The sequence below is a fragment of the Podarcis bocagei genome (assembly GCF_964188305.1).
Source record: "Podarcis bocagei genome assembly, chromosome: 12".
Classification (NCBI taxonomy): Eukaryota; Metazoa; Chordata; class Lepidosauria; order Squamata; family Lacertidae; genus Podarcis; species Podarcis bocagei.
Window position 1 is genome coordinate 45,770,717 of NC_138137.1, and position 144,179 is coordinate 45,914,895.

Consider the following 144,179-nt stretch of genomic DNA (forward strand, 5'->3'; position numbering starts at 1 on the left):
CACTCCTTCAGGTATACTAGACTGAGGCCATTTAGGGCTTTAAAGGTCAACACCAACACTTTGAATTGTGCTCGAAAAAGCACATGAGTTCCCACGAAGAATACTAGGAATTGTAGGTTCCCACTCTCAGAACTACAATTCCCAGCACATCTAGCAAACTACAGTTCCTAGAACTGTTTGGGAGAAAGCAATGTTTTAAGTGTGCGTTGGGTGGGCTCTAAATGTACATAGTAAATCTGTGCAAGCGAGCCTCCTGTGATTCTGTCCTGCTGTTGAGGAGTCTTCAGTGAGCTGCAGGAATCAGTAACTGTGCAACATATGAATGGAGAATGCTTCTCCATTTGCACAGATGCCAACGGAAAAGACCGGTCATATGCCTTGCCCCCCAAAGAGTAAATAATTAACCTTCTTCTCTTCGTGCAAAGCCATCTCATGTGAAGCCAATGGACTGTAGACAACACTGCACAGTGTACAAGGACTTCTCTGATATTCCACAGTCTTTGAAGTTTTGCTTCTTCTCTCCCCCCCCCCCCCGGAGGTTTGTTTTGCTGCTCTCTGCTGCCCTCATGTGTTGTTTTGCCCTCAGAGCAGCTTGCCACAAACACTGTTTCATAGAATCATAGAATGGTAGAACGGGAAGGGGCCACGAAGATCAGCTAGAAATCTTTTGCCCATTGCGGGTTTCAAACCCACGACCCTGAGATTAAGAGTCTCATGCTCTACCAACTGAGCTTTCCCAACTGTTGTTTGTTTCATTTATATCCTACGCTTCCTCCCAAAGGAACCTGGGGTGGAAAAAACAAAAGTGTGTTGTTGTTTTTAATAAAATTTTTATTGGGATTTTCTCATTTTTTAAGACAAACGCACAAAAACATAGACATCAACATTACACACAAAAAACACATATAATTTCAAAATCTTATTTTCCTAACCACTTTCCCAGACTTCCCCCACCTCCCCTTCTTGCATCCCCATTCAAAATTTAGCCCAGCAAGTTCTTTATACCCAAATTAATCCCTTATTAATATTTTATTTAAATCATCTTAATTAACCATTTTCAAACTTCTATACCTTATTTTAATACCCACATCAAGCTCTTTTTCTAAGATCGATCCACATTCCCTTTCACGAAATTCCCAATTATATATATTTGCAAAAAATCTTAACCAATAAGAGCATATACTTGTAACCCTTTGGATTCTAAAGTTCCTCCCCCCCTCCCCCGGTTTTGATCCCCCAAAAGATTGTCTTTCTATCTGACAGTTCTCAGCCTGGATCTATCACGTCCGAGGCCTTTAAATCTCTTTCAGTCCCTTTCAGCTGGTTTTGTTGACAGTCCTTTATGTTGAACATCCGATCTCGGAGCATCCTCAGCCCAAAAGGGTCCAGATTTTTCCCAACCAGTCCTCCATGTTCAAAAAAAGAGTCCAGATCTTGTTTCTTGTTCTTTCCAAGTCCAGATATCCCAAATGACTCAGACGTTCCAATTTTCACCTTCGCCAAATTTGTAATCCATAAGTCTTTCGGACTCCCCATGGGGAAAAATCCCCACTCTTCATTCTCAACTTCAATTTCAAACCAAATTTTTGACATCCGAACTTTATCTTCCATAAAACCTGACCTTGGAGGCCTCTGGTTGTCCTTTTTCACTTGCATCATTTCTGCTCCTTCTTCACATTCCTCCAAAACAGCACATATATCTTGCTTCCCAGCTGTAGATTCTTCTTGAGTCAAGTCCACCACTTCAGCAGAGTTGTTTATTTTAAAATTCAAGGTTGTCAGATTCGTAGCCATAACAGAACTCTGCTCTTGCAGCTTTCCCAGAAGTTCAAAGACCCTATTCAACTCTATTTGTAATTTTCCATCTGCAGCCATTGTAATGTTCCAAATCCCCTCCAGAGGGATTTTAGTTACTAAGTGTTCTTTTTCCAACAATCTGGATATTTTGTTATTGTTGCCACTCTAATTTTCAAAGCTTACAATCCAAATGTAACAAGAATAACCGACACAAATGACAAAAAACAGAATTTCTTGAGTTTGACAGCTCAGTTGACAGCTGTCAAACTCTGTAAATATCTTCACAGGCTCCCTCGCGGGTCACTCCCGGATCCGGGGGGGGGGTTGCACTTCAACTCCAAAAATCAGTTCAAATCCTCCAGCACTAAACTTAAAAGTCCAAATCGTGAAATTAAAATTTTTATCTCAAAAAGAGAAAGACAGTCTCTCGATCTTAGTTGTTCAATTCTTGCTTTAGATTGCCTGCAAGGGAGGGGAGGCGGACTTTCTTTTGGCACCTCCCCCGGTCGTACCGAATTCAATTAAAGAAATTTTTAGTTCCAAAATCCAAATTCCGTATTACTCATGGGTTGTTGCATTTTAAAGTCCAAATATTCAAGGAAAGAAGTCAGCGCTCTCTAGCCATGGCTTGCGGCTTCACTCAGTGGAAGAAGCGGTCTACTCACAGCACCACGCCGCTCCCCGTATCCTCTCCAAAGCCTTTAAAAAGGCTTCTTTGTGGGTCGGGGGGCGCAAATGGTGCCCGCCGAGTCACCAGGTCCACAGGCATCCGCGCCTGTGGTTTCTAAGGGTCCCCGCGTCGTCGCCGCGGCAGGACCCCTCCTCCACCGAGCCGATTCCCTCCGGAGCTCGGAGGGAATCCGCCATTAGCAGGTCGCACCAACCCGGAAGTCTCAAAACAAAAGTGTTAAAACAATAGTGTGTGTGTAAACATTGAAAAACAATTGCAAACTTTAAAAAAAAACCAATATAAAAACATGTAATATAATCACCTACCCTCACAGCGAATAATTACAAGGTTGCCAGCAACGCTATCTTTCAGTCACCAAATGCCTGGATTAACAGGATTTCAACTGTTTTGATAGCTAGTAAGCAGGAGCTAACTGAATTCACTGAGGGGCTGGCTGCAAATTGCAATAAGTTTCTTTATGCAGGATTCTGGATCTTTGATATATATGTTTGGAGTCAGATACGGAGCCATCCCAGGAAGTGCCCAGTTTCCAATATGGGAGCGTGTAGGCCTCTTCTTGTTATTTGCATTTTTACGAGAAGAGTTGTGGTTTCTGTGCCTCTTGATGGCAGGGGAGACGACCGTGTAACAAGAAAACCATTCTGAATAAAAGGCAGGTAGATTTATTTAGATTTTGTACAGTGGTCCTACTATTCTTAAGAGATGGGGTACCTTCTCCCAGGCTGGAATCTGATTGGCTTGCAAAATAAGCTAGTTTAGGCCGCCGCCACCCCAAAATCAGAAAGAGCTGCTCATTTTCTAAGCCATAGGAAGCTAGGTAAAAGTAAAGGTAAAGGGACCCCTGACCATTAGGTCCAGTCGTGGCCGACTCTGGGGTTGTGGCGCTCATCTCGCTTTATTGGCCGAGAGAGCTGGCGTACAGCTTCCGGGTCATGTGGCCAGCATGACTAAGCCGCTTCTGGCAAACCAGAGCAGTACACGGAAACGCTGTTTACCTTCCCGCCAGAGCAGTTCCTATTTGTCTACTTGCACTCTGACATGCTTTCGAACTGCTAGGTTGGCAAGAGCAAGCAACGGGAGCTCACCCCGTCGCGGGGATTCGAACTGCCGACCTTCTGATCAGCAAGTCCTAGGCTCTGTGGTTTAACCCACAGTGCCACCCTCCATAGGAAGCTAGCTTGTACCAAATCAGACCTCTGGCCTGGATTTTGTTGTAAAGCAGGAGTGGGGGACTTTTCCTTAAGCCCAAGGACTGCATTTCCTTGTGGACGTGGTGTATGCACCAACCTCACCAGAGCTTCAACCTACACCCCTTCCAGCTCACCAGCTGGAAAGCTTCTGTAGGAGCCTCCAGACCAAAACACTGTCCACTGCTGCTTGTGGGCATCTTTGCCCCCAAAGCATTCTGGGAGCTGTTGTCTGCTAAGGGTGCTGAGAGTTGTTAAAATACCCCTATTCCTCTCCCAGAGCTATAATTTCCAGAGTTCCGGGGGGCCACCAGGTGGCGCATTGGAAGATGGCCGACAATAACATCTCTCCAACCCACACGAGGTAATTAAGAGGCTGCTATGGGAAGTATGCAGTCTTCCCACCCCCCAAGGAGATGGGGGGGACTGCCTTGCAAGCGGTGGCCATAATGCACCCCCGGATTCAAGAGAAGGGGGTGCCCCGGTCACTTGGCACCAGCCCTCGGTGAAGTCGGCTCTTCCCAGACGCTGTCTCCAATCTGCGCATGCTGGTTCGCTTTAGCTCGAAAATACAATTGGAAATATATAATTGGAAGATGCTAAAGCTTGGAAGATGTATCTTGATGTAAAGATACATCAAGCAAAGGTTGGGAGATAAGACTGCTGATTAATGGATCTCTGGGATCGGAGTGGCGGGCGAGGACAAATAAATCAAGCGATGAAGCACCATTAAGAGATTGGTATGTCTGGAGTGAAGAAGGGGGGTGGAGGGAAAAACTTTTCTTTTCTTTGCATTATGTGAATACTAATAACCCTCCACCCCAAAGAAAGAAGAATCGCCGTATTTTATTACACAAACAGGAATTTAAAAACTGTGTGGGATGAATTAATGATGAATGAAGAGAGGATTGGTAAATATCGGAGAATGGAAAAATTCTATGACACAGTTTTAAAATGGCGTCTCGCAAGACAGGCTTTTAAAGACGGGGGAAGGGGAACCAGGACTATTGGTATGTGAATGATGATTGGAATTTGATCTTAACCTGGCAGAGCCCTCTATGAGATATTTTACAAGCCTGGGAAAACTAAAGGGCAGACCGAAGGTAAACCTTTGAAGGAGGAGGGGAATGGCGGCTGTCCCTATGAGATACAACTTGTGGAGTGTGCAAAACCCACGCAGAAGTTGTTTGTTTCTAACCTGCTTGTGAAGATTATCAGAGATCATAAAGAAAGGAATATATGACAACAAGAAGAAGAAGATGAAGAAAGTAATAAAGAGACTATCTGGACAGATCTGGATAGAACTGTTTGATAAAAGCAGCAACAGAAGTGATGTTTTGATCCTCGTTCGGAGCTTGACGTATGGGTACCCCCAACAAAATTGAAAAATTTGGCTGTATAATTTGGAATTAATGTGATTTGAAATAATTTTATATGATTGGCCTGTTAATAAAAATTATGTTTTTTAAAAATAATTTCCAGAGTTCCTTGGGAAGAGGGATTGATTGTTAAATCACTCTGGCAAGTGTAGCTCTGTGGGTCTCCTAGCAAATCTCAGCATCCTAAATATAACAAACCCCACAACTCCCAGAATCTCCCAGAGCCATGACTGTTTAAAGTGATATCATAGCAGTTTAAAGGTAAGGTTTCAAACCAGTCACAATTTTTCAGCTGAAGCTACCTCACAAGGTTCTCGTGAAAATAAATGGTGCAATCAAATAAGGGCAGGGCAAAATTTAAGAAACTAAATTTACATGCCCCACTGTGCATGCCTGAGCTGCTCCTCTTCCACTCCTCCCCAAGAAGGAAATTGCATGTTCAACTTCCAAGGCAAGTTTGAAAACCGAAGCATTTACTTTCGGGTTTACAGTGTTCAAAAACCAAAATGTTTGTCAACAGAGATGTTCAAAAGCCGAGGCACCACTGTACTCTGTAATGGTTTTTGCTTGTCACTGGTAAAACCAGTGAGAGGTTATTTACAATAACCTCCTATACCCGTTCAAACATTTTATCCTAGCAACCCTGCCAGCGTTTGATGCAGCTGGGAAATCTGGCAATAAAGAAAAGCAAACATTAATATTAATTCAACAGGAAAAAAAACAGCTAGGGCCTATTTATTTTGCACATCTAGCATCTCGATCGTTGCAAGAAAATATGCTTTTAATATAAAGTTGGCAAACCAAATGGCGGGTTAATATAGCTGTGCAATCTACTTATTTAAAGCCCTTTTATTCATATTTACAACTTAATACGCATGATTCTGTTTAATGGAAATTTATGGGCAGCCCAGCGTGCTGCAGTTATGTGGGACAGATTGAAATCAATGAGAGTTGCAGGAGGAGAGGCTGGCGAGGTTTGGAATCTCAAACTGGCAAAGGAGGGAGCTTTTTAAAAACACATTATCTCAGTAAGATACCATGCTGTGAGCTACTTCTGGCATGTATGCTCATCCCTGGACTGCCAGCACCCAGTCAACAGCTTGAAGAGGTCAACAAGACCCCATCAGTACCCAATTTTGCTAAGATGCAAAATTGAACCATACCTGCACATACTAACACACACCTTCCCCGAGCCTCTTTTGTCACGATGAGGTCTTCAAGGATGTACAGTGGTACCTCTGGTTATGAACTTAATTCATTCTGGAGGTCCATTCTTAAGCTGAAACCGTTCTTATCCTGAGGCGCACTTTCGCTAATGGCGCCTCCTGCTGCGTGCGTGCCTCTGGCGCACGATTTCCGTTCGCGTCTTGGGGGCAAAGTTCGCAACCGGGAGCAGCTACTTCCCGGTTAGCAGAGTTCATAACCCAAAGTGTTCGTAACCAGAGGTACCACTGTACTTCAAAATGTACCACTTCAACGCTCTCCTTATTATGCAGCTGAAATGACTGGGAAAACTTTACCACAATTGCGCATTCGCCGGTAAGCTGCAGGTGAGATTGCTGCAATGCGCTCTATATGGGGCTGCGCTTGCAGCTGGCTCAAAAGGTGCAGCTCGTGAAAAAAGCAGCGGCTCGACTGCTCACCAGGGAAGAATATCGCCATCGTATGCTGCTGTGAAAAGAACTGCAGTTGGCTGCCAATTAGCTACCAAGCTAGGTTCAAGGAGCTGGCCTTATACATCTTTGGACCAGGACATCTGACAGATTGACTCACCCCCAGCCAACCACTAAGTTCTGCAGGAGAGGGCCTTTAGTGTGGTGGCACCTACCTTGCGGAACTCCCTCCCACTGCGTATCAAACAGGCGCCTTCTCTGTTGCCTGCTAAAGACCTTCTACTTTCAACAAAATCTTTATTCCCATTGCTTTTGGATCATTGTTTTTACATCCAACTGAGATCTATCCATTCTGCATTGGCAAGAAATTGATCTTTTAGTGTAGCGGCACCGTTGGAACTCCCTGCTTATTGATACCAGGCAGGTGCCTTCACTGTACACTTTTTGGAACCTGCTAAGAACATTTTTGTTTAGACAAAGCCTACCCAGAGATGTAGGATCTTGAGATGTGCTTTAATCTGTTTTTAGTTTATTGCTGAGCTCAATTTTTTTAAAAAAACAACAACCTGATAATTTTATTGCCTTATTGTTTTTGTAAACTGCTTGAGGGCTTTTAAAAAAACAATCAAGTGATTTATAAACTTTATGAAACAAATGAATAAGTTGTAAATTGCTTCAGGACGCCCCATGGGAAGCACTGCATAACTGAAATAATCATAATTATTTGCCCGCAGGAGCACACGCGCTCCAAGAGACCTGCACTGTCTCTCTTCCTTCCTCCTGCTGAAATTAGGCTTGGTACCAACGTTCTGTTATATTCAACAAAACTCAGCTGTGATGTGCGCTTGGTTGCAGTGTGGTGTGGGGCCCATGGCAGTTTCTCTAATTTGTAAATCTGCCTGCAGGCCCAGAAAGGTTTGCATACCCTGCTATAATTTGGGGGGGGAAAGGCTACGCGAGGTTGTGGGTTTTGGGAACAGCCAAGGCTGGAGCAATCACTTTCCCTTTTCTAAAACACAAACACACACATGCTATATCTCAAATAACAGTCCTGGATTCCAAAGCGTGTTAAGCAAAGCAAGGCTAATTTAATTTAAGGAGACAGCGAGGAAAATCTGAACAGCCAGTTGGAATCAATAGATGTTGACAGAGTACAGTGTAACCAGAGCAAAGCCCAAGAATATCCCATCTAACCAATGTGAATCCTCGAGTTATTCTTTCTTTCTTAAACAGGATTAAGTTGGCTTATGCTGTCATGGCATTCTGCCTTCCAGGCCTCAGAAAAGGCATTTCTCTCTGGGACTATGGCTGCACTGAGAGATGCGCGCTCTGGCCTTGCTACCTAAGCAGATCAGGATACTGACCCAATTCGCACCTGCTCCCTTTGGAAACGGAGAAGACAGTGATCCCAGGCTCACAAAGTTGGAAGCAAGCTGCCTTGAACTCCCCAGGGTTGACTTCCCAGTAAACATGCCAATCCTGAGCAAACTCACTGCCAGTAAGTCAGGGTTGCCATATGTCTGGGGAAACCAGGACATGTCCTCTTTTGTGGTGCCAATCTGCTCATCTGGGCAGATTTTAACACTTTAAAGGAAATCTCAGGGTTTTAAAGGAAATGTCTGAGGCATGCGGGCACTGTGGCAGCCCCATGCACCCGCAGGCCTCTTTCCATGGCCTGGGCTGGCAGCAGGTCAAGCTGTCGTTTTTTGCTCTACAAGATATGGCAACCCTAGATTACCCAGATGTCTTTCTGGGTAAAGGTAAAGGGACCCCTGACCATTAGGTCCAGTCGTGGCCAACTCTGGGGTTGCGGCGCTCATCTCGCTTTATTGGTCGAGGGAGCCGGCGTCCAGCTTCCGGGTCATGTGGCCAGCATGACTAAGCCGCTTCTGGCGAAGCAGAGCAGCGCACGGAAACGCCATTTACGTTACCTATTTATCTACTTGCACTTTGACGTGCTTTTGAACTGCTAGGTTGGCAGGAGCAGGGACCGAGCAACGGGAGCTCACCCTGTCGCAGGGATTCGTACCGCCGACCTTCTGATTGGCAAGCCTTAGGCTCTGTGGTTTAGACCACAGCACCACCCAACGGACTGCATGGCTGTTTTCCTACATAAGCTGAGTGGGACATAAGACCCATTGAATTCAGTGGGGGGACTTACCCCCCCCCCCGATAAGTGTGCAGCCACAATCTCCTGCTGCGGTCCTGATTTAGACTGGGGGACGCCATGCTGGCAATTTGCACAGAAATAAAAACTTCCATTAGATTCAACCATAGCTTTCCCCTGCCCCCTATGCAAATGATTTGGCCCTTAAATCTGGTAGCAAAATAGAAATATCTTCTTGTTCTTCATATTGATGAGATGTACCAACTAAGAGCCAAAAAGCAAACACTGTGCTGATGGTGATGCTAAGGATTTGGGGGGGGGGAATCAAAATTACCTTTACTTAAAAGCTATTAACACATTGAGCGTAACACAGACAAAGTGGTGCCAACTTGAATAAAATATGGGGGGAGCAGGTAAGCCGGGCCCTACATAATCAATCACATGACACAGCGTGCACACACCATTTGAATGGCAATGTCTATCAACTTGGGGCAGGGCCTCAAATATTCTATGGTGGGGGCGAAGACCTCTGATCCCCCAGGAGTTGACTCACATGCGCTGACAATCTATATACAATGTGAACCACCCTGCACCAGCCTCCGACAATCTCACCTACATGTGCAGATCATCAAGGTCTGATTATATATATCAGACCTTCAGGTTGCAGACTCCACTAACCCAGAAATAGTATCTCGGGTTAAGAACTTTGCTTCAGGATGAGAACAAAAATTGTGCTCTGGCGGCGTGGCGGCAGCAGGAGGCCCCATTAGCTAAAGTGGTGCTTCAGGTTAAGAACAGTTTCAGGTTAAGAACGGACCTCCAAAACGAATTAAGTACTTAACCTGAGGTACCACTGTGTGTGTGTGCGCGCACACATACACACGCACACACACATCCACACACATATTTTTCAGATACAGCCAGCTGTTTTGTAAAACCCACATCAACCTTGTGAAGGTTGGTTAGATGGCTTCAGAAAACTTTTGTGGGTTTTCCCCCTCCTACTGATAGCAGAGGCACTGGAAAACAAGAAATAGAATTTTTTTAAAAACATATATTGATTGCTCTCTGCTTTCTCCCACACCCTGTCCTTACCAGTTAATACCGAAAAATAAAGAAATGACTTGGTTAGGAGAGAATTATATACAAGAAAGCCTGTGAGATTGCAGTACTGTATTTTGCTGTAGCTACCACCCCCAAACTGTATATACCAATTATCAGAGATATTGATGAAAAATAAGGGGTTGATTCAACTTTGTCCGAGTGATCTTTTGCCTTCATTCTCCTGCTCTCAGCATCCAGGGATCAATGTCAGTGTATCTCAGCAGGAGTTAAAGGAAGAACAATGCCTTAGATAAGAACTTTACTTAGCTATATACAGTAAAGATCTTCCTGCAAGAAGAAAAAGGGATGGTTTTTTTAGGTGGTGGGGGGTTTGAAGATATGAGTGTTGGAATGAATAAAGTTAATGGATGGGGGAAACCATAGATCAAAGGACAACATGCAAACATGACCTCATTAGCGACACTTAACTAAAGTAGAAAATGATTAAAGGAGATCTGATGTCAAAAATGTTGCAGAGGCACATCTGTTTTGTGACTCTCTTTTTTCAGTCCTGAGAAAGTACAACAATAAAGACCAGGGTTGCCTGACCTTCAGGGCTGACCTATCATAGAATCACAGAATTGCAGAGTTGGAAGGGACCCCAAGGTAATCTAGTCCAAACCCCTGGAAGGCAGGAATCTCAGTTTGCTCATACATGATAGGTGGCCATTCAGCCTGTGTTTAAACACCTCCAAGAGAGTCCACAACCTCTCATAGGAGTCTGTTCCACTGCTGAATAGCTCTTACTGTCAGAAAGTTCTTCTTGATGTTTGGTTGGAATCTTTTTTCTTGGAACTTGAATCCATTGGTTTTTTAGGTCCTAGCCTCCGGAGCAGGAGAAAACAAGGTTGCTCCATCCTCCATTGCCCTTGAGATATTTGAAGATACAAGGTGTGGCCAGAAAGTTCGGTGAATGGTCAGCGAGAAACATTTGCACATACAATCGACATCGAAAACCCATAAAATGCTCACAGTTGTGTACGGAGATGAAGCAGTAACTCAAAAGACAGTGTATGGGTGATTTACCGGTAAGTGTTTCCGTGAAGGGAGGCAAACCATCGAAGATGGCCCTCAGTCTGGCAGACAGTTGATGGGCAGAATGGCGGCAAGTGTCAACAGAGTTTGTGAGTTATTGCAGGATTGGCGTTTGTCCGTCCAAATGGTGGTGGAAGAATTGCATATTCCATGTGAAATCATTACTGAGGTTACTGAGTTGTCCCACCCTCCATATTCTCCTGATCTGGCCCCACCAGATTTCTTTCTTTTTCCAAAACTGAAATCTGCACTGAAAGGGCATGGATTTCCCAACATTTTGCACGTCCAAACTGCTGTTGACAAGGGAACTGAAAGCAGTATGAAAAGAGGAATTCTCCAGCAGTTGTATCAGAGGGGGCCTACTTTGAAGGCATGTATGTTTGAATATTTCTCGCAGTCCGATTTCTGTGACCCTTCACCAAACTTTCCGGTCACACCATGTATCTCTTCTCAGTCTCCTCTTTTCCAAGTTAAACATACTCAGCTCCTTCTACCTTTCTCATTAGGCGTGGTTTCCAAACTCTTGACCATTTTGGTTGCCCTCCTCTGCACATGTCCCAGCTTGTCTATATCCTCCTTAAATTTTGGTGTCCAGAACTGGACATGGTACAACCAAGGGAGAATAGAGTGGTACTGTTACTTCCCTTGATCTGGACATTATACTTCTATTGCTACAGCCTAGAGCAGCACTCTAAAAAAGCAGAGACATCACCTTGCTAACAAAGTGAGAGCTGGACGATAAAAAAGGCTGATCGCCAAAGAATTGATACTTTTGAATTATGGTGCTGGAGGAAACTCTTGAGAGTCCCATGGACTGCAAGAAGATCAAACCTCTCCATTCTTAAGGAAATCAGCCCTGAGTGCTCACTGGAAGGACAGACCGTGAAGCTGAGGCTCCAATACTTTGGCCACCTCATGAGAAGAGAAGACTTCCTGGAAAAGACCCTGATGTTGGGAAGGTCGACGACGGAGGATGAGATGGTTGGACAGTGTTCTCGAAGCTATGAACATGAGTTTGACCAAACTGAGGGAGGCGGTGGAAGACAGGAGTGCCTGGTGTGCTCTGGTCTATGGGGTCACAAAGAGTCGGACACAACTAAACGACTAAACAACAACAAGAGTAGCACTAGATTTTTTGCTGCTGCTGCATCACACTATTGACTCATGCTGAGCTTGGGGTCAACTAAGAAGTCCAGCTTTGCCTGGCACCCTCCAGGTGCCAGAGAGAGGACTTGAATCTCCAAGTGGGAGTGAGTGCACTTTAAATATATGGTGCGGATGTGGCCTTACCTCTAAGTAGACAGAGGAGAATCTCTGCCATCCCTACCTGGAGACATCAAGGATTGAACCTGGACCTTTCTGCCTCCAACACAGATGTTCTACCACAGAGCTACATCCCTTTCCCGTGTATAGGGCTGCGCAGCCAGGCAGTAGCACTGCGTTTTTTGCATATATATATATATATATATATATATATATATATATATATATATTGCAGAGAAGAGATCCTTGAGCCCTTGCCCCTTCCCATCTACTCCTCCAGCTTCACTTCCAGATGGATCAGAAATAATAATTAGAATCCCCCCTCCCCATTTACCAATCCAGCCAAGTATCTGACAGAATACCGTATCTCCTCAGTAGTCTGTGCCTTTAATAATTAAGCAGCGAGAGGTAGCAGGTCTTCATTAGGAGCAGAGATGAAAGAGAATCCTCTGCTTCAATGGAAGGTAGGAAAGACATGTTGCAGAACATAATGAACCTCATTCTGCACTGGAGTACGTGATATCATTCCCTTCATTTGGGTATCGCGGGGAAGATGAAACAAGAATATTCATGCATTCTGGACGTGTTCATTCAGAGCTTCAATCCATTGACTGTGGTTAGGGTTATTTCCCCCCCCCCCAAGTTATTATTATGCTGACAAGCTCTTTGCCAGTCTTGAGGTTTCAGGGGGCACATTTCCTACTTGGGAGATGATTTAGAGGAAGACTGACCTACGCCGACCTACCAGCTGCCCACTTAAGAGCAGAAGCATCAAGGCCTTCCTGCTTTCAGTTACGCCAGCCTTTGTTGTTTGGAGGAATCCGTTCTGCAGTTGGCAACCAATCTTATTTTAAGTTTATTTTATTTTGCAATAAGCTTTCCGCTTGTTGTGTCAAAAGATACACTTTGCAATGTACCGGTAATTAAAATAAACTTGGGCAACCGGAGCATCGCCTCAGATGATTCGGCCTCTTTGCAAATCAGGATACATTTTGCTGAACCTCACCTGGTCTTTATACAATGGCCTTTATAACGTTATTAAAAAGATATATTCTTCAGGTTGCAAGAAAGGAGATTCTGACTAAACATTCAGAAATAAACTTTTGGACAGCAAGAGCTGTTCAGCAGTGGAATAGACTTCTTTTTATCTTTATTTTTTCTTTTTCCCTTTTTTCTCTTTTGTTCTTTTTATATATGTGTACTTATCTGAAATATGTATGTATGTATGTATGTATTTGCAATATTTTGCTTATATTTTGCAATAATTATGTTAAATAAATTAATAATAATAAAAAATAGACTACCACGAGAGATGGGAGAAGACTCTCCTTCCTTGGAGGCTTTTAAACAGAGGTTGGGTGGCCATCTGTCAGGGATGCTTTAGCTGAGATCCCTGCATTGCAGGGGGTTGGACTAGATGACCCTTGGGGTCGCTTCCAGCTCTTAAGATTCTATGATTCTATAAGGCTGCAATCCTATGAACCCAGAAACCAGGGCCGGATTTAGGTTTGATGAGGCCCTAAGCTACTGAAGGTAATGGGGCCCTTTATATGTCCAGCTGTCCTTTGTCAACAACAAATTGTTGCTGTTTTTTGTGTTGAATATATGGTCATTTATGGACCTAATAGGTATCCAGAGCCATTTGCACATAACAAATAGGAGCATACACAACACAAAACACCGTTGCTGTATGAAGGTTTTATTTTATTTGTTTTTTATCTTATATTTTGGAAATGTACATCCAGGTTTTTTTCCCCTTTAATTTTTTTGGGGGGCCCCCAAGAGAGTGGGGCCCTAAGCTATAGCTTGTTTGTAAAGGGACCCCTGACCATTAGGTCCAGTCATGGCCGACTCTGGAGTTGCGGCGCTCATCTCGCTTTATTGGCTAGCATGACTAAACTGCTTCTGGCGAACCAAAACAGCACACGGAAACGCCGTTTACCTTCCCACCAGAGTGGTACCTATTTATCTACTTGGACGTGCTTTCAAACTGCTAGGTTGGAGACTTCCGGGTTGACGCGATCTGGAAATGGCGGATTCCCTCCGAGCTGCGGAGGGAATCGGCTCTACCGAGGACGGGTCTTTGCCGCGCCGGCGACGCGGGGACCCTTAAAAACCGCAGGCGCGGATGCCTGCGGACTGAAGACTCGGCGGGTGCCTTAAGCGCCCCCCCTGATCCACGAAGAGCCTTTTTAAAGGCTGCGGAGAGGATACGGGGGTGGCGTGGCACTGAGAGTCGATCGCTACCTCGGTGGAGCGAAGCCGCGAGCCATGACCAGAGAGCGCTGACTTCCTTCCTTGAAAATTTGGACTGAAAGAATCACCCGTGAGTAAGACGGATTGGGACTTTAAAAAAAAAATTTACCCTGAATTGGAGACGACCGGGCGGTGTGCTAAAAGGAAGTCCGCACCCCCCCCCTTGCAGACGAGCTAAGCAACGACATAAGAGCTAAGCTGGAGAGCCTACCCTTGGTGGGGTGAGTTAAAAAGGACACTAACTTTCAAGATTTGGCTAAAGGAAATTTTGGGCTGGAGAGTGGAGTTTTGGAAACCTTCTTTTTGTTTTAAACAACCCCCCCTCCCGGGCCCGGGAAAGTCCTGCCTTTGTGCCTGTGTAAGAGCTGCGGAGTTTGACAGCTGTCAAAGCTGTCAAACGGGCGGTTTAAAGTGGAAAAATCGTTATCTAAGATCCCTCTGGACTAAGACGAGGTATAATTGAGCCAAAATTGTTGGAAACAAAGTAATAATAATTTGTTAAAGGACTGTTGGAGAAAAGACTAATAAGTAACCAGATTCCCTCTAGGGGGAATTCTGTGAAACTACAATGGATACAATGGCTGTGGAAGGAAAGTTACTAGTGGAAATCGAAAGGATGTTTCAATTGGTGGGAACCTTACAAGAGCAGAGCTTGGCCATGAATAAACAACTTGTGACTATGACCTTGGGAACAGGCAACTCTGCTCTCTGTATTGAGGACCTGAATGAGAAAGAATCCACAGCTGAAGGGGAAACAATATCTACAGAGGTGGAAGAGACTAAACAACAAGAAAAAGAAGAAGTAACCTTGGGAAGTAACAACCAAAAGCTGATATCTGTGGAACACAAGCAAGGAGACGCTGGGAACTTATCTATCACAAGTCTGCGAAAGACACAGAAGAAGAAGGAGGAGGTCCCGGGACAATATGGAATACAGGAACTTAAAATAAAGAAATATGACTGGGGCCTCCGTTTGGACTTTGATTCTGCAGATACAGGCTTTGTGGAAATTTTTCAGCAGTTACTCTCAAATCTCCTTGTGGGAAGAGAATACACTTTGATGGTGAAAGAACTTTTTCCAGACTCGACGACTGACATAAAGGATTACCAACAAGACAGGCGGAGAGGGACTGAAATAGACTTGAAAGCCTCGGACGTGAGGAACCCAGGCTGAGAATCTCGAATTTGGATTTCTATTGGGAAGGGACAAAAACCGGGGATGGGAGGGAGGGAAGAGGAGATGCTTAAAAACTCTTAAGACTTTTAGGTTTGGTTAATATGACTCTTAATTAAGACAAAATGAAAATCGATGGAAGAGAACTTAAGTCCAACTTAGGAAAATCAATTTTTATTATAAAAGAGGTAATAAGATGAACAAGATGGTTAAGAGGAGAAACACCAACTTGCTGATATAATCTTGGGAATTGGGATGCACGAGGGGGGGTGGGGGGAAGTCAGGGAACAAGGTTATGAAATGGGGATTTGCTGATTTTATACATGTTTTTGTTTTGTGTTTTTTCTTTGTGTGTGTTTTGTCTTTATAAAAGCAGAAAACCAAATAAAAATTTTTATAACAAACTGCTAGGTTGGCAGGAGCAGGGACCGAGCAACAGGAGTTCACTCCGTCGAGGGGATTCGAACCGCCGATCTTCTGATCGCAAGTCCTAGGCTCTGTGGTTTAACCCACAGCACCACCCTATAGGTTGTTTAGCTTATACGTAAATTTGGGACTGCACCCACCTAGTGCAAATGAATCCTGGGAGCTGTACTCCTCCCCCCCCCCAAAAAAAACAACAACCTACAGTTCCCAGCACCCTGAGCAAACTAAAACTTACAGTTCCCTTTAAAGGGAGGACGGATAGAGCAGCTCCCAGCAAGCGCGGGTACAAATGAATCGCCCGGCTGCGCCAGGCTGCCCGTCGCAAAGCTTCCCGGGGAAGAAGAGCGATGCGAGGAGAGGGCGGGGAAACAGCCTCGCTAGGGAAAGGGGCGGAGTTCCGAAGCGCTCACTCTCCCGATAGGCCCCGCCCAGGGGCGTAGCTAGCGCCCGTCTGGTACCCGCCGCGCCCCCGCCGCGAAAAGGTCCCGCGCATGCGCTCCGAGGGGTCGTCCGGGGCAGCGCGGCCGCTTCTTCCGTTCGCTTCCGCGGTGGCTGCCGGGGAGGTCGCGCTGCGCCATGTGGGGCCGGTTCTGCGCCGCGGGGCGGCGGCTGGCGCGGGCGAGTCCCGGCCGGTGAGCAGCATCCGCCGCTGGTCGACTCGTGGGGTGGGGGCTTCTCCGGGCGGGGCGAAGAAACACTCTGCACGTGCTCAGAGGCTCCCTTTCTCCCGCGGTTATGAAGCGGGGTTTCATTCCGTGGGGCACTCCCTAGAAGTGGTTGGGCTCATCCTTTTCCATGGGTCATACTGCTTGGGGGGTGTTAGGAGGAACCTCTGGGGAACCGAAGCCCAGAAGTCCCGTTTTCTATTATTTGAGTTTCTTACTGGAGAGTGAGATGTAAAGGGAGGCTCTGAACATGTGCAGAATGCCTTCCACTTTCTGCATCTGGGGGAAAGGTGTTTTTTTCTTTTTTTATGGTTGTCTTTGACCCCAGCACTTCTTGTTTTTAGTAGCTCAGGTATTTGGCCACCCGTAACCTTTCTGGAAAATCTGATGGATGGAAGCTTGCTTTCTGACATTTTTTTTCCTGAAGGAGGCTGTTTTGTTTTAACTGTCTCTCCCTGCTGCCACACCTACCTCCTCTGCTGGCCTGGGACTGATAAAAGAAAAGAGGAATTGTGGGTTTGGGTGGAAGGCGTTGGTGAAACATCCCGCATTTCTCCCTGGAATTCTTGGCGGCTGGGCTTTGTGAAGTATTGGGAGCAGTGGTCTTATTTAGGGGTGAGAAGCCCAACTTTCTGACTCTGACCGTCATGCTAGTTTATCTCTAAACACCAAATGCTGGGAATCCACAGTGCTGCAAGGCCTGTGTTGTCTTCCTGGATGGAGGCATCGGACTTGTGAACCATCAGCTCCAGCCAGCAAAATAGTCAGTCAAGGATGGTGGGAGTTGTAGTTCCAAGAACCGGAAGACCACAGGTTTCCCTATCCTAAGATTTGGTGTGATCCAGCAGGACTCTTTTAATGGTTTTGTGCTGTAGCGTGGTCTGCATAATTTGATTTTTTAAGGCCTTGCCTTATAACACTTGGGCTGAGCTAAGATTGATATAGTTAAGGATTTGCGCTTGTATCTCACCTGTTTGCTGGTGCTCTCAAAGTCCAGGACTAGAACAAATGGGCTGAAGTTGCAAGCGAAGCAGATTTCAGCTAAACTTCATAGGAGAAATGTGCGGTAAGGGGCTGTTCAACAATGGAAGAGGCTGCTTTGGGAGATAGTGGGCTCTCCCTTCCTGCAGATACTTTGAGCAGAGGTTGGGCCAGGGGTTTTGTGGTTGCATTTCACACTGCAGAGGACCTCCAAGTTCTCTAGAAAAGCCCCTTCCAACTCTGACTCTTTTAAGTCCTGAATCAACACTCTCCATTCCAATCAAGTGGTGTTTTTAAAGAAGGCTAGGCCTCCCCTTCTTAAAACTAAGTTGATTCTCCCACTAGCTAGAACTGTGCTGTGTGGAAGTCTGTGCACAGTGGAGCTTCCCTTTTACTCCTCCAAAATTGGGAGTCTTAAAAGTCTTGTTTACTAAGGTGTCCTACTAGTGTGGCCCTAAACACCAGCTTTCTTAGAGATTTCACATCCCTAGAATTTAGCTCCTGAGTTATAGGTACTTATTGCAGGATTTGGCTCCTAGCACTCCCCCCCCCTTTCCATTTTCCTGTGCCCTAATTAGTCTAATCTGTATTAATTATATAACTGAATAAATGGGTGCCACCTGCCCTGTGCTCACACATTTGCTTAACTTGATGCACTGGCTCCTAAGCCTGAGGTTCCCCACCCCAATTATTATTTTTTAAAGTCTCATTGTTTGCTTTCTCCTCTTCCCCTCTCTTTTTATGTATATAGTTTCAGGCCATTTAATCAGAGACTCTGGAGATGGAAAAGTACTTCTGCCAATGAAAGGGCACTGCAGTACAAAACTGGAGATCGCATCCATGGATTCACAGTAAACCAGGTACTTGTCTGGTCTTCCCGGTCGCTCAGGGCTCTCTGGCTCTCTTCTCCCAAGAAAGTTGGGGTGCATTTGATCTGATCTGACGGTAAAAAAAAAAAAAGCTTGAAAACTCTGCATCAGCTTCTCAGCGGAGGAACACACACGCTGCATTTTGTAGCTGATTCTGGGGGCACAGCCAGTCAGTTTATAAACAGCTAAAAACATAAGGAGAGCCCTTCTGGGTCAGACTAAAAGACCCATCTAGTCCAGCCTTCTGTAATCACAGTGGCCAGCCAGATGCCTGTCGTAAGCCCACAAATATAGCATGAGAACAGTTGCATTCTCCGGCTCCAGGTTCCCCAGCAACAGGGGTTCAGAGGCATCCTGCCTCTGCTAGTCGGGGTGATATGTAACCCTGGATTGCCTCATCCTCCATATATTTCCCATGTAATCTCCCTTTAAAGCTGGTGGCCATGACTGCATTTCGCGGTAGCAAATTCCGTAGTGCAGAAGCACATCCTCTTGTCCCGAAATTCCTACCGTACGGCTGCTTTGGGCGATAACCAATGCTGGTGCTGCTCAGAGTAGGACCCGCTGAAAACAATGGAGAGGTTGCTTAAGTCCATTGATTTCAGGGTGCCTGCTCTTGAGAATTACTAGCATTGGGTATAGAAGGGATAGCTCCGTCCCTCAGTAGAGCATGAGACTCGTAATCTAGAGGTTCTGGGTTCGAGCACTACGTTGGATGAAAGGTTCCTGCATTGCAGGGGGTTGGACTAGATGACCCTCAGGGTCCCTACATATTTTTGATTCTGTGACTCCAGGCTCTAATGTTATGAGAGGGAGAATAAATTATCTGTATCCACATTCTACACACCGTGCATTATTTCATACGCCTCTTATTTAATGTCTAACCCCTCATTTACCTTTTCTTTTTTTTGCTTGGTGCTTAACTGCCTGCCTGCCTTCTGTAAGAATTGTGTGCAGGCAACTTGGTAGAATAGCTTGTGCTCACTGGAGAGGCCCTGAAGCTATACCTTTGCCTTTATTTATTTGGGCATTGTTCAGCTTCTGAGATCGTTGTTGGTGTGAGTCGAATAGCTTAACGATAATAAAAACGATTGTGGCCATTTGTATTAACCGAAATAAACGTGTGTGTGTGTGTGTGTGTGTGTGTGCTTGCCCACCGTAGGTGACAGCTGTACCCGAGTTATTCTTAACTACTGTCAACCTGAGCCATGATCAGACAGGAGCCAAGTATTTGCATGTGGCAAGAGAGGATTCCAACAATCTCTTCAGGTAGGTGTGTTGGGATCAAGGTTTGACAAGTCTCGCTAGGGATGGGGATAGAATTGTGACTTTATGGGAGTGCCGTTTAGAGCTTGCAGGTATGTTCTGAGACCCTCCTAGGTGCATCAGAGGGCCCTCTGCCATCAATTTGTGTGAAAGGTCCCTGGAAGGTCAGAGGTCAGTATAAGAATTCTGAGTTTCTACTGCTTGCTTCTTAAGGTGCCACTGAGAATGCAGCTCCCACGAATAGGAGGGGAAATCTTGGGTCCAGCATTATAGGAATAACAAATTATTTTTATGTGTACGGTGATGTTTTACTTCCATATTTTAACCTCTCCAACCTTTTCCTGATCACCTTACAGTGTTCAATTCCGTACCACTCCAATGGACAGTACAGGCGTCCCCCACATCCTTGAACACACTGTGCTTTGTGGTTCGCAGAAGTATCCTGTCCGAGATCCTTTCTTCAAAATGCTAAACAGGTCACTCTCCACCTTCATGAATGCCTTTACAGGTGAGCAAACGGGAACAAGCAGCCTCTTGCGTTTCTCCCGTGCAAACGGCAACTTACTCATATGATGAAGTCTATGGTGCCTGTCGCTCCTTCCAATTCCAAACTCGAGTGGAGAGTGCCGGCAAGACTGTAGCCAAACCAAGGCTGCTGAGAAATGAGAGGGGAGGTAAATGCATGCTTGGGGCGGTGTGTGTCATTGCACGAGAACAAAAATAAAGAAAAGAAAACTAAGAGGGTAAAAAAAGCCACCAATCAGGACTGAGCATGCTCTGCAGATATTGAATGTATAGTTACAGTTGGAAAATAACATGGTAGGGAGGGGGAAGAATGAAGTGCCTTGCTTGGAATGTTCCTGGAACATTAAACTCCCTTTAGGCAGGAGGAAATGCAGCAACATTTTATTGCAGGCCTCAACTGCATGTCAGTTGCTGTAGAACTGGTTCAGATATGTGGAAGGAGCCTTATGCGACTTACTGAGAGACCCAGCGCTTTCCTTAAGCAGCAATTGGAGTTCTGCATGTTGCATTGAGACCTTGGAAAAATGCAAACTGCAGCCCCATTTTGATGCATAGCCCATTTGGGATGTCGGCAAGGTAGCCCCTGCTCCCAAGATCCCCATCAATACATGCTTCTTGTCTGTATACTGACGGAAAGAAAACTGACTTGGAAAAAAGGAGATGAGAGTGCAGTGCTGGGGAGCTTCTGCAAAACTGTCCGCTTAACGCCTGGCTCAGATCTGGAGACGATTGCTGCCCTTGATAATGTGCCCGCCCTGCTTGGTTCAAGGGCGGAGCAAAATATATCATTTGCAAGCAGAAGCTTCTGGGTTTAACCCTTGGCATCTGCAGTTGAGAGTCTCTGGGGATCGTGAAGAGCCCCTCCCAGTCATTGCAGATGGTAGTGGGGTAAATGGAGGGTGGCTGCAACTCTGTGTAAGGCACTTTTGGGTGTAGATAGCCATGGAATGGGGAGCGAGTTACAAAAAACCCCACCTGCCACCCTTATCTGTTAACTGTAATATCTGAGAGGAGCTCTGTTCATAAACGAGATGAGCAAGACTATTAGAGCGAAGGGTTAGCAATAAGCCCCACCATCTCCTGTCCATCCTGGGAGCATGGATCCAGTGGATCTAAAACCTCGCCCTAGAACACACACCCTTCTCAGAATTGCAACAGAGGAGGAGGGTTGCAGCAGCAATCCTTGCTAGGAAGGGGCTTCAGAGGACAGGCCTCCCTCCCAGGAAGGGAGAACCACAGAATCCCAATGTCCCTGGGACACCCTCATTAAATCCTTGATATTTATTTTGTTATCTTTCCCCACAGCTAGCGACTATACTCTCTACCCGTTTTCCACCCAAAATCCCAAAGATTTTCAGAACCTTCTGTCTGTATACCTGGACGCGGTGTTTTTCCCTTGTTTGAGACACCTTGACTTCTGGTAAGACATTCATGTTTTGGGCATATATACACACACGTGGTGGTGCTGCCCAAAGGAGTGTTGACCCCTCCGTGTTGCGTGTCTTCATCTTGCACAGGCAGGAAGGCTGGAGATTAGAACATGAGGATCCAGCAGACCCTCAGACGCCGCTAGTCTTCAAAGGAGTTGTCTTCAATGAGATGAAGGGAGCATTTGTAAGTTCCTTTTTCAAAATTGTTTTAATTTAAGAACGCAATAAGAGTCCTGCTGGATCAGGCCAAAGGCCCATCTAAGTCTAGCATCTTGTACTGTCAGTGGCCAACCTGATGTCTATGGAAGCCCACACACTGGATCTGAGTGCAAGAGCACACTCTCTACTTGTGATTCCCAGCAGCGGACATTCATAGTTAAGCTCTCCTAACCATGCATACAGATTGGCTTAGCCACTCCTCCCTTTGTTCTGCTGCTTCCATCACCCTCCTGGAAAAAACCTGCTCTTTAGTTCTCAATCAGAGCTAACAGGAATTTGGATTTTCCCCAGATTGCCATTTGTTCTGATATATCACTAAAGAGCTGTTTTTCCATTGGAAAGGAGCAGGGCAAGGGAAAATCTTCCTGGACCCATGCGTAGAAAGCATGGGTCAAGCAGAAAACGGCCAGGACATGTGCTTTCTAGGCACAGCACATGCAGAAGTCTGGATGAGCCCTGTATACTTATATATATACAGCACATTATATATATATATAGTACATTTTACAATTTTTAATGTACTGTAAGCTGCCCAGAGTGGCTGGGGAAACCCAGCCAGATGGGTGGGGTATAAATAATAAAATCATCATCATCATCATGTCCTATTGAGCTATTGGCTGTATTTGTTGGAAACCAATGTTTCTAGCTCACCGTGGTTTATTGTGAAACAAGCAGTAGATTAGTGTGCACACAGCTCCATCAATCTAGCTTTGCTTCTTCCTGGCATGAGCTGGGGAAAGAAACCCAAGAATCCACAGTTTAGCTTGGCTTCCTGTGAGCCCCAAATACAGGGTCCTGAATCCCTAACAAGCCAGAATTTGTAAGCTGTCAACAAACCATTGCTTAAGTCTGGGTGGTCACCCATGCTTGTAGGAAGCAGCCATTTACATCATGGGATGCTGGAGCCACTCCTAAATCTACACTACAGGTAAGATCAATTCTTTCTCATGTCAGAGGAGTAACGCAGGAATGATCAGGTAGCATGTACCAGTATGATGCTTCTTCACCGAAACCATAATAAGCCAGCGACACTCACTCATCACAATGTTTCAGTGCGTTCACAGCATAAATCAGTCCTTTCCTATCAATCTGTATATTTTTCCACAATTTAATGCTGAAATGGGGAAGCTTCTTCAGCCTGAGGGCCGCTGTCCCACCTGGGAAACTTGCTGAGGGCCACTCTTAACTCCATCCTGAGTCTTGGTTAAGAACGGGGTTGGACTAGATGACTGTCAGGAACCCATTCAACTCTACAGTTTTGTGATCCCTTCCACTGTTTTCTGGGGATTATTTCCAGGAAAACTGTAGCTATTATTACCTGACATGCTCCCTGAAGTAGCAGGTGAGTTTTGCTGAAGCTTTTTTTTATATATAAAATTTTTATTGGTTTTTCACAGTTTTTATAAACACAAACAATACACAATACAGACAAACAAACACACAAACAAACATGTATAATTTCGTATCCTTTTTTCTTAAACCTTACTTCGCCAACTTCCCCATACCTGCCCGCCGAGTCTCCTTGTTTACAGGCTTCCGCGCCTGTAATTTTTAGGGGTCCCCGCTTCGCCGTAGCGGCAGGACCCGAACTCGTGAAGCAGACTCCCTCCAGAGCTCAGAGGGAAATCCGCCATTAGCCGATGGCGCCGACCGGAAGTCCCTTGCTGAAGCTTTTTTACTCCTACCTAAACGATTTCTTTTAAGACAGACAACGAGAGAGTATTCTCCCAGCACCTTCAGAACAAGATTCTCCCTGACCACACGTACGCAGTTGTGTCCGGGGGCGACCCGCTGAAGATCCCCGATCTTTCCTGGGAACAGCTGAAGCAATTCCATGCAACACATTACCACCCTAGTAATGCAAGGTGAGAAGGGTGCGTCTGAAAGGGAAAAGAGTGCTTTGTAATAATCCCGGGTGTGCCCAACACAGCTAATGCAGCTTCAGTTCTCTGTTGGGGGAGCCAGGAAATTAGTCAATCCTAGCTGGGTGTGGGGTGTGTGTGTTTCATTTCCTCGGAGTTTTAAGGCCGAGGTTACCCCAGGTGGGGCTCAGCAAAGTTGTTCTGCCATGTTAGATTCCAGCTAAGGCTGACTAGGCCAAAGCTGCCTTCTTCTGATGAGACACTCAGTTTATCACTTTCTACGAGTGCTTCATTGTGGCCGGAGAAAGGAATGAGCCATTTTTTAAATAAGGTACACGTTTCTTCCCAACCACATGCCCCTATCTCTGTGCCTCTAGTGAGGGAGTTCTTGAACAATGCTCTGTTCACTTTCCAGTCCATTTTTTCTATGGCTTTCTAGACTTATCCAAGAATGCAAAAATCGCTGGTTTTCAGTAGCTTTGCAGCCTTTCGACTCTAAGATTAAGTGTAGAAATAATTACTTTTTGCTTAGGAGCGATGCTGAGGTATACTGCTCCATGAATTGTCATTTTAGGATTAATGATGTGTATCATCAGCATTGGTAAAGTATAAACAAAAGTGAAAGATCTGGAGAATAATAGCATCATAGAATTATAAAGTTGGAAGGGACCCAAAGGTCATCTAGTCCTACCTCCTGCAAGGCAGGAATCTCAACTGGATCTTACATGGCTGATGGTCCTCCAACCTCTGTGAGTCAGAGATAGGCCTTTGGGCTTGACCATGGTCTAAAACATGGAACATAAATCTTGTGGCATCTATATGTGCAAATGGGAGTTTGGGGATTCAGGCTTTTGAATGTGCAACCTTATTTTGCCTATTAATAGTAGTATATAATAAAAAATAAAATTCCAGGTTCTTCACTTATGGTAACTTCCCACTGGAACAACACTTGGAACAGATCCACAAGGATGCCCTGAGTAAATTCCAGAAAATTGAGCCGAACACTGCTGTCCCAACACAACAGCTCTGGGATAAACCTGTGAGTATGTCGTTGACCACGAGATTTCTACTCTGGATTTCCATAGGTGACTCTTGAGACTCACGCAGAGGCCATTTTGTCCTTGGTCGTTTCCCAAAGAACACTTTCCAGCCTAAATGTTTAGCAGGGATGATAGTCAGCCACAGTCAAGTCAAGTGTGGCTTCTAGTTATCTTGTGAATAGTTCCTGATTGAGGAAAGATGAAAATCTGCCTGGCTTTTTCATCTCCCACTGTAGCTCTTCTGTTTTTTTTTTAATGATATTTATTAATGTTTCACAAACAATAAAAACAAATTCCTACATTTAAACTACAAAAACAAGACAAATAAAAGATACACAGTGGAAAAACAGTTGATAGAAGAAGGAAGAAAAAAGAAAGAATAAAGAATAAGAACAAAGAGAAAAGCCAGAAATCAAAGCTAAAAATAGATTAGTATTTTCAAATCTTATATTTTCTTCACTAGTTTCTTGACCTCCTCACACCTCCCATTTTGTATTCCAGTTCAAATATTGAATTCAGCAAATCCTTACCCTCTAACATTTATCCTTACTCCTTATATTAACCTATTATTATAAATATCCATTTCCAATTATCAATCCCTATTTACATTTTCTTAAGCGTCTCTTTACCAGTACCACTTATTTTCAATCAAACATCATTTCAACATTCCTTAATTTTACAGTGCTTCTGCAGGTAATCTCTAAACTTCTTCCAATCTTCCTCCACCGACTCTTCTCCCTGGTCACAGATTCTGCCAGTCATCTCTGCCAGTTCCATGTAGTCCATGACCTTCATACCACTGTAGCTCTTCTGGTACATTTTGAATGTGGAAAAATTTTTAGGAAACGTTTAGTCGCAGTTCAGTTTGTTTACATGCCATATTTACCACAAATGCATAGGAATGCGCCCTTTTTTAAAACAAAAAAAATCCAAATACAATAGCATAATAACAACTCACAAGAAAAAGAGATAATATCTAGGGCTGTGCAGCCTTGGTTCTGAACTAGATCAAGGGCCTTGTACAGTGTTTAATTAAGGGTTTAAGCACCAGGCTTAAGCACCCATAGGGGGAGGGAGTTGCCCAGTATGGGTCCCACTGCAGAGAAGGCCCTGTCTCTCTTTTTTTTTTTTTAGCTGCCTGTTTTACCTCGGGTGGAAGAGGCTGGGTTCATGGGCATCTCTGCCTTACACTGAGTCACACCATTGGTCCACGTAGCTCAGAATTGTCTGCACTGTTTGGCAGCAACTCTTCAGTGCTTCAGGCCAGAGCCTGAAGATGCCTGTTTGGTTGACTGAACCTCCGACCTTCTGCATGCAGTGCAAATGCTCTGAAAGACTGCTATCTTCAGTGAATAGATCTTGGGGAAGCAGGGCTGGAAAAAGACCCTTACCTGAGACTTTGGGGATCCACAGCCAGTCGAGCCTTTACTGTGCTGGGTGATTCTCTGCTTGTACAGTTGGAGGCAGTCGTGCTTCTGAATACCTGGAAACCACAGGATGGGAGGGTGCTTTTCTGCTCAGGTACTGCTCCTTGGGTTTCCCACAGGCACCTGGTTGACCAATGTAAGAACAGGATGCTGGACTAGATAATAATAATTTATTACCCCGCCCATCTGGCTGGGTTTCCCCAGACACTCTGGGCAGCTCCCAACAGAATACTAAAAACACGATAAAGCACCAAATGTTAAAAACTTCCCAATACAGGGCTGCCTTCAGATGTCTTCTAAAAGTCAGATAGTTGTTTATTTCCTTGACATCTGATGGGAGGGTGCCACTACCGAGAAGGCCCTGTGCCTGGTTCCCTGTAACTTTTCTTCTCGCAGGGAGGGAACCGCCAGAAGGCCCTTGGAGCTGGACCTCAGTGTCCGGGCTGAACGATGGGGGTGGAGACACTTCTTCAGGTATACTGGGCCGATGGTCTGATTCAGTGTAAGGTTGCACATGCTCAGCTACAGCATCTCGCTCTCAGGCGTCTCTTGCCAGTGAGCTTAACTCTGGCACTTCCATATATTGGAGGCAGAGAGAGAGGGCTGCATTCCCCTGCCTTCTCAAATCATCGGTTTCTCTTTTGCAGAGGGAACACTATGTGACCTGCGGGACTGATTCGCTTGCTGCAGACTCCAAGAAGCAGACGATGGTCAGCGTCAGCTACCTCCTAGCAGAGTACGTGGAATGGGAAATGGATGAGTTTCAAACAGCTTGCCGTTCCCTGCTGAACAGGGAACCCTGAGATGCATTGCATTGGGCTCCCACCATCTCTGCCTTCTCCAGTTGTGCTTAGTGCATATTGACCCCAGTCACCAAAAGCATAAAATGGCTAGTTTGGTGATGCTTAGCCTCTCCCCTTGGGATCCTGGCTCCCTACCCCCCCCCCCAATACTTTCTTTTCAGCAAGGCTTAGCTGAGAAAGGGCTGCAATGGTCATTGTTGTTTTTCAGAGGGCTAACTTGCATTTCTTTATTAATTATAAAGCAGTCTGCCCATCTCCCAAAAGCTTGGGGCAGTGTCCATTGTCTCCCAACAATAATCATACCAGGTAGTTAAGACTCCGTAGCAGGCAGTAAATGACTGATAGAAAGTCACTAGGCTTCATGGTTGAGTAGTGATGTGGAGCTGTCACTAGGGGGCGCTGCTGTCTTTTGCCGTGTTGTCAGTCCTCTGACAATTAAAAGCCATGAAGGTTACATCCCTGAAGTTATATGATGAGCTGGGATTACACATTTGCAGAATATGGCGGAACAGAGTTGCCATAGGTCCGGAATTTTCTGGACATAGCTGGTATTCAGCCTCCTTAAGCAGTGTCTGGGCAGAAATCGCCCATGCCAGTAGTGTAGATTTTGGTGATTTTGACTTTCTTTGCAAACAACTTTGGGCAAAAACAGAAAAGAAAAGCTATAGGCTTGTGATACCATTGCCACTTTCCCACCCTCATAATGTTCTGTGAATCCACAGCTAACTCGGCACTGGACACAATTCCCATTTTAGAAGGTTAAAAGTGATTCACATGTGTTACTTTGTTATAAAACTTACCACAGCCTGCTCAGGTAGGTCAGTCAGCCTTCTTTTGGGGTAGATTGAAGTGGCTCCTCAGCTACCTGATTTCAGGAGTCGTAAAAGGACAAATTATTTGGCCATTTGCTTTATTGATTTCGTACAACAAATGTGGGGAGTGGCACGTAATCTATAGAGCTTCCTGTCTATAATCCACAGCTACTAAGAATGTTTCCAGAACCTATAAAAATGTCGCAGAAGACTCTCTCCCATTTTCTGCATTGTTTGCCAGAATAACTTGACCAGGCTTGTGTAACTCTGCACCTGGATTCAGGTTTTGGTTTGGTCTTAACTGCCGTCATCGTCCTTTGTATGCTGAATCCCATGGTACTATTGTTAACTTTTTCTCTTTTTAGCATTACAGATAATTTCGAATCCTTCACGTTGAACTTGTTGTCTTCGCTGTTGGTTGGTGGCCCCAATTCCCCCTTTTATAAAGCTTTAATCGAGGCTGGTCTGGGTTCAGATTTTTCGCCAGATGTTGGGTAAGTGCGTTGGCCGCGTGCAGCAGTGTAGGACTTTGCCCCACAACTTTAGTTCAACTTGTTGTATTTTAATTAAATTACTCAGGTTGGGCATTTAAAATAGGGGCAAAGCACACTTTGCTCTTTATTTCACTCTCCCCCCAAATCCACCCAACCATTTTATATGCTGCTTAACACTATGACTTCCAAGTGGCATGAAGTAAGGTTGCAACAAGGCAATGTGATGTTATGATCAGAGTGTCGGACTAGGATCCAGAAGACCCGGGTTCAAAATCCCCACTCATGCCACGAGGTTTACAGATTGACTTCGGGCCAGTCACAGTTTGTTGTTGTTGTTTAGTCGTGTCTGACTCTTCGTGACCCCCTGGACCAGAGCATGCCAGTCACTCCTGTCTTCCACTGCCTCCCGCAGTTTGGTCAAACTCATGCTGGTAGCTTCAAGAACACTGTCCAACCATCTCGTCCTCTGTCGTCCCCTTCTCCTTGTGCTCTCCATTTTCCCAACATCAGGGTCTTTTCCAGGGAGTCTTCTCTTCCCATGAGCTTCAGGATCTGTCCATCCAGTGAGCACTCAGGGCTGATTTCCTTAAGAATGGATAGGTTTGATCTTCTTGCAGTCCATGGGACTCTCAACAGTCTCCTCCAGCACCAGAATTCAAAAGCATCAATTCTTCGGCGATCAGCCTTCTTTATGGTCCAGCTTTCACTTCCATACATCCAGTTACACTAGGCTGACACAAATGAAATATTTCACGCTGCTGTTCCCTGATTTGACTTTGAGGGGGAGAAAAGAGTTCAGGCCAAGAGCAGCCAAGTAAGTGAAAACACGCCAACTGCAGGTGACTCTCAATTTGGAGTTATGTTCCGGGAGGGAGAGCGTGCAAAGCCAGAATCACATATAGTCAAAAGGTTGGCTTCAGTGGATGATGGGGCTGCCAAAGTTTCTCCCAGATGCCCACCCACCTTTTTAACTTTTTAAAACATTTTTGCCAAGTGCATAAAGCTGAATGTGCACAAGTAAAATGTGTGTTCATTGCAAATTACCTGTACTGTAATTTCATGGATAAAATCTCCTGGGAACTCGGATCAGACCCACGCCTTCTCAGGATTCCTGGTTGACTGGATCTCAGTTTGTGGAATGTCTGGACTTCCCTCTTCTAACTAGTGCTAAATGCACTAAAAGAATTCTGGCTTCCTGAAATTTTAGAACTAGTCTTCATAGCTTTGTGTTATAGCTTCCTTCTGGCGAATGGGCTGTTTGCCTGTTTTTCTACCCTTGCTGTTTGCCTTTATGCCCCCTGTCTGGGCTCTGCTGTTCTTCTGCCACTGGACCACATTTAATGCAGCGTGCCACTTCTTTCCCACTTGCCCTTCCCTTCCTGGGGCACAACTCTTTCAAGACTCAGCTGCCCAAGAGTGAAGGCCAAAAGCCAGAAGTGGGGAATCTCAGTCCCTAGGGACAAAATGTGGATCTTCCAAGCCTTTCTGTGTGGTCCTTGGGACTCTGCAAGCCACACCCCTTGGTAGTCCTGCTGTTCACCTTCTTTGGGTGCTTTTGCCTGGCTGGGACACATGCCTCTTCCTTGCCTGGATGGGGAGAATAAGTGTGTCTCTCTCTTTGCACAAACCTATGTAGCGCACAGCTAGTACGTCGCCTTCTCTACAAAGTTAAGTTCACCTTTATTGCCCCACCCACTTTCTCAGGCTCCACCCATAACTGTCTTGTGGCCCCAAGGAGGCTACAATTCAAAGGATGTGGCCCTTGAATTGCAAAATGTCTACCCACCCCTGCTGTGAGCAGCCAAGACATTTTTCCTTTGTTTTCTGTGTTCTGCAGGTTTAACGGCTCCACGAGAGAGGCTTATTTCAGCGTTGGCCTTCAAGGGATTGCTGAAGAGAACATTGAGACTGTGAAACAAATTATTTCCAGGACTGTCGATGAAGTTATTGAGTAAGTAAAAGCTGTGTGGGTTTGTTTTGTTTTGTAGTGGCTGGGGGGGGGTATGTGAGTCATTGAGTGTGTGAGTCTTTCTTTTTCCCTGTTTTAATGTTTTCTTGGGAGTGGAAGTCTCCCTTCTGTGTGTGCTTTTAGAGCAATATTAACTGTCGGCTTCCTTGTTTGTTTTCTCCCAAGGAATGGGTTTGAGGAAGAAAGGATTGAAGCACTGCTTCACAAGATTGAAATCCAGATGAAGCATCAGTCAACTAGCTTTGGACTTGCTTTGACTTCTGTAAGTGCTGTTTCCCCTTTGATGGGTCCATAGCTTGTCTCCTCTCGAGTTAACAGCATTTCTTAACAATACCCTGTTAATACGTTGGTCATATTCCTGTGTAATGGGGTAGGAAATGGGTTGATCACAAGGTAGAAATGACAGCATTTCGCCAGTTCCAAGTCCAGTTAGCTTTTAAAGTTCACCTTCCTTATTCAGGATAATCACGTCAAGAGTTCCATCTTGCCATTGGTTTTTAAACTAAATCATCTTTTTGTCAGATTTCCCCTGCAGGCATTGGTATTTCTTTGGTTATGTGCAGAGTGGATTTGATTTAAATCAAATTGATTTAAAGCACGATTTAAAGCACGATTTAAATCACAAGTCAGTAAGACTTGATTTAAATCATTTTTCTTACAGAAAGACTCATTCTTGCTGCTATAATCTTAATATTTACAACCAGAGGAAAGTTTCATTTTTGGAATAATAAATTTTCGGAATAGTTTTTACATTTATATCAAAAATTACTGATTTGGTTATACTATTAGAAATACATAGACAGATAATTATGAAATTATTGTTTATATTGGGCAACTTTTCTGCTGTACTTTACTGGAAGGAGAAAAATAATCATTTCCTTAATAACAATTTAAACAATGTATTTAACTAAAGCAATAACATAGCATATGTATCCATGTTTGTTAACTGATGTGGTTAAACTTTTTAAAAAAACACTTAATTTTAGCACACATGAAAAACTTAAAACAAATCCTTATTTCTTGATGAATAGCCTTTTTGGACTATAATGTAACTTAAACAGAAAATACCTTTAGAAAGGTAGCCGTGTTGGTCTGCCATAGTCAAAATAAAAAAATTCCTTCCAGTAGCACCTTAAAGACCAACTAAGTTAGTTCTTGGTATGAGCTTTCGTGTGCATGCATTGTGTGTATCTGAAGAAGTGTGCATGCACACAAAAGCTCATACCAAGAACTAACTTAGTTGGTCTTTAAGGTGCTACTGGAAGGATTTTTTTTATTTTTACCTTTAGAAAGATTTTTCATCCAAAAGCATTTTATTTTGAAAATCTGATTTAAATAAAAAAAATCTGATTTATTTATTTTTTAAAATCAATTTAAATCAAAATAATCCAATTGTATTTTTTTAAAAAAATATCATTGATTTTTATCCACTCTGGTTATGCATTTTTCCTTTTTTTCTATATGTTACATATGTGCATGAAATGGTGTGTGTTTTTGTCTTTTTGTTCTGGAACAGCCTCTCTTAGGGAGCTCTACCGCTTCAGAATAAAGTTTGGATAGCTGCAAGATAGTGATATCTTACATACTTAGACTTGAGCTCAGGACCTTTTTGGAGGGCAGGTCAAGTGGAAAACAGGGGTAGAGAGAACATGTTTGCATGCAAAAGGTCCCAAATTCAACCCATGGCATCTCCAGTTAAACCATTCTGCAGCTGGTGGTGGGAAAAACCTTTCTCTGCCTCTGGAGAGCCAATGCTGCTTAGAGTAGACAGAACTAGGGTAGATGAACAAACCTTCTTTTGCCACGTCAGGCTATGTTCCTGCTCCAAATGACAGAGGCTATCCAAAACCTGAGGCAGAGGTCTTCCAAAACACTCAAGTTCTTTCAACTGGGGATACAGGCGAACGGACCAGTGCATTCAAGTCCTGTGACTGTACTATGGCTCATTCTCCTCATGCAGAGCCTGGTCTGTGGCCTACCTTTCGGGTGTTTGCCTGGCCTGTAAGTTGGGCTCCATAAGCAGAGGCATCTTCAGGTGTAGATGGCAAAATGGCCGCTTCTTCAAGGGTTGCTCTGAGCAGCAGTCCTCCTGCCTTCCATGGCTGGCTTCTAATTCCTCGCCTCTTCTCATCCCTCAAGTATATTGCCTCCTGTTGGAACCACGAAGGAGACCCTGTTGACCTTCTAAAGATCGCCGAGAAAGTGGCTCGGTTCAGGCAGTGCCTTAAGGAGGACCCCCAGTTTCTTCAGAAAAAGATGAAGCAGTACTTTAAGGTAAGGACCCAGTTACAGGGCAGGGGACGACGACTCTGGACTTGCAAAGGTCCATCACGTCCAGCACCCTGTCTCTTGACAGTGGTCGGCCAAGTGTCCTAGGCTGAAGACCACCCCTCTCCTCTCCCATGACGGCCAGGATAGGTCTTAAAATAGCAGGCTGTTCTTTGCGCTGATGGGCACTCCATTTTCTGTTTTCTTCGCCATGGTCCTGGGCAACTAGGGTAACCCCCATAGGCTGACGCTGTCGATGAGTCCAGATGGGGCTTTCTATGAGAAGCAAACCTCGATGGAAGCGGCAAAGCTGAAAGAAAAACTTGAGGCCCTTTCTGAAGAAGAGAAGAAGCTGACATATGAAAAAGGTTTTTCTGCCTGCTTTGACACTCTCACATTTATGTGGATAGAGGGATGGACAGACAGACAGACAGAATGTGAGCTTGAGTTGGTGGTTGATCTCTGCGCACTTCTTTTTCCCCTTTCCCCATTTCTGTATTAAAAGATAACAGAAATTTAAACCACATCTGTTGCGGTTTCCCATTTGAGGTCAACGCGCACTTTGTAAACGGACGTTTATTTTTGTGTTTTTATATTGCGAACCACCCTGTGCCCTCAATGAAGGGCAGTATAAAAGTTTTAAATGAAATAAATAAGTGAGGGGAGATTTGTATCCATTTGTATTCCACTGCCTCTCCAAAATTTGGCAGCAGGGGACTTAACTTTGAAAACCACCAGGAGCTGTTTGGGAAGCAAATTCATTAAATTCCCAGGAGAACCTTGTCAAATCCCTCCTGTTGCCGCTGAACCGGAATCCCTGTTGGATAGTTTTTGTCAGAACCGCTGACCGACGTTCCACTTTTCCTTCTAGGGTTGGAACTGCTTGATCTGCAAAGCAAGCCTCAAGACACATCTTGCCTCCCGGCTCTGAAGGTCTCGGATATTGAGCCTAGGATTGTGTTTACTGAGCTGGAGACGTCACTTACAGGTAAGACGGAGTCGCTCAATGCTGGTGTTCCATTACGGGGAAAAACCCTAGAGCTTGTGAACGTAGTTAGCCTTGTGTTGGAATAGCAGCTCTTTCTCAGAGGTACAGGCTATTGACGCCACTCTGGGTTCCTTCCCAGGTGGAAATGCAGGCTGGTTTCCGTTTAGTATGAGAGGGCTCTGCAACATAATGCTTGGTGGATACAGTAAAATTTATAAATAGCCTAATCACAAAGTCTCTAGACAGTAAAATAATTATCAATAACATACAGATAAAAATACTGCAATTTAAAGTCATGTATACATAACTGATTTTTGCAACCAGATAGACTGGGGTGGGACAGGGAGGTTTTAGCAGCTGTCTTAAAGGATCCTGCGTAATGTTGCACAGTGAGTGCTCCTGTCCAGGGTTGCAGCCAGCCAGTCCATTTTTCTGGGTGCTCCATTCCATTTCCCACGTTTTCCGAGGAAACTGTCTCCTCCTGAGTCAGACCACAAGTCTATCTAGTCCAGTATTTTCAACACTGATTGGTAGCAGCTCTTTGGGGTTTCAGAAAGGAGTTTCTCCCACCTCTTACCTAGAGATGCAAGGGGTTGAATCTGGGACGTGGGCAGCTTGGAATGGGCCTGTGGGTCCTGAGCTTTTATACGAGCTAAGAGAAGGATTTGGGCTTGAATTGTACAGAGCTCTATATTTCTGAAGGAAACCGGGCTTGTTTCTGAAACACTGCTCCCTCCGCTCTCCAAATCTGACACCATATATTGATGAGTTCTTCTCGTTTGTCTGTAGCTGAGGATGTCCCGGTCCAGTACTGTGCTCAGCCCACAAACGGCATGGTGTATTTCAGAGCGGTTTCCAGTCTGAACACTCTTCCGGAGGAGCTCCGGCCTTACATCCCGCTTTTTTGCAACGTCATCACCAAGTAAGAAGGAGCTTTCTATTTGTGCTTTGGGGATTTATTCCAGAGAGAGCCCATGTGGTGCTTCCAGATGTTGGACTGCCAGTTCCCCATCAGTCCTGACCACTGACCGTACTCCCTTGGGCTGATGTGATGCATAGTCCTACAACAGCTTGGTCGGAATAGCTCAGTTGGTAGAGCACAAGACTCTTAATCTCATGGTTGTGAGTTCTGGCCCAAGTTGGGCAAATGATTCCTGCATTGCAGGGGATTGAACTAGATGACCCTCGTGCACCTTTCCAACTGTACAATTCTAAGATTCTGTGAACATCTGCAGGGCACCCCGTGGGCTATCTTTGCAATAAACTTCATTCCAGTTTATTGGAATTCCACTATCTCTTCCCTCTCCCCTCTTTTGGGGTTGATGAGTTAACCTAAATTCAAATTATTTTTTTGCGGGAAGACTATTGGGGTGCATGTTGTGGAAATTGCTCGTTTAATGGTATTACAGTCTATCTTTATAGTGTAATGAGCTTGAACAAAATATGTATATCCTTGGCCAAGAAAGTTATTAATGTCAGCAATGTATAGGCAAAATGAAGATTTCATTTTGGACTTGTTATGGTTTGAAGGAATTCTATAAAAGATTGTTTATTGCGTATGTACATGGTCATCGTGTTGCCTATACATTGCTGACGTTCTCTTTGCAACACAGGGGTTTGTTTGGTTACTTACTACAAGAAAGTTGTTAAGCAGTTCTCCGAGCAATTGTGGGGCAGGCCCTCTGGTACTGGGGCTGGTGACTTGGGGTACAAAGTTTGTGGGAGAAGAAGAGCACAGCTGTGATTTCTGCATTGCAGGAGGTTGGACTAAATGACGGTTTGGGTCTCTTTCAACGCCACCGTTCTGTGATCCTGTAGTTCTAAAGGAAGGTGCCTTGTACCATTTGCGGTGGCTTACCTGCAGCCTTCCAGGTGTAGCCCCTATCAGCTGCAGCTGTCTGCCAGGGGTGATGGAAGCAGCAGTCAAGCCACATCTGGGGGGGGGCAGTGATTTTGCCATCCCTCCCTTACACGGACTGGCAGTGGTCTCTCCCAGCTCTGCCTGGAGATGCCCAGGGATTGAACCTTGGAACCTTTCATTCATTCATTCATTCATTCATTCATTCATTCATATTATTGCATGCTCAAAGTGGCTTGCAACAAAGAAACATCTCAAAACAAAACACCACAGTCTCATAATAACATAGCAAAACAAGAACACAGTAACAATTTCAAAACAACATAGCAAAACCATTTCCTAATAGCAGTGAAGCAGAAACATAATAACATACCAAAAAACTGCATTTCAATACTAAAAATGCAACAAGATTACTTCAACAACATGCAACATCCAGTAACAGAAATAACAACCCTAAAGCTGTTGCTGTCTAGACTTTGTTGCTGAGCTACATTCCTGGGATTGCGCAGAGCTGGGTATAATTTCTTCTTGGCTGCTAAGATTTAGTGTTGCTGCCCCCAAATCTCCTATGCTACTCGTAGAAGCTGCAGGGACCTTCTAAGCTCCAGCAGTCCCTCTTCCTGTTGGCTGCCGTTTGGGGCCAGCAGGTTTTAAGAGGACACCTGGCATGTCCTCCTCTAATGTTGCCATTGGGCCTTTGCCTAAATCTTCAGGTCTTCTATCCCCCAGGCTACTCCTTCCCTGCTCTTTCTACCATCCCTCTTAGGGCTCAGCTTCCAAAACCCTTCTTCCAACATGTGCGAAATAATTGCCAGGAGTGAAGATAATTAAATGATTCAGGCTTTTGCTTGGCCTGCTGTCCACACCCTACGTGCTCTCTCCTTCTTGCAGAATGGGCTGTGGCGCTCTCAGTTACAGAGAACAGGCTCAAGAGATAGATCTGAAAACAGGGGGCCTTTCCGTCTGCCCTCATATCACTGTGGACGACTCCCACTTGGACGTGTATGAGCAGGTAAGTCAGTCTCCAGGTCGGGTGTCACGTGGCCCTGGTGCTCTTTCATGTTGGGGCTGTGTTGGCTAGAGATGCGAGTGCCTCCCTTGCTGCAGATGAGATGCAAACCTAATTAATGACTGGCAGTGTTGCTGAATTGCTTCCTATTTCTAAGGCACCATCCCCACTAAATACCTGTCTGGGAATCACAACTGAGCAGATAGCTGTTATTCTTTAAGTAATTATTTGAGGATCTCTTACTGGCTTGTCTAGGGACGCGGGTGGCGCTGTGGGTAAAACCTCAGCGCCTAGGACTTGCCGATCGCATGGTCGGCGGTTCGAATCCCCCTGCGGGGTGCGCTCCCATCGTTCGGTCCCAGCGCCTGCCAACCTAGCAGTTCGAAAGCACCCCCGGGTGCAAGTAGATAAATAGGGACCGCTTACCAGCGGGAAGGTAAACGGTGTTCCGTGTGCTGCGCTGGCTCGCCAGATGCAGCTTGCCACGCTGGCCACGTGACCCGGAAGTGTCTGCGGACAGCGCTGGCTCCTGGCCTATAGAGTGAGATGAGCGCACAACCCTAGAGTCTGGCAAGACTGGCCCGTACGGGCAGGGGTACCTTTACCTTTACCTTTACTGGCTTGTCTACTGATCTGAGTTTTCTTGTTAAATGTCTCCTTTAGGGTGTGCTCTTTTCTTCTCTCTGCCTGGATCGAAATCTGCCTGCCATGATGCACATCTGGAGTGAAATATTCAACAGGTACTCTTTCTCTCTCTCTTTCTCTTTCTCTCTCTCTCTCTCTCTCTCTCTCTCTCTCTCTCTCTCTGTGTGTGTATTGTTTGCAGTTGTGTGCTTTCCTGCTAAAAGAGCTAAATGGCTTGCTTTTGATACATGTCACAAAGCTTGGAGATACTAGAAAATAGAATAACTTCTCCAAAATGTGGCCATTCATTTCATATCACCCTGAAAATGAAATAAGTGCATAGCTAAATGTGCACAGGATTAAGCATGGGTTTTGTTTATTTGTTTTGTTTGTTTAATAACAAGGTAACTTACTTTTAAAAAAGAAAGAATATAGCTCTGTTAGTAGAGCCTAAGACTCTTAATCTCAGGGTCATGGATTTGAGCCCCACATTGAGCAAAAGGTTCCTAAAGTGCAGGGGGTTGGAGGACCTTTGTGGTCCCTTCCAACTCAATGATTCTCCATGAATATAAGAAGGTTCATTCTACTGAAGCAGACCATTGGTCCATGGGGCAGCCTGTTGTCTCCTGTGACTGGCAGACCTTCTTGTGAGTCTCAGGCTGAAAAGCAGTTTCCCTGAATGCCTGAGATCCTCTCCTTTAACAGACTTAAACTGGAGTTTCTCACATCCAAGGCATGTACTCTGCCAACAAACTATGAGCCCAGTCCACAAGCACTGAAAGATGTCATGCACAACCATCGTTCAGCATGATGTGAACAAACTTGGGTGAACAAATTGCCGCCCCTGTCGGAGGCAGTATCCCCCCCCCCCCCCGATTACCAGTGTCTGGGAATGAGTGCTGTCATGCTCCGTCCCTGTTTGTGTACCTCCCACAGGGCGTTGGTTTGCAAACAGGATGCTGGACTAGATGGGCTGTGGGCCTGATCCAGCAGTGCTCTCCTTGTGTGGGAGTCACATCAGGTGGATGGAGTACTTGAGAAGCTTTCGATTCAAACGTACCTTGCTGGGTTATCTGAGCCCAGAAATAGGCTGCCTTTACAGTGGTACCTCAGGTTACAGTCACTTCAGCTTACAGCTTCCACTAACCCAGAAGTAGTACCTTGGGTTAAGAACTTTGCTTCAGGATGAGAACAGAAATCGTGTGGCGGCTGCGCAGCAGCAGTGGGAAGTCCCATTAGCTAAAGTGGTACCCCAGGTTAAGAACAGTTTCAGGTTAAGAACGGACCTCCAGAATGAAGTTCTTAACCCAAGGTACAACTGTATATCTAATCTAGAAGCCGTGGCTGGTGCAGAACACAGTAGCCAGGCCACTTGAATGCTCAGGAGAAGAAATTGCCCTAAAAACTAAGTAGCTGCTGAGAGCATCTCTGAAAAGCACTCTAGACCTTCCAGCAGAACAACCAGGGCTGGTGGCAATAGCTGGAAGTTTTTTGCCCAACTCTTGGTGATTATACTTGGAAGAAGTTGGTCTTCAGTAATGGCTGCTTCTAAGCCCTTTCAGTGCTTTTCTGCTGTGACTCCCACCCCCCAACTGATGCCTTTCCGCTTCCTCTCTCCACTTTCTGCAGCCCTCACTTTGAAGATGAGGAACACTTCAAGGTTCTAGTCAAGATGACGGCTCAAGAGCTCTCGAATGGGATTCCCGATTCCGGGCACATGTATGCCTCTATTAGAGCCAGCAGAACCCTGACCCCAGCCGGAGAGCTGCAGGAAATGTTTAACGGCATGGAGCAGGTAAGGGGACAGCTGAGAGGAGAAGGCTTCCATCATTCCGGAAGGGGAGAACTGGCTTAGATGAAGGTGTCTGATTTGTCTACCCAGCCCAGTGCTGTGCGCTCTGCCTAACAGCAGCAACTCCACAGAGATTGAAGCAGTCTCTCAAGTAGCCTCTTCTGCACACTGCTGTTTCTGTTCCGACAAGAGTTCTTGCCTGACGTTTCTAGAGAAGCACATTGAAACAAGGGAGCAATTCCCAGCAGCCCTATGTGGGGAAGAAGGCGCCCCAGTTGTTTATAGTCACATATTTTAAGGTCTCAGGTCTGCTTGGTGGGCTTTCTTTGCTTTTGCTTTACTATTCATTCCCTCTCTCCTCCCTGCTGCCCCATTTCCATTCAGGTGAGATTGATGAAGAGGATTGCAGAAATGTCTGACATTAAGCCAGTGCTGCGGAAATTGCCACGCATCAAGAAATACCTCTTAAACAGTGACAACATGCGGTGAGGCTCTGTTAATGTTCACCTGATGCGACCCTAAGCTAGCCCCGGGTGGATTTCTAAGCCCTTTGCTGGTTTCCCCCCATACCTCCTAATGGTGAATCTTGCATGTACACAACTGTGTGAGAGACAGGTATTCTACAGAGCATTCAGTTATCAGGCAGTGAGCATTTAAGAGAGCATTAGTCTGCCTTCTTGAGCATTATCCAGGAATTCAAGCATCCGAAACTCTAGTGCCAAACGAAAGCATTAAATAAGGATTTTTTTGAAAGTAAATTACAGTTTTACATAGTTTGGAAACACTGCTCGTTGGTCTGCAGGAGGGGGGGGGAGTACATGAAATCTGTTGCCGATGCAACCATCAGCAACAAAGGAGAATTATTGATCACCCTCCCTCCATTGACCCGAGAGAACACTGTTATTCTGTGTTTCACTATTTGCTTGTTCATAGTATTTTAAAACTGAACTGCCTTGAGTTCCTTGGCCAGGAAGGCTCTGTATAAATGGAGCTGGCCAATAACATACTACTTCTCAAGACGGCGGCCTTGGGAGTCCACAACTCTTGTCTGCTCAAAGCAAGAATTCTGGTCTCCATCCCTCTTACCAGCAGGGAGAAGAAGGGAGTGTGATTGCTTGGCTTACCACGGTTTGAACACAGCTTCTGATTTTAGGCAGCATCAAGTACATTGACCTAGCTTGGGAAGGCATTGCAATGAGGGGAGTGTCATAATGTAGCAATTAGAGTGTTGGACTGGGACTTGGGCGACCAGGGTTCAAATCCCTGCTTGACCAGTGAAGCTCACTGGGTGACCCTGGGCCAGTCACTGCCCCTAGGATTGACCCTACCTTGCAGGGCAGGGCATAGTGATTAAATGTTGAGAGGAAGAACCATGTACACCACCTTGGAGCGAAAAAGGTGGGCTATAAAGTAAATAAATAATCTCCCAGCTTTGTATCTGGGGAAGTTGCAGCACTGCTGCCAGGACCACCGAAACCTCCCTGCTGAGCCTCTTCAGCTTCAGAGTCGGAGGGAAGCTTGGCTACATACTGCCCTCGCCATGCAGAGCACTCAGAGACCAGAATTAAAGTCCGCCCAGCATTTTTTAAAGCCGGTGATATTTGATGGCTAAACAGAACTCGATTCGGAAAATTGGGGAGGTGTAAAAACAGTTTGTTCCTCACAGACGGTGTGTTTGTGCATGCAACTAGATGCAATTTTATTTCTGCCTAGGTGTTCAGTGAACGCCACCCCTCAGCAGATGCCTCACGCTGCGAAAGCCGTCGAAAGGTTCATAAAGGGCATCGCCCGGAGTAAAAAGGAACGCAAGCCCGTCCGCCCCCATGTGATTGAGGTAAAACAGGATTAGCAGAGAAAGCGTTTGCTTTGCAGGTGACTTTCCAGTTCTCATGCAAGTGAGAGGCAGAATTGGCTACATATCCGGTGCATTTTTCTGTAGCTTGTGGAAATACAAATACTGCAACACGGGCTGTCAAGAGCACCTCCCCCTGCTTTCTCACGTTTCCTTCCTGCTGTGGTTCCTACAAATGTTAGCATGTTTCAAGTACTATTCTTCCATCCCTTCCAGAGGGAGCTGAGGCTAGATGAGAAGGGGCAGTGCCTTTTGGTTCATTGATACTACAGCTGAATTCTACGTGTTGCTGATGGTGTCCAAATTTGATCTGTGCAATAGAATTTGAGGAGTATTGAGAGGGAGAGAAGACATAGACTGCTTCCCTCCAAAGATGCTGTTAGCTCCGTGGAGGGAGATACCCCAACAGTGCTTGTATTTCTCCCCAGTGGGCCAGATAGCTTCTGGGAGTGGGATGGGGATTTAGATCAGGGAAAATGTCCTACAGAGCTCCAATGCAGCAGTTTTTTAAAGCCAGAGGAGGGACGGAAGGCTGGGGGGTGTCACTTGTGATAGCCCATGTCACTTCTGCTTTGGCTGTTCTCATTGCCTAGGTGGGAGCCTGTTTCAGCCTGGGAGCTGCCACATGCCAGAGTTGGGTGTGGGCAGAGCAATGGCCGTGACCCTTTTGTTGTTGTTGTTTAGTCGTTTCGTCGTGTCCGACTCCTCGTGACCCCATGGACCAGAGCACGCCAGGCACTCCTGTCTTCCACTGCCTCCCGCAGTTGGTCAAACTCATGCTGGTAGCTTCGAGAACACTGTCCAACCATCTCATCCTCAGTCGTCCCCTTCTCCTTGTGCCCTCCATCTTTCCCAACATCAGGGTCTTTTACAGGGAGTCTTCTCTTCTCATGAGGTGGCCAAAGTACTGGAGCCTCAGCTTCAGGATCTGTCCTTCCGGTGAACACTCAGGGCTGATTTCCTTGAGAATGGATAGGTTTGATCTTCTTGCAATCCATGGGACTCTCAAGAGTCTCCTCCAGCACCATAATTCAAAAGCATCAAAAGCATTAGCTTTGTGCAATAGGCTGCATTTTCGCCCCAAATCCCGAGTTCCTGTACACACTCATATCCCCATTCTCCATTCATGCATTATTACAGTATAAGTTTGGCAGAAACACTGGGGGCTCAAAGCCGATGCCCTAGAGGGATTCAGCCTGGGGAGAGGGGTTTTTTGGAGAGCCAGATAGAAAGACATGGAGGGCCACATTTGGCCCCTGACCCAGAGGCTTCCCACCCCTGTCCTACATTGTAATCCTCACAGGGTACCCCAACATTAGCACTGCCTGCAGGACATGTTTTGAATGCAACCCTTAGTGTCATCAGCAGCAAAATATTGGACACAGCAGAAAGGATATGCTTGGGGAAGCTGTGCTGGTTACTTGGGAGAAACCAATTGGATCTCTGTTGTTTCAACCAAGTTTTCTCTTTGTAGAAACCTTCAGACCCCAAAACCGATGGCAGTGAGGCGCTTGCTTGCTCCCAGATCACCAGGAAGCTCATTACGGTGAGTCTTAGCTCATTTGCCTTAGGTCGAAGTTGCCAGTATTTGTCACTACTCCCCAAATTGAGCCTTACTGCTCTGAAGATTAATGTGTTCCTTTATGGTCACTTTTTGGGGGAACCTGAAGCCTTAGCAGGAAGCTAAAATCGGGTAGAAGCTTGGGGAAGTAAAATGTTCCCCATCCCCAAAAAACAATTGTGTGCTGGTGGCTCCCAATTCTGCTTCCATGAGTTGGTTCTTCTTTTAGAAATATTTCTCCATAATCAAGATTTCTTAGAGTTGTCTTGTTTTGTTTTGTTTGAGTGCTTTCTTCATTTATGAGAAGAAGAACGGTCAGTGATAAGTGGCTGGCAATCGAGGATGTTGTTTGTCACCTGCACAGGAAAAATGTCTTAGAACAAAAATGGCAATCCTGTGCCCTATTGTTGTTAGTCTCCAACTCCCATCAGCCCCTGTCTGCATAGCCCAGTGGTCAGGGTTGATGGGAGTTGGAGTCTAGCAGATTCTTGGAGCCGTAACTTTTCTGTCCCTACCCAAGAAAGACTTCGTTGTAGACCTCCTTCTATGTAAATTCAACAATGGCAGGTGCATCTAGGGTGCAATTTTTGCCACACAAACTGGTTGGAGGACGACGACTTAGCTATGACCCATCTCTGAATCATTTTTTGCCTCCAGAAAGTTCTTCAAAGTGGCATACAAGATCTTTTTTTAAAAAAAGTTGAATGGAATATAAAAAGTCTGCTCTTGTATTCCAAAGATTGTCTCCTGATTTATCCCCACTTGGGCCTTCATAAAGTTAAATTTCTAAAGCTACTAACGTTGCTGGGCTGTGTCCAGAAATTAGAGGTAACCCAAGCCCTGCCTTCATTGCTTATAAAAGGCAACGCTAGGCTAGGGAGGGAGGGAGAAGAGAGTTAGTTACATGTCAAGTGAAAGTGTATTCTGTTGTATGCCTGGGAAATGCACATCCCCTTTGCAAACTGTGCCCCCTTCAAATGTGGGGCTGTGCTGAGCTGTTCCTTGCCTTTGACAACTACTGCCTTTAAAAAACAATAATAAGGGGCATCAAATTCTTAAAATGCTTTCCCTCTTCTCCCTTGCTGTTGGCTGTTCTGAGCCCTCCAAGCAATCACATTGAGACTCTGCGATCTCATTTTCCTCCTTCCTTCTCTCTCCAAGTAACCAAATGCAGAATTGACTATTAACCTTTCTGGACTCCTTTTGATGCTCTTGAATGGGTAAGAAGAGGCGGTCACCTAAAATTGAGTGCCCGCATTGCTCTCTCTACACACTCTCTGCCAGAGGTGATCTAAATGAAACACAACGTGACTTTTCCTCCAGGATCCCACTTTCCAGCCATGCCAGATGAAGACTCATTTCCTTCTGCCCTTCCCTGTCAATTACGTTGGCGCCTGCGTTCGGACAGTTCCCTTTACAGCCCCGGACCACGCAAGGTAGGATGATGGGAAGTGATGCCAAACAGATTTGGAAACGGTGCGTGAGTTGAATAAAAGAAATCTCCAGTTGCGGCTGTGTTGAGAACTGCATTCAGAAATAACCTACGGTGCTCTTGGGAAGACATTTGCTTTCAAAACACTGGGATGTATTCTGAGTTAGAGGTAGTGCATTTATGTCTGGACTCATAGGCAGGGTGACCCACAGCTCACAAAATCAGGCTTTCTTTCCCCCACTTGCCTGTTCGCTCTGTGTTGCTTCCTTCCTCTCAGCTCAGGAGAGCATCTGTGGGGCACAGGTGGGTTTGGCTCACCAGCTTTGCTTGGGGGTGTGGCTTCAGCAACACTGCTTCCCATGTGTGTCTTCAGGGGGCATTGCTGCCAAGGTAACAGCAGCTGATAAGGGACCACTTCTGAGCTAATGACACCTGTGCTCTCCTGGCACTCATTAGGCGGAGGTGCTGCTTTGGAGCAGCAAGAAGGAACCAGGTAGCTGGCACTGATTCCGCCTATGGGGTCCCCAGTTCACTCTCCCCAAGGGATGTCTAGGACAGGGGTAGCCACTGCTACTATTCCTATCATCCTTACCTGGCCTTGCTAACTGGAGTTGGGAGTCTTAGCAGCAGCTAGAGGGCACCATGATCTAGCAAGTGCATTAAAACTTCCACTTGGAGAAGCACATTCCCTTACACACATAAGTCTTGTGCTTTTAAAAAGGAGAAAAAATGTGGTATGGAAATGTGGAGATCAGAGATCTTGACTTCTGTGGGGAGACAAGTTATGAAATCTTACTGAGTCTGAAATTTTGCCTATTAGGTACATTTGTTCATGCAGACTTATAATAATAATAATGATGATGATGATGGTGAGGAAAAAAAGGAAGGGCCAGGGAGAGAGCATCTTAATCAGAGTTGAAGAGTTGGAAGATTCATCTAGCCTCAACCCCCTGCAATGTAGGAATCTCTTGTTCACTAACGATCTCTCTCTTTTTTTCAGCCTTCGCATCCTCGCCCGTCTAATGACGGCTAAATTTCTACATACGGAAATTAGAGAGAAAGGAGGTGCATATGGAGGTGGTGCGCAACTTGCCAGTAATGGCATATTCAGTTTCTACTCCTATAGGTAACAAGTTGACTGAGTAGAACCACAATGTCTTCCTTTGACTGTTCTTGGTTTTGGGGTTTTGTTTTGTTTTTGTAAACTAGCATTCTCTGCCAAATAAAATGCGTTCAGGAACTGGAATTGTACAAGTCATTGAGTGGTAAAGGGAAAGTAGATTATTGCCATCTGCCCCAGAGCACTCAGATCAGTGCTTTTAAATTGCGAGGAAATCCCATAATGTAAAAAGCACAAACACGTCAGTGGTGGGAAACCTGCGTAATTGCTTTCCACTTTTGCAGTGCTGAACAGAATGCCAGCACTGTGTGGCTCATAAGTGTTGGGATGTACAGAATATATGGATCCGGTCCTGAGGTCAGTGGCAGGGGAAGGCTGTAGCTCAACGCTAGAGCATCTGCTTTGCATGCAGAACGTCCCAGGTTCAATCCCCGGCATCTCCAGGTAGGGATGGGAAAGGCCCCCATTTGAAACCCTGGAGAGTTGCTGCCAGTCCGTGTAGACAATATGGAGCTAGATTGGCCAAAGGTCTATTTCAGTTTGAAGCACATTCCTATGTTCCTATGATTTCAAGCTTTCTAAGTTCAGTGAACCCAACAGATTTATTTGTTGTAAGAACCTGCTCAATACAATGTCATTGGGACAGAAATACCCTTCAGAAGTCAACACTGCTTTTTAACAGCTGGGTTTTCATCTATCTGTGATCACAGTGTGAGGCAAAGCTAGAAAAAGCAACCACTTGAACAAGGGCAAGTCGCTTTGTGGTGTCATTTCTCTGTAAAAAAACCTGGCTGTATAAACTTACCTGTGCCTTCCATGCATTTTTAGGGATCCAAATTCAATGGGTACCTTGTCTACTTTTGAAAAGGCCGGCGAATGGGCCAAGGCAGGAAAATTCACGCAGCAAGACATTGACGAAGCCAAGCTTGCCATGTTTGCATCTGTGGATGCCCCCCAAGCACCATCGGATAAAGGTATGTTGACTTCTCAGCTTGGGATTGAGCCAAATGAGTAGAGCGAATAGCCTTTCCTGGATCAAAATAGCCATCAGTCTGAAAGCCAAAATATGATTTTGCACATATTTTAGTTATCTTTGATGCTTTTGAGTGGGGGCGGGGGGGGGGGGGCGGACCCAGTTTCATATGTCTAAATTGCAGCCAAAAAGAGTTTGACATTATCAGGCATTTCCAACATGGGGAAATTATCTAAAATTTGTTGCATAATTCTTGGCTACATATGCCATTCCAGAAGAATTGAGTGATCTCAGTGTGTTATGAAACAGATCTGTCTAAAAGTAGGAGCTGCAGGATTGAGGTGTGGTTTGCCACCTGCTGCTTTCACTCTTAAGAATCAAGTTAGTTTTCTTAACGTTTGTGAATTCTTTGTAGGGATGAATACCTTTTTGTACGGGATCTCCGATGAGATGAAGCAGAGGCACAGAGAGCATCTTTTCGCAGTCTCCAAAGATAACCTCATAGAAGCAGCCAACAAGTGAGTTTGTGTGCCTGACCGGGAAGTGTGAGAATTCTCAGATAGCTTTCCAAAACCCAAAAGGGGAGTGGGGGGAACTGATGTTTGCCACACAGCCCTTTAATTTTCAGGATTGTGGGTTTCCTGTGGCATGGGGCTATTGAATGGGATAGTGGGACAAAACAATTGGATGTGTAAAACTTACACAGAACCTAGATTTGTGAATCAAATCTAGCTAGTTGGATGGCAGTATGCTAAGGTGTCATTGGGACTGTGGTGAAGCCCTCGAATAACTCATAAGCAAGCCAAGCATGAATTGCAGACTGAGCAATGCGTACATACAAATATGCTCTACCTCTCCATCTTGAACAACCTTCCAGCATCAAGTGAAAGGAGCTCCAGAGACTTTGATGCTGTCTAAAATCAAAACGTTTTTCAGAATGACATGTGCTGTTCAGTTTCTGAATTGCCCTTTATCAATAACGATCCCAGTACAGTTTAAAACGAAAGCATCACTTTTGCCCATTGAATCCTGAGAATTGGAGACTCCTAATATTCCCTACACTTATATGCTGAACAGACAATTGCAAATGAACAGTAGACTAATGGTGCATGCTTTGTTGACTTTCAGATATCTTGCCGCTGGGAAGAGAACAAAAGGACTGGCTATTCTTGGCCCAGAAAACCCACACACTGCCAAAGACCCTTCGTGGGTTATACGATGATATTTGCTGCCGGCTCAGATTAGATGCAATCGTGTGTGACAGATACCAAAATAACTTGGGGTCCTCCTCTATAGCAGTGCTGTCAGCACTACATTTGTGTCATCTTAAAGAGCTTGACTCCACAGTGGTGCTTACTTCTCAAGCAGGATTTTGCTCTCTGTCAGTCTTTCACTATTTGCCAAGCTGAAGCTCTGGATTATGGTCCCGAACTAGCTCAATAACTGTGACTAATTTCCCAACGGAACTACTGTTGGTTCTGCCTAGCTGATCATGATTACGTTTAACTAGATGGTACCTAGCACTTTGTAGAAGCACAAAATTAAGTTTTCTGTTTTCTTTAAATCATGTCTAATAGAGTTAGGGTTTCCTCTTTTTTTTAAGATTACTGTCATTGACCATCTTCAGTACTCTTATTTGAATATTGTGTGTCTCAACCTTGTGCCATTAAATATTTCCAGCCTCTGATGAGTTGTTTTGCTTAGCATCTTGTCATGGGACTTCTTATTCCCGCATCAGGTAGCTTATCTTTAGAGACAACACAGCAGAAGGCAAGTCTATGCCAGCCCTGTTTTGTTTAGTGATGGGGTTGGTGAGAGGTTACTCCTTTCTTCCCTGGTGTTTTAGGTAGTAAAGGATGTACTGGCAGAAGCACTCATGTCAACACTGGGAATTTTAAATACAGGGTTGCTCCTACCATCTTAATATATATGCAACTCAAGCAGGTGGTGATTTTACGCATGAGGATGCATTCCAGCTGTCTTATTACTTGGCCCCAGCCTACTTGGGTACCATGTGGCTGCTCTGCTAACTCCACCCCTGATTGAGGGTTCTAAGCATGGGGAGAAGTCACTTGTCTTCCAGAGCAGATCTAACAAGCTATCTTTACATCTGCTTTGGAATCCAAGCCACTGCAGGGGTTGTGGGAAACATTAGTTTCGAAGCTGGGGTCTCTCTTTGCAATTACAGCAGAGAAAAAGCATAATCTTGCATTTGCTAAATTGCTACTTTTAGTCTTGCTGCTTAGATACCTAAGCAGTTGGACTGAAGTTGGTTGCACTACATAAACAACTTGCTACACAAGCAAGAAATTGCCTTGTATTTGTAGGCCTTGAAATCCAATCCTTTTTTCCTTTTAAGAGCACGTTCAGCTAGTGCAGGTTAGCCAACGTGGCACCTTCCAGATGTTGCCACACTACAGCTCCTATCACCTCTGACCATTGGTCACATTAGCTCGGGCTGGTAAAGTTGTACCAATAACATGGGCTAGCCCTGAGATGCTCTAGCCAGTGGGTAGGATGAAGCAAGCTCGTCCCAGGTTGTACAGAACAAATGACTCCAGAGCTTACTTTTAATATAGTATTTTATTCTGTTGGGGGACATATATAAGTTTCCTTTTTAGTTTGACACAAAACTAAGCCTCTGTAACATACTCTTTAAGTGTAAACACTATCTGGTAAAAGTGCAAGAGATGAATAGCATCACACGGAGTGCATAGAACCATTTTTGCACAGGTTATTGGTAAGGAACACATTGGTAAGTTGGGTTTTTGTTGTTGTTAAGTTAGGCTCTAGGGTGTTTTGTGTGGTGTCTTTTTAAGAAGCCTAAGACAATACCAGGTAGAGAGTGTCTGTGATGGTGGCTTTTTGTTTTTCCACATAAAGTGCTGGTACAATAACTTAGATGTTACAAAACAAAGCTGCAACAAGTATTCTAAAGCATCGTTGACACACAATGGAGAGCTATTGCAACCTTTTAACAGTAGGACACCTTGGACCCGTCGGCTCAAGCTTCTGCCTGTTTTGGTCTGAGCACATGCTCCAACTGGCCCGAATCCGACACATCGTAGCTGGTCTTGTATTTGGCCAGAATTTTCATCAGAGGCCGTAACTTCAGCCACCACTGTTCGCGGGGAATTCGGTGCCTGTTTAGCAAGAAAGAGGGGAAATGTTTTTAGAACTCATTTAAGCTTATAGGCAGGCTTTAAGAACACCAACTGAGGATGCTGATCAACTTGAAACAAGACACAGGAACTTTGCAATAGGGTCTTGTCACTCTGCTCATATAAATAGATGGTTTATATGGAGAGTTAGTGCTAGTGACATGCTGTCATGTCAACTTGTGCCCAGCAGATAAAGTAGCTGCCTATTTGCACAAGCGATGCAATAGGACAGCCATTAGATCATGGAAACACACTCCCTTCCTCCATTAAAACAAGGATTCTAATTTGCTGGTTTTAAACGGCTCAGGCTGAGGTCTTTACAGATGCCACTAAATAATACCGCAGAAGCAAAATGTTACATGCAAAGTTTATGCTCTTCCGCTGGGGCATGTTGCTTCTCTTAAAATCCAAGCTTCAGACTTGGCACCTAGCTTGGCTGGGCAAAAGGCCCAGTAGAGATGATGCAGGGATTAAGAGAATTTTGAAAAATTCAGCAGCTGCCATGCTACCCAATAGCTGGGCACCACCCACAACAGCAACAGTACATTGGAAGCATTTGCTATTAAAAGATTAAAAAGGGGGTGAAAGAAGATGGTGTCTGGTTCAGCGCTGCCAGGTCCTTGTAAAAGAGAAATTCTCCTTTCAATAATCCCCGGAGTTTTTTTTTGGGGGGGGGGAGGCACTTCAAGTCTGAAGTTGAACTAGAGTCTACCGTTTGTCCCCAAAGAGATACCAATTCTTAATGCTAATCTTCGTGTGGACACCGGTGTTTTTCCCCGCACTGTCTTTACTTACACAAAGTCTGTTTCATCCTTCAGTTGAACCACAGGCTGGAAAATAAGGTTCCTCCGCCGCATTCCCAGGAGGCAAACACTGTCCTCAGTGTTGGCAAATACCCTTCCTTTGAAAAAAAAGCCATACATTTTCTTGTTTTAGCTATACAAAGAGTAACATATGGAAATAGTGTACAGGGGGGAATGAAATGTTAAAGAATTCCACATAGGGTTTTTAATTGAATTTGGTTAACTGAAATATTACAGTGAAGAACAACAAATAGGGACTGAAACTGTTAGAGGGCATGGTTTTCAAATTGGTAATTAGAGTGAAAGAGAAGGGATGAATAACTGGTGTTGTCACTGGCCATTGTTAATTTTTGTTAGAAATTGTTCATCATTACAGTAGGAACTGTTCCTCAAACCTGATAAAATTGCAAAAGAATGAAGTGTGTTACCTTCATCTGTGATCCGTGCAGCAACCAAGAAAACAAAACAAGAAAGGAAGAATATATGTAACTCACGCGGTGCATTCCTATGTTTTTACAAATTATTGTCAGGAACTTTTAAGTCTTGGGGGGTTGGGGTTGGAATTCTGATATTACTCACACATATTAGCACAGTTTGAGGAGTCGGTCATAATCAAAAAAAGTAGAGCTGGGATAGCCAACATGGTGCCTTTCAGATGTTTTGAATTATAATGCCCATCAGTTTAAGCAGCCAGAAATGATGGAAGCTGTAGTCTAAAACACTGGACAGCACCAAGGTGACTACCCTGAAGTAAAATATCAATCAACATGACCAAATCATGGCAAGATTTGGTAATTTGCCTAATATTCTAAGAAATCTGAAGCCTTATCCTACGCAGGTTTACTCAAACAATGTACCATTAGAATTTGGTGGATCTTACCCCCTGAGTAAGCTTGTCTAGACTTAGTTTTGCTCAGAAAATTAGAAGTCAGTTAAGTGAAAGGATTAGTTCTGTTGCAACCACTTGAACGTGGCTTGATATATAGAATACCATGAGGTATACCTAACATGCATGGATACTTTAGCCCCTGTAAATAAAGAATTGTGGATTAAGTTTTCTGAATTATCAGCCTCAAATATTCTTGAGAATGCAAACAACCTTGTTCCTAAACATGCCTTTTCAAAAGAAGAAAGGGAGCTGGCCTACTTGGTTAAGAAATATTAACAGCCGCTTGTAAATGTTTGCTATATTACATTTTAATATATTTATACTGTCTTTCTACCCTGCAGTGGGCCTGCAAAGCAGTTTACAAGCAGTATAAACTATGAAATCTTTTTGAAGTCAAGAAAAAAAATGTAAGCAAGCAGGATTAGATACTTTCCCCTGTAAAACTACATCAAAACACAGCCTGCTTTTGAAAGGCCAACAGTGATTCAAGACTCTAGTCTTCAAACTGGAAGAGCACTGTACAAATGAGGTGCCATTACTGGAAATAGACAATTCACTGGTCCCTGGCTTCAATATTTCCAGCGAGCTAAGGAAAAATAAAACAGGGCAGCTAAGCCTTTTTTCATAGATGTGATAAAATACGAGAGAAGAAACAGCTGTGCCTCACAGACTCAGTATCACATGTTTGGCACTTTCCTATTGATGTTAGCAGCTGACACATTAAACTAATCAATTTTTATTTTTTTAATGCCATCAGCATTTCCTTACCTCTTCGATAGCATTCTTTGAGTTTCTTGGAGAGCCAAAGTACAGCTTTCGCTGAAATTTTTGTCCCAAAGTTTCTGTCAAATGGTGAAGGAGCGCCACCCTGTGAAATTCAACACGTACGTTAACAGTGAGTTGAAGTTTTAGGACTCTGTTCAGAGTTACAAAACAATTAGGAGACTTCCTGCCTCACACTTAGGCGGAAATTGAGGCATGGCCCATAGTCATGGACAGCACCTAGGGATCCAGGTTGCAAGATTACCTGCGCCTGCAGTGAACTTGGTCTCCACTGAACAAAGGCAGCATTATAAACAAATGACTGCTTCTACATACAGTTCTTTGTGCAGCATCAGATAGTTATAATTTAAGTTGTACTGACATACAGAGCTGCGAGACCTCAATTCAATGGCTGTGGTCCCAGTGCTAATATCTTCATGCCTCGGTGTTACCAATGAATTAGTATCAAAACTAGTTAAACGCTATTAAACTTAGAAGTAGAGAATTGTAGAGTTGGAAGGGACCACAAAGGTCAATTCAGTCCAACCCCCTTGCAAGGCAGGCAACTTGCACCCACCATGGGGCTCGAACCAATGACTCTGAGATTAAGAGTCTCCTGCTCTGTCAATGGAGCTATTTGCCAATCAGCATCTTAAAAAGCAGAGACATCACCTTGCCAACAAAGGTCCGTATAGTTAAAGCTACGGTTTTCCCAGTAGTGATGTATGGAAGTGAGAGCTGGACCATAAAGAAGGCTGATCGCCGAAGAAATGATGCTTTTGAATTATGGTGCTGGAGGAGACTCTTAAGCAGTAGCGTAGTGTGGGTTGTCAGCGCCCGGGGCAAGGCAAGTAATTTGCGCCCCCTAACCCATGGATTTGCGCCCCCTAACTTGTGGATTTGTGCCCCCTAACCCTAACCCCCAGATGTTGTGCCCGGTGCGGCCAGCCCCCCCTGCACCCCCCACGCTACGCCACTGCTCTTAAGAGTCCCATGGACTGCAAGAAGATCAAACCTATCCATTCTTAAGGAAATCAGCCCTGAGCGCTCACTGGATGGACAGATCCTGAAGCTCATGGGAAGAGAAGACTCCCTGGAAAAGACCCTGGTGTTGGGAAAGATGGAGGGCACAAGGAGAAGAGGGCGACAGAGGATGAGATGGTTGGACAGTGTTCTCGAAGCTACCAGCATGAGTTTGACCAAACTGCGGGAGGCAGTGGAAGACAGGAGTGTCTGGCGTGCTCTGGTCCAGGGGGTCACGAAGAGTCGGATATGACTAAATGACTAAACAACAACAACTCTGCCAATGGAGCTATTTGTTATGTAATACTATCTGCAACACTGAAGTAGGCAAAAAGGCCCCTTTCAAGCTATGTAGATGTATGTGCATCTATGGCAGATTTTGTCCGAGGTGATGGATGCAGAAATTAAGTACTGGAAGCCATGTGCCCTGCAGCATTTGTCCTGGGAGGTTTCCAGTCCAGGAGGAAACATGAAACCAGCTCCTGCACTCACAACTGCAGCACTAGAATAACATTTTAAGCCTCCTGCTTCATCCTGGAGAATCTGTAAGGTATGCCTACCTGCTGCATGTGACCCAAGACGTTCTTTCTGCAGTCAAAGACTCCTTTCCCTTCTTCAGAATAGAGCTGGTAAATGAAGTCTGTTGTGTAATTCTCGCTACTATTTTCATTCCTGTACAACACAAGCATAAGTGTGGTTGGCTTATATTTATTGAGTTACATGTATATCCTGCCTTTCTTTCGTTATGGAACCCAAGTCTTCCATCCTGGCATGGACCAGACCCAAACATCCTGAGCTTTTTTTAAAAGAACAAAACCAAGCAAAACAAAATTCAGAGGGAATTTCATGCCCCTAAACTTGACTCTCAAACAAGTAACAATAATAGTGGTGCAAATACGACTGAAGGGAATTGTCAGTACAAATCCCTACAGCTTATCGCCTTCAAAATTAAAAAATTTAAAAAAAGCTGTCCAGCTGCAATGTGGGGACAGGGAGAGAGACAATGACTGAGCATATGTAACTGTCCTTTAATGAGGCACAGTGTTGGCGTATGGCAATGACACCTGAGCTGGCTTGGTTCTAATTGTAGTCCCAGTCTGGCCTTTTCTTAGTTTGTGTAGCTGCTGGAAGCTGCCTGCCATTCCAGAAGTTTCTTGTTATGTCCTGGAGTGAAATCTCAAATGGCAAGGACTTTGCCACTGCCCATGGTGAGCTATTGCACTGCCACTGCCAACCACCACAAGCTCACCAGGGTATGGGGGTGGGTGAACTGACTTGGTAGCCAACATAACTTTTCAAAGGTGCCCCTTTTGGAAGTGGAGCTGGCTCTGTCTATACTAGGCTAAACTCTCTCTCTCTCTCTCTCTCTCTCTCTCTCTATATATATATATATATATAGATTTTTTTTTGTTTGCAAAAGTATGTGCAATGTCTCTTTTTTCAAGCTACATTTTCTACAGGTCAGTTTCATTTGTTGAGACATTACTGTTACATTGGGAAGAAAAGGGGGGAAGAGGTAGAGGGGCCATGGTGGGTAGGGGTGGGGTCAGGTGGTAATGTTTCTGTTTTACTTAATCTATGTGTAGGGTTTTGTGTCAGTGTCCTTTGTGCAGGTTCTCTTTACTATTTGCTTGTGTTTCTTTGGTGGTGGGAGAAATTGGGGTTGGCTTAGGGTGCGGTTACTTGTTTGTGATTTGCTGTGGTGATCTTTGTTTTCATGTGTGTGGGGGGGTGTTTTTTAATCAGGTTAGCCATATTGATTCGTATGCTGTTGGTGGATTCTTGTTGTTGTCTTGTTGGGCTGTGTATGTGATAAAAGGGAGCCATACTGGGGTGAAGGCATCTTCTTCCATTTGTCTCCGTGTCAGTTTTAGTTTATTGGTTAATTTTTCTAGTAAGGCTGTTTCCCATACTATTTGGTACCATTGGTCCATGCTTACTCCTATACTAGGTTAGACTACTGGTCCAACTATTCCAGTCTGGTCTCCTATAACTGGCAAGAGCTCTCCCAAGAGTTCAGGCAGAGGTCTCTGCTGTTCCTTTCATCAGAGATCCTGCACTCTGGGATTGAACCTGCACTCTGTCAGTGAACTACAGCACTTTCCAGTGGTGACATTTGCCATTCTTCTCCTCTCCCCATCCAAAGTACCATCCCAACAACAAATTAACTTCCTTTTACAGTGCACTTTAGTGAGCAGTCAGCTTACCTCAGCACCAAACCACGCTGAATGCTGGTTTTCATCTTTTCAGTCAAATGTTCCACGTTGGCCTAAAAAGAATGCATCATTTATGACTGTGAGTCAAGTGATGTAAATTTGCCCACTGCTAACCTTTGCTTTGTACACATCCTTAAGGTGGCCTGCCAAACAGAAATCCCATTACTTTATGTCACCCCTAATGCAACTCTAGTCAAGAGAGAAGAGTTCTCACGTGCAGCGTTGAGCCATTAGCCAGTGAAAAATCTGTTGATATACCCAGTGGCGTAGCGTGGGGGGTGCCAGGGGTGCCGACCGCACCGGGCGCAACATCTGGGGGGGCGCGAGTCCAGAGGGAAGGGACAAGTTCCTTCCTCCGCCGGGCTCCCCGCCGCCGCTGCCAGCCTTGCGCCCTAGCGCGCGCGCCCCCCGCCGTCGCTGTGGCTGCGCTCCGCTCACTGCTCGCAGGAGGAGCAGCCGCTGCAGCAGTGCCGACGCCGCCACCGACGCCTGGCCGGGCACGGGCAGCCTCTGCACCCTGCCGCCGCCGCCATCCCCTCGGCCCAGCCACAGGCGGCGGCTGCTTCTGCCTCCATCCTCCTCCGGGCAAGCAGCGTTGTTTGCGCGGCAGCGCCAGCGGCAACTCGCAGGTTAGGGGTTGGGGGGGCGCAAATGACTTGCCTTGCCCCAGGTTAGGGGGCGCAAATTGTTTGCGTTGCCCCAGGTGCTGACAACTCACGCTACGCCGCTGGATATACCTGCTCCACAGACATTGAATTTACATATTATTACTTACTGAGTTCAGTTCACATTCTGCCTTTTCTCCCAGTGGAGCCCGAGGTAGTCAATAGGTAAGATATAGGATCTGCATACCTGGAGCTCTCGAATATCAAATTTCTCTTCAAAGATGTACGCAGCATCAGCTCCTGCAGCGAGGGCACCCATATTTGCCAAGTAGCCGCAATAGCCGCCCATAGTTTCAATGATGAACACACGTCGCTTTGTCCCACTTGCCGACAGTTTGATTCGGTCGCATGTCTAGCAAAGAATGGTCTGTTAGTGACTTTCAAACCAAAGTGCTCACCACCCTTTAAGGATGATATTTTAGTATCATTCAGACCACAACTGCTTTGTTTTTATCATGCACCATGAGAACTAAAAATAATTAGTTCAAAAACATTTCTCTGAGATTTCTACAAGTCATCTGCAATGCTTCACCCAATATTAGGTGAAACTTGGCATAAAAAAACCAGTAGGTTTTTTTCAGAAAATCTTACAAATGCCGTTTTTCTGGAGCAAAAATCCATGACTCCTCTTGATTCTTAGCTTTCAACATAAGCTATGACTGAGATCAAGTCTTTTCCCTCTAATGACACAGGCTTGAGCTGCAATCCTAACCCCACATTCTTGGAAGTAAGTCCCACTGACTTTAACAGGACTTACTTCTGAGTAAGCATGGCTAACATTGTGCTGCCAGATCCAAAGTTGCTCTTCAGTACATATAAGAGAGACGACCATTTCCAACTGCTCTCCCCTTCATCTGCAGCCCCCTCCCCAAAATACAATATATCCCCCAACCTTCCAGATCTGATTTTGGGGGTAAATGTAGGAAAGGAAAGCAGGAAAGGCCCATTCTAGAAACACTGTTCCGTTCATGGAAATAAAGTGTATATAACTTGCAAGGAAACAGACATTATATACTTTATAATATATGGATCCAGATAGAACTGTTACTTACACTTTACTACCTTCTAAAGCAATCAGTTGGGTAACTTAATAGCCTGACATGTGATATATATTGTCATAATATTAACTAACAGTTTCTTCAACTGCCTGTTTCATAGGACCATGTGTCTTGGGCAGGGAAGGGAGAGAATTGAAGGTGGTACATCTAGCATACCCAGTCCTCTGAAAGCTTCTTGCAGCAGGGTGGAAATGCTCTTGGGCACCTCCCTACTTTTTATGTTTCAAGAACAAAACATTTCCCTCCAAGTAAATAAAAGAGACTGAGCTACACCAGCTTCAGGGCTGGCGTGAAAGAGTTGGAGCAGTGGCAAAGTGTTGGGTCCTTCAGATCCAACCGCCCTGAGACTTCTGGGCATGGGGCAGTACAGTGATATCTTGGTTTACAACCATAATCCGTTCTGGAGGTTCGGTTGTAAACCAAAACAGGTTGTAACCCAAGGCACGCTTTCGCCAATGGGGCCTTCCCAAAAAAATGGGTTGCAATCCAAAAAAATGGGTTGCAATCCAAAAAAATGGGTTGTAATCCCAAAAAAGGGACACACATTTCAGGGTTTGATGTGGTTGCAATCCAAAACGGTTGCAAACCAAGGTACCACTGTATATAAATTCAATAAATCATCATCATCATCATCATCATCATCATCATCATCATCATCATCCAGCCTTCCTCTGATCAACCTCAGCACACATATCCTTCTCACCCCTATCACCATCTGGAGCTGTGACACTGCAGGCAATGGGAATCCAACATCAGAACTGCCCTCTATGAAGACAGAGTTTTCTCTTCTACCTGGAGAAGATCTCATGGTTTTGATTGTCCCTAGAATGCAACCCCCCCCCCCAACCTGGCACCACAGGGCCCACTTATTTAGAACATCAAAAGCACCTGTCTTTGTGCCGGCTCATCTTTCCTCTTCCATAAGGAGGGAGTTTGATGTGCAGCTGGCAGCCCTGGCCTCTAGGATCAGTGCTCTTCAACCTTGTAACTCACCCACATCTGGAAACCCAACTCCCATCATCTTTGGCCTGTGGATGATGGGAGCTGTGATCCATCAAAGGTTAAAGAACACTGCTTTCAGCTGTAGGAGACTGTGCCTTTCTAACATCTCTGTTTTGATCTTATAACACTCTTCTGAATTCCTGGAGGATAGCAACCACAAAGGAAGTATCTTTAATAATAATAGCAACAACAACAGCAGCTTATTCTAGGGGTACTCAAGCAGAGGGCCTTCTCAGTAGTGGCACCTGCCCTGTGAAACACCCTCCCATCAGATGTCAAAGAAATAAACAACTATCTGATGTTAGAAGACAACCCTGTTTAGGTAAGTTTTAATGACTGATGTTTTAATGTATTTTTACTCTTTTGTTGGAAGCCGCCCAGAGTGGCTGGAGAAACCCAGTCAGATGGGTGGGGTAAAAATATTATTATTATTATTATTATTATTATTATTATTATTATTATTATGCAGTACCAACACTGTTTTTCGCTCCAAATGTTACAAGTGTGGCACTTATTGTAACAACTTCATGGTGAGTACCAGCACCTTTCCCCCCCAAAAAAAATCACTGATGACGATGTAATAGTAATAATAATAATAATATTTGTTGTAATTAAATGCTCGTGCCACCTTTCTGCTCCAAAACCGCATAGTTAAAGCAACTAAAAATTAGGGAGCTAAAATGATTGACGGTTGGGAGCATAACCTGGCATTTTGACTTCTTCCTGTGCACATGCCTTTGGCACATCCTACTTGTTCCTGTCCACCAGCACCTGCATTTTATGGACTGATCTTGTTGAAGAGATCTGGTGCATGGGATCCTGGCTAAATTTCAGGAGTTTTGATGCAGTGACCTTCAGAATTTGAAACCACAATTTTGATTCAGCCCCAATAACTTAGTGGCATAAAACCAAAGGGAAACCTTTCTTCTCTTTCATCTTGCAGACATGGGTTTAAGTATTTTCCATCTTACCTCTACAATGGCGTTCAGGGAAGTGTCAGCACCGATACTGAGGTCAGTGCCGGGCACATTGTTGCTAATAGTAGCAGGCACAATGCAGATAGGAATGCAAAACTCCTCAAAACGGGGCCGTGCTTCAAATAACTGCAGGCAGCCATCGAAGGCCTGAAGTGGTGGTACAAGGAATGATAAGCAACACACATGGTGCTCTTGCTTTGCATAGTTACTGATTAGGCATTATGCTAGTGGCTCTTTGTGCGTGGCAATGGAAGGTCTGACTTTCCGAGGGTGCAAAGACTTCCCAAGCTGGTGATTTTAAGAAGAGTTTTGCTCGTGTAGACCCACCACAGGTTGATGGGTTTGCATTGGTGCAGAAGAAAGATCAGCAGAAGTTAGAAAGGTGAAACAAGGAGAACATGGAAAGCACAGAGAGACTGAAGTCGTTTAGTAGTAAAGGAAATTAGCAACAGTTTTGTTTTCTGAAAGGTTGAGGAAAATAACCATTGAGGTTATTTATACCCTGCTTGTCAAACTCAGCTTTCAAAATGGATTAGGAGCACGGAAGAAGCTAGGCACAGCTTAGTAGCTGGCCATCATTTGTGGGCACTACTAATCTTCCTCTCCAGTTTTCTGTACATGCCAGAGAGGCTAGGGACAGTCATATCATCACACTGGGCTGTGGAGCAGGCGAAGGCTTGCCAAAGCAAAGCCCGACATGAGACAACAACTCTTCTATCTCCAAAGTCAAGGGGACAGGGTGTTTCTCATGTAATGCTGAACTCAGGCCACGTGAGAGGGCCAAAGCAAAAGGTAAGCAGATTTGTGAACGCCTGTCAAGAGCAGCACTATTGCAAGATGCATTTATCCCTGACAAAATGCATTTAAATTCTTACTTCTGAATGATGCAACCACTAACTTAACAGAACTGAACCTCTTATATAACAGTGTTCTATCAAGCGATGAAAATCTTCAGTTGTTGGCTGTGTAGTTCTATTTTATTCATTCATTCCTCTCAAAGAAGTTTCTCCCGGAAGTATAGGCACTAAATCTCCCACTGCAGCTGGTGCAGAACTAGGTCGCTGGCTCTGACATGCCATTCACACCGTATAACATCTGCTGAGGGAACTGTACTGGGTGCCAATATGCAACCCTACCACAAGTCAAGGATTTACTTTAGCATTAAAACCCCCAAACAACTTGGGACAAAGTGACCTAAAGGATTGCCTTCCCCAAATAACAGTGCCTGCCAGCTACACTCCTGCATTGTACTGTATTCACTAGAAAGCAGGCTTTTAGTGTTGCAGCTCCAACCCTCTGGAAAGAGTTACTAACTGGAATCAGACATGCCCTGAGTATTTTGACATTTGGGCAGCTAATCAAGATATTTGTGTTTAAGACAGATTTCTATGAAGTCTGACTCAGTCCTTTTATTTTACTAATTGTGTGATTTTAGAAATGGTTTCGTTGTCTTCAGTTTACAAAGTGTGTAGCCTTTTGCATTTTATCTTATTTTATCCTGTTTGTTAACTTTTGGTTGTGAAGCTATTTATAAATGTGCAAATTAAATGTAAAAAACTCATTCAAATTTATAGTCTATCTTTTGCACTTAATGCATTTAGACTGTTATATGCCACACTGATATTGCTGCTTCCTGCTCTGTCATGGGAGAGCAGCAGTGTGTGTGACTGAGAAACATCAAGTGTAGTGAAGAGGCATACTTAATATTTGAAAAACCCTTCCTATAAAGAATCCCTTTTTAACAAACTGGACTACACATGTTATGCAGAATGTGGTGATAGGTTTCTATGGATAGGATCATAACTTTTTAATTCCCCTGAATCAGAAAAAGGAGGAAGAAGAACTTGTAGAAAACTTATACGTCAAACAGAAAGTGTTAGAATAACAATCACCTTGATGTGCAGGTAGGATTTTGTTTTTGTTTTTGAAAGACCACATTGAAGAATATAGCTATCCCAAGTACCACAATCCATAATTTCCACAACTCCTTCTGCATAACGTGGAGACCAGCTCCTACATTTAGTGAACTAACAAACCAAGAATTTGACAATCAGTTTGAAGGAGATTTATTGTATTACATATTTAAGCTTTCAAACAATCCTCTCTCCCAAGGATCACAGGCTAGCATACGTGAAGTATTGATTGAGGATCCAGTTTATCCACACAATACTGTAAGGTATGTCAGCCTGTAACTGTCAATGAGCCTGATGGTTGAATAGGGAATTGAGCCCTGCCTCCCTAGTCAAGGTCCAACACTAACACATATCACTATACTGATACCTAGTTTGATGCAGAGCCAGTAAGAAGCATGCACTGGGTACAAGTGTTCAACCAGTTGTGAATCTGCTTAACAGTAGTTTTGTTCAGCCAACAAAATGAAATCAATATATACTATGTCCATGGCATTCCCATGATCTACCAATGTAGTCATTCTCTCAGTAAAGGAGAGACAGTTGTCTGGCAGGACTCATTCTTGATAAACCTGTGAAAGCTCCTAGTAATCAGTGCATTCATTTTTAGATGCTCACAGATGGACTGCTTAATAATATGTTCTAGACTAGAGTTTTGCCCGGTATCAGCATCAAGCCAACTGGTCTGTGGTTTTCTAGATCCACCTTTCCCCCCCTTTTTGAAAATAGGTACGTTTGTCTCTGTCCAGGCTCTCAAACATTCTCCAAGAATTCTCAAAGATTACAGAGAGCAGTTCTGAAATAAACTCTGCAAGCCCCTTCAGCACTTTCAGATGTACTTCATCTGACCCTGGAGAAGTCAACTTATTTAAAGTTCTTATGTGTTCTCTTCTCCAGTTATTTCCTTACCTATCCTGGACTGCAAATCCATCCATATATCATTTGTCTAACTTTTCCTGAAATGGGAGTTGAGTAGTTCTACCTTCTCTTCATCCTCTGTTAACACTTCAACACCTTTCCTAAACAGGCAATTTGCTTGTTTCTTGACCTTCTTGCTCTGAACACAGAATCCATTTTTGTTGTGTTCAGAAACACCTGGAAGCCTTTGTTCATTCTGAGATTTAGCCTTCCTGACACAGTTCTAATGGGTTCAAGCCACTCTACTGTATTTGTCCTTAGTTAAATGCTTTTCCTTCCATCTCCATACCCCTGCGCAGCCACAATGAATTATTTAGATGTCTCCCATTTTCTCTCCTCCTTGGAAATGCTTGCAACTATGACATCAGTATTTCACTTTCTACAATCTCTCATCCCTCTTGAACATTTTTCTCCTTCAAAATTTCAGGCCATGGGATTGTACTCAATTTTAATCTGAGCTCTTCCTAATGTTCAGGGTATACCTCCAAATACACATAATTTTCACATTGCTTACTATTACAAATTCCAACATGACGTGGTAACTTTATTCCCAAGGTTACAAGCCATTTCATTTGGGCAGTAAGACTTGCTCAACTGGTGATCAGTTGTGGCCTGGAGTGGCCTTCAACAGAGCGGCCACCACAGTGGAGGAGGCAGATGAGCAGAAAGAGGTGGCTGTAAACTAGAGTTGTCTTTTTAAAAAGCACTCCTGAGCCCAAGATGGCTGCAGGGAGTGAGAAAAGGAGACAGAGAGGGAAGCAGAAAGGAAACAAGATGGAGGACAGAGAAACTGAGGGGAAAAGAATGGTGAGAGAAGAAAAATGGACAAAAGGACAGACAGGTTAAGATCTCACAAAATCAAATGTAACAGCGAGGACTGGGAGAGAACAATCTCAGATGAAGACAGGAAAGGACAGGTGAGAACAGGTAACAACATTGCAATTCTCAACTATGTTGCACTTCCTGACTTCGGACAACAGGTGGCAGCCTGATGGGCAGATGCCCAAGGCCAAAATAAAAGCTTGAAAGCTAAACCTCCATCTGGAAGCAATATATATGCCAGTGTTTTTAGAACTTCCTTTCTTCATCAACATCTTCCAGGTTGCAGAGGATTCTGAGTTATCTTTAGGGCACATGGTCAGTTCCTGTGTGGAGCAAGCTGTACCTGTTGGAAACGGAGTATGCATTCCATAATCCTCAGTGGCTGAACGTGGTAGCAGAAGATCACAGTGGTGAGAAATCTCTCTTCCTTACCACCACCGGAATACCATTTGAGAACTACTGGCCGGAGAAAATAAATGCTAAACCAGCCACAATGCTTCCCTCGTATAGAAGCCACAGCGATTCTAAGATGGTTCAGCTTCTACTGAAAGAAATGTAGAAACTACCATCTACCTACAGTCTAGTCCAACTTGGTGACATCTGCATTTTGAGTATAATGCAAAAGAAGGAGAAACCATTTCTTTCAGAAAAGTAATCTACAGGTCCCAAGAAAATCCATGAAGCAGAGAGGATAACAAGAAACATGCAGGAGACCATTACTCACCTTAGTTTGCCTATAAAACTAGAGGTGGAGAATGTTATGTACCAGAACTGGAAAGACGTTAAGTGTCTTGTGAGGAAGAAAACTTTAATTGCCAAGAATGACATCAGCAGGAAAAAGCAGAACTGCTTTGAGCTCTTGGTGTCTTTCTTTTTTTGCATCTAATAAAGCAGGCTTGCACCTATGAAACCTGTTACAATCAAACATGTAAATTTTACAGGGTTCTTTAAAGATTTATATAGCTCACTGCATGTTGCTCAGGGATGCTCTGCCTTTCAACACATGTAAAAGCAGATTTATGACAAATCATAAAATGTTTTGGAGACACCAGAAAGAGCAGTTTGCCAAACAGAATGGAGAAAAGAGGCTGCTTGAGGAAAATTTACACCAAGTGCCCTTGGAGATGGAGAAGCAGCAGTGCATTTATTTTCTAGTGATGTGACAGCAGTCTGCTTTGCAATAATCTAGAAAATTCTATTTAAAAAGGTACATCCTTCATCGGAAATCCTGAGCATGCTAGCCATGAATTTAAGTCACACAGATGTGCACAAGCACATTGGAGGTGTGATGGAAATAGACAGATTTCTTTCTATCCTCAGAGAGTAAATAGCCAAAGAGTGATGATTAACTAAAACCATTCACCCCAATTCATAATTTCAATCTTTTAGATGCCAAATTAACTCTGAGCTTTTAATGGTTATCTGTCTTCGCTGCTATTTTCTGACTGGATCCATTATTATATGTTTTTACATTGTTTTAAGTATTTGTAAAAAAACCTTGAAGATCAGATTTTTGAAAGGTGCGATATAATTTTTGTATGAATGAATAAAGTAAAAATGTAGTTTTCAAACTTTCTGAAATCGATGGGCTAATATTTTTTTTTCTTTCTCTCTCTCTCTCTCTGTGTGTGCGTGCGCGCACATGTATTTACACCTAGTTTCTGCCACAATCATTTTTGGGGGGCGTTCTGGTTCACAAAAGTCTCCCGCTCCAGCCGTGGTCAGCAGCACCTGGGATTGCTATGTTAGTGAGCATGCACCAAGAGAAGAGAAACTTACATCAGTGATAGTGTTCAGAGCAGTGTCTGCACCAATGCTGAAATCAGAACCCGGTACATTGTTGGATACGGTTGCAGGAACCATAACCATGGGAATACAGAACTCGTCAAATTTCTCCCGGGCAGCGGACAGTTCCAAAAGTCCCAAGTAGGCCTGATGGGCACATGTGGTAACGAATGCAGAATTAGAGGGGACAACAAGAGGACAAGGCTTGCAACATGGTTGGGGTTTGGGCAGAGGGGGTTGATTACTGTATCACAAACACACACATGCTGGAAATAGTGATTTGTTTGGTTTTTTCCCAGAGAGTCAGAAGTGATTTGAAAGAGGGAATCACTGCTCATGACACATTTGGTAAACAGGCTTTCGCAATGTTTCAAAATTCTGTTTCACTACAGATGTTAGTAGAACAGAAACAAGTGTGTACTATATGGGAAGTGAAGCCTCTCTCTCAATGCACTTGAAAACGACTATCTATTGCCAGCCACAGAGACACACTAGGAAAGGCCAAAACAGAATATATAAGACAACAGACAAGCATAATACTGTAAATACATCTAAGCATTCCTCCAAGTTTTGTATAACACAGAGAATAAAATCTTACAAAGCTCCCCCCCAAAAAAATCCTACATGGATGGCATCAGTATTTCAATAATGTTGATTAAGTAACTGGTTTATGAAAGCCATGTTTAGGAAAGTTGGACTCCTGAACAGGAGTTTGGCTTTCAGAATTGGCACCATGCTGTGGGAAGATTAATTAAATGCAATTCATTTAAAAAATACCCACTGCATAATTCTAAGCATAATAAGAAACATGAAAATAGAAACCCCGCATAGAGTTCCAACTCCAACTACATAACTGCAAAATAACTTAGTTAATATCTAGAGATTTAACATATTGGAACCTTGTGGAATGATTGGTTAGGTTTAAATTAAATAATCTTTCTGGTCTTACTGAAATCTAAATTCTAGCATTAAACCTTGACTACAATATTTCAGCTGTTACATGCTCATTTAACAAGAATTTACAAGGGAAACAAAACAAAGTGACATACCTCAAATCCACCAATTACCAAGAGGGCATTGATGTTATGAGTTCGCATTTGTTCTGCAATCTTCTCCAAATACTTTCCAGGGAGTGCACTAAAATATATACACATCTCTGTTAAAAAGGCTTTTTGCAGGGCACTTAAGGCTATATGATTAAAAGAGACTATAATTTTTTACACTAAGTGTTTTTCCACATCTTACTTTTGAAGGTTACACCCAATCTCTAAACTATTACGTTATAGCACTTTGTGAAAAGCCTTTGCTTCCTGTGATGACTGGTTGACATTGTCTGACCTACACACACTTTATGCCTCATAAAAAATGTAACTGCAAATTAATTATATTCCTTTAAAAAATTCTATTTTCCCCTTTACAATATCTATAATACATGCTGAGGTAAAAACATTTAAATTTCAGGATCAAGTTATAGAAGGTCCTTCTATCACACCATTAAGCAAGTCTTCTCTCCCTTTTTATAATAAGCATTAATTAAAACTATGAGGCAGAATCCAATGTTGCATGAGCAGATCTGCTCAAGAAATGGGACTTCACAGTCCTCTTCTCTCACTCTGCAGCCCCTTTGATCTTCCAAAGTCTGCATTAGCAATGTTCACAAAAATTTCCCCTTTATTGACTGCTGCATCAAGTCTGTATATAAATCTTCACACTAAATTACACACACACACACACACACACACACACACACACACGTGAAAGTTAATTTTCTCAAAGATATCAGTATGAAAGATCACATTACCGTTTTGTGCCAAGAATTGACCCGCCTTGGCCAGTCCAGCCTCCAACATCTCCCCAGCTGATTTCTTTGATCTATCATTCAAAACAAAAAAGACATAGTTTTTGAATTACTATGCCCTAGTTTAGATACACATTGTAGGTCATTTCTGTAATGGATACAAAAGTTAACTTCATTCAGCACTACACTGTACAGCGTGTCCAAACCAGTGTTTCTTACAGTTCAGTTTTCGACTTCCACTTTTCCAGAGAGGATAATAGACAAGGGTACCATCTAATGAAATAGGGAGGCCTACATGACTTCTGTCCTGAACAATTGCACAAAAACATTGCACTCCTTTAATATGAAAAGAAAAACAAAAACAGTGGCAGGTCACAGAATGTGGCGCAGGGCTCTGACACTCCTTCAGATGTTTTTCGTGTGCAGATGGCCTCTCAGTGTTCTCCACCCTGTGAGCAGAGAAACTGGGGAAATCAACACATTTTTCCAGGGGGAAGATAAAGACAGCGACAGCTTTTCCGAGATGTGGATCGGTATTAGCAATGGCAACAACACAGTTTCTTTCTCTCCACTCTCACAATGGTGTATGTGTGTGTTTTGCTGTTGTTGCAAGTGCTAACTGTGCTGGTAGTCTGGCCACCATTTTGTGTCCTCCACAAAGCCCCAGATCTAGTGACATTCAAGGACATGGAGGGACAGAGAATGGTGGCTCCAACAAAAATATGGCACAGAACATTTGGAGTGACTTTCTCTTTTTTCCGGAGTAGAGGGGGTTCAGAAAAAGAAAAATCTCAGAAAAATGTCTTCTGATAAATTTTGGCTCAGCTCTAACTTTATCTAATGGGTTAAACAAAATGGAAGTCCAAATGCATTCTTATAAGAGACCTCCAGGTATGGGGTGGTCTATTAAATTCAATAAATAAAAATAATAATAAAAGCTACAGATAAATTTATATTTTTAGTACTTTTGAGCAATGGTCTCTCCTTATGGTGGAAAGCAGACTGAGCCTAAACTCGTCAGTGGTTTGGGAATGAAATTTTGCAGGTGGTATTAATTTATGTTTTATTCAGAGAAGACACACTGAAATGATAGGTCCATTAATTTCAATAGATCTACTCTGAGTAAAACTTAAGTTGACTACCACTCTGCAGTCCTAACAAGCGTCACAATGTGATGCAGTTGAGGGATGCTCTGAAATGTTCAAGCCAATTTCTACCTGTTTAATGAAGAGGCAATATGGATTTCTTTTGAACAATTTATATTAACATATATAATATATTATAGACTCATAAGCATGCTGCATCAGGAGTCCCAGGACTGGGCACACTATAAATGTAGCATTCAACAAACACCACCACAATTGAGAAACAAGAATCAAACACAACAGATTTTGTGATATAATTTCAGAAATAGTTATCTAGCGTGTATTCTTATCTCCATAGATTTCATACTCCCACGGCTATTCCAGGATAGGCAAACTGCCAAATATGGCCTCTTGCCAAGGTCACTTCAAAGCTACCCTTGAGACCAAATATATTGAATCTGATATGGAAGATTTCTCACGAAGTATCAAAGAAGCAAACGCTTCATGTAAACATAGTTAATCATTTCTTCTTCAAGAAGATTTTAAGGGTATTTTTTAAGACTGGGGGGGGGGTAGAATTAGCTGCAATCCAAGCAAAAATAGATCAAACCGTTATGCTTTTACTATATTTGAAACTGCCTCTATGAGGAGAGCTCCTGTGGGAGATGTGCAATATCCATCTGTCATAACAAGACTCCTGCTCCGTGTTGTTTGGTGGTGTTGGTCACTTGTGTTTAGTGTTCTAAAAATACCTCACAAACACCCCTCCCATAACAAATTTCACTAAATTTATCTCTGCAGTCGACATATGTTCTCCCCAAGGAGGACCCTCTCTTCTCCATTCCCATTGCATTGTATCTGTCACTGGAAAAACCTAGCTCTCATTTCTTTGAATTGCAATCTTTGTATGAAAGTGCATTTTGAAAGCTGGAAAATTATGTTTTGGGGGCCTGCCAGAGGGCAAGTTAAAACAAAATTAAGAATAAGAAAATAAGAAGGGCCTGCTGAATGTGGGAAACCTTCAGGCAAGACCCTGAGCACAATAACTCTTTTCCCTCCTGTGATTTCCAGCAACTGGAACACTTCCCATACAATTTTTGGTATATACGAACCAGCCCTCTAGAAAAGCCTTCAAATCCATCAGTGACAGCAAACATTTTGTGTCCTTCAGTTATACCGATCCTCACGGCAGAGCGAACGGCAGCATTCATGCCAGCTGCTGGAGCACCAACATTTAAAACAGCTACATTGAAGTTAGTCTGCAGCAGAAGAGAGAGAAAATATAGTCAGGAACATAAACCCCATGGCAGGCAAAAGGAATCATCAAGCAGTAAAACTGAACATCCAGTTTACCTTTTAGCCTGCTGCTAACCGTATCTCCAGTGACAAAAATATAAAATAAAAAAATTCCTTCCAGTAGCACCTTAAAGACCAACTAAGTTAGTTCTTGGTATGAGCTTTCGTGTGCATGCACACGAAAGCTCATACCAAGAACTAACTTAGCTGGTCTTTAAGGTGCTACTGGAAGGAATTTTTTTATTTTGACTATGGCAGACCAACACGGCTACCTATCTACAAAAATATAAAAGTGCATCAAAAGAAAGCAAGACACACACCTTACCTTCTGAACCCCATCACATTATATAAAGCTTAATTTTAAAACTAATCTTAGATTGTGGGGTCAACCCTTCATAGCACTCAGGGAGCCTTCAGTTATTTGCAATCAGCAGCAGGTCCAAATTAAAATGTGAGGCATTGAACTATCCAGTCCAGATTCTGGCATAACAATAACCCAGCATAGAGAAACAAGCACATGCATTGCATACAGAAACAAATTTATACAGAATAGGAATTGTAACCCAAATAACCATATGCATGCATACATGGCTTTTGTGCAATGTTGTTCCTTGGCCCATTGCAACCAAAGTATGTGATGCCACATGCCGTATTGTGTTGCTATGGCACAAGCGATTGATTCATTATTGCCAGCACTTAACAATGTTTTAAAGTATCTGAGAACCCTATCAGTTTGGCATTTGACAACCACTCTTTTCAGCGTTATAAAACTATTGCCATACCATCTGCCTTTAGGTTGCTCAAGTGTGGGATATAACATTATTCTAGCACCTTTTAAGCACCTTTGATGTGTACATAAGGTAGAACATGAATTTTATTTTTATTTATTAAATTTGTATACCATCTTCATCCAAAGATCGCAGGGCAATTCACAACGTAAAAATACAAACTTCAAACTGCACAATTGCCACAAGCAATTCTCTTGAGGAGAATACAGTCTGTCACAATGGGTTATATGCAATATTACAAGATTTTGATTTTCAGATTGATGTTTAATTTCTTCATCTACTGCCCTCAAGGAAGCACCACATTCTCGTGGAAACAAATTTAATGAAGTAATTATTGGTTGTAGTTCTGTAACCTAAGTACTCAAAATGCTGATCAACAGAAAACCACTATCATTTCTTTTGCTTTCAGATAAACTGTCATGAGAGGATGCGGGTGGTGCTGTGGGTTAAATCACAGAGCCTAGGACTTGCTGATCCCACAGAGCCTAGGACTTGCCGATCAGAAGGTCAGCAGTTCGAATCCCCGTGACGGGGTGAGCTCCCATTGCTTGGTCCCTGCTGCTGCCAACCTAGCAGTTTGGAATGTGAGCATGTCTTTAAGGAGCATGTCTTTAAGGAGGCTAGTCTACTCTTATCTAGACAACTGACTAAATTGGCAATTACCAGCACCCTTGAGAGAAAATTTGGGCTCTTGGAAAGCACAGACCTATATTTCACCCCTCTGACTGAGGCCTTATTCCCACCTCTGCACAGCATTTCAGCAAAGAGCATGTTTCTGAAGACTCTTTCTCCTGGGTGCGTCTCCCTGGAAAGCTGGTTCCCTTATAATCCCTCCTTCCCTATGGCTCTCATGGTCTCCGGTAATTAATTCATGCTTGCCAATGTTGCAAGAATGGCTGGAATTCTCCTAAGCCTGTAAGCCTGTCAGCTTCTGTGGCATAAATGAAAAATGAGAGCCACTTCATGGCCGTTTTAATGTGTGATCTGCCTCTTATGAGTCTCAGAAAGCAGCAAATAAAGCACAACCTGCTCATGCTCATTCTACCTTCTTAGTCACAAAAATGGCAGCCCTACTGGATAGTCTGGTAGTATGCCGGGCCTCACGTGGAGCCATTTATGTCACCTTTTGTATGGAAAATGAGGAGGCCTCACAACAAGGGGTATTTTCAGAGGACCATGTCTGCCTATGCTAAGTCATATAAAAATAGCGGAACTGAAAATGAGGAGTATAAAAGTCATGCGGTATTTCAAGCGATTCTTGAATTACATGGCATTTTTCTGCCTTTTCACCATGACAGTAAATGGGGATCTTTCACATTTTCTGGAGAATTCTTTCAACTTCACAAGAAGCACGTCTTATGCACTCTATTAAAGCTTCTGCAAAGGCACGCTTGGTGTAAATCAAAGTTGTGGCAAAACTGAAGAGCATACTGGTTGTCCAGCTTTAAGCAAAGAAGTGCACAGTTGAAAAACAAAAATAACTATATATCAAATCCCATTGCCATGCAAAAATAATAGAGCCTGCCAACCTAGCAAGCAAAAGACCTTGCTAAGGTTAGTCACTTTATTTGTTTATTTTTTACATACGCTACATGAGATATCACCCTGTTAAAGAAAACAGAAAGATTTAAAAGTAAAACTGTAGCTGCAGATATTTCCCACTTACTGAGCCATTTTGCAAAACCAGTATGTACATTTCTCCCGACATACATTAGCACTGGGCAAAAAACCTTGTTTTGAAATACTGTTCAGCTGACTAGCTGGTAGACCACTGTAACACAGCTTGCTGTATATAGATGCATTCAGCACCTCTCGTAAGGTCCACCTTTGAATTTCACAACTAGACATGGAATTGGTATCTGAGAAAGGCCTAGACCTTTCAGGAAAAATGGTATTTTGGGAGTTTAAACAAGGAAATAGACATGGCAATGTTTACAAAATTTAGACTGTTTACAAAATGCTGTATTTACAAAATTTAGATCACTGCCTGCCAGGTTTCAACTCAATATACAAGTCCATAGTCCATAGATGTTTCCATGGAGACCGTTTTCAAAATTCTGAACAACCTGCTGTGTGTGTTTAGATGCTTTCTCAACAAAACACGTAGCGTCTTCTACTATATAGAGGACAGTCCTCTATTTGAAAGCAGTTGAAAAGCAGGAAAAGTATAAAGAACCGTAAGGAGGAAGAGGAAGGGCCAATCTACAGATTGGCATGTTTGCTGTAAGCCATCCATTTATTAGCTCCTGGGACAGCAAACTGAGTAAGGAGAAAGTTCTTCCCTACAATGGCAGGATGGTGTTTCTATTTAAACTGTAGCAACTATTTTTAAATTCATATACATCAGCATTTTCAATTTTTATGCAAATTGGCATGCCCTTTCTTGGTGATGCACTTAATTGGCCACCCTAAGGACACAGGAATGAGGAATTAACCAGACAACTTGACAACTATCTAAGAAGTACCTTGGGAAGGTCAGCAGCCGTCCTTTTGGTAGACAGCAGCTTGTAAGTATTCAAGTTGTTCTCAAAACTCCTGCAACAGAAAACGATATTTTCATGCTGTTGTCTGAATAATAAAGCTATTTCACAATGTTAGAGAATACCGAGAGGTATTTTTCTAACCTAAAGTGTCACTCAGAGCATTTAGTAACTATATATCTTTACTCGTTACTTGGTAGATTGTATTTGAGACATAGGTTGTAGCCATTGGTGTCGCTCTGCTGACAGAGTCACCAATTCCGCTTCTAGTTGGCTTGGGAACCAATGGAACAATGTGAGATGTGGTTTAGGGGACTGAAGGTGGAAGGGGGAACTGGTGAAAAATTCCCCGCTTCCCGGCTAGGCTGGTAGACTCCTCCATTTCCACCAGTGCTTTCCATCATCAGCCCTTCAACTTCATTGGATACAAATCATGGAATGTGAATGATTTTCCCTCGTGCAACTTGTTTTATTTTGGAGAGGACTGAATGGGAAATATCTTCACTCTGCTTTCAGCGGTTTGATTTCACCTCCAGAGGCGCACTCCCATGTCTCTTGAGATAGACAGATGCCAACAACAACAAATGTCTCATATACATTTAAGACAGGCAAATGACCACTTATGATTTGCCATTTGAGGGAATCTTTCAGAAATTACATTTGCTCCTCCCTGTGCAACTCCACAACGAATACCCACTTAGCATTCAATATTATGTGCTCTATGAACTGCGAAAAGCAATGCAAGCACCATTTCTGATGAAATGGCATTTTAAATTCTGCAGAGATAATACTGGTAGAATTCCTTTTCTGGTATAGAATTGGCCTAGAATAGTCATATAACTTTGGAGGGTTTGGGGGGTTAAAATGTGTACACTAGAAACTAGAGTAAAAGAATCTATTCCCCCCTGTTCCTTAGCCATGAAAAATAATCCCTTAACACAGGCATAGGCAAACTCGGCCCTCCAGATGTTTTGGGACTACAACTCCCATCATCCCTGACCACTGGTCCTGCTAGCTAGGGATGATGGGAGTTGTAGTCCCAAAACACCTGGAGGGCTGAGTTTGCCTATGCCTGCCTTAACACAATTAGCTATGATTTATTGGAAAAGTTATTGCTGCCAGCAGAGAAATAAACAACAGAGGAGTACCTTCCACGAAGTTGCACAGCGTCACTGAATCTTTTTCCGTCCATGGCTTTCTGTACATCTTGGGTCTTTTTGAAATAAAGAAGAAAAAAGGTCATCATTTATTAGAAAATGATATTATCTATGACAATGCTAGAAGGCTATGAAGTAGATCCGAATGGTGACAATCGCTATAGCCTTGCTCAGGTTAGTAAATCCAAATTATTTCAGTGGGATTTATACTGCAATCTGTCTACTTAGAAATAAGCCCCGCTGAGTTCAATGGGACTGGTGTCTCAGTAGACATGTATATAATTGGACTCTTAACCAGCCCAGCACTTCAGCCAATGTTACTTCAATGCCTGGGAAAGCTAAAGCATAAATTTTAAAATCAGAAATAAACAGGAAAGGACTATATTTTATTAGGTTCATGGTCTCAAATCATGCATTATAAGACTGCAACATACAGAATACCTCAATTGAACATTATTGCGAAGGTTTTGGGAAACCAGAATAATCTCAGCATGCAGCTCATTGGTATGTATGTGTATTATGGTATGTGGGTGTTACTGTGTAGTCACTAAACTAAACTAACCACAAGAAATGAGAGTTTAAATAGCAAAAGACTCATTGCGAATATAAATGTGCAGCTACTATGTTAAAGGCATCTGCATTACAAAAGGTAAGCAGTGCTGTTTGCTGTCAAGATTCATGGGGCAGTAACGAATAGCCCAGTTACTGTCACTGAAGGAATGACTGGAGTTCATTGTGCCCAACGTGGATAAGAGTTCTGCTCACATCTTTCCAGGCTCCAAGTAACAACCAACTATTGATGGCTAACCAACAAGAGAGTGTCAATGAACAAACACAACTGCTTCTTTTCAGCAACTCACCATCTGCACACACTCCATTAAAGGCAGGCGGACAGCTTGGTTTCCAGACAGGGAGACCACACAAGCAGGAGTTTCAGGTGTGCCCTCTAGAAGGGCGAGGACAGCCTCCACACCCATGCGACTTGCCTGAAAAAGAAAAGAAAAAAAGAAATCCATAAGAAACCTTTAACCATACGTGAACATTTTGCATGGAGGCTATGCCGACTTTGATACATGCCAGCAAGCATCTACAGAATGTTCTTTGTAAAGAACAGTTTCACAGAATTAGAAATAGGGAGGGATAATTACCACAATACTATAAGAACAAATGACCACAGGTTGCTTTAAAATCTATCGCGGAACAGATGAGAAGGCAAAGAGCTCCTAAATCATGTACATAATTCCATAGCCAATCAAGAGTCTACTTCTTTATCTATATGGTCTCTACTTCCATTTTGCTAAGCACCTATATATGTCCTTGGAAATCTCAATGCTATTCCCTGATCAGCAACTCATTGGGCTGGGAAGTCAAATCTTGCAGGAAATAGGGCAAAAAGAAGTCCAATCCCCACTGCCACAAATATTGCTTATCCACTCTCCCCTTTTTCCTATGGAGAAGACAATGAGCAGTGGTCAAATAGCACCCTTCAGAAGGCTAGCTCTGTGCTAAGGGCTGCCAGGTGCAGGCTGCTTCATTTACTCTGGACCAGCCATTTTGATGGAATATTGCAACGGGAAATTATGAGACAGACAGAAAACTGATTTCAGTGTTAGATGCTGTATGTGTATTACAGAATTACCTAGTCCTCCTTGTCCAGGGTGACATACATGGTTCTACCTTGTTTTATCCTAAAGGTTGGCTGAGACTTATTGTCCAAAAGCCAGAGAACATAATGGCGGAGTACAAATTTTAATCCATGACTTGCTCATTTATGTATGACCTTCTTCTCACTACCCCACATACTAGAGAGCCAGTGGCATTTGTGACTGTTCTACAATCTGAATGAAGACAAGGAACTATGTAACACCCTAAACAGCGGCGCTGAACACACAGGCTGCCTGCAGCTACTTACCAAAATCCTATCAAATGCAGAGGGAGTGCCTCCCCTTTGCACATGGCCAAGGATAGTCACGCGAGTGTCATACCCTAGTCGCTGCACCACAAGCTGCAAAAAAGACAAAGTGTCAAGTTGAAGACGAGAATAGGATTATTCTGCAGCTGCAGAAACACATTGGGGTACTAGTGTGCCTGAACAGTAGGTGGAAATCCTAGTTTAAAACTTTAAGAATGCATACAATACAAAGATTATGAAGTGTTAGGATTCTTTAATAGTGATGGAGCAATGCTCTCAAATCCCTTTAACCTTAAGGCAAGCAAAATTGATCCCTATGTAAGCAAGTATTTTTAAAAAGTGAAGGTGGCAAGGTTTCAGAACCAGTTTGACTAGAAGCAACAGCAGGATAATAATAAAAAAGTGTGTACAGCACTGGCAACGATGTCACCACTGCTCCCACTTCGAGTCTTTGAAAAACTATTGTTTATCTTCATCTTTAAAGACTATTCCCTATAATAATTAAAGCAGAACATTTTGAAATTACTTAACTCTAGTGCGCAAATATTACACAAACAAAAGAATAATTTTTGATGTTTCTTACAAGGCTGAGGTAAAAATATCTACCATTGTATACAGAGGAGTAATAGCAAGGAAAAAACCAGTCATGTCCTACTCCTTGTTACAATCAAGTCTGTACTCTCCTAACTCCAGATCTGTGAAAACTTTTCTTTCTGAACAAACAGACCAGAATACAGTGGTACCTCGGGTTAACTACTTAATTCGTTCCGGAGGTCCGTTCTTAACCTGAAACTGTTCTTAACCTGAAGCACCACTTTAGTTAATGGGGCCTCCTGCTGCCGCCGCGCCACCACCACACGATTTCTGTTCTCATCCTGAAGCAAAGTTCTTAACCCAAGGTTCTATTTCTGGGTTAGCGGAGTCTGTAACCTGAAGCGTCTGTAACCTGAAGTGTCTGTAACCCGAGGTACCACTGTAAGGTGGGGTAAGATTCCTGGAGAATCTGGCCTCTTTCCAATCAAGCTTAAGAATTACAACCTGACAATGGGTGACCCTGTAATCCCAGACTTTGACTGGACATCTTAGTGGGACTGTTTGGCTATTAATCTTTCACCTACCTCCATGTATGGTAACTTTACGACAAGGCCTTGAGGTACAGGAGTGAAAGCCTGAATGCAAGATCTCTCTTAACCCAGGATACAGAAAGTGATACAGAAAGGGGTTTTGGTATATGGGGTTAGAGAGAGATCTTGCAACTAGGCAAATCTCCAGGACCAGATGGGTTGACTTCCAGATATTACAAAGCTTTGAAGGAGTGGTTATTACAACCTCTGAAGGAAGTCTGTAATGAAATTCTAGAGGGAAAAAAGGCACCAGAATCGTGGAAAGAAGCTTATATCACACTCATACCGAAAACAGAGACTGAAAAGACTCAGCTTAAGAACTACCGCCCTATTTCATTACTTAATGTGGATTGCAAATTTTTTGCAGACATTTTGGCAAAAAGATTGAAAAAAGTATTGATGGAAGAGATTCATAAGGACCAAGCAGGTTTTCTCCCAGGAAGACACTTGTCAGACAATGTGAGGAATATACTGTATTTTTTGCACCATAACACTCACTTTTTTCCTCCTAGAAAGTAAGGGGAAATGTCTGTGCGTGTTATGGAGGAAATGCCTACGGGTGGCATGCCTACGGATTTTCCTCCTCTAAAAACTACGTGCGTGTTATGGTCGGGTGCGTGTTATAGAGCGAAATATACGGTAATAGACATTTTGGAATTATTAGGGGTTTTGGTATATGGGGTTAAAGAGAGATCTTTTATCTGAACTATTATGGGATCTCCCTGTTTGGTATTCCCTTTTGTACATTGTGAGGAAGAGGAGAAGGGGTAAGGAACCACACAAAGCACTCGAAAGTTTGCAGTGTGCTGAGGTGACAGAAAGTAAAGTCGAACAGTCCAGGCTCTACATCTGAGTCAGAGGTGGTTTCAAAGAATTTTTACAAGTATAAATGTGTTGGCAGCAGAAGCAAAGGTAAAGCGTATGCAGCAGGGAATGGCCACACAATTTTGAAAGGCTGTGTGTTCAAGCTCACCCCACCCCCACTTGCAAAAACTGAAGAAACCCATACTATGTCAAGGTAAGTTTTGGCCTCCTTGTGGTTTGTGCAGCAGCATCTTACTCATCTTGGAACTATTTTCCAATCCACATTAAAGTGAAGATTTTTCTTCCCTTTTACAGCACTTCTGGGTCATTGTCTGGCTGAACAGTGAAACAGTTTGTTCTGAGAAGTCTTGATGATAGAGCAGGCTCAAATTGCCGGGATTGTAGCCAAGTTGATAAGTGCCAAACTTAGTTCATATAATGGATATAATTTGATAACAAAAATCAGTTCAGCACTGAGAACTGAAGGCATCCTCCTTGTTTTGAATGTTTTGACCAGGTCCTACAAAATACCCAAATAACACAGTATACTCATTTGTATTTGTATGTTTGCTTTATGCCTTTTAAAAGGCAGCAACTAGGTTATAATCATAGTTACTGAGATTACATTACTGCTAAAGGACACAGATATAATATTTATTGTATTGCCCGAAATGATTAAAATGCAATCAACCATATAAAGAAAGGCTAATTATGTTCATAGAGAAATTATACACGCTTTACGCTATGTGGAAGAGAAGCATTCAGTTACATATATCCTTGGTAGAAGATTTGATTGGAAGCTTGATACTTACATCCTTAACTTGCTCTGAAGTTATAGGCTGATTGTGGCAATCAATGGCACCTTCTGCTACAATTATGATATTCAGCCTTTTCTTTCGTGCACGGTTCTAGGGTAAAAAAATGCAGAAAAGTCATTAAATCTGCCTCATGGTCTGAGACCACAGCAAATAGCTGAAGTTCAAAGCTGGGCTGCACCTTGAAAGCTTCTCAGACTATTGCAACTACTTATTGTGTTGTTGCAGTTTCAAAAATGAACATTAATCACCCCACAGACCTTGCTAAACCAGGATAAAAATAATGCTTTCTAACACATTTTTACCACCTCATTATTGCTGGCAACCCCAGCCAGCTGCGGATTGCCTTGTTGGCAAATAACCCTTCCTCCTTGCAACAGTAACATCATCATATAGCCCATGGGCAGGCAAACTAAGGCCCGGGGGCCGGATCTGGCCCAATCGCCTTCTAAATCTGGCCCGCAGATGGTCTGGGAATCAGCGTGTTTTTACATGAGTAGAATGTGTCCTTTTATTTAAAATGGATCTCTGGGTTATTTGGGGGGCATAGGAATTCGTTCATATTTTTTTTCCCCAAAATATAGTCTGGCCCCCCAACATGGTCTGAGGGACAGTGGACCGGCCCCCTGCTGAAAAAGTTTGCTGATCCCTGATATAGCCGATCAGGTCTAAATCCTCAACACTAGCGATATCTTCCATTCTGGACATTAGCACCAAAGATTAGAGTCAGGTGGACGACAAAGCAGTTCACAAGGGAGTGCTGTCATTGGTCACCTAAATGCCAGGTGCCTGCTGGCAAGGGGGTGCCTGCTACCTGAACATGTTCCACAGACAGGGCCGGCCCACCCATGAGGCAAGGTGACTGCTTCGGGTGGCAGGATTCACAGGGGCAGCAAATTCCTATGTGGATCTTTATTCCCCCCCTTGTTCCTGATGTAGTTTTTCACCCACCCCTTCTTCCCTGGCAGGGAGGAGGGCATCATTTTGTGTTTCACCTCAGGTGCCAAAATGTTTTGAGTCTGCCTGGATGTGCCTTCCCTCTATGATGCCCTATGGGTGGGTGGGTGGTCTTTACTAGGTGGAAATGGAAAGATGATGAAAAAGAGGACAATTTCGCAGTAGGAAAACAATGCTGTGGAACACTTCTTCTATTTTGGCTCTACCTAGGACACTGCAGGGTTGAAAGCTTTCCGGCCATCCCTGATCTTTTCTTTGAGGAACCTAGTAAGCTTTCAAAGAAGCCTAAGAGATCCCAGGACAGAGTTTGAAAGCCACTGGAGAAAATAATTACCTCAGAAAGCCTAGAACACATATGATCTTCCCATCCTTCCTCAGGTGGATATTCAGGAATAAAGACATAATCTGCACCACAGGCTAAGGCACTAACAAGAGCTAGGTACCTAGAACAAAATCAGAAAATCCAAATGAGAATGTGAACTATATATTTCGGCAATTTTAACTAAATGTGGTGTTGGCAGACATACGTACCCACAGTGTCTCCCCATCACCTCCAGGACAAAGGTCCTCTGATGGCTGTAACAATTACAATAAATATTAATAGCGTCACAACAGCATCAAAGTATGAAGTGATATGTACAAATGCACAGAAAGAAGACAGGCGATTGTTTGGCACTATAGAAACTATATTTGCGCTTATGTTTTCTGTCTCCAGGCACTTCTTAACTTTCTGGTTTGCAGCGTACTATCATGTGCCATTATTCTTTGCATTCTTATTTCCCTCCCAAACTAAGATTGCAGACCACTGTGTCACACTAAATTTAATGAAGTCATGCCATTTAAGAGAGAGTGTACAGGTTATTCCTCAAATCTTAATTGCCTTTCAGTGATGGCTACTATTTGAAAAACTGCAAAACTAGGCCACTCCTCACAATCAAATCTCAATCCCCCCCCCATTTTTTCACAGAACTAAACTACATACAAAAAAGCAATATTAAAGCAAAGCCTAACTTAAAAGCCCCTGACCTATGCAAGATGGGCTTTCCCCCTCTTTTGACCTCCACATGCAGTTTTCATACCACTGCATGTGTCTGATGATGTGATAAATACCAGCCCAAGTGGTGACAGGACTCAGCTGCCATTCCCAGGAATCCAGAAATGCCTTCCAGAGCTCCATTTTCCTCTGGCTACACAATGCAGAAGGCTGCAAGCCTCCACAGAAGCTGCTTAAATGCCATTGATTTCAATAGTATTTAAGGAGACTACGGTCAAAAGTTGGAATGCAACACCAATCTGTGTTTTAGCATTGTGTGAATGAGTAACTGTAAGCCTTGACCTCTCTTGCTCCCTGCTCCTCCTCTGGAACTGCTGTGAGGAGATTGGAGGTATGTGCTTCCTAGTTTAAACTAAGCAGTTCCTCAATCCATCAGAACTGGGAGCTCCAGTTAGTTTAAACTGAGAGTGATAACCCCTTTTTGTCCTGAGGGCAGCATTCTGCGCATGCCAGTGGTGGCAGGGTAAAAAATAATAGTGGATGCAGTCAAAGACTGCCAGATCTTTCCACAAACACACATTACAGGAAAGAAAGATAGGGATGCCATTTTTGACATCCTTGTATGGATTCTCATCTAGCTCCTCTCTTTGTCATAAAATGCAACGCAGGCGGGTTTGCCGTGTGCACATAACCACCCTTCCGTCTTTGGCAAAAGGATGAAATTTATACAACTTCGGTGCACTTTAATACTGCTAAATAAAAGAACCATGGCTCTTAGCCATTGCCCAAGTGGCCATCTTAAAATTTCACATCCTGAGTTCAAAGTACCTTTGAGCAGTGGTCATAATGGCATCCACAACTTCAATGATTCTGTGCAAGGCAGAGTCAGTGCCAATGGTCATATCGGTACCACAGAAGTCATTGTCGATGGAGCCAACCATTCCCACAATGTTGAGGTAAGCGTACTTCTTGATAGCCCCTTTTTCAATCTCACCTGGCAAAAAAGCAAGAGAAAAATAGATCCAGGAATGTCTGACAAACACCACATCCCTCCAGTGAATTTAAACCAATGTAGCTTTAGCATTTATTGGCCTGGCGTGTGTAAGAGGCAAGAAAATGCTCTTCGTGAAGAAAGGATTAAGTGAATTAATGCTGCATGAAGCTTCGCCAATGAATGGGAGTTTTATTTCTGCCTTCAGTTATTGGGAAAGAATGGGGAGTGGGCTGGGAAACCAGAGGTGTCCTCATTTTATTGGGGTCATGGAACTGAAGTTTTGATAAGACTGTGCTTGTATGAATAGACAAAAACAACAACTATTAACCTTTAAATGTAATCAGTTGTGCTCAATACAACACAAGGTGGTCCAACTGGTGGCCTCAGAGTCACTCCCCCCCCCCAAGTAATGTTTAGAAGGGTAGAATGCTTGTTCAGAGTTTTACTCCAAAGAAAAAGCAATTGTTTTCACTTAGGAGAGCTCACATTGAAATTTTTAGGTTTAAAACTCTTTATCCCTTTAGGTTTTGTGGTGTGAAAATATGATTGCCAGATGTCACTAACTGTGCTTCAGAGTTTGACCAAACTGAGTACTGCTTGAAAGGCAAAATACACTTCTGTTCCCCAGGGCACTTGCTGGACAAGAGAGGATCCATTGCAGAATACAGTAGCTGGCCAACCTGAAATAGTGACTGAGATTCTCATTTGTCATCCATGTATTACAAAGGCTGGCCATTTTCAAAGCAGCCATATGCTCTTTATTTGTTATTAAGAGTTTCACAAAACCAGTTAATTGTATCAAGGGCCATTATAGCTCCTCTACTGTTGAAGATGTTACCTCAGTGCTACGCAATCTCAACCAGGGATAAAACTACACGGCAGTGGCTATCAATACTGGCTTTTAAGGGCAAAAGCTAGGATTAAGAGCCTAATTCTGTGACAGAGGCAAGTGGGAGAACAGAACCGTCTAGGTACAGTTTGTCTCTCAGATGCCTTCTTGGAATCAGTAAGGAAATAAGTGACAAACTGCATTGTTGTGTAACACTAGTACCTCAATCCAAGCACCTTCACCTCTGTATCCACTTGCAATCCTAGTGTAAATGCTCCCCAGGTATGGAATACTCTCCCCTCCAAGCTTTGACCAGCACAAACCTTGGTTATATATGAAGACTCTCCTATTCCACAAAGGGTTTTTGAATGGGCTGTCATGTGTCCAAGTGATATTTGTCAGTGCATGTCTAATCTGACAGATATATTTAACAGAAGGGAGAAGGTTGCACTTTAAAGTATATTCTACTTGGTTTTTATTTAATTGCGAAATGCTCCGAGATCATGGTGATGTAGGGAGGGATATAAATCTTATACAATAAACTAACAACGTAAGAGCTTATACAGCACAACAAATACATTTTCTGTGCACTTATGCGGCACTTTTCTGCTGATGTACCAAAGGTGGTTTGCAATTTAAAAATACTAAAATAAATGACACAGAACGTGAGGAGCTTAATGTCCCACAAGCTTAACCACGACTTACCATTTTGTGCCAGTTCCTCTAAAAGGCCATTCCACTCCTCACGGAAAAGATTAGCCCCTGTTAAGCTGCCGTCTCCACCAATCACACAAAGGTTAGTGATACCACACTTCACCAGATTGCAGGCTGCCTTCAAGCGGCCCTCCCGGGTCCGAAAAGCTTTGCAGCGGGCACTGCCAATGACAGTTCCTCCCTTCAAGATAAAAGAGAAGAATCTGGTTGAGAAAACAAGCTCTCCAGATTTTACTTCCATTGCTATAAACACTAATGCAGAAGCTGGTGTTGGCAGGAGTATGATGGAGTATATAGTCCATAGGTAGGCAAACTAAGGCCCAATCGCCTTCTAAATCCGGCCCGCGGATGGTCCAGGAATCAGCATGTTTTTACATGAGTAGAATGTGTCCTTTTATTTAAAATGCATCTCTGGGTTATCTGTGGGGCATAGGAATTTGTTCATTTCCCCCCAAAAAAATATAGTCTGGCCCCCCACAAGGTCTGAGGGACAGTGGACTGGTCCCCTGCTGAAAAAGTTTGCTGACCCCTGATATAGTCTGCGTACATTTCCTACCTTTGTTGTCAGCTGTAAACACTACTTGGTTAAAGAAATATGCAACACATATACATTTCCTTGTCCTTGGGGGATTGAAAATGATTTTAAGCCATTGCGCATATTTTGTAGCTCACTGGTTTCAAACTATTCCTTTTATTCTAGGGTCTAAATTCATTATTAGCGGTCAACCAACAGCACCAATGATGAGACAAAAGGTCACCTTCACAACCCGCTAGGGCTCTGACACATGGTTGATACTTGCCATAGCAATGCCTTTATTAGCAGGGAACTGAGAACTGAGGATGGCAGAGAGGGAAAGCAAGGTGGCAGAGAGAGTTGACTCAATTGCCGTAACAAGAGAGACACTTCCTCTCTGGCCAGGAAGCCTGGAGGTGGGTAGCTAAGAGTGGGTTTCCTGTCAAACCTGTTCATAAGTCAGCTAGGCACCAGACAAGAAGGATCCGTCCTGGAAGCCTCAGCTGGTAAAATGTTGAGGGCAGTAGAGAGTGTGGGGAGAGAGGAGGTCAGCAGTTGCTGTTTCCCTCTCGTGCCTGAGATCCAGGCTAAAATAAAAACAGAGAACATTGATATGGAAAGGTTCCCTATACCATGTGCAGTGCTTGTCCGACAAAGAACAGCAACAGTATGTTGATTTTCTGCAGAGGTCATTTCATTTCAGATCAGTTGGATATTTGGGGGAGGGAGCAAGAAACAAGAAAGGAGAGACTAGGGTCAATGTTGTGAGTATAAAATGGGATAAGCCCATGCGTGCTACACTGAACTCCGTGAAGAAAGGGCAAGATGCAGGTGTGAAAGTACAACATTGACCAGAAGATCCAATATTTTACATTTAACGGACTTTAATCTTCTTTACTTGGCTTACGCACAAAGCACAGCATTTATGGTCGTCTGGTATAGATGGTGACTAAAAATGATGGCTGGTAGTCAGTTATGTATAAACTTGAATTATGGATAACAGATGTGATAATAAAGTGATTGCTACTGGGGAATAAACAACATTAATGACAAGTTCCTTACTAAGTAACACACACATTACTGTTACTCATGACTATAGGACAAAGTAGCATTTCAGCCAGGTTCTTTTTCGCCTTCCTGCTATCATTGCACAACAGTTTCCTTTATTTCTTTATCTATTTTTCAATCTGGATTTGGTATTCTGTTCCTCCACACCTTCAGAACTGCTGCTGTGCAAGATTTAAAAGTCAGGAAGAATCAGTGTTTCAGCTGAATCTTATGAAACAGATAATCTGTTCCGTTAGTTTTATAGTATATGGTTCAAAAGCATAAATCCCTTCAGTCAAGGTTTAAATCACATTTATTATCCTTGACTGAAGTTCTGCCACTGGTCAGAAGTATTTTTTGCATACTAGAAGACTGTCAATATAAGAGAAAAGTGTTATGTAATTTCCTTTGCTGAAAACATGCTAGTTGCTGATTACGCAATATTAATTCCTCTTTTTTGATGCAGGAAAAAGAATTAAAGCTATGTCGATATTTTGCTCTCAGAATGGTGTCAGTTTACTGTGGTACAGGGCTCATCTACGCTGAAATCGTTTCTTGGCACTACCATACCCATACGTGATGCAAGTCACATCAGGCAAGGAATTTTCCTGCAAGAGGAGCCAAGCTCAAGCCAACACAAAACAGTTATTAAATCCTGAAGGCAACATAGGAACATTTTTTATACTGACTCATACTAGAAGGGGGAAATAAAAAGCAGAGAGACACCGAGCTCTGCTGGCATCCTTCTGCTTGGATGCTGCTCCATTTCTCTTCTCTGAGAGTAAAAAAAAGAGAGAACAAGGCTGCCCAGATATTTGTGCACTGAAAATGTTGGATGGTGACAGAAGCAAAAATTCTAAGTAAGTGTATCTAAGACTTACTTTCAAATAAACAGGTTTGGGACCGAAACACAAAGCTGTTTAGTGCAAAGCATTTTGCTTAATTACTAAAACATTTTATTCATTAGCTCTTTAGGGATGGTTTTTAGAAAAGTAACACACTTGCATGAAAATGATTCTTAATTCAGGACCTACCACTTGAAGGATGCTTGAAACACTTTCCCATGTGACTTCAACAATGTTTTCACCTCCATCAACCATGCCCTGGTAACCCTGTGACAAGAGAGAAACATTATAGAAACCTGACATATAAAAAAGAGCATTTATTTAAGAGGGGATAAAATACAATTGTAACATAAAAGTGTTTTTATGATAAAACTTAGCTAAGATTATGATCAAGTAAAGTAAGATGGATAGGAAAGAATGAGAATGGTGTCACCATTGCAAGCAAGAAGATTTGAAATGAAAGGCTAAAACAGTTTAATATCAGCAACCACAGGAGCCAACTCTTAGGGGCAGTTATATGCAGTCAGGGCAAATTCAAATAGGTCCCATTGCTGCAGGAGAAGGAAAAAGGCAGAACCACACACAAGTAGTCTTTGGGGGAAGCTATGAGAGCATAAACATGTTAAGAACTATACATTTGTAGTGAAGATAAACCTTTTGGGTAAAAAGGCTGGTTTATGTATACGGTGTTAGGGCACTGTGATTATCTGCAAAATTCCTAAGTGCTACCTGTCCCTTTCTCTGAATACACATTTCAGAACAAATCTCTTATCTATAATTTTCTCTAAAACATTGTTGCTTTTTCTTTTAAAAGAGCTGATTGCTTGTTGGAAGCCTTAATGTTTACTGTGTATCCATTCCCTACATAATTTGACTGTACTTCCAGCTGAGGTAATGTAAATCAAACCAAGTTTGCAGCTGATAAACCTGAGAATGTTGCAGTGCTCACAGAAACAGAGTAAGCATAGAGACAAAGGCGTTCACACACAAACACAGAAAATTCGACACTAATTACAAGTACAAGCATGTTACAGCAACCATGGCTACTCTCCACTGCAGACAGAGGGCAAATCACCAGAACAACAATGTCCATTGAAGCTGCTGTGCTCATGATGGTTTCTGAAGTGGAGCGGAGGAAATCTCTGTCCTTTCAACATATCCTTTGGAATTTCCCAGCCTACGTGCCATGGCACCGGATTTGCCCGATTATATTCTGGTACCTACAACAAATACCTCTTTGTGGCAGACCCATGCGTTCAAGAGATGTTGGCTATGATTCATTCTTCAGCTAATGAAGCATTCAAAAAAACAAAACTGCATCTCATCATATGCTCCAGTTCTCCCAGGGTAGTCCTGAATTTCTGATCCCTATTCCTAAAAAAGAGCGGGTCAATTTTCTCACTCTTTTGATTTTTGAGGTTTGGGATGAGGAGTACCTTAATTTTAATGTTTAAGTTGGTACAATATTGTGAGGGTTTGATTAGCTGCTTGTGCGTGAAAACGTGCTCCCTCAGAGTTTGTGCGCCCCCACAAACCTCCGTGTGTGACGGAGCTCCTCAGACATGTCTGCTCTAGTCACTAGTAGAGTCCGACAGTGGCTGCCTGCGGAAGCGTTTCCAGCAAAGAAGTTCCTTAACGGAAACGCGTCTCCTGGACTCACGGCGTGACAGTTTCCTGCGAAGTATGGGTCTCCCTATGGGAGACTCCGATACCTCCCCACTGTTCTCGCTGGAAGCCTCCCTGAGCCCTCCCTCCTGCTCGCATTCCCTCAGAGACCCACTCCTCCCCCTGCTGGTCCCTGCTTCAGCAGTTGAGTCTCTTTCATCCTGCCTGAGTCCCTCCACCACCTGATGCTCTGATGGCAGTTCCCTGACATCCACTTCCCCTCCAGGGCCCCCCTCACCCCCTCCCAATTCCTCCCCCCTGGGAGGTGAAGGGCTAAAACCCCGAAACGAATCTTCCTCATCTTCTGACGTCTCGAACAATTCTCTCCATCGATCGTCGTCCTGGCCAGCTGAATCCTCCTCTTCAGAATCTGGGAACCCCTCCAACTCCTCTTCCTCGTCGGTGGTGGCAAAGTATTCCCTTCGGAACCTCGCTACAGGCTGAGGTTTACGTGGGAACCTCTGATGAAAAGTCTCTATTAAAACCTCGTCATTGACATCCTCTGCCCTAACCCAGGTGTTTTCCGACTCCGGTTCCCCTTCCCACATTACCAAATACTCTACTTGATCTCCCTTCCACCTGGAATCGAGGATCTCCGCTACATGGTAGCTGTGTTCCTTCTCCTCCATTGCTGGTCCCCTAGTGACCCTCCCCTCACTGTCTCCTCTATACGGTGACAGCAACGACCTGTGAAAAACTGGGTGCAGCTTCATGTGGTTCGGTAACCGGAGCCTGAAAGCCACTGGATTGACCTGCTGTATGACTTCAAACGGACCCAGCCTTTTGGGTCTTAATTTCTTACAACCTCCTTTGAATGGCAACCCTTGGGTTGACAGCCACACCTGGTCCCCCACCCTGATGCTTTCACCTTCCCTTCTGTTTTTGTCTGCTTGCCTCTTATATTCCTCCTTAGCCCTGTTTAAGTTGAGTTGGAGCTGGCGATGGATCGCTTCCATTTCTTCCACGAACTGTTCTGCAGCTGGAACGCTCCAGTTCTCCCCCTCCCCCCCTGGGAAGGCTCTGGGATGGCACCCGTGATTAGCCAAAAAGGGGCTCATCCCCGTGGACACGTTCTCTGCATTGTTGTAGGCAAATTCTGCCAACGCCAGCTTCTCCACCCAATCATTCTCTCTGTCATTAACATAACACCTCAAATATTGTTGGAGAACCCCATTTGCTCTTTCCGCCTGCCCGTTGGTTTCAGGATGACGGGCCGTCGAGAAATTAACCTCTACATGCAGTAAGCTCATGAGCTTCCTCCAGAACCTGGAAGTAAATTGTTTCCCTCGGTCTGAAACCACCCTCAAGGGGGCGCCATGCAACCTAAACACATTCTCTACAAACAATTTGGCGGTTTCTTCTGCTGTAACCGCATGTGAGCAGGCTATGAAGTGGGCCATTTTAGTTAACAGGTCTACTACAACCATGATGGCTGTTTTCCCTCTAGACCTTGGCAGATCAGTCATGAAATCTATTGCCACTGCTTCCCACGGTCTCTCAGGTGTGGGCAGTGGTTCTAATAAACCAGCCGGCGCCTGCCTCTCCCCCTTGGCTCTTTGGCATTGTTCACACCCTCTCACATACTCCCGCACATCTTCCCTGACCTTGGGCCACCAAAATTCCCTGGTAACCAGCCACATGGTTTTGTGTTGCCCAAAGTGCCCTGCTGTGGGGCTATCGTGCAGCTGCTTGAGTACTTTCTCCCTCAATTCCCCTTCAGGTATATATAACGCTCCCTTATAATACAATGCCCCATTTCTCTCCTCAAAACCACCGGGTTTGTCTTCCTCCCCTCTGAGATCCCTGAGTTTCCCCTGGGCGTATGCATCCTGCACCGTACCCTCTACCAATTCCCTTTGCCCCACCAAAGTCGCCCCACACACCCAGCGGTCCTCTGGAATGATATGGGTTTCTTCGGGTGCTCCCTCCCCCTCCAAATATTCAGGTTTGCGTGAGAGAGCGTCCGCCCTAACATTCTCTGGGCCTGGCACATAACAAATCTCAAAGTTAAATTTGGAGAACTCTTGGGCCCATCTCAACTGCCTTTGGTTGAGCACTCGCGCCGTTCTCCAGTACTCTAGATTTTTATGGTCCGTGCACACTTGCACTTTATGTTGTGCACCAACTAGCAGATGCCTCCATCTCCGGAACGCCTCATGAATAGCAAGCAGTTCTCGGTCGTACACCGTGTAGTTCCTCTCGGATTTGTTCAGCTTCCGCGAGAAGAAGGCACACGGACGCCACTCCGACTCCTCCTTCCCCGGCTGCAGAAGAAGCACCGCCCCTATGGCTCTGTCAGATGCGTCTGTTTCAACCCTTAGCTTCTTTCGTAAATCCACATGCAGAAGTTGTTCTTCAGAGGCGAAGGCCCTTTTCAGTTCCTCAAACGCTCGCTCCGCCTCCGCCGTCCATACAAACTTCTTCTTACTGCTGAGACAGTCAGTGATGGGCGCCGTCAGATGGGCGAAGTTGCGGATGAACTTACGATAAAAGTTTCCAAACCCTAGGAACCTCTGCACATCCTTCTTGGTTTTGGGTGTTTTCCATTCCAGCACTGCCTGTACCTTGCCGGGATCCATGGCCAATCCCTTGTCTGACAGGCGGTACCCCAGGAATTCCACCTCCTTGGTATGGAACCGACACTTCTCCAGTTTGACCCACAGCCTGTTGGCTTGCAGTCTGCTCAACACTTCTCTGACGTCTCTCACATGTTGCTCCTCATTCTCAGAATACACCAACACATCATCTAGAAAGGCAACGCAATTCTTGTAGAGCAAAGGGCCCAGCACGTGGTTCATAAAAGATTGAAAACACGCGGAGCCTGCTTGTAATCCAAATGGCATAACGAGGTATTCAAACGCCCCCAAAGGGGTAAACATGGTGGTTTTCCATTCATCCCCTTTCCTTATGCGTATCAGGTTGTACGCCCCCCTTAGATCCAGCTTTGTGAAAATCTTTCCCTTCCTCACCATGGTCAAAATATCATCAATTCTGGGCATAGGGAATGCCACCGGTTCAGTCACTGCATTCAGCCGCCTAAAATCACATACAAGTCTCGGCTTGTCCGCATTTTTTTTGTCCACAAAGAACACTGGGCTCCCCCCTGCTGCTTTGGACTCTCTGATGAAGCCTCTCTTCAGGTTCTTGTCAATGAACCCTCGCAACTCCTGCATTTCCCTGTCTGACATGGCATACAACTTGCCCACGGGAAGCTGTGCTCCAGGGAGTAAATTGATCTGACAATCAAAGGGTCTATGAGGTGGTAGTTGGTCAGCTTCCTTCTCACTGAACACGTCGCTGAGATCTGCATACTGTGGTGGTACCTTCACCTTCCCCATTACTTCAGTCCCTGCTAGGGTGGCTTGGGCCCCTACTGAACCCTTCTCCCCTTTGCAGTGTTCTAGGCAATGTGCTGAACCAAAGGACACCACTCTTTGATGCCAGCCAACCAGCGGATCATGTAGAGCTAGCCAGCTCATTCCCAAAATAATGGGAGCGCCTCCCAGGGTGGCCACATTAAACGCTATCAGTTCTGTGTGCCTTGCCACCCTCATTATCATTGGGACAGTCTGCAAGCGGACTCCTCCTCCCAACAACTCCCTGCCATCAATCGTGGTCACCTGCAGGGGGTTGCTTAAAGGGATGGTCTGTATCTGGTGTTCAGCAGCAAACTCCTTGCTCATAAAATTGCAGGAGCTGCCTGAGTCCAATAGCGCCTTTATTTTTAGGGGGTGCCCATTCTGCAGCTCTAGCGACACTTCAATCACTAGAGCAGGTCGAGGAGCTTCTGGCACGGGCACTTTCACTGCTCTTTGGCCTGGCTGCAGTGCCCCAATTGTGGCAACCAGGCGTTGGCTTTTACCTGCTCCGCTCCCCCTTCTTCTCCCCCCTCAACAGCTCCCACCATCCCTTGCCATTCCTTCCTCTGGGGGCAGACTCTGGCAAAGTGGCCTGGCTGTTGGCAGAGATAGCATTTCCGGGGGCCCTTTCCCTCCTTCTTAGCTCCCTCGCTGGTTTTTGAAAATGCGCGCGCGCGCGCTGTTCCGATTTCCATCGGCTCTGCCGGCGGGAAAGCTGGCTCAGGAATGTCTGGAATGCGGAACTCCTTCCAACGTTCCCCTCTCCCTTCCCGCCTCTCCAAGGCTCTTGCCTCCTGCCGCGCTCCTATGGTCAGCGCAGATTTGGTCAGCTGATCCATAGACTCCGCCCTGGGGCTCCGTGCCAGCTCGTCTTTCACCCCCGAAGAAAGACCTTCTTCAAATAGCATTTGAACGGGTGCCGCCGATAAATCCCAACTCAGTCTGTGAATCAGCATGGTAAACTCAGTCCAATATTCACGGACAGATCGACTCCCCTGCTTACAAGCCATTAGCTGTCTGCGCACCACCCCTTCCTCAATATCGCTGGAAAACATGATATCCATTGCACGAAAGAACTTCATTGTGTCCTTTAGTATGTCATTGTGCGTTGCCATTAGGGGTCGAACCCAGTCTCTAGCCCCTTTCTCAAGATGCCCAATTACAAAAGCAACTCGCGATTCCTCATCAGGGAACTCATCGAACTGCACATTAAGGGCATATTGCATCTCTGTCCTAAAAGCATGGTAGTCCTTGGGGTCCCCCCCAAATTTCTGCACCAATCCTGGTACCTTTCTGGGGAATTGAGTGGCTCTCCCCTTCTTGTCTGCATCCTGAGCCCTTCTCTCCTCCAGCCTCGCCGTCTGCAGGGCCAGTTGAACCTCCAACGCTCGGTATCTATCTTCCAAGCTTGGACCAGCTCCAGCCCCTGCTCCTCCGGTTCCGGTTGGTTCGCTCATGATGCCTTCTCTTGCACAGGCAGCGTACAAAGACTGTCGGACTGCTGTGAGGGTTTGATTAGCTGCTTGTGCGTGAAAACGTGCTCCCTCAGAGTTTGTGCGCCCCCACAAACCTCCGTGTGTGACGGAGCTCCTCAGACATGTCTGCTCTAGTCACTAGTAGAGTCCGACAGTGGCTGCCTGCGGAAGCGTTTCCAGCAAAGAAGTTCCTTAACGGAAACGCGTCTCCTGGACTCACGGCGTGACAGTTTCCTGCGAAGTATGGGTCTCCCTATGGGAGACTCCGATACCTCCCCACTGTTCTCGCTGGAAGCCTCCCTGAGCCCTCCCTCCTGCTCGCATTCCCTCAGAGACCCACTCCTCCCCCTGCTGGTCCCTGCTTCAGCAGTTGAGTCTCTTTCATCCTGCCTGAGTCCCTCCACCACCTGATGCTCTGATGGCAGTTCCCTGACAAATATGCACTAGAGTTGCTACATTTTCCATTTGCTACATTTCAGCACCATCCCGAAATGTAACAACATCCCGTCTCTAGAAGCAGATGCACGCCACTTCTTAAGCAAAGATTATTTCACAGACTGTAGCTGGTAAGGTTATAATGCTAGAAGGCATTTGTGGTTTTCTAGTTACCAGAATCTCATATCACACACTTCTTAAAAGAAAAACCAGTGGCCAGACTTTTGTGGGTGGTGGGGTGGGGGACAGAATTGCAAATAAACTTCTCCCTCTATTCCCCCAACACCCTTCTATCCAGATAATAGATGGTGCTGAATGTGTTTGAATTAAATCTATTCTATAGTAAATCCTGATCCATTGTGAGGTTAAGCAGTGTATTAAACTTCTCATTTAGGACACGCTAACTGCTGCAGTCTAAATATATTCAGCATCCTTTTCTTGAATATATCACAACACCCACACTTGCTGAGCTAAAGTGGCCCACTTTTTCTTATCTAATGTTGCTTTCTCATATACTTGAAAAATATTATGCTTAATAAAGGCATAATCTGACAAATTCCCAGATATCTAATTTCTCTTGATTTATACCTAGAGACTATTAGCCACTCAATAACCTGCTCATCCATATTAATGAGCAATAATTATAATTTCGCCTCATAAACATTGTATCTCGAAACCTTACCACGGGGTGGGGAATCTGGGGTGGGGGTAAATGCAATACTGTATGTAGCCCTCTAGATTCTTCCAAGGGCATACCCCTTACTAATCCTGCTCTGAGCTCTACAGAAGTGCTTTCGCCTGAATGTGGCTGTGTGAGTGGAAACCTCTGGCTTTCATGTGGCTGGAGCATTGCTAGCTGAGCCTCTTGGGCTTGCCGATTGGAAGGTTGGTGGTTCGGATTCCTGTGACAGGGTGAGCTCCTGTTGCTCTGTCCCAGCTCCTGCCAACCTAGCAGTTCAAAAGCATACAAGTGCAAGTAGATAAATAGGTACCACTCCGGCGGGAAGGTAAATGGCATTTCCGTGCGCTCTGACTTCCATCACGGTCCTCAGTGCACCAGAAGCAGTTTAGTCATGCTGGCCACATGACCCAGAAAGCTGTCTGTGGACAAACGCCGGCCTGAAAGCTAGATTAGTGCTGCAACCCCATAGTCGCCTTTGACTGGACTTAACCATCCAGGGGTCCTTTATCTTTTTTTACCTTTACCTACAAAGATCACATCTATGACTCCATTCCTCTGGATCCTCACCCACTGCTGGCTGGCATGTAGCCACCAGAAGGTTAAAACAAAAATAAATTAAAGTTGTTTTGTCTTATACTTTTAATACTTTCTGGGGGTTTGGGGGTAAGATTTGTAAGATTCACCAGAAAAGTGGTATCAAAATAAATAGTTCAAGGTGTTTTTACTAGATTATTTTATGCCGAGATGTGATTCCAGTCTATTCATCATCACTAATACAAAAGGTTTACACACCAAACACTTCCGTCATTCCAGGGGACACTTAGAGAAAAGTTAGTTTTCTGATAGGCACTTGTGTGTTTAAACAGAAAGGAATATTGAAGACAAACGACCCCACAACTTGTCCGCAGCCAGTTTGCATTTCTGCCTTTGCTAAGTTACAGTCAGCACAACTTCCAGGTTATCGCAGCTTGGAATGCACAGCTGACACAAAACGGCGGCAGTGCTGACATGGGGGCTACTTTTCCCCACAACCTCGACGCATAATTACTTCGCTGAACAAATAAAACTCTCGCTGGGAGGAAATGGGATAAAAAAAGAAGCAGAATAAAGATGCTAGGAACTACAACTCTGTAGCACATCAATGGAAGACCAGAAACTCCACGACTTGGCTCTCTAATCAGGGTACAATTATCCTAAACACAAATAGGCTGCAATTCTATGCAGCAGGGAGTAAGACCTACTGAAATCAGTGAGACTTACTTTGGAGTAAGCTGTGCTATTAGTCAAATTAAACTTTAAAAAAGGTATCAAACATTTGCCAACCTTCCCACCTTCAAAGGTCAAAACACTGGAAGCAAGCAGGAGTTAGCTATTACCTCCCAAGTTTTACCTTTGACCTTTGGAACTAAAGAGGAAATAGTCCCTGAGAATAGTTGGGTTAATTACAAATATGAAGCTATTACGCTGCCTTATCCAAGTCAGCTAATGGTACATCTATACAGTACAGTCTACATGGAGTGGCAGCATCTAGTTGTCTGACTAGCTTTACCTAGAGATGTCAGAAACTGAACCTGGGAACTCCTCCCTGCAAAATGGGTGCTCTACCATGAAGTTTATCTTTTCATAACTTTAAGAAATTATCTTTTAACTACTAAGATGTTTTAAGAGTCTTTATGAAGTATTTGCTTAAAAGAATGTTAATGGTCTGAAATAATTTCCACTATAGAGTAAGTTTTCTGCATGAACAAAAAAAAAGGCAGCACTCCAAATGCATTGCATACAGAAAATGGAAGATTGCATCTAGAACGCCAATGGAATCATGCCAGGGATAAATCATTAGTGACTCAATCTGCCCACCTGCATAGTCTCCATATTCCTGTTGCAGTAAATGTATCAGTTGCTTTTTGCCATTTGAGCGAAGAGACAGGCTGTTTAACACCCTCCTCCAGGGTGAACAGCTAGAGAGACTTTCTTTAGTATGTATCTCATGCTAAATGTAATGTGGGTCATCAGAGGGGCCTGTGGGGCTTAAGAGGCCCTTTGCCTGACCCTCAGCTCAGGGATTCTGTGGAGAGCCAGTGTTCAGTTCAGAATGTGACCCCCCCCCCACACACAAGTCAACCAGCACTATAAGAGGGCAGATTTGAGATAACTTTTTGCAGAGATAAGGGATTAAAGAAAAATCTTTCCAACCATAAAAGCACCCAGCTTCTTTCAAGCAAGGTGGCAAAATACTTTTCAGTAAAACAGTAAAACAGGAACTTCCAGCACTGGCATGACACACAAATGCTTGGTTAGTTGCTGTGGCAATACTACAAAGGATTGTGGTGCACCGAATTCCGCTTGCCTGCATATTCATATGTTTTACAGTTCCTCTACTTGTAGACAGGCATGGGCCAGCAAAGACAAAGAGCCAGACGGGGGAAAATACTCTTCCGTATAAAAACACTTCCTAATGCACTTTGAATCTCTACAATCACATCAATTCAGATGCAACTTTATCAAGAGCTGAATGCTTTATTAGCTTATAAACTTAAGGACAATAGGCTCTTTGTATGGCTTTGGAAGAAGTCCAATGAACGTTCAGCATGCATAGATTCAAATATATAGTACGTCCTACAATAAGGATACCACCCACTATAAAAACAACTTAGATGGATATGCAGAATGAAGTCTTAGGGCCAGCAATCGAGCTTCATGAACTTGGGCAGAGGGGAATTTTCCAATGTATATTCTACCCTTAAGTTCCTATAGACACCGTCACCAAAGTTAGTTTACAAAATAAAACAAAGTCTACCTTCCACATCACAAAAGATTTTCCCTTAAAGTTGAAAGGACCGTGGGGTGCACAGGTGTCAGTAATCCACATTACATGGCTTTCTAATGAATGCACACCTAAATGCACATGTTCATAGGGATGCACACTCAAGTGCAAATCTGTTCTTGCTGGCAAAGAGTGGTAAATAATGTCATCTGCCCTCCTTGCTGCCTCATAAACCACTAGCCTTGTGTTGGTTGAGCTGCCTGAATATCAGCTGCATAGGCAGCAGTAATGTTTGAGCCAGAAAACCTGTGGCCAAGTTTCTCACTGGTGGAGAGCCCTTATTACTTTAAATTAAGCCATGTTATAGTGCACTTGTGGGTCACCTCAGAGGGGCAACACCAATACTTCCGATGGTTATGGAAGTGCCATCCCCTTGCTACTGGTGTTCTTTACCTGTGAGGTTTGTTCATTGTTGTTACTTTTGCTGTGGGCTCAATATATGTTGCCTGACATAGCAGAGGATGTACAAGTCTTGTCACAAAGGAGAAAGAAAGTGGTGTGCATCCCACAGGGTGAGAACGTACTAGAAGAAAACCTTCATAGGCTGAGAGCTGCAGTGGGGAGTAGGGAGCAGAACCATTATTTGTGTGGTTGTCATTATATCCCCAAGTGAGAAACATGGGCTGGGAGGCCAAATATTATTAAACAGCTACTAAAAGGTGTTTCTGGCCACTGAAACTACCTCAGCCTCCAGTAACAGAGCTGGATCCAGAAAGAGGACCACTTGCCCCAGAGGTGTTTTGTTTGTACTCAAAATTGGGCTTTTAGTGTTGCAGGTCCTCAGTTACCAGTTCAAGTTAGACAGGTGCTGTGTGTCATGATATTTAGGTACCTACAGGAGATACCTTTTCATTAAAAAAGGCTTCCACTGAGCTGTGACCCAGTCATTAATGGAATAATAAATGTACACCTTATTTCATTGCGTTTAGAACTCGTATTTTTGTACTTTATCTCATTTTTATCTCACTGTAAACCACTTTGGTGGCTTCAGGCAGTGAAGCAGTTTATAAGATTATGAAAAAGAGTAATAAATAAATTTGTGCAGTATGGACAGGCAGCACCAACATGCACATCCAGTTTAGACTCCTGGTTTCAGATCGAGCAAGTGACACACACAGAGAAGGCTCCTTCCATGTGTGGACCTCCTTAGTTGGAGCAAGGAAAAAAGCAAAGGTGTGGAGCAGAGGAGGAGAATAAAATTAGGGGGGAAATCCTTGCTTTCCCTCTCTGTGTCGCCGTATTTTTCTGATCCCTACACTTTTTTGTTTCCTATACTTTCAGTCAAGCATGTAGTGCTGAGAGACAATGGCTGCATTTCCCAATTTGTCCCTGCTTTTCTCCTTGTCATTCCACACTTTCCAAAGGAGTATTCTCTCTCTCTCTCTGCATAGACCAAAAGATGGACCGTGGGGGCATACATATAACAAATGTGAACACCAACCTCATAGATAAAATATACTTTTGCTTCAACATAAATTCCCATACGCACTACTGCACGGACTGCAGCATTCATACCTGGAAAGGAGAAAGCAAAGAGAGGCAAGGTTAACATTGTTACCAAACAAGCAGTAACTTGCAGTGTCTTTAACGATAAACAAACTGTCATTTTTAGCATGAAAGGCATATTACAAAACTAATTCTGATTGTGTCTGGAGAAAGGACACTGTGTATTATAATTATACCCTTTGTTGCCATATATAGAGAGATTAATGAATGCTTGAAGCAATGCACTGCGGTTGACCAGCACAGGAAGCCCATGTAGAAATGTGCAGTCTCCCCATGAAATTCACACAGCATCAAGGAATGGTTGAACATTTGTTGATGCAAAATTCCAGGATGTCCCAAAAACCCATCACAACGAACAGGAAGCCATCACACTGACGGGCCTGCACAGTGCCAGCATGGACAGAGATAGAAGAGAGACAATTCCCTACTCGACCATGAAGCTCATTGAATGAGCCTGAGCCAATTACTACCTCTCACCTGAACTATTTCAACCAATAGTTGAATTCTTCATGTACATCATTCACCCTGAGCTCCATGGAGGAAGGCAAGATACAAACAAAATAGCTAGATCTCCTGCAGCATTGCCCCATTTTCTTCAGTAAACTGCAAAATGTTCTGCGTGTGGTGTGACAAGTCACCATGTGTTTGCTGAATAACTCCAGGGCACAACTGTGAACCACAGAGCTCTGCAGAATTTGGGTTTGAGTAGGCCTGACAGCAAATTTCCAAGAACAGCAATTTCCTTTAAGGATAAATTGAAGGATAAGTGTAAGGCAGTATAAAGCTATTGCAATATGTCACAATGAAGAATTTCCAATATCTGTGATGTGCTTTAATTTGCCCTGTATAGCACACAGTAATATCTAAGTGGTCGAGTGCAGAATTACCCTACTGGGTATGAGGGATACATATCAAGGAATTTGTAAATGGAACACAAAGGGATCTAAATCGGGAAGTGGAACGCTGTAGGTGACGGAGCTAGTGGCAATGGTCATACTGTAAAATCTACACCAAAATCCCCCATCCCCACCCCAGTTATCTTAAGAAAAAGTATTCCTGTCTGGCAGTATTCCAGAACACCACTCCAAACTCCATCCTTACTGTGTGGATGGTATAGACCCAGTTAGGTTCAGAAGAGCTTTCTTTGTTTGCAAGTTTCACTGATTAGTAACAAAAGGCTGTGCAAGCTGCCATAAATTACTTGCTTACCGGTATATCCTTGTTCCACAAACTAGGGTCCAATACTTTAAAAGCTTCTTGTTTTACAAAGCATAAGACAAACATAGGCCAGTGGCTCCCAAGCTTTTTTTACAAAGGGGTCTGTAAAGAGAATTGTAACCCCCTGCCCCAAATGAAATTTTTTTCCTGTCCTCTTCCCTGGATCAACATCCTTTTCCAACAACTTGATGACCCACTCACAAGGCTCCATAGATGCACCAATGGCATCATTGGAACCAGTTGCGCAAACCAGTGAACAAGATGACCCAAATACCTAATCCCATCACCGATGATGAACATTAATATGGCTTGACTGTCTGTATGACAGCAACGTGCTATCCATTCACCTTCCTGAACATTCAACTGTGGTTTTAATTGCCTGAAGGGTTCTTATGCACTGAAGATCATTTATGGTTTGGGAGCCCAGGCCCACAACAGTGGGAAATAGATCTTCAAGAATCCAATACCAGCTTGTGAAGGACAAATGCCCCCTTGTGCCCTGGCAAGGCAGCATGTCCAGAAGCACACAGTGCCCATCACACAAGTTCAGAGAGAATGTGGGGTAGAGTCACACTAAAAACTGACACAGACAGAAGTATGATATGAGTCAGTTGCCTCCCTTCCCTGAGTCATTTGGTACATGTAGAAAACCCTAAAATTATGACTATTTAAATACCATGATCAACTGGACATGTGTGAGCAGATCTAAACTTCAGCATGTGCCATGGCAAGACTATTCTTGCAACAATTCTCTCACATAAAATGGGGAGAACATGGTTCTGTGCCTTCAGCACAAGTGCACAGCTAGTACACCTTCAATTATTCTAAAATCCACTTCAGTGAGTTGACCAGAGAGGAGTAACCACATGTGGCCTGAAACAGAGATATCGGGGAGCAGCCAGCATATGCCTCCTTTGGTGGGATTACAGTTCAGTTGTAAAGTTTGTGTCTCACATGAAGGAAGCCCCAGGCATCTCTAGTCAGCAATATTTGGAAATACCTGACTCGTTATAAGGTAGCTTTGTGTTTGTATTTGTTAACGGCCCCCTTGCACTCTCAGTGCTAAATGAAGAGAGGGGAAATTGTCTGACTACTGTTCTGCTTCAAAAGCCTCATCAAAATTCCAGAGAAATTTGCCAGAAAATACTCACTTTGCCAAAGACTACAGTCAGAACCAAGGTTACTTATTCGTGAGTTGCATACGCCTCAGGAGTTTCTGGATCTTGATAGTCATCAGAGCTTAGGAGGGTCATCTCCCAAGACACTATTGACATCTGGATTTGAAAATCACAACCTAGTAAAAATTTCCAGAGGGGAAGCCTTGCAGTCACCCCCCTCAAGAAACCCACAAAATAATCTTGGGGTACCTAAAGAACTAGCTAAATTTTTATGGCATATGCCAGGGTTAGCCAATGTGGTATTCACAAGGCACTGCTGTACCAACAACACCTGAAAGGCAAAATCCTAACTACCCCTGGCATAAGCTTTCATGAACTTAAGTCTACTTTGTCAATGTTCTGCTTTGTATACCTAAGGTTTCGCTTCATGCATTTCACCTTTCGCTTTCACCTTGCAATGAGATGGATTGAAGTCAGTGTTAATTAGAATTTAAGTGTATGTTAAATAAACACACCTTTAACCTTTTACAGAAGCAAATTGGTGATAATGCAATCAACCTCAGCATTGCTGAGTGAATTAACACCTGCAGTTGGGCATGGAGCTAATCACAAGCTACAGTTATAGATAGCACAGATGTCCAGGCATTGGTAATATTAACACATGTAGTGTGTTAAAAATCCTTTATCTGTATTTAACCCACAAGTGATGGCACTGAACTTTTTGACAAATTGTGTTTCAGCTGTTTCATGCTGTATTCTTCCATGTGGATTCCTTCATTGCAGAATAGCCGCCTGAATTAAGATCAGTTAGAAAGTGTCTTGGGACACCAAAACATTCTGCCACTGGGTTATAGATACTGTCATTTCTGAAATTGATGTCCATTCATTGTTTTGCATAGAGACTGACCTATCTGGCCCAGTGTTAGGAACTGAGATGTGAAAGCAGGAGCTAAATAGCACCTTAATCCTAGGTTATAGGCGCCACAACAGAATGTCTAGGCACACTTTTTATAACAAGAATGCAAAGCTGAAAATGAATGAACTGCAGCTAAAATATTATGTTCATTTTTCACATGGTCTAGTCCTTCCCCTGCCCACCCCCATAATATTCTTAAGAGGGTTTCAGAGAGTAGCTGGAAGTGGGGACGTTGCAGTTTTCATCTGAAATCTTAGGTGCCATACTGCACCCAGAGTTCAGAAACTGCTCATGCTAATGAAATTCCCTTTCACAAAATGCGTCTAGAAAAATGGGAGTTTCAAACACTGGTCTGGCCTATGCAGAATGAAGCAGGGCAGTGTGGGCAGATTATAGGTAAAGGTAAAGGGACCCCTGACCATTACATCCAGTCGTGACCAACTCTGGTGTTGCAGCGCTCATCTTGCTTTATTGGCCGAGGGAGCCGGCGTACAGCTTCCGGGTCATGTGGCCAGCATGACTAAGCCGCTTCTGGCGAACCAGAGCAGCACATGGAAACGCCGTTTACCTTCCCACTGGAGCTGTACCTATTTATCTACTTGCACTCTGATGTGCTTTCGAACTGCTAGGTTGGCAGGAGCAGGGACCGAGCAACGGGAGCTCACCCCGTCACGGGTGGGGATTCGAACCGCCGACCTTCTGATCGGCAAGTCCTAGGCTCTATGGTTTAATCCACAGCACCACCCGCATCCCTTGTGAGCAGATGATAGCATAGCACAAATCACCCTGGAAAATGAACAAGTGAAAGAATCCCTGATGTTGTAGATGACATTATTAAGTCTTAGGATAATTTTGCCACAGTAACTAATTGGGCCTCAGTCTACAAAAGCTCATGCAATAACAACAAATGTCTTGAAGACACCACAGGGTTCTTTGTTGTCTTTGGCCTAGTGTGAATGCATTCTTCCCTAGTCCTCTTCCTGAACCCACAATTACAGTAATTTGAATCTGATCTGATTGTTATCCAGACAGCTTGGATTATGCAGTTTCATGTTGCCTCCAACCCCAGGGAAGTCAAGTGCAGCCTTTATTCTGAGTGCTCACTGTGTGGGTGTAGGAGAAAATACAGCGCTGAATTCAGCGGTATCACCCTATTCGCAAGAATCCAGATCAATTCTCTCCAAACCAAATTTAAAACCTGCTGATATCTAGCCCTTCTGATGCAAACCATTTCAGACAAAACGGTTTCAGCCTCTATCCTGATCGATGGTGACGACTCAAATTTCAGCAGCTCAAAATAATCAATTGCTCATTGATGCTCATTATCTATCAATAATCAGCCCACACCAAAGTCAAAAGAAAGGATTGCCCATATTGCATAATGCAAGAGCGTGACACACCATAGTACAGTGGTATCTCGGGTTAAGTACTTAATTCGTTCTGGAGGTCTGTACTTAACCTGAAACTGTTCTTAACCTGAAGCACCACTTGAGCTAATGGGGCCTCCTGCTGCCACTGCGCCACCGGAGCACGATTTCTGTTCTCATCCTGAAGCAAAGTTCTTAACCTGAAGTACTATTTCTGGGTTAGCGGAGTCTATAACCTGAAGCGTATGTAACCTGAAGCATATGTAACCTGAGGTACCACTGTAGTGGATTATATCCACTTGCAGGATCTCACTTGTACAACAGACTTCCACTAGCATGTATGGGGCTTTCCCTTCCTCTCCTCCGCCCCAATGACACAGTTCCTACCCCACCCCCCAAAATCTGCTCCAGCAGGTTGAAGAATTTTCCAGAGAAGACTGAGAACGTGAAGGCTGCAAAAGGAGGAGAGAAGGAAAAGCCCAGCCATGCCTGCTGATGTGATGATGGATCTCTCGGACAGTACCTGCAGGTCTCCAATAAAATGACACAACACTTATTGTTTCATTTTGAACTGAACTAATAAGGTGCTTTAATCAAAGCCATGCTGTATTTCAATAAAAATAGTATCAGATATCCTACAGCCATGATAATCTCATAAACCACGATTAAAGCTGCATAATTTATATTTCCCAAAGGGAACCCAAAATCTGCCTTTCTTAGTAAGTAGTGTCCTCACTTTAATGAATTTGTCTGGTAATCCTTTTCTATAATAAGCTTTCTCCCAAATTAGAAAAGTAAAACGGAATAGGTAGGTTAATGGGGTCCCCCCTCCCTTGCGTGCCTTCTATATTAATGAAGCTCGGCTGCTGGTTGCTCTTGTTAGGTAACATGTCATTTTCAACTAAAATGAAGGTGTCCGGACAGATCTTTGAGTTGTTTCCTCGCAACTTGATTTCCCCTCCCCTATTATTTCCGAGGTATAGTTTAGTTACCAGGCCCTATCCTCTATTCCACTGCTCAGCCATGGAGGACCTGCAGCAGAAAACCATGGTGTCATTTCTGAGTGACTGCAGCTGACTCCTATATGGTTGTGTTGGATCACCCAGCTGGAACACAAGAGGTGCTAAATTCAGGACCATTTAAATGTGCTACGTGTTGGGTCAGACCAAAGATCCATCAGGAGCTAACCACAGGCCTCCAGAAGTTCACAGCCAGGAAACAAAGGTAATGGTCCTATAGTTTGTCATCAGCATAGCTCAGCTGGTTAGAGCATGGTGCTGATAACGCCAAGGTTGCAGGATCGTTCCCTATACAGTAGTACCTCGGGTTAAGTACTTAATTTGTTAAGTACTTAATGTTTTGGGACTACAATTCCCATCATCCCTAGCTAACAGGACCAGTGGTCAGGGATGATGGGAACTGTAGTCCCAAAACATCTGGAGGGCCGAGTTGGGGGGTGCCTGCTTTAAGTGCTTCCCTATTTTAAAAAGGCTCAATATTTGCACATTTACTTTCTATTTCTGTATATATCACATGGAAATGTTTCTTTATTTTCAGATTGCTCTGACCTTTAGCTGCAAGAAACACAGTTTGTATTTTATTTTTAGGCAAAAATAATGTTTAAGTGGTTGTTTCTACAGGCTCCTTTTACCAAATATATTCTCAAAACCATTTGGGTTCCCACTGAAATTAAGAGGGTTAGGTATGACTAACATCAGGCTGGTTTCAATGGAACCAAAATTCAATTAACTCCAATCCAATGTCAGCTCTCAACACTTTTAAATGTTACTTCTCAGAGAACCCAAGACTTTTGTCACCGTTCGCATTTTCAATTTAATCTTGAAACTTCTAATCAGGCAACGAGAATATGCAGAGACACAGAGGAATGGTATTTTAGTTAGAGGGCTAATGAGAGGCCATGGAAAACAAGGCTTTATTTTATTACCCTTGGTTTCTTTGCTGCCGTAATAGAAATTCAATTATATCTACAATAATGTAATTATCTTCTCATATACAGAAAACTATCCTCAAGCATTAACTGTGCTCAGTCATTGCTGCACAGCCACAGACATCAGATTTTAGCAGCAGCTTATGAGTATGCTGAGCCTTTTATTTTGGCTGTGAAGGAGTTTATAGATGGATACTGTTTGTTTGTTTGTTTGTTTGTTTGTTTGTTTGTTGAATAGATAGATCTACTAGACGCGTGACATGATAATGCAAAATAACTTACAATTCAGTACTATCAATTTTTACAACAACCTGTCCCCTTTAATTCAGCAGGACAAATACAGGAGTAAATACAGTGGATTTTACAGAAATAGTGGCATTTTAGTATAGGTAGGTTTTAGTGGTTGGTGAATTACAAAGAAATTTCATCCTCAACCACAGTATTTATGTCAACTGTCATAAATATTGCCCTATTCCCAATATGAGCTACCTAGCAATAATAAACTGTTTGCAAATGGACCTCTCTCATCTCTGATCAGTTGATGGGCACTGAGACATCTCTTGAAGGGATTTTGTGTAAGAATTTGTACCAAAACAGCAAATGGACTTCAAATGCTAGACCCTTTCCATTTGTCGCCTGACATCATAATGATGATACTGATTTCTACCAGCTGTGAATATATCCCAGAGCATACTATAAGGAGCTGGTACAATTCTGGAATCTGCCTTGAGATACTTTTTTTGCAGTGCCTGAAAAGGCAGCCTTGGAATGTCTCACACATCATGAGCGTACTGTCTTCACTTTCAGACAAGACATTGGCGAGTATTTTACTGAAAAGGAGCTATAGCAGTGTGCAGCTTAGAAAAAATTCAGCCCAAATCATATGCATCCGTAATTGAGAGTCCTGGCAAAGTCAGTGAGACTCACTCCTAAGTAATTGTGTTCATGACAACATTCTTAATCCTCGCTTTAAAATATGAAGTATTAATATCTGTATGTATTCTCCAGTCTAGTTTGACACACATACAAAACTAAAATTCTAGAATTGTATGAATATACAGCAGCAAATAAGGAGAAACTTGATATAACAGAAATGTGCACACTGACGCTTAAATCGGTGGTTGACTTTCAGAGCAAGAATGTGCATTCAGTTTCAAATTTCCAGCTCCGATTAATGATGCGTACAAATGACATATCTCTGACTATAAAGCCTGTTGAAAGAAAAAGTTTGGGCACTGAAGGACCAGCAAGCAAGGAAAAACTAGTGGATCTAAAGAGCTGCTTTGCATAAGCTTTCCTCTGTAACCTCCAACGTTGCAACTTTTAGTCAGAAGTTGCACTTGTTCCACCTTGTCTCAATGACCTTGAAAGATTATGACTCAAAGGCAACCAGTGCATGCTTACTCTCTCCTTCCCGGATGTGGATACATAACCCTGCCTGTGTTTCTGTTTCCCTGGCAGGTTAATAAAACAGAAACACACACACCTACTTTTCCCAGAGGGGTCCCTTTAATCTCCCTCCAGAAAAAATAATCATTCCAAATCTTTAGTCTGAATTCAGCCCGTGCTCTTCCCCTCCTGGAAGAAAACAAAAGGGTTTGGCTGATGTCCACCGCGTTTGCAATGCAAAGTTTTCTTCTTCCCTCTTGGCTGTTCACATGCTACAGTTGTCAAGGGGCCATTTAGGTAACCAAATCGAGAGACAATTTCAAGAGAAGGTTTAAATGTAGCAATGGACTACCTTGTGGCAAAAATGTATTTTTCCTCTCCGTCTCTCTCACCCCCGCCCCGCCGCTGTTGCCTTTATTATATAAGCCCCAGTCACGCTGGAATGTGTGCCAGGGCTCGCCCTCCGAATGATGCAGTTTATTTCCTGGGAAAAACTAGGATTTGCCCTCCTCCTACTTCACAGAGGCAGCACTTGAGTGTGGATTACTCGGGTTGCTACCTAGTCACGTTCTTTCGCCGGCATGACATGATGAAAGCTTAAGCAAGCAGAGAGAGAACGCGTAGAGGAGTGGGGAGGGGGGTAATAAAATTATTTGACTCCAGGTAGTTCAGTGAAATTGCTTCTGTGCAACTTAATAATACCACTTAAGAACCTTCCGCTTGGAAAGCTAGCTTCACAGCACCGGCGAGGCGACTGCCCTCTGCACACTCTCAGGAAAACGGTTTTCCTTCGCGTGCACTCAAGGAGAACCCGCAGGCTTTAGCTCCCGGTCTCAAAGCAAGCCCTGGTCCAGCCACTAGCTGATGGATGGGTAACCTTCCCGGTGGAGCAAGGCAGACGGGGAGAAGATGTGCCGCCGATGCTTCCAACATGCGAGCGTGACGTACCGAGGCACAATCCGCAGCGACTCGCAAAGGATCACGTACACACTGGAGGCGGAGCCTGCGCCGGCCAGAAGAGCCCTGCCTCCGAGGATACCGGGAAGAAGGGCACGCGGGGGCCGCGAGCTGCAAGCGGAGTCATAGAATAATCGAATCACAGAATCGTGGACTTGGAAGGGACCCCAAAGGCTCATCCAGTCTAACCCCGTTGCAAGGCACGAATTACAGCTAAAGCATGCCTGACAGATGCCTATCCAAGCACCGGTTAGAAACCTCCAATCAAGTCGGTGGGCTTTACTTCTGAGTAGACCCGCTGCACAGGGCAGTCTCATCTAGTCCAACTCCCTACAATGCAGAAATCTCAACGGAAACAACCGACTCAGTTAATCGCAGGGGAGTGATCTTAAGCCGGGTCAGCCCTTAACGGAAATGGTGGCTCTTGATCGTGTTGCAAATTCCAGAGGTGTTAATCCTCCACTGCCTCCCGAGACAGACGGATGCCAACAGGAGCAGGCGAGGATCAAACCCCAGTTGGCTGCCGCCCAAGGAGGAGCCAGGCGTCTTGCAACGCGATTCTACCACCCCCTGGAAATCCCATGCAGCCCTATTAGTCACCAGTTGCAACTGTTGGGGGAAGTTATGAATGAGACGCAGGGTGCTATCCTGGCCCTCGTTAGACACGTGCGTGATTCCCATGCACGTTTACCACCGCGCCATCGCCATTTCTTCCTCTTAGGGCACATGGTCAAGTTCACTTAACCGCCACTGTCTTGGCCCTCTGAAGGCTCAGTGCATGATTCAAACTGTATGAATGCAGAAGGAAGTGAATCCAGAATTAACTGTCCAGAATTAACGCGTTCGTTGCTGGAAACCGCAGGAAGGGAGGGGTCTCAGGTGCTGCTTGCTGGTATTCCACAAGCATCTGTGAGAACAGGATGCAGGACTAGATGGGCCTCATCCAGCAGCCTGTTAAATTCTTAAGAATTAAAAATCGATTTCCTCTTTGGCCAAACACACAAGTCACACTACTATTTCCAGTAAGTGGCTTGTTGTTTTGAGCCATATAAGGTTGTCTTGGAGAGCCCTTTGTCTATTCCGGATCAATTATGTGTTATATAAAGTGAAGGGAAAGCCTGAGGATATCAGGTCTGGCAGAACCAAATACCACAGATGGTGGTATTTGACTAAGCAGACCCAGTGAAACCAGTGAACATGACTAAGTTAGGTGAGGTCCCTTAGTTTCAACAGCTCTGAAATGAGTAAGTTAGTTGAATACCACCCAGTGGGTTTCCTCTTCACTCTTGTAGCAGGCAGCCCCATCACTTCCAAAACCAACCCAAACAACAAAGGCCTCCCTCGGCCTTTCCCCCTCCTCTGGTCTTCCCTCTCCTGCCAGAGAGGGGAAAGGCATCCTCATCTGAATGATAACCGAGTTCCCAGAGAGTCTGGCGGTGCTTGGTCCTTTAAGAGGAAGGTCACACGTTTGGGAATGTGATGGGAGAGGGAGGAGGAATGTCAGAAGCAATTTTTCCCCCGAGTCTGTTTCACTCTCACTCCAAGAACATTTTAAACTCAACCTTTGCAAAAAGGTTTGGGTTTTTTCTCCTGTTAAACTGGAGCTCAGTTCTTAGCTACTTTACCACCAGCAGAAAAATATAAAAAATAATAATCTTAGCTACGCAGCGCGTACCCTCTTTTACTTTATCCCTCCACCACCTATGCTTATTCCTGCAATCTTCACCTGTCAGCACCCCCCACCAACCCTTCCCCCCCCCTGCTCCTACATATATGAATCCCCACTGCTTTCTGGCCCAGCCGTCTCACGTCCACTACCCTATGCCTTCTTAGGGACCCCTCCCTTTCCACCTGTGACGCTTCCAGTTTCTTTCCCGGAGCCATGCGTGCGCAGCTGAACCCTCCCTGCACGGAAACCACGTCCAGTCCCCTTTCAGGTCGTTCCCTGCTCCTCAAACCACTCCCCTAGAGGCATCTGGCAATGAGCTCCCCCCTTCGGTGGGGTTGGGGAGTGCGCATAGCATTACCCAATTCCCCCCAACAACAAAAATAAAATCCTGAGTACCGGTAACTGTCTTACCTTGCGCATCGCCTCCGCTGGTCAACACCCCGATGGCTTTCCCTTTTCCGGAGAGATTCTCGAAGAACTTCTTGTCCGGCATGCTGTTGGAGGAAGGGATGAAGACTTTCGGGGCGGGATCTCGGGCGGCTTTGTCCCTGTCGCCGGGGGAAAGGAGCTGTTGCAGCGCAGGCGCCGAGCCCTGCTTTACTGGCGCACCTTCCTTGGGTCTGGCTCCTTCGTTGGGGGAACGAGCCTCCCTGGGCGAAGCGGCTTCCTTGCGTGGCGCCCCTTCCTTTGGTCTCGCTCCTTCCTTGGGCGAAGCGACGGCTGCTTCCTTCGGCGAGGCGGAGCGCGGCGCCTCGGAGTGCTGCTGCTGCTGCTGGACGGCACCCTCGGCTGGAGGAGGGCTGTGCACGGACTCCACGCGCAAAGTTTGGATTTTGAAGGAATAATAGACCTGGCTGCTTCCTAGATCACGGGGAGGAGGGAGGGGGGGGGAGAGAAAGAGAAACGATGAAACCCGGCACAGAGAGATGCTGTGCGTGCAAACCGGGCGGCGCAAAGCAGGAGTCCCCCCCTCCTGCAGTGGCGACACGATATAGACTCTTCCTTCCCCTCTCTCCCTCCTGTGACAGCTCTACGCCAAGCAGCAGCAGCCCCGCCTCCTCCCCGGAGAAAGCCTCTTGTCGGCACTTTGACGGGCAGGAAGAAAGAGCCAATGGCGACGCGCAGGCAGGGGCGGGAGGTAGATCTTGCGTCGGGTTGCGAGTGACGTTGGGCTCGGAGGTGTAAAGATGCTTAGGTGGAGTGGAAGGGAGGATAACTCGTGGAGAGCAGAGAGGAGGGAAGAAGAGGGGCGGGGGGGAGTCTAGTGTGCCAGATTTACATATAAGCTAAACAAGCTATAGCTTAGGGCCCCACTCTCTTGGGGAACCCCGAAAAAATTAAAGGGAAAAAACTGGATGTACATTTCCAGAATATAAGATAAAAAACAAATGAAATAAAACCTACATACAGCAACAGTGTTTTGTGTTGTGTAGGCTCCTATGGTGTAAATAATGGGCCCCATCTGCTAGCCTGCTCCTTAAAATATCACTGGTTTGCTCATTTCTATATACAGGGTGCCTACATTCTGCATGGACTGGTTGCATGGCAATGTGTGCAAATGGCTTTTGATTCCTATTAGGTCTGTAAATTACCATATAGCATATATTCAACACCAAAAAACAGACAATTTGTTGTTGACAAAGGACAGTTGGACATATAAAGGGCCCCATTACAGTGGTACCTCTGGCTGCGAACGGGATCCATTCCGGAGGCCCTTTACCAACATGAGCAGAACGCAACCCACGCCTGCGCGTGCATGGGTCGTGACTTGCCGCTTCTGCGCATGTGCGAGCGGCAAAACCCAAAAGTAACCCTTTCCAGTACTTCTGGGTCGCTGTGGGACGCAACCTGAAAAAGCTCAACCTGAAACAAACGTAACATGTGGTATGACTGTACCTTCAGTAGCTTAGGGCCTCATCAAACCTAAATCCGGCCCTGGTCTAGTCCCAGCATCCTGGTCTCACAGTGGCCAGCTAGATGCCTATGGGAAACCAGCAAGGAGAATCCCAAGCCGAAGAGCACTCTCCCTTCCTGGGGTTTGTAGCAATTGTTGTTATTATTTATATTTATACCCCACCCATCAGGCTGTGTTTCCCCAGCCACTCTGGGCGGCTTCCAGCAGAGTATTGAAATACAATGATTCATCCAGCATTAAAAGCTTCCCTAAACTGGGCTGTCTTCAGATGTCTTCTAAAAGTCTGATAGTTGTTTATTTCTTTGACATCTGACGGGAAGGTGTTTCACAGGGTGGGCAGCACTACCGAGAAGGCCCTCTGCCTGGTTCCCTGTAACCTCACTTCTCGCAGTCAGGGAACCGACAGAAGGCCCTCAGTGCTGGATCTCAGCAACTGGCATTCAGAAGCATTACTGCCTCCCACTGTGGACTAACAAAGGTTTTGTGGCATAGGCTTCCTTCATGAACTTTGGTTCTGTTCCATATGCCAGATTTGAATGTGATTTTTATTGCAAACATCTTTTGTATGCCCTTTCTGAGAGCTTCTTGGGTCTGTAAAATGGAAAACAAGTATTCCAAATAAATAAATAGGTTGAAAAGGGCTGGGGGGAAATGTTGCCAAGGGAAGGCAAAGGTAGACATGATCACTTGTAAAGTTCAGTTTAAATGCCCCCATAAGCAACCTTTTTTGTATCTATAGTCAGCAACAGCAGAGCAAGTTAACAAGATGTATCCTAGCTGGTCAGCAGGTGTCACCTGCAAAAAGGCCCAAGGAAGCACTCTTAAGTGAAACAGCAACAACCCAAAGCTTTGAAAATGAAAACCAATCTGGTTTTCTGGGTCTCTTTGGGGAGGAAGTTCCATTACCCAAAATGCCCTGCTTTCTTGTTATCATTAGTCTTGCCTCCAAGAAAGGTAACACAGAAAGCAGTTTCCCAAAGTACAGGACATTCTGGACCAATACAGTGCCATTTACAGTGTCAAAGGTTACAATCAGTTCTTTGAATTCTGCTTGGAAACAAATTGGGAACCATTGCACAGCTCTTACTAGCAAGTCATTCCCACTAAAACAGAGGCTAATGCATTTGGAAGTACCTGAAGTTTCAGAGCAATCTTCAGTGACAATTCCCCACATATTACAGTAGTGCAGCCCAGAGATTGCCAGGAAGTGCGTCATATAGTTAGGCCACCCTTTTCTTGGATTGGTTACAGCTGGCAAACCTGACTGCTACCTGAGTTTCCAGAACAAATGAAGGGTCTACCATGTCCCCAAGATTGTGGACCTCAGCCTTCAGAAGGAATCCTATGTCACCCAGATCCACCAGCTCCAGGGTTAACTGTACCTCACACCATCCACAAATCTGTCTTACATAGGTTAAAGGAACAGTTAAAGCGGCTTGCTGAAACCATTACAACCCTACATTTATTGCCAACCTGAACCGTCTGACTGTGGCAGAGGCTCTAAGAGCAGCTTTTATATGGTTGGTGCATAATAGGATTTTCGTTAGCTAATCTAGTTAAATCCTACCTGGATCATGCACACAAAAAAGTGTGAAATGCAGCTATCTGTGCAACCCATTCACATGCAGTAACCAAATTTGGGAAAGATTTTGTTCCCTATAATGCATTTATGTTGTTACTGTTTTATGATGTTTTGTTTAACAATCCCAATGTATCTTTTTAATGTCTTTTGTATTGATGATCTGTAAAGAGAGTATGCCTACCACTTTAAAGAAAAGCATTTATGTTGCTTTTTGTTTACACCAAAGTTTTCTCTGAAAAAGTGAGAAGGATTTAATTGTGTTAATTAAATCAAATTATCAGTCCAAGCAGAAAAACACACTCATAGCTCTGTCCTATGCATGCTTATTTAGAAATAAGCCACAATGTATTTAACAGGAATTACTTTCAAATATGTGCCTATGAGACACACATAAACCAAGTTATTTCAATGAGTTTAGGACAGGCAGAGGAAACTGAGCTGAAGCTTTCTGTGGGTATATGCCACTGAACTCTATGGGGCTTACTTCAGAGTAAATATGTTGAAGCTTGGGCTTATATGTTTTACTTGAGCCTGCAAACCTTCTCTCCACTCCCTGCCTTGCATTATAGCCCAATTAAGTATTAGAGATTCGTCCAGACTAACTAGATTGGAGTCTATGATCTGTATCATCCCTTTACCAGGTAACAGCCCCTGTTTTCTGGTACCTATGTTGATAAATCATTGTTCCTGCTTGGTCCATATTTTATGTTTTGAATAAATTTGAGGGTGCCTTTCTTCCAAAAATATTTCTTCATGTGAGTTGCTAGAGTTGTGATTCTTCAGATTTCAGCCCCCTGCCAAAAAGTCTCTAGAATAAGTTAGTAGGGGTAGGATGGACATTGACCCCAGGGAGCATGAAGGGAAATGCATGCAATGTCCTTCACCCCTTCCCTTCCATGCCTCTCCCCTATCATGATAGCAAATGTACTTGTATGTTTTTGAGTTTCAGTTATACTGTAGTATAATCAGATCTATCATCAAATTAAATCTTCTTTCACTAAAGTAAATGATTATGGTCACTTTGCTATTATATCCTTTCTTCGGAAGTTAGCAAAGGAAAAACTTATGAATTAAGACAGCGATCCTAACCCTACTTACCTGAGAGCAAGCCTCAATGAATTCAGGAGAATTTGCATGGTTATGATTGGGCTGACAGCAGAGAAAAGTCTGCAGTCCAAGTCCCAATATATGACAACTGGCATTTTTAGGATTGCCATATTTCAAAAAGTAAAAATGAGGACACCCTGAAACTTGTTGAGTAGAAGTGGAAACACAATTTTAAATCCCTTACAGCTGGGCCAAAAATTAGGCATCTCCTTTTCAGGTGTATATAGATAGGAAAAAGAGCTGCTATACTGAACAGCTGAGAAAAGTGTTGTCTTGCAGTTACTAAACTGGCAACAGGTCTGCATACATACAGTTGGCTACATACAGTTGCCTAGTTTTATAAACTGCTTTTAATATTGGGTTTTAAATTACTGTATTTTAAATTACATGGGGCCTTATGGTAAAAGGTAGGTAATAAACTGAAATTATTTACCATTGTTATTATTTTGATTCTGGGTGTAGTTTTGACAATCTGCTCTCAAATATCACTTTGATCTGTTTTAGAAATCTCCGGGAGGGCCCCAGAAATATCTTATTGGACTATTATTAGCAGCCAGTAACTGAACTTAAACTATAAACCCGTTTTGGTTTTGGTCTTCTTCGTTCCTGCTGGGTTTGCCTTAATATCCTGCTATTTTTCTCCAAGTTGCTCAAAGTGGCATTTGTGGTTCTCCCTCTCCTCAATTAATCCCTGCAACAACCCTGTAAAGGTAGGTTAGGTGGACACGCAGCAAACTGGCCCAAAGTCACCCCAGTGAGCTTCATGGCTGACTGCGGATTCGAACCGGGGTTTCCAAGGGCCTGGTCTGACCCTTTCACCACTACACAACACTGCCTTTATATGTTGGAGTGGAGTTGTATACAAACCCCTTTTTATTTTTTGCACACACATATACAAGTTCATACTTCGTATAATACCTAATTGTTCCACGACTGCCTTCATTTCCCCCCTCACGAATTTTCTGTTCTGCCACTTGCATCCATACCTTTCCTTTACCTGAGTTTCTGGTTTCTTTTCTAATGCTGAGCAATTGCGGCTCCCCAAACGCGGGCGCCTTATCTATGGCTTTGAAACCGCCAGTGCCCCGTTTTCTTCCTCTGTGCTCCAGTGTCACCCACCTTCCTTCTAACGCTGTGCTCCATCACTCATTCCCTTCCATTTACATCATTTAAAAACCTTTCCTTATGGACTTACTGTCCGACATCTTGCTGCTGCTGCTGCTGCTGCTGCTGCTGTATATACCTTTCCTTGCTCCGAAACCCTACAAGACCTATGAGCTCTGCTGGGATTTCACCCCCAGACCAACTGCCATCAACTGCCATCAACTGCCATCTCCCTGCTCTCTCTCCCCCTCCCTCCAGTTCATCCCTGTCAGATCACTGGGTGAACCTTGGGCCAATCACTGTCTTCCAGCCTGACCTACCCTACCCCACAGGGTTGTTGTGAGCATAAACCAGGCCTTAAAAAGAATAAAAAATACACTGTTTCCAATGTTCTGCTCATGTGGAGCTTTGCTCATGTGTAGCCCTCATCGGGAGGGGTGTATGTGTGTGTGTGGTAGCGATAGAGTTATTGTTTGCATTACTTTTTTTTAAAGACAGTGTTTTTCTGCCTATCTAGGGAGTCTGCTGACCTGGCAAAAGCCACTTGTTTTGCAGTGGCTGGGTGGTTGGTGGGTAAGGTCGCCAATGAGGGGAGATTTTTAAGCATTTTTAATTTACTCCGTTGGATTAATTTGCATTTATATTACAGTGGTACCTCGGCTTAAGTACTTAATTCACTCCGGAGGTCTGTTCTTAACCTGAAAGACCACTTTAGCTAATGGGGCCTCCTGCTGCCACCGCGCCCCCAGAGCACGATTTCTGTTCTTATCCTGAAGCAAAGTTCTTAACCTGAAGCACTATTTCTGGGTTAGCAGAGTCTGTAACCTGAAGCGTATGTAACCTGAGGTACCACTGTATACGTGTGTCTTGTTCATGGTGTGAACAAACACTGAGCACATTGACAGCCAATGGGGTGTAGTGGTTTGGGCGCTGGATGAGACACAGGTTCTAATCCCTGTTCAGCCCTGAAGCTGACTGGGTGACCTCCAGCTAGTCATTTGGTCTTCCAGCCGCACCCACCTCCCAGGGTTGTTGTGAGAATAAAATGGGGAGAGCTGTGCGTGCCACCTTGAGCTCCTTGGGGGAGAAGATGGGGCATAAATGTAATAAATAACAGGATAGCAGGCCTACCCTCACACCAAATTTTAAAAAACCTACAAAACCTGAGCATTCATTGATCAAAATTTGGAGACTGTGGTTAGGATTGTTCCGTGTCTCACTTATGAAACCATAACTCTGTAAGGGAAAGCAAATATTTATACAGCATAAACTTCGCTGTCTTGTTTGAAATTCATTTGGTTCACAGACTGCAATATGTTCCACGGAGCCCTTTTGCAAATAATAATAATAATAATAATAATAATAATAATAATAATAATAATAATAATAATAATTTATTATTTATACCCCGCCCATCTGGCTGGGTTTCCCCAGCCACTCTGGGCAGCTTCCAAAAGAATATTAAAATACTGTGATACATCAAACATTAAAAGCTTCCCTAAACAGGGCTGCCTTCAGATGTCTTCTAAAAGTCTGGTAGTTGTTGTTCTCTTTGACATCTGGTGGGAGGGCGTTCCACAAGGAGGGTGCCACTACCAAGAAGGCCCTCTGCCTGGTTCCCTGTAACTTGGCTTCTCGCAGTGAGGGAACCGCCAGAAGGCCCTCGGTGCTGGACCTCAGTGTCCGGGTAGAACGATGGGGGTGGAGACGCTCCTTCAGGTATACTGGACCGAGGCCGTTTAGGGCTTTAAAGGTCAGCACCAACACTTTGAATTGTGCTCGGAAACGTACTTGGAGCCAATGTAGGTCTTTCAAGACCGGTGTTATATGGTCTCGGCGGCCGCTCCCAGTCACCAGTCTGGCTGCTGCATTCTGGATTAGTTGTAGTTTCCGGGTCACCTTCAAAGGTAGCCCCACATAGAGCGCATTGCAGTAGTCCAAGCGGGAGATAACCAGAGCATGCACCACTCTGGCGAGACAGTCTGCAGGCAGATAGGGTCTCAGCCTACGTACCAGATGGCACTGGTAAACAGCTGCCCTGGACACGGATTTAACCTGTGCCTCCATGGACAGCTGTGAGTCCAAAATGACTCCCAGGCTGCGCACCTGGTCCTTCAGGGGCACAGTTACCCCATTCAGGACCAGGGAATCCTCCACACCCGCCCGCCTCCTGTCCCCCCAAAACAGTACTTCTGTCTTGTCAGGATTCAGTCTCAAATATGGTTGCCAGATGGGGAAGGAGGGCACTTCTCTTGAACTGCAGCTTGATGGTCAGCCAGCAGCCGATTCTGCATGGAAATAAACATTATCCACCTGCTAATTGTCTGCCTCTCAAGATGATGTTAGTGTTACAAGCATAGTTACAGGAGGCAGGTTGAGAAGTTGGCCACCCTATTTTGTCATTTGTGCAGCAGGTCGAAAGGGCCTTTTAAAGAGAGGAATCAGCCTTCCTTAGCTTCAGTGGGCTACTGCCTTCCATGGGATAGGATCTGAAGGGGCTTCATCCAGCATGTGTGATAGGAGTATGGTCTGCATAGCTGTTTTCCCGGAGAGTAAAAAAGATGGTGGAGGAAGGGAGGAAAATGCCATTATGGTTCTTTTGTCATGCTAGCAGAGAGGAGCAAACTGAACTAGTTCAGTGTGTTTGCAACAAAATGCTAACTACAGTGGTACCTCAGGTTACATACGCTTCAAGTTACATATGCTTCAGATTACAGACTCCGCTAACCCAGAAATAGTGCTTCAGGTTAAGAACTTTGCTTCAGGATAAGAACAGAAATCGGGCTCCAGCGGCACGGCAGCAGCAGGAGGCCCCATTAGCTAAAGTGGTGCTTCAGGTTAAGAACAGTTTCAGGTTAAGAATGGACCTCTGGAACGAATTAAGTACTTAACCTGAGGTACCACTGTATAGTTTACTATGACGTAGCTACAAAGCCTTTGCTGCTTACTTGGGCTCCTTGAATCATGCTTTAAGGGTAAAAAAAACAGTGGGTAAAATTAATTAAAAATGAAAATAAACACTCCCTTGGGAGAAGGAAGTGAGGGATTAAGCCCCAGGTTAATAAAGGAGCAGCATAATAGTATAAATGAAGTCATAATTGTATACTTACATGACAGCTTTAAGGTGCAAGGTCCGAAAGCCTGTTTTGGATATGTTCAAAAGCGCACTGCTAAAAAGCTGCATAGGCTATATTAGCATTATCCTGGGGAATAATTACAAATGGTCCAAACGACAGGGGGAGGCCTTTGCCTCCTGCCCTCCTTAAATGGTATGTACAGGCAATCACATACATTAACTATGAAATCTCTGCAATGATTCTGTTTGGTATTGCCTTACACTACAGATGGTGAGGCGCTGTAGCTGAGAATTGTGACTTTTGGTTTATATATTATATATTTTCTTTAAAAACAATATAAACAATGAAGCAAATAACCACCCCAGTTTGCTACAGTTCAAAATAACCAGAGGAAAAGCTTTGGTTTTCTGCAAGTCAGAGACCCAAATTCACATAACAATGCTTTCTTTTTATAGGGCGCATGATGCAGGGTGTGTGTGTGTGTGTGTGTGTGTGTGTGTGTGTGTGTGGAATTGGCCCATCCACACAGAGTGGGTGTGAAAGGCAATGTTGGCGCTTACATAAGAGCACTCAGCCTGAGACAGCAGAAATTCTTGCCTTTTTTCGGGGGTGGGGTGGGGTAGAATCATTGTATAACGTGTTTACTGGACTGAAATAATGTGTTGCATATATATAAATATGCCAAACTCTAGAGTTGGGTGGGCCCCAATGTGTGCCCACATTGGGGCACACTCCTAGTTTAGACATTCCCCCCCTGATGTTTAATATAAATCTACCTTTTATTAGATTTTATTAGATTTAATAGATTTAATATAAATCTACCTTTAGAGGGACATGGGTGGCGCTGTGGGTTAAACCACAGAGCCTAGGACTTGCCAATCAGAAGGTCAGTGGTTTGAATCCCTGCTATGGGGTGAGCTCCTGTTGCTCAGTCCCTGCTCCTGCCAACCTAGCAGTTCAGAAGCAGGTCAAAGTGCAAGTAGATAAATGTGCAAAAATTCCAATGGGACCTAAAAAAATGATCCATTGATGAAGAGGAGCAGGCTGCTTCCTTTTGACCATTTGCACTCTTTGTGAAAGATTTTCACACCAGGGCAAGCAAGAAAGGAGACTTGAACAGGGTTTATTTGCTAAACAAGAAGCATAAAAGCATCAAAGAAGAGATCTCACAGCCCTCTGGGTTTCTGGGAAAGCTCTTCCAGAACAGCAGCATGTCTTCCTATTCCTTCAGTGCAGCTGGCAGTAGGATCTTCAATTAAGCAAGGATACTGCTGGGCTTTATATTGTTCTTAAATATCCTATGACGATATCACCAAACTTTCCCACTCTCCCGACTGGGGACTGCAGAGGCCTGGCCAGTGGCCAGTGGCTCATTACTTCTATGCTGTCATCGTGCATCAGTGAAGCCTTGGCAGCTCTGGTGCCTTATCTTGGTGGTCTCTGTGGGGAACACACCACCAGTATGAGTGTACTTTCTCACACTGTGGTCTAAGCAGAACACCACATCCCTTGCTCAGAAGTCCACACATTTCTACACAACTTATGTAGGATGCAAGAATCTATTATTAGCTCTTTCTTAGTTTGGGGTTTAGCTGCATAAGGCCTCAGAGAGATGAAATCATTACCATCCCACCTTTCCCCCAGAACCAGGACTCAAGGCGGCTCACAAAAATGAAACCCATTGAAATGCCAACTCTCTCCGTGTGATCCCAACATGTCTTCCGTATATTTTCCATACAGCCCCCAGGCTGAAAAAGATTTCCCACCCTTTTGTTGTGGTCTCTCCTCTCCTCTAACTATTTATAATAATATCCTGATAGGTTCACAGGTTGCTGTTGAGGCCTGAGCATCAAGGTCATTTGCCAGCGGTGATCAGGGCAACAAATGTAAGTTTCATCTCTGCACAGCAGTCCATTGTCTTCACAGAGCCCTCTCAGTCCTCCATGCAAAGAGTCCAAGGACGCATTTTCGCCAGGCAAAGGGCTCTCTAAACGGTCTGGCAAGTTTATTATAGGGACACACTGAGACTGAGAAACACGTCTTCTGAAGATCAATGACTGAGAAACCATTTGCAGTGGAAGGATGATCTTAGAATCATAAAAAGTGGCACCAGCCAAGGTTTCCATGTTCAATTATATATAATTATAAGGAAAAGCACTTAGGTCAATATTGCCCTGAGTCTGGCTCTGAGAAGTAGTTGTGGCTTCTGTGTTTTTAAATAGCTACATATAACAACATCCTCTAAGACTCACTGTTGCTGCAGCCTGAGTGTTATCAGCTCGCTGTATCTCATCAAGGTCAGAAGCCATGTAGAAACAAAAGAGTCCGGGAGGGAGTGGACAAACAACTCTCTGTTCTATCATTTTCACAACAGTCATTCAAAACAAACATTTTGAGGTAAAACTAACCCAATATTTAGAGTCCAAAACCTGTAATCAACACTTGGTCTGTCTTTACCATTTTCATTCTGCACCTTCAACTCAGTGGAAGACATTGAACTATAAGAGCCCCTCAGAGCACAATGTGGCCACAAGGCCTCTCCTCCTTCTGGAGGGGCGGTGTTGTGAGCGGGAGACGTTCTGCCCCCTGCCCTATCCTCATGGCTGGTGCGCCACGCCCCCTGTTGGGCACCCAAACGGGAGGCTCGGTGGGGGTGTGGTTTGCTGCTCAAATTCTGCCGCGCCAGCCATTCTGCCTCATTGCTCTCACTTTTCGCCTCGATTCACCCACCCACCACTCCCTTTAGGGCTTAGCTTTTCTCCTGACTTTGCTATGGACCTATGGTTGGTCGCCCTGGTTGCCCAGGGGGCCTGGTAAGAATTTTTTCCAACTGGCAAATTGACACCGGCCTTTTGGGTTTTTTGCCTACCTCGTAGCAATCGTCACAACTTTCTTGGTATTTGGTGGTTAGGCATTGGAATGTGTTGTTGGTGTGTGAAAGGGCAAGGTGTGGCCATCACCTACCCCTTCATTTTGGATATTCCATTAAAGGAATCCGGCGGTCGTGGATCCTGTCCGATGCCTGTGTGGCGGGGGGCCATGGCACGCCCCACGGTGACATCAGGGGAGAGCTTATAGTTGTATTAGCACCAACAGGCTCCCCCGACTGGTGGTTAACCCCTTTTCAGACTCACCCCTCTCCGAGTGGGTGGAGTCAAATCTTCAGTGGTTCAATGCCTAAGCCAATACCTTCTCACACAAAGTTGTGGCCTTTTCTTGCCCATTAACCTTACATTCTGTGACCATGTGTCTTTATTCCCCAAGCGGGGATCGGGTCCTCGAATCACAACACATTTCACATATCCACCAATTTGCTGCAGCCGCAGGACTAAGCTTTCTGGTTGAATTATAGAATATAATAATGGAATATGGATGATAGAAGAGGAGGTTCTGCATATCAAAGTATGCATCCCTTGAATGTTTATTGGATTATGAATGCATATCTATTTCACCTGACTAACAGTCTGGACAATATTTAGATCTTGTCTCACGCTGGTTTGGATTTCCATGTTCACAATGTTTACCTCTGAGTTATGTCAAGTACTTAATTTGATCCAGTATTCAAAAATGCTTAGTCTAAATTACATTTGCACTTTCATTTCCTGCTAGATATGCCCATAACTTTTGCAAGCATTGTATGGAACCCAGTGCTAATTTTCTGTTTAACTATAAGGTTTGCTTGAGAATCTGTCTTGAGTATTTCTTTTTAGAAAACAAAAGGAGGGATATAGATCTCTTCAAGAAAATTATAATTAAAGTAATGCATCTTAAAACAGGTGTAGCTGTTCTTCTCTGTTTAGTGTTAGAGCTTTCATAGTGCTTATTGAGCACCAGTGAAAAATCAAGGCATTAAACCATTAACTTGTAGAATTAGCGAAAGTATCTGACAATCGAAGGTGCTATCAGCAGAGATTCCTTTTAAGCTGGCTCTTAAAAGCCAACCTGCATTGTTCCAAAATGACTTTTCCAGATCCTTTTAGTGGTAAAAACACTCAGTGAAGAAAAGGACCAAGTAATAGCCTGCTAACCGTGAAGGAAAACAACCAAGATGCTTATGCCTTTCATCACCTTTTAAAAATAAACAGGCAACCCTTTGGTTTACTTTACTGGAGATCTTCCAAAGCAAAAGATTTGGAACTTTTTAGAGTGAAGATGCTGCTCCCACAGTTTAGGAAGGAATTATTACAATGGTTCCAACTGGCAATGAAAACCTGAATGGATAGTAGTCTCTTGTATTGATTCTACGTAAGGCAAATGGAAAGGTTCATTTTATAATAAATTATGCAGTCTTGCACTGACCAGAAACAACAGCAAATGAGAAGGTTACTTTTATTATGTCACCCATCAGGGGGGAATCTATTATACCCAATTACGATCACAATTGCAATTCAATTGTGCATGTAGATGTCACTACAGAGGCCAAGAAGCTATCAGCTAACTAGTGGGGGGGGGGGGAGTCATCTATCCACATCATTCCCAAGGAAATATTTCTTTGGCTGCTGTTACTCATACAGAGGATTGTGAATATGCCATCATTTTCATGAGCACAAAAGGTGGCATGACCACGTCCACTTTCATTTTTTAAAAAAGAGCAATCTTCTAGTCCTTATGAATGCAAGGACTTTTGAAAATTTTTTGGATAACACCAAGTTTGTAGGTAAAGGACAGCTGCATATTCCTGCATTGTTGAATGCCATGCATGAGATCATGAGATGAAGAGCTATTTAGAAATACATTTATTATCATTATCATTATCATTATCATTATTATTATTATTATTATTATTATTAACAATAATAGCCAGAATGCTGAGCAAGAAATGCAAGGCTACACTACTTGACTGAGTTGTTAAGCAAATGTATATTATTTACACTTGTTCTCCACAATGTATTGTTATTTGCCTAGGCATGACAAACAGCAAGGTGCTATGGCTGTGCCAAAGCACTGAATTTGAAATCCAGCTGCCATGATGCTCTGCACAATTCACATCAGCACTAGCCATTGGCTACACTGATTGGAACTAATAGGAGTCATCACCTTACAACATCTGGAGAGCACAACATTTTATCGCTAGCCTAATCCCCCTTTCAATGCAATGCAAGTCCTGCCAAGCTCTTCCCTGGTTTCTGAGATTTTATCGGGCACCGGCAAACCAATATGTTTACAAGCTTATCTCCATAACACAAGGGCTTGAATCTCATTATTTTCTCTAAATGAAAGCTGACATTCTCGGTATCCAGATTCTGAGTTTAAGTGGGACAATCATGGATATATGAAATACATAAATAGCCAAGACTGGATAACGTTAGCCTCTCCATAAGACTTTTGTTGCTCTGTAATAAAATGTGAACAATGTGAAAAATGCCCCATTTCAGACTTGTTAAAAGTCTGAAATCCCTAGCTTTCAATATATTTGCCAGAATGCTCCATTCTGATCACACCTATCATTTCGTAATGGTCAGTTCTCCAGAAGAGAAACAGTGGTCATGATTCATCAAATCAATACACTGTCTTGCTACTTTGTTTACTGCTTTTTAAAGCATCCTTGGCAAGGCTTCTGAAGACCTCTTCAGATATTCCCCCGCCCCATCATATACTGAGTCATTCATGGCAGTTCAAGGAAGGATCTGCGATGACTCAGCTTGAGGAGAGAGACATCTTGTCGACTGAGGCATCTAGAGAGCACAGACAAGCGCATAAAGAGCTTTGCTTGCGGCTGGCCATCCTGACTGTGAAATCTACATTATGTACTGTGCTGCATCTCACAGTGCACTTTTCAGAGTATATTTTCATCACTGAAAACCCATAGGGTGTACCAATATGTTTTATCATACTGTGGAATGTTGGAAATGCAGTGAACATTGCGTGTCTGCATGTCTGAATTCCTGGATGCTTGGACAGTGAGCAAAGCAAAGACATCTGACCGAGGTCAGCAGGAGTCTGCCTTATTGTTTACTGTGCAGAATCTAAGTCAGTAGAAAAGGATGTGACACCATAGTCTACCCAAGGCTCAGATTCAACTGAGGAACCACCTCACTAAATGTCCCCCACCCTCATTCTTCCAAAAGATCTTACTGACATGCATATGGAAAGCCCAGCAATCTTTGAATTCACAGCTCAAAGTCTCTTTACATTCCTGCTGGCTTGCGTCTAAGGGACACTCAGCAGGTCTCCGTTGTAATTCAGCTATTTGATCTCAGACTTGCTTTTGTTTGTGGATGCATCATCTTTCTTGCAGAGATGCTCTCATTGAGATCTCTCCCTCCCTGGTCCTGCAAACTCCTGCTGTTTGGAATCTAGCATCCTGTTCCCTGACACCTGATAAGGCTAACCAGTGCCAAATGCCCCTTGCTCCCTGCAGAGGTAGGACATAATATACCATTCATGCTTAACTCAGCCTTCCCCAAACTGGTGCCCCCCATATGCTTTGGACTTTAACTCCCATCACGACTCACCATTGGCCATGCTGGATGGGGCTTATGGAAATTGTAGTTTCAAAACATTTGGGCAGCTTAAGGCTAAGAAAGGCTCTCTTAGATGATGAAGAACACAATAGGAAACATCGAAGAAATCTGAAATCTACCAGTAAATTTCAAGACCAACCTCAAAAATTACCCGGTTTTACCCCTGATTATCCTTTCTGGTCTTTTTAATGGGGACATTTTTGGTCCTTATTGCCCACCTACCAGCACGCGGGTGGCGCTGTGGGTTAAACCACAGAGCCTAGGACTTGCCAATCAGAAGGTTGGCGGTTCGAATACCCGTGATGGGGTGAGCTCCCATTGCTCGGTCCCTGCTCCTGCCAACCTAGCAATTCGAAAGCACATCAAAGTGCAAGTAAATAAATAGGTACCGCTCCGGTGGGTAGGTAAACAGCGTTTCTGTGCGCTGCTCTGGTTCACCAGAAGCGGCTTAGTCATGCTGGCCACATGACCCGGAAGCTGTACGCCGACTCCCTTGGCCAATAAAGCGAGATGAGCACTGCAACCCAGAGTCGGCCATGACTGGACCTAATGGTCAGGGGTCCCTTTACCTTTACCTTTACCCACCTACCCTACTATTTTTCTCTCTCTTAACATCTACTTTTACTATGTAGTGCAAATTACAAACACTGCCTGAAATCTCTTTCACTAAGCCACATCATCACACCAACATTGGTCGTTTTAATATTCCACATCACTTACTAATAAAACTTCAAAAATTGTCCCCTTTGGGGGATGTGTTCATTCAAGTGCATCTTAAGATCTTGTGCTATTTTAAGCTTGCCTTCTGTGCTGCTGAACAAGCGAGGCCACTTAATGTGCTGTGTTACATTTTTTTTTGTTCCAAACAGCAGCCTTCATGAATGGGGTGAGTTTTTAAATTTTAAAAAAGCATGCAAAAAACCCACGATTGCCTCTGTGACACAGACAAGGCAAAGATTTCAAATCGCTTGCATGTCTAGAAATGCAGAATGAAACAGACAGAAATATATTGCTCAGCAGATTTCTGAAATGTTTAGTAAAGGTAAAGGGACCCCTGACCATTAGGTCCAGTCGTGACCGACTCTGGGGTTGCGGTGCTCATCTCACTTTATTGGCCGAGGGAGCCGGTGTACAGCTTCCAGGTCATGTGGCCAGCATGACTAAGCCGCTTCTGGTGAACCAGAGCAGCACACGGAAACGCCATTTACCTTCCTTCTGGAGCGGTACCTATTTATCTACTTGCATTTTGACGTGCTTTTGAACTGCTAGGTTGGAAGGAGCAGGGACCGAGCAACGGGAGCTCACCCCGTCATGGGGATTTGAACTGCCAACCTTCTGATTGGCAAGTCCTAGGCTCTGTGGTTTAACCCACAGCGCCACCCGTGTGCTGGTAGGTGGGCAATAAGGACCAAAAATGTCCTCTCCTCTCATTTTCTCTTTCAGCGGGGAAGTCATTCTCCATAGACAGCTCCAGACTGCTCTCATGTGGTGAGTTTCATATATAGCCTGGCTCTGAAACAGCGACATTGGTTTCTTTTCCAGATTTCCCTCCTGCTTGAAACCACATGGTGGCGCAGAAAAGATGAGCTTATTGTAATCTGCAGTCCAGTAGATGTTGTATTTCTGATTTATTTGGTCAAAACTTCCTTCTCATGACCCCCTTCCATATTTTTACACACATTAGCCAAGTTTGGAATGTTATTTTATTGGCCTTGCTAGAAAAATCAATAGACATGCGTTACAATGAGTCATATTGTACAAAATTATGCTTTCCATTTTTTTTAAAGTACTTAGAACAGGGTTAGGGAAACTGTATGACCCTCTAGATAGAAGGTGCTGAATTACCATAAACTCCTACTTTCCCTGGCATGCTAGCTGGGCTCATGGGAGTTGGAGCACAACAATTTCTGCAGAGTCAAACTCAGTAAAAGTTTTGGGAGCCAACAAACAAAGTTACGAGTTGCCTTACACTGACTCTATCCTATTTCCCACTTAGCCTAATATTGTCCTTTACCAATATGCCTTAAGTGCTATTAATTAATTTCCCAAAATAAAATTGGGTGTACCCTAATTTCTAAGCAGTGAGAGATCTCAAGAGTCCAAGCTCATATGTTGGGTAGGGTTTCCTTGGAATGGAGGTCACTGGAGGTAGATGGGGTTTTCCTGTGATATATGGCTTGTTTGCACTTATCTATGGGCTGAGCATAAGGTGGAAGATTCACAGCATTGACACTACAGCAGATATCTCCCAACAGGTGTCTAAGGAGTGGACTCCCCAATGTCATGGCACTGGATTGTTACAGAGAGAGAATTAGGTCTCTCTGTTTCCAAGCCAATTCCATGACAAGACTGCCAGCCTGTTGTTCCCTTTCATACACTTATACCCATGATGACCACAGTCAGGGGAAGGAGAAAACGCATACCCCCTTCTGTTTATCTCCCAGCTATTTAGTTTCTACATAACAAAGCAGATATTTAGCAGACCTAGCTAGGACCATTTACTCAACAAAGAAACTGCTTTGAACACTTTAGCAATAAACCAATAACAACAGTGAGAGCTTTGCAATGTGCAACTTATTTCCATCAGTTTATGCTCCCTCCCCCCCCCCCCACTGAATTGCAGTTTGGCTGTTTCAAATGAGCTTTCCTTGGTCTTACAGTGGTACCTCTGGTTAAGAACTTAATTTGTTCCGGAGGTCCATTCTTAACCTGAAACTGTTCTTAACCTGAGGTACCACTTTAGCTAATGGGGCCTCCCGCTGCTGCTGCGCCGCCGGAGCACGATTTCTGTTCTCACCCTGAAGCAAAGTTCTTAACCCAAGGTACTACTTCCACGTTAGCAGAGTCTGTAACCTGAAGCGTCTGTAACCCAAAGCATTTGTAACCCGAGGTACCACTGTACTTAGCTTGCTTTGTTTTCATATTGTTGCTGATACTAAGTTACTCCTGTGTGTGGTGAGTGGGGACCATGTTGCAACAGCTTATTTCCCTTCAATATAGATCAGGCTTACTAGCCGCTTTGCTTCTCAATATACTCTGGTTGGCCTCTTTTATTTTTCTCCTACCAATAGGGAACCCACTTAAGGACTCTATAAGGCAAGGGTCAGCAAGGTTTACCTCGCCTGGGCCAGTTGACTCCAGTGGAGATCCCTCCGTGGGCTACATCGTGTGCGTGCCCGTGATTTCCAGCCTCTGCACAGATGCGATTTCCAGCACCGCGGAAGCGAGTCCCCGTGTGCACTGTACCGGTTTAGCGCAGCACCCGGGGACTCGCCGAGTGGGCGGCTTGGTTCGGGGGTAGCTCGTGGGGCGGTTAAGCGACCCCCCCATGGGCCTCTTGTGGCCCATGGCCTTAGGTTGCCGACCCCTGCCATAAGGGCTCTGGAATACCCCATAAGGGAAAGGGAGCAGTTTTTTCTTATAACACTAGGATACATTTTTCTTCCATTTGGATTGCTGGTTGTGCATGTGTTTTAACTTGAGTTGATTGTACATCACTTTATGCACTTTGAATAAAAAGTAGTTTTTATATTTTGTACGTAAACTTAACAATTATGATGAAAAAATCAGTATTTTGCCAAGAAATTCAGCTGCAGCAACAAGTTGCTTGCAAATAACTTTGCTAATGATGCTGCTGGGAAAAGTAATTTGCAAACAAATTCAATTAATAGTAACGTGCACACAAGTAAGAAATAGTCAAAGAGCTTGCCAGTATATCTCCTGGCCAATCAGAGTTTGTGTAGAAACTAGCATACTGCGGAAAGGTAAACTGCACATTTGTTGTCCTGCCCACTTTCCCCTCTCGCCCCACCCACCACTGCCATGTGGCCCTCGGAAAATTGCCCAGAAGTGAATGCGGCCCTTGAGATGAAAACATTTCCCCAGCCCTGAAATGGAGCAAATGAGTGACACCTGGTGTTCTATTCAAAATATATTTATTATAATTAGTTTTGGAAACAAATATTATTGTACAGGTATATTCAATGCTACAAGGCTGTGTGGCAGCATCGGCCGACTCATGGAAGCAGAAGATTCTTCACCTCAGTTCTACGCTGTCGATGCCGTGAAGCTGAAATGTCAAGTTCAAGTTGTTGGAAAACCACCATGACATCTTCGCGAGCCACTTGCCAAGTGCAGTGACTGCTCCCCTGTTTCAAGCGAGGCAAACACACACAAAAAAAGGAATCCTCGTTAATGGGTTTCTATATTTATTACCCACTTTACAGCCCTTTATATACTGCGCTGCTCTCTGGCAGGTGGTTTGTTTACTCCCATATAGTCAAGGGTCCATTTTAGTTATCTGGTGGAATATGTTGTTGCAGGTATTACCACATTTTTCTGTATATAACATGCCCCCGTGTATAAGACTATTTTGGGGGGACTCAAAATTAAGAAAATGCACCAGGCACTATCCATGTATAAGACGATCCCTTATTTTAAACTTCAAAAATTCAGGAAAAAATATACAGTGGTACCTCGGGTTACAGACGCTTCAGGTTACAGACTCCACTAACCCAGAAATAGTACCTTGGGTTAAGAACTTTGCTTCAGGATAAGAACAGAAATCACATGGTGGCAGCGGGAGGCCCTATTAGCTAAAGTGGTGCTTCAGGTTAAGAATGATTTCAGGTTAAGAACAGACCTTCAGAATTAATTGAGTTCTTAAGCCGAGGTACCATTGTAGTCTTATACACGGAAAAAATACGGTCTTTATTTATTTAAAACATTGATATCCTACTTTCCCAGGACCGCTAACAGTCTAAAAACAAGGAAGAATGGTAAAGGTTTTCTTGGGTTCATTTGCTATTTATTTTTGGTACTTATACCCCAGTGAGCTCAATACATAGTTCTCCTCCCAACTGAATCCCCAATTGAGGTAGGCTAGGCTGAGAGCAGGGGTGTAGCATGGGGGGGGGGCTGCCAAATGCATTTTTTTGCGGGGGTGCAATGCTCACGCTGCTGTCCCCAAACCACCCCTGCATGGCTTTGCAAGGCTGGGATCTGATCAGGAGAGCAATTTCCCTCCTAATTTTTGTTTGGGAACTTCAGGTACACTACTGAAATCAGGTAGGCTTATATATTTAGGACCCACTCTATCCTTGTGACTGTAGTTTGTTTAAAACCGCTTTAAATATTGTATTTGAAATTGTTATAACACACCCTTATGGCAAAGGGTGGGTGATAAAATCATATTATAACAACAATCCTGTTCTTTTTAAAGGACCTCATATGCAGATATAGATATAGGGACAGGCACACTTTATCCCTGCCCCCACCCCCCATATGAAAACAATGAGCTGTCATCTGGGAAACCCTGGTGATGAGGCAGTATAGTGGGAGGTGGCAGCAAAACATCAATGAAAGCTTCCCAGTCTGTGGTCCATGAGTTTCATTCTGGTGGTCCATGATGTGTCTGTGCATTTGTGGTTGAAAATTGTGGAGACACCACATCTATTGCATTAAATATTGATATTGAGTCTTTAATTGTATTTTTATTGCTGCTTTTATTTCTTCTTTTGAATTTTACAGTATTACAATTTGACCTCTATGGAATTCAAATTGTGATGCAATAAAACACAGTATATTTGAAATAAAATAAGCAATAAAAATGCAATTAAAAATCACATTGCATCTAGCGCAGTGCATTGCAAGTTCTACAACAAGCAGAAAAAAATCACTCAGTGGTTTGTGGAAACCCTCAGCAATTTTCTAGTGGTCCACGGGAAACAAAGTTTGGGAACCATGGGCCTTGAGAAATCATTTATGGCAGAGATGGGGAACCTGTGGCCCTCCAGATGTGGTTGAATGCCAGCTCCCATCAGCCCCTGCCAGCTTGGCCAACGGTCAGGAATGAAGGCAGCTAGAGCCTACAACATCTGGAAGACCTGTAAGCGCCCCATTCTTGATTTGCGCAATTGGCCCACGTGATCAGCTGGAAACTCAGAATGAGTTAGAAGCATTCCTAGAATTAAAAGCTTTGTTGAAGAGACGCTCAGTCTACTTACATCGTTCAAAAATAGCTGCAGCTTTTTGAAACAATCTTCTATCGGGCTGTCCATAAGAGGAAGACTGGTTTTGGATTGCAGCTGTAAATTAAGTGGGAAGAGAATTTGAACACAGACCCTTACTAGCATAGTTGGCAAGAACACGTTGTTTCCCACCTCTGAAGAAAAAAGAAAGAGAGGTGGTATTTGGAGATTGGCTGTTGGAGTCTCAGTTTCTATTCAGCTTTCTGCTATAGAGTAAACTGAAGACAAATGACTTCCCTGTAGCACAGGGGTCAGCAAACGTTTTCAGCAGGGGGCCGGTCCACTGTCCCTCAGACATTTGTGGGGGGCTGGTCTATATTTTGAATAAATAAATAAATGCAAGAGCACCATGAGCCCAGGTGGCTGCTTGTCAGCTTCGCCTTTGAGCCAGTGCCAATGACTGGGCTCAACCTCTTCAGCCCCGGTGCCCTGATTGGACTAGGCAAGCTGGGAAGCACTTCCAGAGACCTTCCACTCAGGAAAAGAGGTCTAAATGCAATGGACTCACAACCTTGAACTCAGCACCAAAGTCAGCAGAGCACAGCAGAGTATGAATTACACGAATGACGGCTCTGAAGCTTAACTTATTTGTTTCTAGTTTGCAGTAGCTGTAAAAGAATAAACTACAAACTAAAGACTAACAGAAGCTACCGGACTGCATGAGTGTTACTGTTCGTTATGCAGTCAAATTATCTCTACACAGATAACACTCAGACTCCTAAAGAGTCAGGCTGGAGCGGAAGAAGCGATGAGCAGATTCCGCCCCCTCCTTTCTAAAAACATCATGAGATTCTTGCAATGGGAGGGGTGAAATGTCCACACTGCTTACCTGTGTCTTGCGAGTGGCAGGGGCTGGTGGCGGCAGCACAATGAGTGGCGCAAGAAAGGGCTCTGGAGAGGGGCTGCTTAAAATGGTGGCCACTTGAGCGCTGCTGCTGCTAGCACCAACAAAGCCCAGGCCCCATCCTCCTCTAGGCAGGGCCAGGAGAAGCCAGGAGGAGGGAGGAGGCGTCACCGCCGCCGTGTGAGGGAGAGGGAGGGAGAGGGAGGGAGAGGGAAAGACATAGGCGCCGACTCCATGGGGCTTGAGGGGGCCTGAGCCCCCTCAAAAATTCGTTTGGGGGGGCTCCGCCCCCGCAATAATCTTGGGCGCCCCTCCAGCAGAGCGCCACCGCCGCCCCTCCCCCAGCCCAAAATGCACAGGGTCGGGCTGCATGCCTCCTGCCCTCCCTCCCGAGCAAAAGCTCCACCCAATTTCCTTCGGAGCTGATTAATAGGTGCAGCACGCTCTCCCCTATTCACTCACGAGGAGGCGGCACCACTTTATTTGCATATTCATGAGCTTATTTATTATTCATGAGCTTTCCCGGGCCCCCCCAATATTTTTTATAAGTCCGCGTCCCTGGGGAAAGAACGCATGCGCTGGCAATCCATGCAGCAATTCCCGGACCGTCCGTGGGCCAGATCCATAAGGCAATTGGGCTTGATCCAGCCCACAGGCCTTAGTTTGCCGACCCATGCTGTAGCAGTTAAAGTGTGGAATATGCACATTCTGGGCTTGTCAACACTGGAGCAAAATGTGGATTTGCATCTGTCTGTCTCCCCATAAATTTAGGGGCTACTCAGTGTTGTCTTAGACCTTTTCTCCTTTAAATATGTCCCCCCCCCATACTTAGAAAACCCAAAAGGGCAGGGCCTGGGGAATCACTTTCAAAGAGGAGAAAGGTCTGGGACAACATTGGGGAATATGCCATGTGGACACACCTATATTAACAGAGAGACAGGCATGTACAAATCCAAGTTTCATTTTGTCTTACCCTCTGTTTCTTCTGCACACCAAGTTTCATTCTGCTTCATGTTGCCATAATAACTCCTTAGGAAAATAATTCTTAGTACTTACACAAGGTTTTAGCTGATCATGTACATAATAGATATACTCCAGAACGCCTCTCACATTGGAGAAGGGGACGTCCTTCCTTTCAAAGAGCTTAGCTGTTTCATTGAGGATTTGAAGAACAATAGCTGCTTTATCAGAGACACCCTGCAAAATAAATTTTAAAAGAATGAGTTAGAGGAGGGGGTAGCCCAAATGGTGCATTTCAGATGTTGAATTGCAGCTCACATCAGCTGCCACCAGCATTACTAAGGATCCCGGGAGCTTTAGTGCATAATATTTTGGGAGTATCGTGCTGGCTACTACCCCAAATTTAGAGAACTATACTTAAAAAAAATATTGGGGTGTTTTCTGTTCCTACAAAATCCACTGAGATGGACTACTACTTTGTGAAACTAGTTTAAAAGTATGAGGGTGGGGAATATATTTTATTTTTATTGTTTTGAGTTATTTGTACGCCACTTAGAGATTCTTGTAAGGAAGCAGTATATAAATTGCTGAAATAAACAAATACGCATTGGAAATGCATTATTACTTTTTTCTATCTCACTTTTCAGCCAGTAGGCTGATATGGCTTACACTGAAAACATTTAACAACAGAAGGGTTACAGTGCATAACTGAAGCTTAACATCTTACCATTTTCACGATCTGTGCCGGTTCACACAAACTGCTTTTGTTCATAAATGCACATTCCTGAGATGAGCCTCCTCCATTCTTAGATCAGGAAAAGAAGGTTTACAAAGCGAAAAGGAACACCATTTACAACACATACAATGGTTCATAAAAACAGAACAAAACCAAATCATGTCAAGGCAGCTGGTAAATCATTGAAAGTGTAAGGCTTCTTTGTAATATTATAGTATTGTGAGGGGATAGTGTTGTGCTTCCAGCTCTGAAATTTTACAGCTCTAAGATCTGACCTTGTAGAAAAAGAGGACTGGGGGGAAAGGGTCAAAACAGTTTCTTTTGTTAACTAGATAGCTTGGCACATTCCATTTTGTTGGGGGAAATGGGTCTTTGCTTATCCAGAAAGTAGGCCAAGTGCAGGTGATTTGCTGTCACTGGAACTAAAAGCTAAAGAACCTTCTGGAAGGTGAGCAGAAGGGGGCTTCCCTTCCTCCTCTGACTAGAGGTGATGTGAAAGAGAACAAAGCAAACAAACATCTTTGGTTCTAGAACTGCTCTCCTTTCCTCTGTGAGAACCCAAAGCTATGCCTTTGGTGACCCCCTGCAGAAATCTAATGGCGGAGCAGATACTAAACAGGGGAGCATGAGAGTTAATTCTGTGAGGCTCCCACCTTATTTTTGTTTATCTGTTTTCCCTTATTACTTTCTCCAAGGATCTCAAGGTGACATACATGGTTCTCCTCCTCCCCATTTTATCCTCACATTAACCCTTTGAGGTTGGTTGGGCCAAGAGACTATGACTGGCCCAGGGTCTCCTGGTGTGATTCATGGTGGAGCAAGGATTTGAACACCCACCTCCCAGGTTCTAGCCCAACACACTAATCACTATGCCAGTGCTATTTTTCTAGAAAAAGAGGTACCAGAACTCACCATGAACACCACCCTCTTTCTCTTAGAATGGTAATGGTGCCCACCTGAGAGGTGACAGAACTGATTTCCACCAAGTTCTGGCTGAAAAAGAAGCCCTGACTATACCCCCCCCCCCTTCTAAAAACCTTCTATCACTGAAAACTCCCTCAGTCTCTGGTGACCTTTGTTCCAAGGAAACCAAACCCAAGTCTCTCAAAGATTGGTGTACACATAACAGTGCCAATGCAACTTACCAGTTTTTCAATTTCTTTCCAAGTTTCACGCAACCTCCTCACCGTGGGACAGTTTTCCTCATTGGTTCTGGCATGCGGCAGAGCATGTGCAAGGAAGCAACCAGTTGCCAAGAAAAGGAGTTTTCCAAACCAGCACATTTTCTGAGAGATAGAAACTTGGTCTTAACGTTAACCCGCATCAAACTTGAGCAACTGCAACAGTAGCTGTCGCTTGCTTTGAAACAGTGTCAAAGATGTTTGCCAGTACAGTGGTACCTTGGGTTACAGATGCTTCAGGTTACAGACTCCGCTAACCCAGAAATAGTACCTTGGGTTAAGAACTTTGCTTCAGGATGAGAACAGAAATCGTGCGGTGGCATCACGGCAGCAGCAGGAGGCCCCATTAGCTAAAGTGGTGCTTCAGGTTAAGAACACTTTCAGGTTAAGAATGGACCTTCAGAACTAATTAAGTTCTTAACCTGAGGTACCACCGTACTGTAACACCCTTTTGCACATGACAAAAAGATGTTGCATGTATGGGATAACTTTCTGTGCTATCTCCACCTGGGGAAAAAAAAATTACTGCCCTAGCACAGCCTTCTAGTGAGGATTTCTCCTAAGTTTCAACTCCTTTTTGATCAAGAAGGAACGGCTCATAGTTTCTTTTGCATTTCCGTGTCCTGATCATGAGAGTGAATGTCAGCATAGTTGTCTGTGCTGCTAGTGGTAACGCATTGGGCATTGGGAATACGGATTTATTCTAATCCCAATGACTCTACTGAAAGACTAGCTCCATCAGTGTCCTCCTTCTCCCAATTGGCAGCATCAGGCTCTAGGAAAAGGAGAGAAAGGAAGCAGAGCTGCTAGCTCCATCAGTTCTCCATCACACTCTCCACCAGTTGCTCCCAAACATTTTTCGCCACTTGAAAACTGCTGGTGGTCTTTGCGGACCATGTCATCATTTTTTCCCCTGCCTCTTGCAACAATTTTAATGTACTGTGCTCGTATGATTTTTAATTGTGTCGTTTTTGCTTCCTTTATTCCTTATGTTGCATTTTACGGAATTCAAACTGCAATGCAATCAAATATAATATAAGAGATCAAAGAAGAAATAAAAAAAGATGAATACTGAATGCAGACATGCTGCAGACCTCCTGAATGAAGCTCATGGACTGCTGGTGGTCCATGGATCACACTTTGTGAACCCCTTGCTCTACACCACACACCAGCTCATTCAGATTCAAGGAAAACACGGCATCCTCTATATCAGAGGTTCCTAAACTGTGGTCCATGAGCTCCATTCAAGTGCTCCACTCCATGTCTGCGGATCTGTGATGTGGCACATCCATCGCATTAAGTCTTCATGCTGATTTTAGTTATTTTTTTATTGCTTCTTTGATTTCATATATTGTTATTTTTACAATTCAAAATCTGAGTAATACAATAAAATGCAATATATATGAAATAAAAGAAGCAATGGAAATTGCAGAAGCCACAAAAAGTATACATATCCTACAAAAGAGACATAAAACTTTGGATTCCTGAGTATGCTAAAGCTGTCCAATATTAGAAGCACTGGAGAAGGCAGCAGTTTTTTAAATTTATTTTTAATCACAGATTTTTATGGGCATTTCCTTTCTGCACATTGCTTTCCTGCTTTGCATTCTTGCTTGGAAATCCACATCTGCTGGAAGGTACCCAAAGAAGCCAAAATGGAGCCACCAGTCGAGGAACTAAACTTTCCCTCTACTGTTGTATTGTTCACAATTTAAAAAATCATTCAGCACAGGGCATTACAATTGCTACAACAGGCAGAAAAAGCAGTAGGTGTTTCCCCCAAACGTTTGTGGTGCAGAAAATGTTTGGGAACTACCCATCTATTACATTTATATCCTATTCATTCTCCAAGATGCTAAGGGGACATAAATCCTTAAATCCTTTTACCCTCACAGCAACCCTATGAGGTAAACTAGACTGACAAGAGAATATCTGGCCTAAGACCACCCAGTGAGTTTCATGGCTAAGTGAGGATATGAAAACAAGTCCTTCCGATTCAAAGGAACTGCTTTATCCTCTTCATCACAGTGGTGATGGAAGAATGTTACTTAGGCAATAGCTTTCAAAGAGAAGTCGACAGACTCTTACCTCGCTGAGGTGATTCAGATCTCGACACACCGCTTTGGAAAAGAGTTGGAGACCCCATTCTGCAGGCTGTCTCAAGCGCCTTATAAATATCCATCTCCCCTTCCATCACTGTCCTGCCCACTTCTCAATAAAGCATGAAACACTTCCTTCTTTCAGTATTCCACCTGTTCAGGTAAATTTAATTCCAGGCAATGAAAAAATGTGATGTGTGGGTGGCAAGGTTAGAAGAGAGAGAGGGAGGGGAAAAAAAAAACCCATTCTTGGAATTCAGCATCATTTTCACAGGAGCCAACAACCGAATATGAGATGTTGATCTGGTGCAATTTCAGATGGACATGTAATATTAGCAATATGTAATAATGCCTGTAATAATATTTGTACTGTGTGTAATAATAGCAAAAGTAGTAGTAACCAGCCACTGTATTAGTAGTAATATTAGCACTTCAGTGATGGAAGGGTTTTCTTTATCTGCAGCCAGCAGACCATTAAAACATTTTAGAACTGACAATTACAACTGATAACAGCGACAGAAACACATGTTAATACAGATAAGGAACAAACACAGAATCTCAATTTTAGACATTATATATCGTGGTCTCTCCCTCTCCACAAATGTTACAACAGGGGGGTCTAAATGGGCATCTTTACCCTGAGAGGAGGGGATAAGCAGCAGCAACAGCTATTTCTAAACAAATAACTTGTCTTACCCATTTTATTGTAACCTTATTTCTTTTTTTTAAAAGAGTGATGCTTTCTCCTGAAAACTGCTTTGTGAGCTTTTCCTGAAAAAGCGGTATATAAATACTGTAAATCAATAAAATATAGGGATATCTATTGCCAGGCAGTCATAAGCAGTATTGACCTTGACCTTGACCTAAAATAGGCAGTCATAAGCAGTCTAGCAAGGACAGCTGTACAGTGGTACCTCAGGTTAAGAACTTAATTCATTCTGGAGGTCCATTCTTAACCTGAAACTGTTCTTAACCTGAGGTACCACTTTAGCTAATGGGGCCTCCCGCTGCTGCCGTGCCACCGCCACGCGATTTCTGTTCTTATCCTGAAGCAAAGTTCTTAACCTGAGGTACTATTTCTGGGTTAGCGGAGTCTGTAACCTGAAGCGTCTGTAACCCGAGGTACCACTGTATTAAAAAAATTATTGCAACCCTGAAGCAAAGCGATGATAAGAGACTCAAAAGAGAAATCCGGGATATAGTAAGCCTTTCCTAGCCCCCTGATTAGAAAAAACCATGCAAGATAAACTCTACCTCAGCACTGATGCTGAGGAGCAGCATCTGTAGTTCACTGGTTTTTTTTATTATTATATCTGCCATCAAAAGGGAGAACATCAAAGCTTTCCAAGGAAAAAGCCTTCCAATACTTACGTATAGTTAGCCATGTCAGCTATTGTATTCCTCTGCAGCCATCTGCCATCATCACAACTGTCACCTTCAAGGTGGGCTGGGTGGGCACAGAGGGGGTGGGTGGGTGTGGAGGAGAGAGGTAGTGGCAGGAGAGGGGTCATTTTCTGTGTTGCTTGAAGCAGCAAAGCATCCTGGGCCAGCCCTGCTCCTGTGGCCTTAGATACAAGCTGTTAGAGATCAGTCTAGTGTCCAGTGTCTAGTAAAAATTAAAGAATAAAAGTCTTAGTCCTCTCTGCCCTCCCCGTTCGCACAATAAATGAAATAAAGAAGGAGAAAGGAAAAGCTGCCTATAAAAATCGAATATATTCAAAGCTGTCCATAACCCAAAGCCCAGGGAATTCTAGCTCAGTGTAACAGTTAATCAGAAGTGGGTGTTTTTTTTAAAAAAAAAAAAATCCTGCACAGAAAATGCGCTGTGTGAAAATCACTAGGAAAAGTCCTCCTGATAATGGAGAAGTAAAATATTCCAAAAGTAGTAACCCTGATGAATCAGAGCTCCGAAGAAAGACTGTGGAAAATGCAGCCCCCACAAAAAAACCCTCTAACCCCGTGTTAAATTATTACAATCAGCAAGGATGACGTCTAAAAGTTCTCTTCTTCACCATGCGTGTTCCAGAGAAGAGAGAAGTAACAGCAGAGAGAGAAAGGAAGGAAGGAAGGAAGGAAGGAAGGAAGGAAGGAAGGAAGGAAGGAAGGAAGGAAGGAAGGAAGGAAGGAAGGCCCAAGGAAAAAACCACTTGTGTGAAAAGTGATTAAGCTCAGAGGAAGATCAATGGAGAATCTAGAGCCACTCTCTGCTCCCCAAGATACCCAAATACATTCCTCCTTCCTGATGGGTTCTTTTTCTTCCCCCTTTGCTCATAACTCAAATTTGGTTCTGAGCTGGTAAATGGCAGATGAAGAAGAAAGTGTTCATCACATCGCTTTATGTTACAGTTGAGTCACACTGGCAATCTTTGATCTGCTGTTTCTTTCATTTCACAATCCAGAGGTCCAGGAGATGAGAAAAATCTTTGCTCTGCCCTGCAAGACGAAGCAGGCTTGTTTGCAAGCCACAGTTCTGAACCAATGACTCCTTCCATTCCATAGCTCTGGAGGTCTTGTTTGCAGCATCCCAGATTCTCCCAAATAAGCACAGATTACAGATAGATAAGACCCTTTTATGTAATTTCTCCACATAAGGGCCAACTCCAGAAACCATGCTACCATGCTGTATGGCAGCAAGGGTGCTAAGTAGGGGGCCCCAGCCCCTCAATATTTCCTATCAAAGGGCAGCACCCCAAAGTTCCATAGTGACAGTGCATGCACAACATGGGGCATGTTTTTGTCCCACACATGAACTGCAGTGTGTCTGCACAACACGTCAACACACTGTGGGGCATGCACACTCAGTGTGCTGATGTCTCACAGCCCCAGACACCCTCAGCCATGGGGTCAAGGTGGCCCACATTTGGTAGAACATGTGGCTTGCTACAGAAGGTCCCAGAATTGATCACTCAGCATGTTGGTTTCACGAGTGCAAATACATCTTAATCAGAGCCCTTGGTTCTATCATCTTACTCTTTTGGGGAAAATAGGTATGCAGATAGCCTAGGATAGTATCAAACACTGCTGTTCCACTAGCACAAGAGACTTCCAATGGTGGAATGAAACTTTCTCCACCACTCTGCGGTTTGAGACAATGAGTCTGTAGTCCTCTGTACCGCCTACCAAGTGAATCTGGAGGGTCCCATGGCACTAGAGACAATGTTTAGGGAAATTGCCAGTGGGAGGGGAGGAACTGGTAAGCTTTTTCATTTCTGTTTATTAATACAATATATGGAGACGAATTTGAGATGCACTGTAATGCCTAGCGTTGCGCTGAGTGAAGCTCCACTCACTTCTCTGTTACTTCACTATTGAATGAATGAATCTATTATTTTGGTCACAGACCAGTTCCAGCCCACATACAATATCAAGAAAGTCATAAAACACAATAGGGATACATTTGAATTTGCAATTAGGTATAACAGGGACAATACAGATATAGCAAAAGTTTTTTATATATATATATATATATATATATATATATATATATATATATATTCTTAGTCACTAACATACAACCTAAAATTATCATTTAAGGCCTTAAGCATTATGATAGCGCAGCTTGTTCCCTAAGTTTTATGGCAATCACACAGAATTTGGCTATCCTTAATGCAGTGGCGTAGCGTGGCTTGTCAGCACCCGGGGCAAGGCAAGTAATTTGCGCCCCCTAACCCGTGGATTTGCGCCCCCTAACCCTAACCCCCAGATGTTGTGCCTGGTGCGGCCGGCCCCCCCCTGCACTCCCCACGCTACGCCACTGCCTTAATGTGCTCTCAGGATCCTTGCCCTCTACCAGGGATTTTAGACACTGAAGTTCGGATTCATTTGGAGATTTTTGCATAGCAGGGGATTACTTCCCTATTAATCTGACGATTCCTCCTGCCTCTGACAGTGGCTGGTACATGACAGTTGCTTCTGAGCTCTCTGTTCTGCTATTCTCAGTGAACGCCTGGTTTGGGGCAAGGGTACAGGTTCTGGGATTCTCTCCAGTGACAGTGTCTGATTCAACTGCTGCTCGGGCTCTGCTATCTACTTCCTCCTCCTCCTCTCACATTATTTCCCTACCTTTGCCCTCATCTCCCTCTGAGGTCTTCCCTGTGCCAATCCACTCCTGAAGGTCTATGCTACCTGCCACTTGCTCCTCTCTAGGTGATGCCTGGGGCTGTGGTCTCCACCATTCTTCCTCATCCACCCAGCCCCTGACAGCCTCTCCCATTCATGTAGAATCCTTGATATGCAAGAGTTATACCTTTGTATGAGTCTTGTTCCACATTTGTGGAATGCTCTCCCCAGGGAAGCTCAGCTGGTGCCTTCGTTATACACATTTATATGCCAGGCAAAAACATTTCTCTTTGGCTGATTGACATCTCATGGCCTTTTAATTGCACTGTTGAAGGAGGGATTTTTTGTTTCCATTTGCTTCTATTTTTATAATTCATTTTGTGTTTTATGTATTGTAATTTTAGGTTGTGAACTACCTTGAAATCTACAACAGAAAAGAAATACTCTTCCCTCCAGCAAAATTCATTCATTTGACACCTGCTGAAAATGTTGTGGTTTTTTTTGGTTTTGGAAAGCATATACAGACATGTATTTTAATCCAATTTTAGTTTATTTTTTATATTTATTTTTTATGTTTCAAATAGATTTTTTAAAACGGGGATTCTTTCCTGATAATTTTATTGTTTTAATCTTTTTGTAAGCCACTTTGAGATTTGATTACAATCAACTAATGAATTTCTGTTAAAATATCAATCATTTATGAATGGAACAAAATTCAAAAACAGAACAAAATTCAGGGACATCCATTTCAATGGGCCTTCTTGTAAATGCTGTGTTAAGAGAAATAAGAAAACGAACAACAATTTAAGTGAAAAACACACACAAGCATGTTACATAAGTAATATTACCTGAAATTTCCCAAGAGAAGATCACTTAAGCAAATAATGACTTTATATGCGAAATTTTCAAGTCGGACACACACGTGTCCCTTTTGCCCATTACTGGAAATGATCTATGCACTCTTTTCTTGGTGTGTCTTTCTCTCTTTCTATTCCTTTTCTTAATTTCTGAAACCTGAAAGTGAAATGATTTTATTTTGGGGCGGGAGAGGAGGAGAGGAAGTCTCTGTCAGTAGAAGTCAAGTTTACACAGGCTCCTTGTCTGCCCAACCCCTTTTCCTTTTTCTTTTTAAGAAGTGTATTTCCTGGCTTATCAGAGTATAATCACTGTACAGGTTAGCATGGACTTGGCAGGTGCTAACCTCACTTTTCAAAAGGTGAATTCCTCCTTGCCTATGCAACAATGTTTTTCATCTGCTGTAAAAGCAGTACTTTGACTGATCCAAAAGGAAGGTTGGAAGTCCTTTAAGTGCTTTGTGAAGGCATGCAGCAGTTTTGAGAGCCAATGTGGTGCAATGGTTAGAGTGCTGGACTAGGTTCAAATCCCTAGTCAGCCATGAATCTCATTGAGTGATCTAGGGCCAGTTACTGCTACTTAGCCTAATCTACTCTACAGAGTTGTGATGATAACAAGTAGACACCTTAAGCTACTTGGAAGAAAAGTAGGATATAAATAAAACAAAGAATAAATATACAGGCTTATCTTGGACGACGCTCAAATGGCTTAGTTGCCGAATGTTTCGTCTCCCGAACAATCAAAAAGTGGAAGTGAGTGTTCTGGTTTTTGAACTTTTTTTGGAAGCCAACATCCAATGTGGCTTCCATGGCTTCTGATTGGCTGCAGGAGCTTCCTGCAGCCAATCGGAAGCCGAGCTTTGGTTTCTGAACGTTTTGGAAGTCAAACTTCCGGAACGGATTCAGTTCAACTTCCAAGGTATGACTGTAATAAATAAATGTTGAATTAATTGACACAAATATAATATTCAGCTTCATCAGATCTCCACGAGTTCTCCATGCCAGGCATTATTTTTATAAACTTCTATTATGTTGCATATTATTTGCCTTTTCTCTAATCTAAAAAGTCTCAAATGTGGCAACATTTCCTCGGGGTGCATGGGGGCGTTCTCCATTCTTTATATCATCTTGGTTGCCATTTTCTGAATCACATGCATGCTAGACCACATGTTTTGTGTGCAGAAGAGTCAAGCATCCTAGGGAGGCTGGGAGAGGCAGCTGTATGAAATTCTGGAGCTCACCTGCCAGTCATTGACCCAGGCGTAGTCAATGTGAGACCTTCTGGATATTCTTGGACTCCAAATCCAAACCTCTCTGGCCCACATGACTAATGGTGAGGCGTAGTGGAAGTTGTAGGAGAGCAACATCTTTAGGGAAAGCACCACACTGCCTACATCTGATCTGGAAAACTCTGAGCTACAGAGACAAGTGGTCTGACTCAGCACAGGGTAGTTTCTTCCCCGCCTCCCTTCATAATTTTTTTATTGGTTTTACAGGTTCATTCATACAAATAAAATTCTTGCAAATCTTAGGATTAAAACAAGATTCTTCCGAACCTTAGGACTCCCCTCCTCCCCTCGGTGGGTTCTTTAAATACCTTTAACAACTACATATTATAAATTCCTACAAATTACAGTCCTCCATTTTATCCAAATTTGAAAGCCTGCCAAAGAGTTCAAGTCTTTACAGTGTTCTTTTATATACAATCTATATTTGTCCCATTCTCTATTGAAGTTTTGATCCTCCTGGTTTCAGATTTTCCCGGTCAGTCTTGCCATCTCTGCATAGTCCAGTAATTTCATCTGCCAGTCCGCTCTCGTAGATATCTTATCATCTTTCCAGCTCTGTTCCAGCAAACAGCATCCTTGCAGGTGTTGTAGCATACATAAACAGTATTTTCAGTTCCTTTGGTATCTCTGCACCTGTTATTCCTAATCAAAAGGCTTCTGGTTTTTGAACAAAGGTTATTTGAAACATTTATTTCAGTTCATTATATATCATTTCCCAGAATTCCTTTATCATTTTATAATTCCACCACATATGATAAAAGGTGCCATCCTTTTCCTTACATTTCCAACAGACATTTGATCTAGTCCTGTATATTTTTGCTAACTTAAAAGGTAATGGTGGAGGACCCCTGACAGTTAAGTCCAGTCACAGATGATTCTGGGGTGGCGGCGCTCATCTCGCTTTACAAGCCGAGGGAGCCGGTGTTTGTCCGCAGACAGTTTTTCCGGGTCATGTGGCCAGCATGACTAAGCCACTTCTGGCGAACCAGAGCAGCGCATGGAAACACCGTTTACCTTTCCCCCCCGGAGTGGTACCTATTTATCTACTTGCACTTTTTGGCATGCTTTCAAACTGCTATGTTGGCAGGAGCTGGGACTGAGCAACGGGAGCTCACCCTGTCGTGGGGATTCGAGCGGCTGACCTTCTGATCGGCAAGCCCAAGAGGCTCAGTGGTTTAGACACAGTGCCACCTGTGGTACATCAACGGTACATCAACGGTACATCGTTTTTATATAATTTTCTTTCAATGTGTAACACACTGTGAATTTTAAATCCTCTCCCCAAAGTTTTTCCTATGCTGCAAACTGCATATTATACCCAAAATCTCTTGCCCATTGAATCATTACCGATTTAACGTCTTTATCTTTGGTGAACCATTCCAACAATAGTTTATACATTTTAGAAAGTAGTTTCACATTATTTTGTAACAATTCTTTCTCAAACTTTGATAGTGCAGTAGCGAAACCCTTTCTTCCACCCATTTTAACAACATCATTCAGCTGCCGATACTGTAACCACAGGGTAGTTTCCTAAGTAACACTTCATTGCAACACATGTGAGAGCAGAACATGACAAGTCTCAGAAGCATAAAAGGATGTTTTGGGGAGGGTGTGGAAAGCAGTTCATTTACAACCCTCTCTTTCCCTTCCTGCACCCCAAATACTAATTCAAACAATGCCCGGAAATCCTGCGCCTGTGTCTCAACTTGCACGAAAGTCTTCATTGAAAGATAGCATGTGCTCATTTTTGCCAGAGGAAGTGGAAGGTGTCGCCAAAACCGACTTTGGAGACCCATGGATTTCAGTGAAATGGAAACTTATGAAGAAGGATGGGAAATGATGAATGGATAAAATGCCACAGGTCAAAGGGCGATGCAAGTGCGAATTCAAGCACCCACCACCCATACTCTTGCCAAGGGTGCTATGATTTTAGACGAGATTTTAAAACCCTACTCATTTATTTAGACTTTCCCTGCTTGATGAAATGTCCCCCCCCATGTGTTGTGACTTAGTAGGCTAATGTCTTTTGAAACAATGGCTGTCGTTTTATCACTGCACACTTTTCTTGTACAACACTTAGAAATTTATTTTGTGTGCGGCAATATGTAAATTATAGATAATACGCTGTTTAGCTTCCCACTGCAGTGGTACCTATATATCTACTTGCACTGGTGTGCTTTCAAACTGCCAGGTTAACAGGAGCTGGGACACAGCAATGGGAGCTCACCCCGTTGCGTGAATCCAAACCTCTGACCTTCTAATTGGCAAGCCCAAGAGGCTCAGTGGTTTAGACCACAGCGCCACCCACATTTCTGTGCCCTCTGGTTTCCATCATGATGTCCCGTTGTGCCAGAAGCGGTTTAGTCATACTGGCTACATGACCTGGAAAGCTGTCTGTGGACAAACGCCTGCTCCCTCGGCCTGAAAGCGAGATGAGTGCCACAACCCCATAATCACCTTTGACTGGACTTAACTGTCCAGGGGTCCTTTACCTTATAGATAATAAAAAGATACTTCATTTTCTTTGTTAAAAAAACTTTTATTATATAAAATCAGTATAGTCATACCTTGGGTTACAGCTGCTTCTGGTTGCGTTTTTTTGGGTTACGAACCGCCAAAACACGGACGTACAGGAACAGGTTACTTCCGGGTTTTGGCGGCCGTGCATGCGCAGAAGCGCAAAAGCGTACTTTGCGCTTGCGCAGAAGCGCAACCTGCACATGTACAGACACGCAGGTACAGGTTGCGAACGCTGTGGGTTGCAAGCGTACATCCCGCACAGATCATGTTCGCAACCCGAGCATCCACTGTACACAAAATATAAACATGAAACAGTTAATGATGAACAGAAAATTCTGAATATTCAGTATTCAGTATATTTCATCTGGTGAAACAAAGGCCAGCTTACATGCGTGAAGGAGTCGGATACCCACACTTAGAATCAAAGAATCATAGAACTGTAAAGTTGGAAAGGACCTCAAGGGTCATCCAGTCCAACCCTCTTGCAATGCTGGCATCTCACTTACTGTGGAGATGTTGAGAGTGAGCAGAGATGAATGTTGCATGCAGACCATGCAAAGGGAGCTATTGAATCATCCCAGAATGTACCTCTTGCATTTCAAGGTCTATTGGTGACACTATTAGCTGTCTCCCCACACCTCTAATAAAATGCCACCCATCTCATGGGCTCTAGTCCATAGGTGCTCATGCCACAATAACTCTGCTTTTATTTTCAAGTGCAGAAGGCTCTGTGGTGTTTGCCAGTTCATTTGAAAATGTTTGAACGGGGGAGAGAGAAAGGGTTAAAAATGTAGACCAATAGGAAAGCCGGAGGCAGAGGCTGCCTATTTATAAAAGGGCTTAGCCTGAGGTTTGAGTTGGTTGTTGGTGGTTAGTTGTTTGGTTTTAGTGGGTTGGTTGGTTGGGAAAAGCAGTTGGAGAGAGAGGAAAATAAGAGTAAGAAAGTAAAGAGTAACAACGTTTGGAATGTCGTTAAAGTTTGTTTGTGTCTGAAATAAACTACACTCTTTTTTATTAACTTGAGAACCTGACAGAGATTGAAGTGATTTTACCGGGGAGGACCTGGTTGGTGGCGGCGGATTAGTGGTGTACGGGTCAATAGTCCGTGAGACAACCGTACGAACGCCGCAGGCTCTCTTGTAGCTTTCCTGCAACAGTGCTCTGTTGCACACAGTGGTCAAAGCACAGGTCTAGTGCCCAAAGATTAAGGCTTTCTGGGAAATGATATATAATGAACTGAAAAAGGTATTTAAATATACCTTCCTGAAGAAACCAGAGGCCTTTCTCCTGGGCATTGTCGGCCAATCGGTGCCAAAGAAGGACAGAATTTTTTTAATGTATGCTACAACAGCAGCAAGAATACTCATTGCAAAGTATTGGAAGACGCAAGATTTACCCACTCTGGAAGAATGGCAGATGAAGGTGATCGACTACATGGAATTGGCAGAAATGACTGGTAGAATCCGAGACCAGGGAGAAGAGATGGTGAAAGAAGACTGGAAGAAATTTAAAGACTATTTACAGAAATATTGTAAAATTAATGAATGCTAGAAAGATGTTGGATAGAAACTAAGGGGTTTCCAGCTGTAATGCTTTAGGAGATACGAAAAAAAAGGTTTACAAATGGGTAAAAGCTTAATGGTAAGGATTTGCTGAACTAACAAATTGAAGTGGAATACAAAGAAGGGAGGTATGAGGAGGTCTGGGGAAATAAGTGTAAGGAAGATATGCTATGGAAAATTATTTGTTTTTTAACTGTTTTTATGCTGTATTTTGTTTTTTTTGTTTTTTGTTTTTCATTTTCATTGTTATATTT

At 43.9% G+C, this 144,179-nt stretch overlaps 3 protein-coding genes across 5 annotated transcripts; 1 reads left to right on the forward strand and 2 right to left on the reverse strand.

The window, feature by feature from the left end:
- Window positions 1-16,520: 16,520 nt before the first annotated feature.
- On the forward strand, window positions 16,521-47,558 carry PITRM1 (pitrilysin metallopeptidase 1). Its single transcript, XM_081163516.1, has 27 exons — window positions 16,521-16,664; window positions 18,430-18,538; window positions 19,710-19,816; window positions 20,170-20,321; window positions 21,644-21,758; window positions 21,856-21,952; window positions 23,692-23,852; window positions 24,762-24,888; window positions 26,964-27,052; window positions 28,297-28,425; window positions 30,263-30,376; window positions 30,560-30,656; window positions 32,534-32,668; window positions 32,892-33,030; window positions 33,534-33,650; window positions 34,440-34,572; window positions 36,400-36,520; window positions 37,181-37,257; window positions 38,771-38,936; window positions 39,318-39,418; window positions 40,647-40,767; window positions 42,260-42,331; window positions 43,670-43,782; window positions 44,779-44,904; window positions 45,727-45,872; window positions 46,287-46,389; window positions 47,000-47,558. Exons 1-27 carry the CDS (start codon window positions 16,609-16,611, stop codon window positions 47,091-47,093), a joined length of 3,117 nt encoding a protein of 1,038 aa, XP_081019642.1. The 5' UTR covers window positions 16,521-16,608; the 3' UTR covers window positions 47,094-47,558.
- Window positions 47,559-48,435: 877 nt separating this feature from the next.
- PFKP (phosphofructokinase, platelet) lies at window positions 48,436-112,481 on the reverse strand. Of its 3 annotated transcripts, XM_081164234.1 has the most exons (24): window positions 112,343-112,481; window positions 106,955-107,404; window positions 95,897-95,970; window positions 84,205-84,282; window positions 81,601-81,790; window positions 79,901-80,066; window positions 78,610-78,654; window positions 78,413-78,521; window positions 77,119-77,214; window positions 74,379-74,471; window positions 73,327-73,452; window positions 72,458-72,522; window positions 71,295-71,364; window positions 67,858-68,004; window positions 65,664-65,734; window positions 64,912-64,999; window positions 63,857-64,009; window positions 58,422-58,574; window positions 55,578-55,742; window positions 54,717-54,778; window positions 53,070-53,181; window positions 51,493-51,592; window positions 49,828-49,933; window positions 48,436-49,014 (listed from the first exon to the last, which is right to left on the reverse strand). In XM_081164234.1, the coding sequence occupies exons 1-24, from the start codon at window positions 112,350-112,352 to the stop codon at window positions 48,876-48,878; spliced, it is 2,868 nt and encodes a 955-aa protein (XP_081020360.1). In that variant the 5' UTR covers window positions 112,353-112,481; the 3' UTR covers window positions 48,436-48,875. The 3 variants fall into 3 exon arrangements, with proteins under 3 accessions (XP_081020360.1, XP_081020359.1, XP_081020358.1); XM_081164233.1 differs by lacking the exon at window positions 63,857-64,009 and having other exon boundaries at window positions 112,343-112,480; XM_081164232.1 differs by lacking the exon at window positions 58,422-58,574 and having other exon boundaries at window positions 112,343-112,480.
- A 13,229-nt stretch (window positions 112,482-125,710) lies between these two features.
- Window positions 125,711-130,418, reverse strand: LOC308569832 (uncharacterized protein). The gene is made up of 4 exons (XM_081164002.1): window positions 130,353-130,418; window positions 129,722-129,862; window positions 127,798-127,878; window positions 125,711-125,940 (listed from the first exon to the last, which is right to left on the reverse strand). Exons 1-4 carry the CDS (start codon window positions 130,395-130,397, stop codon window positions 125,809-125,811), a joined length of 399 nt encoding a protein of 132 aa, XP_081020128.1. The 5' UTR covers window positions 130,398-130,418; the 3' UTR covers window positions 125,711-125,808.
- Window positions 130,419-144,179: the final 13,761 nt, after the last annotated feature.

Excerpts from the sequence above, each read along its gene's own strand:
- PITRM1 (XM_081163516.1), top strand. The coding sequence starts at position 16,609 with ATGTGGGGCCGGTTCTGCGCCGCGGGGCGGCGGCTGGCGCGGGCGAGT. Across the intron at positions 32,669-32,891 it reads AGATGAAGCAGTACTTTAAG|GGTAACCCCCATAGGCTGAC; the intron begins GTAAGGACCCAG and ends CTGGGCAACTAG. Across the intron at positions 38,937-39,317 it reads TGTTTAACGGCATGGAGCAG|GTGAGATTGATGAAGAGGAT; the intron begins GTAAGGGGACAG and ends ATTTCCATTCAG.
- PFKP (XM_081164234.1), bottom strand. Across the intron at positions 74,472-77,118 it reads CTTCAGAGCAAGTTAAGGAT|CTTGTGGTGCAGCGACTAGG; the intron begins GTAAGTATCAAG and ends TCTTTTTTGCAG. Across the intron at positions 73,453-74,378 it reads CTGCATTTGATAGGATTTTG|GCAAGTCGCATGGGTGTGGA; the intron begins GTAAGTAGCTGC and ends TTTCTTTTTCAG.
- LOC308569832 (XM_081164002.1), bottom strand. The coding sequence starts at position 130,397 with ATGAACAAAAGCAGTTTGTGTGAACCGGCACAGATCGTGAAAATG. Across the intron at positions 127,879-129,721 it reads ATGATCAGCTAAAACCTTGT|CTGCAATCCAAAACCAGTCT; the intron begins GTAAGTACTAAG and ends CTTAATTTACAG. Across the intron at positions 125,941-127,797 it reads TGCAGCTATTTTTGAACGAT|GGGAGCAGTCACTGCACTTG; the intron begins GTAAGTAGACTG and ends CGCTTGAAACAG.